This window comes from Anomaloglossus baeobatrachus, chromosome 9 (assembly GCF_048569485.1).
Source record: "Anomaloglossus baeobatrachus isolate aAnoBae1 chromosome 9, aAnoBae1.hap1, whole genome shotgun sequence".
Taxonomy (NCBI): Eukaryota; Metazoa; Chordata; class Amphibia; order Anura; family Aromobatidae; genus Anomaloglossus; species Anomaloglossus baeobatrachus.
In genome coordinates this window covers 89,870,008-90,014,186 of record NC_134361.1, presented here as the reverse complement: position 1 = coordinate 90,014,186, position 144,179 = coordinate 89,870,008, and the positions used below count along the sequence as shown (strand labels likewise).

Here is a 144,179-nt window from a genome sequence, read left to right as displayed (position 1 = left end):
TTTTGACAGTGCGGTCCCACTCTGCTCTGCTGCAAGTCTATGGGGATGCTGCAGAGCCGAGTGAGACCACACTGTCAAAAATGTGCATTCTGGAAGCATCCAGAACGCATGAATTCAGCAGGAATTCTGCAGTAACAATGTGTCTCACAGCGCAGCTTTTCGGCTGCGTTCTGAGACGCACATGCAGTGACTTACACGCTGCGGAATAGAACGCAACGTGCGCACATAGCCTTACATCAACTTAAAGAGGACCTACCAGCAGGACTTTGCTATACGAGGTAAAGGCAGTGCCATACAGACAGTAAGATGCTGAATCCAGGCATACCTGTTATAGAAAGATCGGATGCTTGGTTGATTAAATATCTTTAATCAAAATTCAAAATCTGCCCTGCACTTTGATGGACGAGTGCAACGGGGGCGGATCTTTGAGTCTGGTCCTCGCGTTTATTCCTCCTCCTATGACATTCTCCTGGCTTGACGCTTTTTCTTTATTTGAATATCGCGCCACACTGCAATCACTCTTGTTGGTGGCGCGTGCACATTGCCACGATTCTGTAATCATTAAAATGGCTCCGGAGTCCTTGCATGCGTATACCGCGATCTCCGACACCATTTTATTGAAGAAATTGTGTGTAAAACCATGAGAGGCATTGGTGTGTGCACAGATTTTTTTTTACATCTGCTTACGTGCTGATGCCTCTCATAGTGTTCACTACAGTGTCTTCAATAAAATGGCACCGGACATCACATTACATGCATGCGCGAGCTCCGGCGTCATTTTAATCAAGACAGAATTACAGTGGCAATGCGCATGTGCCGCCAACAACAGCAATGGCGGCGTAATATTCAAATAAAGAAAAGGGTGCAAGTCAGGAGGATGCCAGAGGAGGAATAAGCACAAAGGACCCGACCCACAAAGACCCACCCCCGTTGCACTCATCAAAGTGCAGGGCATTTCTGCAACTTTGTCAAAGATATTTCATCAACCAAGCATCATATCTTTCTATAACAGGTATGCCTGGATTCAGCATTTTACTACCTATATGGCACTGCCTTTACTTCATATAGCAAAATCCTGGTGGTTGCTTCTCTTTAAGGTTCGATTCAGATGGCTGTACTAAAACTCAGATCAGTCACATCCGCAATTTCTTTAGCTATGTCCATTTGGTTTCTGCTATTTATATGCATTAGCAGGTGTGTGCACTGACATATTGACTATCTTCCTTTCCATATTTTACAAAATAGACTTTTGAGTATTTTGTACATGATTTATTCTGGACAATAAAGAAACAAGACAGAAGAAGAATCATCGCCTAAAGGCCCTGTCACACACAGAGATAAATCTGCGGCAGATCTGTGGTTGCAGTGAAATTGTGGACAATCAGTGCCAGGTTTGTGGCTGTTTACAAATGGAACAAGATGTCCATGATTTCACTGCAACCACAGATCTGCCAAAGATTTATCTCTGTGTGTGACGGGGCCTTTAGGAATGTGATGCTGGAGAAGGACGTTATTAATACCATGGATGGCAAAAAGAACAAATCAACTTTGGAACAAATCAAATCAGACATGTCTCTTGAAGCAAGGATCACCAAGCTATGACTTGCCTTGTTTGGACACATCATACAAAGAAAGCAATCACTGGAGAAGAACATCATCATTTGAAGAAAAGAAGGAACAAAGCAAAGAGGAAGACCAGTAACCCAATGGCTTGATACAATCAAGAAGATCCATTTGAGATTGATTTGCAAAAAAGTTGCGCAAACAACTTTTTTATCCGTTGTTAAATAAAGGATGTTGGATAGATCCGTTTTCAACATGTGTAGTCTATATCCGTTAACGGATTGCTATTTATCGTCCATTTGTAATGGATCCACTAAGAAAACAACGGATCCGTTACAAATGCAAGTACAATAGATGGCTAAATAGCAATCCATTAAAGGGGTTATCCGGCTTCTTTGACATTTTTTTTTTTATTTCCCTATTGGGCTACATTGGGGCAGGTAAGTAGATAGAGAGCACTTACCTGCCCTGCTGTCATCCCCTCTCCCCCGGCTCAGAGCGGTCATGTGACCGCTCCTGCCGCGATTTTGCTGCTTCCGGTCATTTCATGTCTACATGGGCAGGGCCATGTTGACATGCAAATGTGGAACAGCTTGTCGCCTCCCTGCTGGGTGTCTACAGTGTGATGAGCCCCGCCCCCTTCCCTGCACCCTCCCACACATTTCCCCCGCACCTCCAGTAACCTCCCCCTGCACTGCTGTGGGGTCCGTGACCTGGGGGCGGGGCCTGGCGGCAGCTGCCGTTGCCCAGGATCGCACATTCAAATGTACCGGCATCACAGATCACCGATGCCGGTACATTTGAAAGTGCTGATGAGAAGCAGCGCAGCGCTGCTTCTCATCACTGTCCCTTCCGCTGTCTGTGCTCTCTTCAGCACAGTGGTGACGTCACTACTGTGCTGAAGAGAGCACAGACAGCGCACGAACGTGCAGGAGCGGCGGGGACCGAGGACAGGTGAGTATGTACTCCACATGTGTTCCCGATGGGGATGGGGATGGGGATGGGGGGGTTGCAGAGCCATATGCGTGCAGAGCCATATGTGTGCGTGTGAGGTGCAGAGCCATATGTGTGCATGTGCAGAGCCATGTGTGTGCGTGTACGGTGCAGAGCCATATGTGTGCGTGTGAGGTGCAGAGCCATATGTGTGCATGTGCAGAGCCATGTGTGTGCGTGTACGGTGCAGAGCCATGTGTGTGTGACTCGCCCACCCCAGGGCTGTGGGACACCCGGTGCCGGGCCGGACTAGTCCGGTGGTAGTCAGTGGTGGCTGGGCCCGGCTCCGTGGCCCTGGTGGGTGTCAGTACAATATGTGGCTTGCTTAATAATGGTTGTGTTCGTGACGCCACCTGTGGTATGCGGCTAATAAGCCGCCGCTGCTGTATGAGGCCACCGGGGGATGATATGGCAGCAATGGTAGTACTACTCCCCACAGGTGGAGCAATGCCCCGGGGCACAGTTGGTGCTTGTGAATGTCTATGCAGCTGAAATAACAGAGACCACTTCAAGGATGCAGTTCAAGTTCTTTACTCACACATCTTGTCACAGCTGTAGGGACCCTTGGACTGCTGGGACCACTGTCAGGGACCTCCGCCGTTTCTGGGTGATTCTGAGAGTGAAAGCCGGTACCCTTCTCTTAGTGTCTTTCTTCTGCTGTCTTCCTTAGCCTTGCCTTTGTTAGGATGGACCTGGCTTGGCCTCCACTACAGCCTCCAGGCTGGGGGGTCACCTGTCGGCTGATTACCCCTTTTCTGGAAGTCTGCTATGGGTTCTGGCCCTGGGAGTCTACAACCTTCCCTGGGCCTCGGTTTTTACTGTTTGGAGATGATTTTGCACTCCTCCAGTCTCTAGGGACCGTCCCCTGTCGCAGCTTGATCCCTCCACCGATGTTATTGTGGAACAGGCCACCGTAGCCTACAATTACCCGTGGCACCTCTAGGACCTCTCCGTGGGACCTCTAGGACTGCTCGTGGTACCTCCAGGACTACCCGTGGCCCTGCGACTCCTTCTGTCTCCTACGTGGTGTCACCTGGACCTCTGGGTCCCAGGATCTTCACCAGGAAGCGTCTCCTTCTGTTTCTCTGCTCCTGTCTGACTTGGAGCTTTCTTTCCTTCTTTCTTGTCTTTCTTTTCTCCTCCTTGCCTGCCTCCGGCAGGCCTCCTCCTCCCTCCTTTCTCTCATTCTTCCTCTCCAACTACATGCTCACTCTCTCACTCCCTGAGGTAGACTAACTAAACTTGACCTTCCTCTCTGTGTCTGCTCTCAGATGGCTCCTCCCACCTCCCCAGTTGCCCTGTTCTACCCTATAGGAGCAGGGATGGGTCTTATGACCCCTCCCAGCATGCAGCATGGGAGGGTTGTCTGCCACTTTCCCTGGTCCCAGTGTGTTCCTAGCAATGGGTGTAGTGTGGATTTACCAGGGGACCGGAGTTCACTCTCTTCCTCTCTCAGAATGGGCATCACACCGCTGGATGGGGTGCAATGACCTGTGGCGACGGAAGCCTCAGGGGCGCCACACTCCCCCACAGCAAATCCCAGCACGTCCTCGGGCTGAAAAACAACAAAAACATGTGGGAGAACTGCAAAACATTTTTGGTATGCAAAGCAATAAAACAATTAACATTTCTTCCCTTTATGGGAGGCACAATTACTTTAACGTTGCAAAACTTCTTATAAAGAAACTATGTGTGCACTTCCAGTTCATTGCTCGGTTTGGGCACATCCCCCTTAATTCTGGTAGAGGGCACAACAGGTGCAACTATATACATTTTCGGCTACAACAAGTCCAGTAGCCTGGCAGTTCGTTTCTTTTCAAACTACAATGGGACATAATCAACCAGCCACTAAGTCCAATGGCCTGGTTACTTAAGACACATAAGACATCACAATTACCGGGGCCCACATTCCAGTTCAGTGGCCCGGTACACATAAACATGGGGGGTGACATCTTCAAAAAGCATGAGGGGCAGTACAGCAGGAAAGGGTGTCATCTTCGAAAAGAACATTGGGGCAGAACACAAGGGACATCTTCAAAAAGAATGAGGGGCAGACAGGGGCTATATACAGTTCAGCTGCTTCTTACTCTTTTACATATAGGGATTCTTCTCCGGCTCCCCACCTGGCAGCAGGTAGACGGCGGTCAGCACAGTCTGCGTCTGCTGGTCTTGGCGGGCCGCGCCTGGCATGGCGGCGGCCTGTATTGGAGTCGCTGCTGTGACTGATTCTTGACGGGCCGCACCTGGCGTGGCTGCGGCCTGGGCTTGGCGGGCCGCATCTGCGGCGTGGATTAACGTCGCCGCTGCGGCGGGATCTTGCTTGTTCGAGCGGGGTATCGCTGCTGGGGCCTGAGCTGGACGGGCCGGGCTTGGCGTCGCTGCTGCGGTGTGGATGGGCGTCGCTCCGGCGGCGAAATCTTGGCGGGCCACACCTGGCGTGGCTGCGGCCCGGATCGGCGTCGCCATGCCGGGCATCTCTCCAGGGACCGCGGGCATGGCAGCGGGGGTTGGGGCACTCGCGCCGACAGGGGTATTAAATGACTCACCCCTCAGTAGCATCTCCGGTGTTCTGGCGGTCGCTGCTCCGCGCGTCGCTTGCCGGATCTGCTGCATCACCTCCGCCTGCAGCCTTTCACACCACTGGTCCATCTCCCAGCCCCACCAGTCAGCGGAGTCTAGCTCTGGATCGCTGCGTGTGGACGCCATTCTCTCTGCGTCTCCTTCTGCACGATCTCCCAGCAGCAGGCTCGTCGCTTCTTCTAGTAGCAGACTTTTGATGTTGCTCAGCAGCAGGCTGGTAACTTCCCGCTCCTTCATCCTGTCAGCCATCCTCCCGACCTCAGCCTTCAGCTCAGCGGCGGTCACAGGCCTGATCCAGGTGAGCTCTTCTTGGCCTCCGCTTACAGGAGCCATCTTCTCTATCTGCTGGTCTGGCATTTTGACTTGTTCTGCCAGCCGGCCAGCTTTTCTAGGCGCCATTTCTTCTTCTTCCGCCTTCTATGGCGGGCACTGCTTCGCGCTCTTTTCTTGGACAAGGGGGCGGGGCTTCTCTTCGCGCCCTTTCTTCTTTCACGCCCCCCTTCTTCCCGCGCTCTGTGACTTCAATGGCGGCAGTTTCTCACAGTAAACACAGGCTATTTCACGATTCTTCAGGCGCACAGTACCCGGGGTAACCGGGCACGAAATCCTGTTCGTGACGCCAAAGTTGACTCGCCCACCCCAGGGCTGTGGGACACCCGGTGCCGGGCCGGACTAGTCCGGTGGTAGTCAGTGGTGGCTGGGCCCGGCTCCGTGGCCCTGGTGGGTGTCAGTACAATATGTGGCTTGCTTAATAATGGTTGTGTTCGTGACGCCACCTGTGGTATGCGGCTAATAAGCCGCCGCTGCTGTATGAGGCCACCGGGGGATGATATGGCAGCAATGGTAGTACTACTCCCCACAGGTGGAGCAATGCCCCGGGGCACAGTTGGTGCTTGTGAATGTCTATGCAGCTGAAATAACAGAGAGCACTTCAAGGGTGCAGTTCAAGTTCTTTACTCACACATCTTGTCACAGCTGTAGGGACCCTTGGACTGCTGGGACCACTGTCAGGGACCTCCGCCGTTTCTGGGTGATTCTGAGAGTGAAAGCCGGTACCCTTCTCTTAGTGTCTCTTTCTTCTGCTGTCTTCCTTAGCCTTGCCTTTGTTAGGATGGACCTGGCTTGGCCTCCACTACAGCCTCCAGGCTGGGGGGGGGGGGTCACCTGTCGGCTGATTACCCCTTTTCTGGAAGTCTGCTATGGGTTCTGGCCCTGGGAGTCTACAACCTTCCCTGGGCCTCGGTTTTTACTGTTTGGAGATGATTTTGCACTCCTCCAGTCTCTAGGGACCGTCCCCTGTCGCAGCTTGATCCCTCCACCGATGTTATTGTGGAACAGGCCACCGTAGCCTACAACTACCCGTGGCGCCTCTAGGACCTCTCCGTGGGACCTCTAGGACTGCTCGTGGTACCTCCAGGACTACCCGTGGCCCTGCGACTCCTTCTGTCTCCTACGTGGTGTCACCTGGACCTCTGGGTCCCAGGATCTTCACCAGGAAGCGTCTCCTTCTGTTTCTCTGCTCCTGTCTGACTTGGAGCTTTCTTTCCTTCTTTCTTGTCTTTCTTTTCTCCTCCTTGCCTGCCTCCGGCAGGCCTCCTCCTCCCTCCTTTCTCTCATTCTTCCTCTCCAACTACATGCTCACTCTCTCACTCCCTGAGGTAGACTAACTAAACTTGACCTTCCTCTCTGTGTCTGCTCTCAGATGGCTCCTCCCACCTCCCCAGTTGCCCTGTTCTACCCTATAGGAGCAGGGATGGGTCTTATGACCCCTCCCAGCATGCAGCATGGGAGGGTTGTCTGCCACTTTCCCTGGTCCCAGTGTGTTCCTAGCAATGGGTGTAGTGTGGATTTACCAGGGGACCGGAGTTCACTCTCTTCCTCTCTCAGAATGGGCATCACACCGCTGGATGGGGTGCAATGACCTGTGGCGACGGAAGCCTCAGGGGCGCCACATGTGCATGTGCAGAGCCATATGTGTGCATGTGCAGAGCCATATGTGTGCGGGTGCGGTGCAGAGCCATATGTGTACGTGTGCGTGTGCAGAGCCATATGTGTGCGTGTGCGGTACAGAGCCATATGTGTGAGTGTGCGGTACAGAGCCATATGTGTGCGGTACAGAGCCATATGTGTGAGTGTGCGGTACAGAGCCATATGTGTGCATGTGCGGTACAGAGCCATATGTGTGCGTGTGCAGTGCAGAGCCTGATGTGGGGCTGTTATTTGCAATGCTGTAGTGATACCAGGTCAGGTGCTGGGGAAGAATACTGACAGGGACTGTGTGTGCAGGGGGCGGGCAGAGGGTGCGGCTGGACACTGGGGTGGGGCTGGACACTGGGGAGGGTGGTGACAGCTCTGACTGAGGTTTTGCACAGGAAGTGGTCATGTTTGCTGGATCTGAATGTAAACAAGAGCTGCAGAGAATAAAGGGATAATTCAAGAGGAACAAAAGTTAGAAAACAAAAAATAACAATGTAGGTGTGATTTATATGACAATACAGCACAGATAAACTCAAAAATTTTTGTTAAGCTTATGTCGGACAACTCCTTTAACGTATCCATTGTCCATAGACTCCCATGTTAAAAAAACAGATCCAGCAGCTCCATAGTTTATTCTGGGATCTTGGGCACAGGACTTTTTACCTCTATTGAAACACCGAAGTCCCCTGATGATTCAAGGATGATAAAACGCGTTGGGACGAGGCTAGGAATGTTATAGGGCAGTCATGGCGAATCTTTCACAGGCCGAGTGCCCCAACTGCAGCCCTAGACCCAATTATTTTTCCAAAGTGCCAACCAATCCTATTATGTAAATAATTGATTTTAACCTTACCTTTTGCAGTTTTCTCATCTCTTCAGCAAGCAGGGGGCATTACGCTAATGCACGCTTAGCACACATTGAAGATGAGCCTCTCCCACTGCCCTTTCCAGACACAGCAGTTGGATTGATATTTCTGGAATAAATTGCAGCATATTAGACAGAGATTTTAGCCTGGAATGCAATCGGATGTCACCCTATGATCCACATCTACATTTCAAAGTCTGAACATCTTGAAATCCCATAAAGACGTACGAGTTGCTCCCCTCCCCTTTCATTGTGTAGTTATGTCCCCCTTCCTGGGCCACTTCCTGGTAAACATGTCCCCCATCCTGATATATATTTCCTACATTCTGGTATATTTGTCCCCATCATGGCCCCATCCTGGTAAATGTACCCCATCCCAGCTTTTTCCCCATCCTAGTAAATATTCCTCATCCTGGTAAATGTACCCCATTCCTGATAAATGTACTCCATTCCTGGTAAATGTTCCCCCATCCTGGTAAATATTCTCCATCCAGATAAATGTACCCCCATCCAGGTAAAAATCAACCTTCCTAACATGATTCCCCATCCTGGTAAATGTTCCCCTTTTTGGCATGTTCCCCTTCCTGGTAAATGTACCCCATCCCAACATGTTCCATCATCCTGGTAAATGTTCCCCTTCCTGGTAAATGTACCCTATCCTGGCATGTTTTCCCCATCCTGTCATGCATGTTTTCCCCAACATGGCATGTATATTTCCCCATCCTGGCATGCATGTTGCCTCCATCCTGGCATGCATGTTTTACCCATCCTGGCATGTATATTTCCTATATCCTGGCATGCTTGTTTTCCCCATGCTGGCATGTATGTCTCCCCCGTTCTGGCACAGTCGCCCCCGTTCTGGCACAGTCGCCCCCGTTCTGGCACAGTCGCCCCCGTTCTGGCACAGTCGCCCCCGTTCTGGCACAGTCGCCCCCGTTCTGGCACAGTCGCCCCCCTGCTGGCGCAGTCTCCCCCCTGCTGGCGCAGTCTCCCCCCTGCTGGCGCAGTCTCCCCCCTGCTGGCGCAGTCTCCCCCCTGCTGGCATGGTCTCCCCTCACCTTGACACAGCCGTGCACAAGTTAAAAAAAAAAAAAAAAAACACACAACAACTCACCTTCCAGCACCCGCTCCACCGCTGCACGCCGCTTGGTCCTCAGTTCCCGCGCGGCCAGATGACATCATTACGCAGGCACCGCTTACTGACGCTTTTCCGTCTCCTAGGGAACAGACCTGTGGCCTAGGAGAGGAGGAGTGTTAGAGCGAGGAGAAATGTCCCTCTGCTCCAACACAACTGTGAACTGCCGGCGCGACTGCGCCAGGAGTTCAAAGCAGCAGGATCAGGTGACAGCGTGCGTGTTGGCAGAAAGGGCTCTGCGTGCCCTAGCTGGCACGGGTGCCATAGGTTCGCCATCACTGGTATAGGAGAACCACAGCAGACGACACTGATATTACTGCTATATGGTGACTATATAGTGATAGATATCAGTCCTGCAGCACATACAAGAGATTACAGCACAGTTATAGATGGTGACTTACAGCTGACGTTCTTTCTGATAGAGTTGTTTGCCTTTTCCGTCTTTTCCATCTGGTCCAGACCATCATGACAACTTCTTCTAGCCACAACTCATCTGCAGAGATTACAACAAAGCCACATTTAACTTCTCACATTTCTGGCACTGTACCCATCTATTCCTGATCTGCACACTCCTCGTCCTGCAGTCACTCCAATATTAAGCCTCTGCAGCTCTATGTGCCCCTATTACTACACCTGCTATGTGGCACAAATAACCGTGCTACTCTTACTGCGCCACATGGCAATGCTACCCCTGTGCTCCCACATGGTAATACTGCCACCACTGTGCCCCCACATAGTAATGCCACCACTGTTCCTTTACATGGTAAAATGCCTCCTTTGTGCCATGTAGATGGCAAGATTGCTCGTAGAAAATAATAATGCTCTGTGTAAGTGCCCTAGAAAAGTGTCCATGTGGCACCCCTGAGGCTTCAGTCGCCACAGGGTATTGCATCTCATTTAAAGGGAAGGTGTCACGCTTTTTATTTTTGTATTAATAATAGTGATTATGAAATCAAGTATTTTTAATACAAAATTAAACTCACTGTTTATTTAGTTTTTATTTAATTCTAGTTTTACTGAAGCACTGGGCGCTGCCATCTTGGATTTTCTGTGTGTAACGACAGTTACCTCCTTTATGGCAGCCCCCTGTGCATTCCCTTTGTGAGTCGGACTGTGACCCTATACTTAATACAGTACAGCTCCCTGCTGTGACCTGGACGCGCCCCCTGGGCTGTCCAGATCACAAATTCACTGGCTGTGTGAACAGTTTATTAAAATGTAACTTTTATTGATCCTTCTATAAAAACATACAATACAATTTCACACTTATTTTAGAAGCCTATCTGAAACACATAGTTAAACATAACCAAGTACAGATACTGAAATTGACAGATGGACTAACTATTGATACTTCAGTCCTAATCTAGTATGACCTAATATATAAAGCTGAATATGTGTATGTATGTATGTATGGGTGTATGTCCGGGATTGGCATCTGCACCGTCGCAGCTACAGCCACAAAATTTTGCACACTCACACGTCTGGACCCCAAGAGCGTTATAGGCTATGCTGTGAGGTGAAATTTTAACCCCGCACGTTCCAATTTATCAATCAATTTTGCCCCTATCTACATAATGGGGAAAAAGTGAAACGAAAAGTGTATCCGCACCGTCGCATTTACAATCAGGAAATTTTGCACAGACACCTCATGTGACCCAGGGAACGTTGTAGACTATGTTTTGACAAGAAAATTTAACCCCGCGCTTTACAGTTACTCTCCAAAAAACATGCCTCCATTAAAGTAAATGGAGCCTGGAACTACAGGTTATTAGTAGGAGCTGTGATTGGTTGCTATAGGAACAAAAGACATTCATAGTATAAGACGCTTATATGTGAGGTAATAAGATGTCGGTGGGGAGACTGAGAGAGACAGACAGAGAGACAGACAGAGAGACAGACAGAGAGACAGACAGAGAGACAGACAGAGAGACAGACAGAGAGACAGACGGTGAAAGAGACAGAGACAGACGGTGAAAGAGACAGAGACAGACGGTGAAAGAGACAGAGACAGACGGTGAAAGAGACAGAGACAGACGGTGAAAGAGACAGACAAACTGTGAAAGAGACAGACAAACTGTGAAAGAGACAGACAAACTGTGAAAGAGACAGACCTGGAAAGAGACAGATGGGGAAAGAGACAGATGGGGAAAGAGACAGATGGGGAAAGAGACAGATGGGGAAAGAGACAGATGGGGAAAGAGACAGATGGGGAAAGAGACAGATGGGGAAAGAGACAGACAGACATGCAGACAGGGACAGACAGGCAGACAGGAAAGGAGGAGACAGCCAGAGAGACAGACAAAGATAGATGGGGAAAGACACAGACCTTGATAGAGACAGACGGGGAAAGAGACAGAGAAATAGAGACAGACAAGGAAAGAGACAGACAGAGACAGGGAAAGAGACAGACAGGAAAAGACGCAGACGGGGAGACAGTCCTGGGAAAGAGACAGACCTGGGAAAGAGGCAGACCTGGGAAAGAGGCAGACCTGGGAAAGAGGCAGACCTGGGAAAGAGGCAGACCTGGGAAAGAGGCAGACCTGGGAAAGAGACAGACCTGGGAAAGAGGCAGACCTGGGAAAGAGACAGACCTGGGAAAGAGAGACCTGGGAAAGAGACAGACCTGGGAAAGAGACAGACCTAGAAAGAGACAGACCTAGAAAGAGACAGACCTAGAAAGAGACAGATGAGGAAAGAAACAGAGATAGAGACAGACAGAAACAGGCAGACGGGGAAGAGACAGATGGGGAAAGAGACAGACCTGGAAAGAGACAAGCCTGGAAAGAGACAGACAGAGCACATTACTTGGCCAATTTAGTTAAATATGTGTGGAATATCTGTTGTGTTGAAATATATACGTTGTGAAATGCTTCTATTAGCTTAGTTTTTGCCTTTTAATAATTACATTTCTACCTATTTGTTTTGTGGTTTTTGTGTGCAGAATAAATTTTTGTTAACACATTCTATTTTGTTAACAACAGTTATTAACCCGGGCGAAGCCGGGTAGTACAGCTAGTTTTAAATATAAAAAGTGTCTAAAATTAATAGAGTATCTACTCTTAGTGCAACTTAGTATTCAGTTGTACCACATACAGAAGACTTAAATTAATACACTGCCCATTTTCTCCTAGTGACAGGAATCAATGTCAGTGCCCCTAAATCTGAGCTATATTTCTCCTTCTTTCCTACTACACCAATTCATAGGCTCATAGACTATGCCTTTTATTACTACTTATTAGATCCTATAATTTCAGGGACACATGATTCCCAATTGACTCTCAATATATGAATAAGGATATTATTATAGACCACCACCATTGCGTGCGGGTGTGCATGCATGCAGAACACTGCGAGCGTGCATGCAGAGCATTGCAGGCGGACGTCTGTGCGTGTGGCAGAGAATTGCAGGCGGGCGTGCGTGTGGCAGAGCACTGCGTGCAGGCTTGCATGCAGACCATCTTCTGATTTACCCGGGACCGGCTGGAGCCCATTGCGGCGGAGAGCGGCACCACCGGGGCATCTTTCGAACTTTGAGTAAACAGAACTTTGAACTGCAGCCCCGGTGTTGTTCTTGTCATTGCCGTCGCTGTCGCCCTGCGCTTTGGCTCCACCAGCCGTCCCCACCGCCCTCATTTCCCTGGGGCCCGCTCCACCTGTTGGAAGCAAAACCATATTTGCTGCTAATACCATCCCTCCCAGCTGCGTTCCGCAGGTGGCGTCACGACAAACATCACTCTCAACCTCCTATCCCCCTTTTATTGTGGACACCTCGAGGCACGAAGCCGGGCAGGGCCACCTGTGACATCCCCGGAACCGACATCACCGGCCCGGCGACGAGTAAGGTTAACACCCTGCCCCCTGGGTGCCACATCCACATTTTGCTGCTAGAAAGTAATAATGTTCCTAGTGTGCCTGTGATGATAATAATACCCTGAGTGCTCCTATAGCAATAATGGTTCTTAAGTGTCCACTTAACATTTAATAATGTCCCCCCATGTACAGCTCATCTATACACAGTATGAAGCCCCTATACATCCCCTATACACAGTATGATGTTCCCACAGCTCCCCTATACACAGTATGATGTTCCCATGGCTCCCTTATACACAGTATGAGACTTCTACACCTCCCCTATACACAGTAATATGTGCCCACAGATCCCCCAAAACAATGGTCCATACACTGTATAATGGCCACTACAGTAGCCGACACACTGATTAATTGTCCCCACTGTAGTCCAAACATTGTTTAATTGCTGCAATAGTAGCCCCCCACACTGTATGAGGGCCCTCAAAGTACTCCCCACAGTACGACAGCCTCCTCCATTAGCTCCCATAATGTATAATGACCCTTACATTAGCTCTGACACTGTAAAAGGGTTCCTCACACCAGTGGCATAACTAGTGTCCAATGGACCCCACTGTGAGATTTGAATCTGCACCAGCCCCCCCATTCCCACTACCCTTCATGTTTATGTCACATGTACAGGCCCTTGTAGCATTCTAAATCCTATAAAAGTATATATGTTGCTCCCCCTTCATTATGTAGTAATGTTCCCCATCAAGGTATATATAGTATGTCTCCATCCTGGGCCCTTCCTGGTGTATATGTCCCCAGCCTGGTGTACTGTACATGGACTCCCAGCCTGGTCTATACAAGACATCAGAGTCTTGGTGCTTAGCGATGACATCAGCACGCTGAGACTCTGATGTTCTGTGCGTGCACTATCATCGGAGGCAGTGCAGGGAAAATAGTGTGTCCCAGCACTACCACTGTATTGGCACACTGTGCACGCCTATATAGTTAACAGTAGCGCAGGTGGGCACCTGATGAGCATGGAGCCTGGGCGGCCGCACCCTCTACCCCCCGGTAGCTACGCTACTGGTACATGTGATATCCATGAAAAAAAGATGCCATTACCACACGTACCGGAAACATGTACATGTAATGGGGCTTTAAAGATGGACTTGGTTCTTTTCTATCAGTTATGATTATGAATCCACCCAAAACAAGCTGTAACTTTGACTCAGTAATACTGCATTGACCAGTGACAGCAGGTGGGAAGTTATCTGCTGAACAACAAAAGTATGTACAATGCATAATTCACTCATTTTCAAATCCACATAAAGGTGGAAAACTATCAGTTTCTTTAGCTGCTCTTGTTGATATGATTTGTAAGTCACGTTGGCAGGTAATACTGCTACTGGGACCCATGAGTGTGGCTCCAGGCCCACCAGCCAAGTGTCTCACTTTCAATAGTATTTGCAACCTGTATGCGGACACAATAGAAAACATTTTTTATATCAATTACTACTGTGTCGGCGGGGTCACGTCCTAAGTGACGCACATCCGGCATCGTAAGTTACATTGTAGCATGTAACAGCTACGTGCGATTGCGATTGAACGGTAAAACGGTCATCGCATGCACGTCGTTCAATTCCTAAAAATTGAACGTCAGATTGTTCATCACACCCGGGGTAGCACACATTGCAGTGTGTGACACCCCGGGAACAATAAACAGATCTTACCTACGTCCTGCGGCTCCCGGCGGCTATGCGGAAGGAAGGAGGTGGGCGGGATGTTTATGTTCCACTCATCTCCGCCCCTCCGCTTCTATTGGCCGGCTGCCATGTGATGTTGCTGTGATGCCAAACATCCCTCCCACTCCAGGAAGTGGATGTTCGACGCCCACATCGAGGTCGTATGGACGGGTAAGTACGTGTGACGGGGGTTATTCGTTTGTGCAACACGTTCAACAAATTGAACATGCCGCACATATGATGGGGCGGGTACGATCGCATACGATATCGTATGCTGGATCGTATGGTGTAAAGCAGGCTTAAAACACGGATGTCTGAAACCGGCCTAAAAGTTGAGTAATACGCCCTTCTGTGATTAAGCCTCTAAGCACCCAACCTACCAAATTTTTTGTTGGGAAAGGAATTGGGGTGGCCAAATTAGGACTTTTGCTATGAAGACCTATGATTTCTATGTTCGCCTCCATTGCCAGTTATTCCATTTGTTCAAAAACATCACAAACCATCCACTGCATACCTCAATTTTTTTCCTTCATGTTGCTAGTTTCAGGTTACAGGAGCTCCCAGAGGTTAGGACAGTCAAATCTTATGGGGACAAGGTAAGGAACTAATTAGTTAATTGTGGTTTGCATCTTGAAGTGGCTGATAACAAGGCTTCTTCACTGCATATAATTATTTCATTATTGAGTGGCTTATTTTGTGCATCTTTTCTGTGTAATTGTAGACACAGAACACTTGAACCGCTCACCACAGTGGAAGTCAGGCTGATTAATTCCTCCAGATAAGTATCCTCGGTCCCAGCACGGTTCACGGCAGCCAGCCGTATATAGAGAAGAAGCAAGCAGGTGAAGGATCCAGCTCAGACTCCAGGCTCCAAAAAACTACGCCTTTCGGCGGTACGCCTTCATCAGGTCAAGTCTTGACCTGATGAAGGCGTACCGCTGAAAGGCGTAGTTTTTTTCATCATCTTCCATCTGTCAGTGTTTTCAGCCGGTGTTATTATACCTTTTTGGGTATATTCTTTTTAACAAAGTTGAAATAAAGAAATGCCTTTTACTCAAATCCTTAGAGTCTGAGCTGGATCTTTACCCTGCTTGCTTCATTTTTGTGTAGTGACATTGCTTTGTGCATTATTTTTGACCTACGTCTTAATTGCAATTATGTGCAAAAACTTGGTTATTATTAGTTATTTTGACATTACTATGTTCTGACAGCAGTATTGCTTTTATACTGCTGTGACATTGCTTTTTTTAGCATTTTCCCCTTACTGTAGCAATGCTGTGTGGTTTGTCCCTATAATAGATATCACTGTTTGCATTATTCCTATACTAGGACATTTCTGCACACATAATAGCCCATATTGTGATATCACTATATGCATGCTTCCCTGCGACAATAATTATGTGAAAAGCATAGATGGATGCCCAGGAAGAGTAAATCTTACAGAAACATTACTTGTACTTCTTTCTTTTAAGAGGTTTTCCACTACTTTTTCAGCACCTTGCCATATATCATAGTTCTTATAAACAATACCTTTTGGCGGCACGGTGGCTCAGTGGTTAGCACTGCAGCCTTGCAGCGCTGGGGTCCTGGGTTCAAATCCCACCAAGGACACCATCTGCAAGGAGTTTGTATGTTCTCCCTGTGTTTGCGTGGGTTTCCTCCGGGTTCTCCGGTTTCCTCCCACACTCCAAAGACATACTGATAGGGACTTTAGATTGTGAGCCCCAATGGGGACAGTGTTGCCACTGTATGTAAAGCGCTGTGGAATTAATAGCGCTATATAAGTGAATAAAATTATTATTATTATTAATATACTTGTATTAGATGTATAGCTTCTGTGAGCGCATTGCAGCAGGAATATGCATATTCTTCTTCGTCCTCTGTTATGTCTGGTACTTCCTTTTTCAGCACAGAAATCAGACAAAATGAAAGTGTTACGCTCACCGAGGAGCGGCGAGCGTCCGGAGGTGGACCCACTGAACCATGCACCGGACTCCCCTGAGAAGGCGACCAGCAGCGAACCCCTATACAGGGACTGTGCGGCGCCTCCCCAGAAGGCCTAAATGCACGGCAGCCAGGAACCGGTAGTAAAAGTCTCTGTAGGGCCAGGTGTAGCAAGGTTGTGACGTCCACAACCGGCAGGACATGGAAACTGCATCGGAGAGGTTCACAGCAGGTGACGTCCGCCGCAGGTACGGCACGGATAATGTCCACGGCAGGTAGGGCACGGTGACGTCCACTGTCGGTATGAGCGGTGACGTCCACAGCAGGTACGGCACAGATAATGTCCACAGTAGGTAGGGCACGGTGACGTCCACTGTCTGTATGAGCGGTGACGTCCACAGCAGGTACGGCACAGATAATGTCCACGGTAGGTAGGGCACGGTGACGTCCACTGTCGGTATGAGCGGTGACGTCCCAAGCCGGAATGGTACGGATGGCACTACGGTGAGACAAGGGATTAGAACCAGGTAACAATGCACAGAAAACAGATAACAGCACAAGGTGTCTGGACACTGGCAAGGCTCTAATGGAAGCATTGCTCGGGCGCCTGATGCTGGGGGAGGTGAACCTAAATACCCATTAGGTAACAGGTGACCTCTGAGGTCACTTCCAGAAAACGGGGCATACCGCTTTAAGAAAGGGGGCGTGGCCTCGCGCGCAGGCTAGAGTCACTTACTGCAGCTCTGTGTAAGGCCTGCGCCACACATCCGTGTCTCCGGTACGTTTTTGGCATTTTTTACACGTACCGGAGACACGTGCTGATGTTGACACATTATTTGTAATATAAAAAGCCTCACGTCAGTGTTTGCGCACGGAGCGTGTGTCCGTTCCGTGCGTACGTTTGAGCGTGCCGAAAAAGCGCTGACATGTCCGTTTTCCACCGGCATAACGTCCTCACGGATCCATTAAATCCTATGGGTCCGTGTTTACACGTACGTGATACGGATGGCCTCCGTATGCTATCCGTGTGGTCCGTGTCCGTGTTTTCATTATAAAGGTTGTTACAATCTCAAATACTTTCAGGTGGCGTAGCTAACATATTTTTGTTGCACAAAACTAGCTATGCATTTGCAGAAGGAGTGAGCAAGCAAGCAGTTGTAGTTCTGTGTATTGAAAGATATATTTTGAGCAAAATTTCGGCTACGAAATATAATAATGGCACCACGGGTGGACACGGAGAAACTGATAACAGCTGTCGAGACTCACCCACCATTATGGGATACACGTGTTGATGGTTACCATGACCGACTGACAGTTGACCGCCATTGGAATCAAGTAGCTGAGGAAGTGTACCCCAATAATGCATGGGCTAGATGTTCGCCTGCAAAGCGTGCTAAATATGGTAAGTTGTTGTATGTTTTTATATTTATTTATTTAATATATATATTAGGATTTTTAAAATAATTACAAACTGTCAATGTGTTGTTATAGTTATGTTGTCTTTTAGTTAAAAAATCTTTGTGAAGAATTGGTATATGTACTACTCTATATATTGAGTTCATGTTAAATTTTTAAAAAGTTAACCAAACATTTCATAACTTACAAAAATCCAAGTATACTTATTTTTGTAATCTGCCTTTGAATTCTTCATGAAGTTAATTAACTAACTGATTAAACTGTCATGTGTTTATAAATTCCCTGTTTTATGAGTCTATTTTTAGTATCACAATTTCAATTCATGTTTTTTTTTATTTTTAATTTTTTTTTTATTTAGTTAAATGACATTTCAATATCATGACCTACATGAATAAAATAATATTTCTAGTAATTTTTTGCCAAATGTTATTGCCAAAAAAAAAAAAAGGAAAATTTTAATATATATGACAATTACTTCAAAGATAATTTAACAGAAATATTATTTTGTTATGTGTGAATGTCTAAAAATGGTTTTGAATGAAGAATATATTAAAAAAATTTTTGTCCTCAAAAGTATTTGGCCAACATTATTTGCTTAAATTGTATATTACATTTAGCAAACATTATTTTAATTAATGTGTGCAGATTTATGGTGAATGTTGCAAGTGACATATTTTTTAAAATTACACAGTTGACTTGGTGAAAAGGCGTTGGCGTTCAGCACGTGATCAGTACCGAAGGGAGTACAACCCTATACCATCCTCATCCAGCCAAGGCCGCAAACGCAGATATGTTTATTATGAACAAATAAGCTTCCTAGCACCCATCTTAGAAGTAACACAGTAAGTTTTTTTTTTTTTTAAAAAAAAAAAAAAAAAAACAGCATTCATTTACTTCATGAAGATAATTGTACAAATATAAATGTTAAGATTGTAATATGTTGTCTCATTTCTTATAGAACGGAGGATAATCTAGACGATTCAGATGATCAACCAACAGCAGGTCCCTCTGCTACAGCCACCTCAGCATCAGAACAAGAACCTGGCAGAGAAGACAGTGAAAATCCAGAGATTCAACAAGATGCAGCAACTGAATCACATGAGGGTGGGATAGAGAGTGCACAAACCAACACCCAAGGCTCATCCACACAACAAACAACCACACCAGCTACACAATCAACACAAACAAATGTACTTCCACGTTTTGCACCACAACCTCTACGTGCAAGAAGAATCCGCAGACCTGAGGAAATGAGATCCTTACCGGAAATAATTGACACACGCATTATTCACATAATGAACACTCTAATTCCAGAAACAGATGCCGAGCGCTTTTGTCGGTCTTTATCTTCTAGCCTAACCAAAATTCCATCCGATAGGCAGGAACGTGTACGTGCTGCTATGCTGACCCTACTTTCAGCTAGTCAGGCAGAACAGGAACCAGTGAGAGTATATGAGGCCATAGAAAATTGGCGTACCATTATGCAACAACATACAGTCCCAAACACAACAGACAATCAAAATACAATTTCAACACAAACAACAATGGCAACTGTAATAGTCAATAATCCAGTATTACAACAATCTGGTCAACCTTCAATTGCTTCAAGTACGTTATTCCCAACACCAATTAGACAAGGGTATGTTGCAACCAATACTGGTGCCTTAAGCACTGTACAAAGTGCTACCTCACAGCAACCCATCAACTATATGAATTTACAACCCACTCCAAGTACTAGTTACTTTACTCAACCCACAAATATTGGTGGTTTACCTAACTTGTTTCCTGGTTCAACATACCCACAATCATTCATGATGCCTCATTATCCAATCACAACTATGTTACCTACACCACACTTACAAACATCAGTCAACTATCCTCAAGGTCAACAACATACACACACACAATACCCAATTACCCATGTAGATCCACAGGTGTACTCAACAACAGGCAATGTGTTGGGACAAACAACCATGCAACAGACTGTTCCACACACTACTGTAGTTAGTAATAGGAATGTTGTTCAGCAAACAACTGCTTCCATTCCTGAAAATACTATTTCTGAGGCCACACAAAACAACATACTCAGCAACACTCAGGTTACTTCACTAGAAGATCTTGTTGACTTATGATACACATTTTTGGTAATCTTTACATTCAAACAACAAATATGATGAATGTGTCAAAATTTCTAAAAAGAGGGATTTCCAAAAATGTGTAAACTCTGAGTTTAAAAAAAAAAAAACATGTGTGATTATATTTAGTGACGGATTACATATATGTTTGATGGCATGTTTTTTTTTTTTATTTTAGGAACACATTTGTACCCAACCAATTTGATGGTTAGATTACTTCTTATATTCTCAAAACACAGTTTACATTTATTATGTCTATGTCAATGTCCAACATGAGACCAACTTAATTGGTCGTCAATTTTACAACATTGTAACCAATGCACACATTTTTGAAAATGTACTCTTGTAAGTAAATTATATTTTTAATTTTAGAAAGAATACCATAAAAATTTACATTTTGTAAAATTTAACAGAAGATGAACAATATGTTCATTTTTTAGTTTTATGTGACAAAATAACAGCATTACTTTATGGATTAATATGCTTATTATTAATAAAAAAATATGTTTGTGAAAAAAACTATCATGTTTATTATTTAAATTTATAAATAATATTGCATTTTGTCAATAGACGTTTAACATTATTAATGTTGTAAGTTTCAAATAACAAAAAAAACATGATAGTAACACAGAAATTTACAAAAACATACATACAACATTCAGAAATCCATGTTGTTAACATAAATGTCAGTTGATGATTAACGCATTTTCACTTTAATACAAGTAAGATTTAAGCTCTTAGATGTTTAGAAAAAATTAAACATTTTCGTATAAGAAAAAATATTAAATTTTTATCTAAATAAATCCATGACAATCTTAACAAACATCACTATTATTATTATCATCAAAACAATTAAAGTAATCAGTAAATAAATTCCTAATTTGTAAACCAGATGTCACGGAATTATGAGACATAGGTTCACCTGTTGGATTAACAACATGGTTTATCTGAAATTCATCATCCACATAAGTTCCTCCTTCATGTATCCGACAGAAATTGTGAAGCACTATGGTAGCCTTGAGGACAGATGTGACAAAGTTTGGGTGCAACTGAATAGTTGTCTGATAAATGCGCCATTTGTTAGCTAAAATACCAAATGCACACTCCACATAACGTCTGGCTTTAGTTAGCCGATTATTAAAGTACTGTTTCCTGTCATCAATGGATCTCCTTGGCTATGGTCGCATAACATGTTTGGATAATGCAAATCCTGCATCTGCTACCATCACATATGGTGCCAACGGTCCAGATGTACCAGGTAGGGCAACTGGTGGGGGGATCAATAATGCATTTTCTTGCAGGCGTTGGGCTAATCTTGATGAACGGAAAATACGGGCATCTGAGGCACTACCATAGGCCCCAATGTCTGCATAAATAAAACGGTATTCTGTGTCAACCAATGCCAAAATAACAACGGAAAAAAACTTATGAAAATTGAAATAACGTGACCCAGAGTTTGGTGGCTTTTTAACTCTGAAATGCTTGCCATCCAAAGCTCCTATGCAGTTAGGAAAGTCAACAGAGTCCTTGAAGCCCTTAGAGATTTTCAACCAATCTTCTCTGTTTGGCTGAGGCATCATTTGTTCTTTTAAATGTTGCCATATCATGTCGCATGTGTGACGTACTATAACGGCAATGGTTGATCTCCCCAACAAAAAATCAAAATGTAAAGCAATAAAAGATTGACCAGTCGCCAAGAATCTATGAAAACAAGACAAACAATGATTTACAATTAACAACAATATGTTATTTTAAATTAAACCAATCAAAATAAAACACAAACATTGATTCAAAACAGATATTAGATCAATTAAAGATCAATTACACATTTCATTGTGAAAAATAACACATTTAAAAAAAAATAACAAAAATAAAATATACCTCAGAGTCACCATGAATCTCTCCTCTGGGGAAATGGAAAGCCGCATCCAAGTGTCCTGATGTTGCAAATGAGGTCGTAAAATATTTAGTAAGTAATCAAAACTCTCAACTGACAAACGGCAGTATGAAAAAAACTTATCTGGGAAATTCCGTAACTCAAAAAATAAAGTATGGAAATGACCATGCATAGGTCGCATCATCATTAGTGGATGCACCCACAATCTGGTTCTTCTTACATTATCATAATGCAACATGTGCCGTCTAACGCCAAAACGACGAGATATAATCCAACATAAAAACACTAAGGCCTCCGTGGATAATGGCATTGCGACAATTTTGTCTCAACACATAGGTGCTCCAAGGCAAAATACAAGCAGGAAACAGTTTATAGTTAACTTCTATTTATGTCCTAATCACATACACCTATGTGTCATTTAATTCCAAGTAATCACCATTATCTCAATGTGTGAAACATGTTAAACACGCACAAAAAACGGACTGCACACGGAACACACACTGACGTATTTCACGCACAGGAAAACGCACACACGTACACACGTATGACACACGATATGCATACGGACACTACACGGAGGGGAAAAACGGACTGCAAATACGGAACACGGACACAAAAAACGGACTACAGCAAACGTACGTTTTTTACACGTGAGTGTGGCAGAGGCCTAAGGAAGGGAGACAGGAAGAGGCTGCAGCATGCCTGGGAGCAGGAGCAGCGCCTGCAGAGCCATGGGACCGGTAAGAGGAAGGCCGTCGCTGCCTGGGGCTATGACTGGAAGTGCTAGTGGGAGCCATGCTGGGACTGGGCACATGTGAGGGAGCGCGCCCCCTACGGGGTCTGGGGGGACCAGGCGCTACAGAAAGCACATAGTCACTGGGTTCTTCATAGTGGGTGTGGACATTTTAGAGTGAATCATAATCCTGCCTCATGCAAGTGGAGCTGACAGTTTCATTCAGCAGTAACAGCAGAGACCAACACTTAAGGCCCCGTCACACTAAGCAACATCGCTGCTAACGAACAACTTTTGTGACGTTGCTAGCGATGTTGCTGTGTGTGACATCCAGCAACAACCTGGCCCCTGCTGTGAGGTCGTTGGTTGTTGCTGAATGTCCTGGGCCATTTTTTAGTTGTTGCTGTCCTGCTGTGAAGCACAGATCGCTGTGTGTGACAGCGAGACAGCAACAACTAAATGTGCAGGCAGCAGGAGCCGGCTTCTGCAGAGGCTGGTAACCAATGTAAACATCGGGTAACCAAGAAGCCCTGTCCTTGGTTACCCGATATTTACCTTCGATATCAGCCTCCGCCGCTCTCACTGCCTGTGCTGCCGGCTCCTGCTCTGTGCACATGTAGCTAGCTGCAGGACACATCGGGTTAATTATCCTGATGTGTGCTGTAAGTAGGAGAGCAGGGAGCCAGCGCTAAGCATTGTGCGCTGCTCCCTGCTCTGTGCACATGTAGATGCAGCACACATCAGGTAATTAACCCGATGTGTGCTGTACGTAGGAGAGCAAGGAGCCAGCACTCAGTGTGCGCTGCTCCCTGCTCTGTGCACATTTAGCTGCAGCATACATCAGGTAATTAACCCGATGTGTGCTGTAGCTAGGAGAGCAAGGAGCCAGCGCTCAGTGTGCGCTGCTCCCTGCTCTCTGCACGTGTAGCTCCGTGCGGTGGTAACCAAGGTAAATATCGGGTTGGTTACCGATATTTACCTTAGTTACCAAGCGCAGCATCTTCCACGCGGCGCTGGGGGCTGGTCACTGGTTGCTGGTGAGCTCACCAGCAACTCGTGTAGCCACGCTCCAGCGATCCCTGCCAGGTCAGGTTGCTGGTGGGATCGCTGGAGCGTCGCAGTGTGACAGCTCACCAGCAACCTCCTAGCAACTTACCAGCGATCCCTATCGTTGTTGGGATCGCTGGTAAGTTGCTTAGTGTGACGGTACCTTTAGTGAAGTGCCATGATCTGCATTTCAAAAGAAAAAGGTTTGGGTAATCCAATCACTGACATGGACAACTGAAAAGCTCTGAAATTTGCATAACAGAGTGGCAGGGTTGCACTGGCCATCTGGCAATTGCTAGATGGGCTGGTAGCTACCCTGAGCTGCTCTGATCCTTGGAATATCACAATATCTTCTGCAGCACAGGGTGGAGAAGGGAGTGGGGCGAGCGAAGTGCTGGCAAACAGGCTGCAGCAATGCATGATGGACCTTGTAGTATCAGCACACAGTAAGCCTGTAAGTAAAGGAAATGAGTTAGGGTAGTGGATAACTGAATTACTATAAAAAATGTGCACATCTGGAGACCTGGAGAGGAGTCAACAGCGACTTAACAGTTAAAACCTGTAGTAAGAATCAAGTATACCGCATCCCAAGCAATTCTACATTCTGATCCAGATGGAAGAGTACAGGATGTCCTGACAAAGTTTTATACTTCTCAGGACAGGTCTGATGTGCACAGATGTATGTGAGAATGTGAAGCATCTACGCGGTTTTGCACTTCTGCACTGATTGTACCATGATAATTTGGTGATATACCTTTATCTATACCATAAGAAATAAAATGGAAAAATAAACCACCATCCTCATGATATAAATTGGAGTTTTTCAAGATGCATTACTATTTATCTCTTCTGATACCTTTTATAAATGTGTGTGAGGGGGCTGCAGCTAGTGTTTTACACTGGTCAGTGCTGTTTGAAGAGTTCATGTTGCCCTTAGTACTTTCATCAAAAATGCTTTTTTGTGCAGTAAAGATAGGTTCACACATGGGGCTGTTGTGCAGCAAAAAGTCGTAATATAATGGTACTGAACAACAATAAAAAAAACCTAAATATTAACCCCTTCACCCCCCAGCCCGTTTTCATCTTCCTGACCAGGCCAATCATTTCTATTCTGACCAGTGTCACTTTATGAGGTTATAACTCTGTAACGTTTCAACGGATCCCGGTGATTCTGAGAATGTTTTTTTTCTTGACATATTGTACTTCATGGTAGTGATAAATTTAGGGTGACCTGGCGATGGGTGACCTGACGGAGAGCCGGAGTATGACCAGAAGTGCGAGGGACTCGCTTTGGTGCAGAGGTATAAGAAGGAGTAAGGCCCTGTGCGCACACTGCATTTTTTTCACGCTTTTTTTGCTGCAGAAATTTCTTAAGAAAATGGTTGTAACCTTTCTGCAGACATTCCCCAGCAAAACCTATTGAAAAAAATAAATAGCTGTGCTCACACTGCATTTTTTTCTCAAGATCATTCTTTCTGTCGAATTTCTTGAGAAAAAGAATGTGCATGTCACTTCTTTTCTGCAGGTACCTACGCTTTTTGAGATAGATGATGGTAAAAAAAACACAGGGACCAACCTGCGGAAAAAATGCATCAAAACTGCATCAAAAACGCACAAAAACGCGGTAAAAAAGCATGCGGTTTTCGGTGCGTTTTTTTTAACCTCAAGTGCGCTAATCTTTCAAATTTCTTGAGAAAAATCCTTTTTCTAGTGTGAACAGAGCCTAACACCCCTGACCACCAGAGACTTACCACGATGCCCACCAAAATCCCAACCGGCAGATCTGACAGTACCCACCTTGCGAGTAGAGACCTCTGAACTCTTACCACTCTGTTTGTCAGGAAACCGTCCCCCTTAGGGACCCACAACCTCTCCTCTGGTCCATATCCTTTCCAATGGATTGAATATTGAACCGAATTTTGCACTTTCCTGGAGTCAATGATTTGTTAAATTTGCAAATTGCACGCTCCCTCAGAACCTGCGACATCTGTGGCATTGTGCTGTGTGATAAAACTGAATCCATCTGTCTGCTTTTTCTGCACTTGGAATCAAAATATGGGGGACCCTAAGCTATTTTTTCTAATTATTAATTTATTTTTACACTCCACTCTGGGACATAGACAGATAAGGGGGCTTTACACGCTGCAATATCGTTAATGATTTATTGTCGGGTCACGTCATTAGTGACGCACATCCGGCTTCCTTAGCGACATCGCAGAGTGTGAGACGTACGAGCGATCTTAAATGATCGCAAAACAGGCAAAAATCGTTGGTTTTGGAGAGGTCGTCCTAAAACCAAATATTGTTGCCTGTTTATTAGCGATGTTGTTCCTCGTTCCTGTGGCAGCACACATCGCTGTATGTGACATCGCAAGAGCGACGAACATCTCCTTACCTGCGTCCACCGGCAATGAGGAAGGAAGGAGGTGGGCGGCATGTTACGGCCGCTCATCTCCGCCCCTCATCTGCTATTGGACGGCTGCCGTGTGATGTCGCTGTGATGCCACACGACCCGCCCCCTTAGAAAGAAGGCGGATCGGTGGCCAGAGCGACGTCGCTGAACAGGTATGTGCGTGTGATGCTGCCGTAGCGATAATGTTCGCTACGGCAGCGATCACACAATATCGCACGTACGACGGGGGTGGGTGCTATCGCGCTTGACATCGCTAGCCAATGCTAGCGATGTCGCAGCGTGTAAAGCCCGCTATAGTGTGAGGGCTACCAATCACAGACACTGGCACACCAGCAGTCTGATTGCAACCAATCACAAACACTGTCACAGAGGGTGGGAGGGGGAAGCAGTGCATATTCATAACGGTTAATGAGCGGACCCGGAAGCAGTGAGACAGCTGCACAGAGACTCGCTAAATATAACAATCCTGCTTTAATGCCCATTTTGCATCCTTTTGCAGCTCCTTAGACCTTACTAACACCATTGTACAGCACACAAGAGTTCGGGTTCCCATAGATTTACAGTATATGTTGTTCGGTGAGGAGGCTCAAGTTCGGGTTCAAGTCTGGTCCCGAACTCAACTTTTGTTTTTAAGACTGGCCGGACCTGGCGAACCCGAATATCTGCGGGTTTGCCCATCACTAGTCATTTTCTGATAACACAATTTTTGTTTTAAGTAGTCCCATGTTGGTTTAGAGGAAAAAATCCTCTTTCAGATAAAGTATTGTGATGCCCTGGACCTCCAGGGGTCACAGTACAGTAACACCACACACACACCCAGTTCCCCTGGGTAGGTGACACCAGTCAAACAAAATTCTTGTTGCCACCCTCCAGGCTTGATGTCCACACCAGGCGGTTGACCCCACCCACCGAGGAGTTCACAGGCCTGGAGGCGGGAAAAAGTAGTGAGTTAGGTTCAGGATTAGAGTTGGAGAGTGAAGTGTGAGGAGTAAGCACTGTGTGTCTGGGTTGGAGCCCAGGCACTATCAGCAAGGTCGGCAGACGGTGGTGGCCATCTGCAGGAGTTGGTGGAGGTCAGCGGAACCGTAGGACCGGGGTCGGGCGGTGGCCCGCCGGTACTGAACCGGGGAGCAGATTGAAGCCAAGCACCAAGGCAGGGTACTCAGACCCCAACTAGGCTAGGAGCTGCCGAAAAGGTCAAATTCTCTGATTGCGGTCTGGACCTCAGGGTTTCATTCCCACCCAAGTCCCGTCAGAAGGCAACAGCCCAACCCATCTGGATAGGTGCCACCGCCAAGGGCCAGAGCTCCAAGGGCCAGCGCCTGCAGGCAAAACGGGCTCTTCCGACACGTACACGCCGGGGAGCGGACTACCCGTGGGAAGCCATAGGAGTCAAACACACATACACAGGTGCAGGAAAACAACAGACACCATCAACACGTCCGGGGAGAGCGAGAACACCGCAGCCGGCTGTGGGCCCCGTCCATTCAGCCGTTTGGTTTACCAGACTCTGTCCTTCTGTGTCTGAGTGAGTACAACAGTGCCGTCCGGCACCGCGCTGCACCGCAACATGGCACCCGCGCCCACACTGCCTCCCCGCATCAGCACCTGCATCTATACCTCCTCCCTACTCCCCAACCGGGGCCCCGGGACCAACAGCCCCTACCCATGGAGGGGTCAACACCTCAGCTGCTCTCCGCCATTGCTCCCGGGATCCCCCGTCACCAGCAGCGGTGGTGCCCACCATCACCACAACCCGTGGGTGGCGTCACGACCGACATCCCCAAACATCCCACCACAAACTTCCCCCTTTTCACTCGTGGGCGAGGAGGTGCTGCTCGAGCCCCCGGGTCCGGCCCCGTGCTCTAGCCTCCGAGGAGCAGAAGCACCAAACCTGAGCGCCAGCGGTTCCAGGTGAGCGGTGTTCCCAACCCCTCCGCCCGCGACAACTTGGCATCACGAACAGGATCCTACTCATCTACTTACCAGTAGAAGTTCCCCTTGCAGTCCCCGCTGGCGGTGTCCGGCTGAAAAATTTGAAAATCCGCCATCTAGGGCGCGAAAGTTCCCGCTCGAGTCGTCTTCCCCGAGCAGGGAAGGCGCGAAAGTGAAGCCCCGGCCCCAGAGAAATGATGTGCCAGAGAGAACCAAGGGGGGACGGGTGAAGAATGGCGTCATGTAACTAGCGCTATAGAGTGCAGGGACGCCAGGACTCTGCCGAAACCCGTTCCTGGACCCAGCAGCAAGAAGTGCCAGGAGCTACAGGCCACAGTCCACTCCATAATGGCGGAGTGGATGTCGGAGATGAAGGGCCTGGTTGTAACCATGCGGGCATATGAAGCGGTGGTCTCCGAGGAGCGGGTAAGTGACCCACGCCCCTATGTCCCCAAGGGAACGGCCGCTTCGGCTGAGGGGCCCGGCCTGCTGCCATCCACCACGCCACCTTCCTCACTGCTCATGCCAGCGACCACCGCCCCGACCGACCCGTTACCCCTGTCACCGGTAGCGGAGCCTGCAGCGTCTGTGGGAGAGGGCCCAGACCTGGGGCGCCTGGGCCTTACCTTTTGTCACCGCCCTGGCACCCGTCCTGGCTTCCATCCCGGCTGCGACGGAGATGAAGACGGCCCCGGCAGTCCGCCGGGCTGCAACGGAGGCGATCATCGCCCAGAAGCCAGCACCGCAAGTCCTGCTGACCGCTCCCAGACACCCGGCCTCGGCTGAGGATGTAGCTGCCAAGCGGCAGAACAGGCAACGTCAAAGCGGGGTCCCTCGTTACCGAAGGTGCTGGTCATAGCCGGCACGGAGGGATTCCAGCTGGGCCCGTCCCCCACACAAGCTGACCCGGAGCAGGTTGAAGATGCTCCATGCTGGGAGCGGCAGCTACGGCAGCTGCGCCACGAGATCGCTGTTTAAAGAGAAGAAAAGTTAAAAGCGTAGCGGTTACCGGCTACCTTGCTGTCGGTCCCCGTGGGGACCCTGTTGATGTTCCAGTTGGCCCTCAAGATTAAAGAGTCCGGTCGGAGGAGCAGTTGTACCCTCACCGCCGGCAGCTGAAAATGGAGTCCTGTGGGACAGTGTCACCCCTGAGTGAGGGTGGCATTGGGGGCTCGTGCAGTCCGGTGGTGGACTGTGGGAAAGCTGCAGGAGGAAGCTGTACCGGAGTCAAGTGTTGCGGATAGCCCCAGGGACCCAACTGACAGTCCCCGTTGGGACCCTACAGCAAGTCCCCGTTGGGACCCTACAGTTGCTCTGTTTTGTGGTAGCCCATTGGCTATGAAGAGCCCGTCCCCGTTGGGACCCTAAGTTATGTTTCTTAACCCCTAAAAGCCCTGCCCACATGAGAAACTGCTCATGAACATGGCCGAGAACTTGCAGGCCACCCACGAACTAGTGGGCTTGTACATAATTTTGGGCTGGAGTTCCGTTAACCGCCTCCGGAGAGGCAGGTTGGAGGAAGGACCCGCAGCAGAGCAGGCTGGGGTCCGGTCACCACCAGGACCGATAACCATCCTCCGGGGTCAGGGGTCTCCCTGGACGTGGGGCCCCCTGAATGGCAACCGGGTGCGAGATACCATACCCGTTCCCGCTTGGGCGACCTGAACCAGGTTCTGTTTTCCGGACTTGGGAAAAGGGGTGCTGCCCACTTCTTAGGGGCAGCATCAAGGTTTAGGTTGTTTGGGTGGGAAAGCGGAAGAACTGGGACCCGTCCGTTATTAAAAATGTGTTTTTATTACCGTTGGTAACGTTTAAAGTAACATGCCTCCCGTAAGGGAAGATTTAAAATATGCATACAGTTTGTTTTTATATTTTTCAGAAAAATAAAACCGGTGATGGACGGGCAGCCCGCGGACGGTCTGCATTTTACCAAGGGGGAATGTGACGCTCTGGACCTCCAGGGGTCACAGTACAGTAACACCACACACACACCCCGTTCCCCTGGGTAGGTGACACTAGTCAAACAAAATCCTTGTTGCCACCCTCCAGGCTTGATGTCCACACCAGGTGGGGCGGAGCCAGGCGGTTGACCCCACCCACCGAGGAGTTCACAGGCCTGGAGGCGGGAAAAAGTAGTGAGTTAGGTTCAGGATTAGAGTTGGAGAGTGAAGTGTGAAGAGTAAGCACTGTGTGTCTGGGTTGGAGCCCAGTCACGATCAGCAAGGTCGGCAGACGGTGGTGGCCGTCTGCAGAAGTTGGTGGAGGTCAGCGGAATCGTAGGACTGGGGTCAGGCGGTGGCCCGCCGGTACCGAACCGGGGAGCAGATTGAAGCCAAGCACCAAGGCAGGGTACTCAGACCTCGACTAGGCTAGGAGCCGCCGAAAAGGTCAAATTCTTTGATTGCGGTCTGGACCTCAGGGGTTCATTCCCACCCAAGTCCCCTCAGAAGGCAACAACCTAACCCATCCAGATAGGTGCCACCGCCAAGGGCCAGAGATCCAAGGGCCAGTGCCTGCGGGCAAAACAGGCTCTCCCGACACGTACACGCCGGGGAGCGGACTACCCGTGGGAAGCCATAGGAGTCAAACACACATACACAGGTGCAGGAAAACGACAGCCACCATCAACCCGTCCAAGGTTAGCGAGAACACCGCAGCCGGCTGTGGGCCCCGTCCATTCAGCCATTTGGTTTACCAGAGACTCTGTCCTTCTGTGTCTGAGTGAGTACAACAGTGCCGTCCGGCACCGCGCTGCACCGCAACATGGCACCCGCGCCCACACTGCCTCCCCGCATCGGCACCTGCATCTACACCTCCTCCCTACTCCCCAACCGGGGCCCCGGGACCAACAGCCCCTACCCACAGAGGGGTCAACACCTCAGCTGCTCTCCGCCATCGCTCCCGGGATCCTCCGTCACCAGCAGCAGTGGTGCCCACCATCACTACAACCCGTGGGTGGCGTCACGACCGACATCCCCAAACATCCCACCACAAACCTCCCCCTTTTCACTCGTGGGCGAGGAGGCGCTGCTCGAGCCCCCGGGTCCGGCCCCGTGCTCGAGCCACCGAGGAGCAGAAGCACCGGACCCGATTGCCAGCGGTTCCAGGCGAGCGGCGTTCCCAACCCCTCCGCCCGCGACAGTATTATTGTTTGATAAATAACAAAGATATTTCAGTGCTGGAAATGACACTTTTATAGGTATCAAAAGCCACAGAAATTGTGCCGCCCTGGCAAAACCAGGGTGTCACAGAGGTCTGCATTCATTTTCATGGTGCAGAGCTCACTCTCCCTTGGGGAGTTTCCCACACCAATACACACCAGCCAATCAGGCCCCAGTCGCCCCTCCTCAGGAAAACGGGAGGGGGAGAGAGGAGCTTGGAGAGAGCAGAGTTTAGTTTTCAGTCAGTCTGCAGGAGGAGAGAGGTCTGGAAGGAGCCCCTGCGTGGGGCTAGGAGAAGTGGCAGTGAGGGCTTCAGGAATAGGCCAGCCGCTTCCTGTGTATGGAGCAGACACAGACACAGACACCAGGCAGGAGAAAAACACCCGAATTACACACACGGGTGTGGGACCCGTCCTCACAGCAGCCGTGGGCACCAGTTACCAGCAATTTGGTTAATTCTTGGACTCGTGTCAGTTATTGCCTTATACTGTGAGTATGTGGCGCCCTGGACTAGCCAGGTCGTCACAGGAACTGCAACAACACACCCCACACCCCGAGATAGGTACATCAGCCAGACACCAAATCCTTGTTGCCTCCCTCCAGGGGCTGATGTCCACACCAGGTGGGGTGAAGCCAGGTGGTTGGCCCCACCCACTGAGGAGTTCACAGTCCTGGAGGCGGGAAAGGAAGGCAGTTCAGTTTAGGGAAGTGAAGGAGTAAGAAGTGAAGTGGTAGTTGAGGAGCAGACTGACCGCGTCCGGGTACGTGGCCCGGGCACCGAAAGCAAGGTTGGCAGACGGTGGTGGCCGTCTGCAGGAGAGGCGGATCAACGCGGAACCGGAGGACCGGCGGTGGCCCGCCGGTACCGAACCGGGGAGCGAAGAGAAGTCAGCACAAACCGGCAGGGCCTGCGGAGCCCGACCAGGCTTGGAGTCGCCGTTAAACAGGTCAAATCCGTTAGTGACCGGAACCCCAGGGGTTTCCAAACAGCCAAGACCCGATTGAAGGCAACCGTCCAAACAGCAACAGGGAAATACAGCTACCGCCACAGCTAGAATTCCCAGGGCCAGAGCCTGCGGGCAAAAGGGCTCCTCTGGCTTATATCCACGCTGGGGAGCGGGTTACCGGTGGGAAGCCATCGGGACCGAAGTTACACAAAAGGTGCAGGGAAAGGCAGCCACCACCAACCTTCCGGTAGAAACCACAGCAGCCGGCTGCGGGACCCGTCCATCCAGCCATTTGTTTTACCGGAGACTCTGCATCTGTTCTTGGCTGAGTGAGTACCACCGTGCCATCCGGCACCGCGTTGCCCCCGCGACCCTGCACCTCTCCAACCGTACCTCCCCGTCACACCTTACCGGGCCCCGGGACAACCAACCCCTACCCACGGACGGGGAAACAACATCCCAGCTGCTCCCTGCCATCGCTCCCGGGATCCCCGTCACCAGCAGAGTGGTGCCCCAACCTCATCACAAACTGTGGGTGGTGTCACGGACCAAATCCCCAAACCAAACTACCCCCCCCTTTCACTCACGGGCGAGGAGCGCCGCTCGAGTCCCCGGATCCGGCCCACCGCTCGAGCCACCGAGCAGCAGCAGCAGCGCCGGACCCGAGCGTGGTGAGCGCAGCGCCCTCCCCGCCCGCGACAAGTACTCCTGCACCACCCGGTCCAAGCCGTGGACTGTACCCGTTACTCCCCAATCCATCACACCGGGGTCCCGGGACATCAACAACCTACCCGTGGAGGGAAAATCACCACCTTGCTGCCCATTACCATTCCCGGGATCCTGTGACCGGCAGCAGCGGTGCTCCATTACCTCACCGCACACCACGGGTGGCGTCACGGAACATAGACTACCAAATCTCCCCTGTATATAATGCCCCTTTTGTTGTGGTGCCTGGGATCACAGACCGGGTCACGCCACCATGATATCTTCAGAAGCGACCCTTTGGCCCGGATCTGAGGACCCCCTATCCCTGGGCGATACAATATTTCTGTGCCCAGCTTCATAGATCCCAAATCTTGATCAAATTACCCAAATGTTTGGTGACTGAGTCATATATTGCATGTCTGCAGAGTGAAAAGTAGCTGGAGTTGTGTATACAAGAAGCATACCTAATGTGCAGAACTTCCCAGGTGTCTTCTTTCATCCTGTCGTAGCATATCATTCTTGGATTGCAAAAAAGCTTGGATTTTCATCAAATACATTTTAGAATATTTTCTTCATATTCTAAAATGTGAATGTCTTAAAAATGTAACATTATATTCTATTATTAACCCCTTGGCAACTGGGCAATTCTCTGTTTTTGCGCTTTTGTTTTCTCCTCCCCTTCTTCCAAGAGCTATAACTATTTTTCTTTTTCCTTACACATAGCCGTATGAGGGCGCTTTTTTTGTCGGATGAGTTGTACTTTTGAATTACACCATTTATTTGAAAGCAGGAAAAAAAATCCTACTATGTTGAAATTGCAAAAAAAAAAAAGTTTATTCCATAATGGTCAGTTTTTGGCCTAGCAGTATGATCCTCAAGGTCAGTAGGATTACACACATACCAAACATGTATACTTTTTTTGTAAATTTGTAAAAAAACAAAATTGTTTGTGTCACCATTTTCTGAGACCTGTAACGCTTTTAATTTTCAGGATATGGGGCTGTGTGAGGGCTTATTTTTTGCGCCGTGAGCTGGTGTTTTTAGGGTTACCATTTTGGGAGATATACAGTACAATGTTTTGATCGCCCTTTATTGCATTTCATTGCAATGTTGCGGCAGTCCAAAAAAACTTAATTCCGGTGTTTAGATATTTTTCACTATGCTGTGTACTAATCGGATTCATTTATTATATATTTGATAGAGCACACATTTAAAAATGTAGTGATACCAAATGTGTATTTTTTTTAATTGTTTTATTCGTAACCCCTTCCCAACCTGGTGATTTTTCGTGTTCATTTTTTCCTCCCTGTCTTCCAAGAGCAATACCTTTTTTATTTTTCCATCAGTATAGTCATGTGACTGCTTGTACTTTGGAATGACACTACTCATTCTGCCTCATATAGTACTGTAAAATGGGAAAAAAAATCCAAGTGTGGTCAAATTGCAAAAATTAAAGTATGCAATTACACAACTGTTTTTTTGGGGTTTTATTTGCCATGTTCACTATATGGTAAAGCTAACCTGGCATTATGATTCACCAGGTCAGTAGGAGTTTGTAGAAACCAAACATGTATAGATTTTTTCTTTCGAAATTTGTAAAAAAAAAAAAGAATTCTGCTTTTTCCACCATTTTCTGAGCCCTTTAGCTTTCTCATTTCTCAGGATCTGGGGCTGTGTAAGGGGATATTTCTTGTGTCCTGAGCTGATGTTTTTAATTATATAATTTTGGGGTAAATACAATGTTTTGATTACCTTTTAATGCATTTTATTGCACTGTTGCGGCGACCAGAAAACCATAATTCTGGCATTTTGATTTTTTTTTCTCATTACACTCTTTAGCGATCAGGTTAATTTTTTTTATATTTTGATGGATCGGGCATTTCTAAATGCAGAGATACCAAATATGTGTTTTTTTAATTGTTTTATTTTTAATGGGACAAAAGGGGGGTGATTTGAACTTTTTTTTCTCATATTTTTAACTTTTTTTTTAACCTTTTTATTGATTTAATAGGGACTTGATGCTCATACACTCCAATGTCCAATTTCCTCTGCTGTTCAAAGCAATGCTTCCGAATCCCTCTGAACAGCAGAAATGCTGATTTCCTGTGAATGCCGGTGCTCTGTCAGCATTCACAGGAACTTCGTCATGACAGTGACAGAGGCCATCAGCTGACCCCCAACTGTCATGACAACCCATTGTGATCACACCACGGAGCCGCCAATGAGGACGGGGAATGGCGTGCTTCCTGCCGGCGTGTGTTAACTTCACCACCCGCGACTGTTAAGTTCATACTTCATTCACCCATAACTGTTAACTTCACATCGGATAATCAGATCAGCAGACATGTGCGCGGAAACAAGCCGGCTCACCGTACAAGCCCACATTAAAAGGGCACACATGACCTATGACGTACTGGGTTTATTGGGGCAAAAGAGGAGTAATTTGAACTTTTTTTCATAAGTTTAAAAACCTTTCTTTTTCACATTTTACTATATTTAATAGCCCCCTTAGCGAACTTGAAGCTGTGATCTTCTGAATGCTTGTGCTGTACAGATCAGCAACAGCACTGACCTGTAAAGTGAAAATCATTACCTCCTATGACTGCCAACTAAACATTGACTTTCACAGGAGTATTGTAATGACAGATACATGGGTCTTCAGTAGACTAGACACCCTGGCTGTCATGGCAACCTATTGGCGCCCCACGATGAAGTTACGATTGGCATGTTTGAATGATGCGCCCTCTTCCTGCTGGCGCGTGTTAGATGCCGCTGTCAAAGGCATATGATGGCTGATTAAATTGGTTAAATCATCAGGCACCTGCCAGGAAAGATGTGGGCTTGGCATGCGAGCCCGCATCACAGTCAGTGGCACAACCTTTGGCATACCTGTACGTCAAAGGTCATAAATGTGTTGAAGGGGTTGTCTGGGCAAACGGTATTGATAACCTCTCTATAGGATAGGTCATCAATAGCAGATTGGAGGGGGGGTTCGAGACGAATCCCCATCAATCAGCTGTTTTTGCTCCAACGATGGCCAGAAGCAAACACTTTGAACATGGCTGCTGAGCTTCAATCAAAGTGTAGCAGTTGCTGGCTACTGCAGCACAGGTTTTATGCAAAAGAATAGGGAGCTGCTTTGCAGTAGCAGGCCACGGCCGACAACAGTTGCTATACTTTGATCACAGCTGCTCTCAACAGTTATTATGGTGCTCAAAAATTTTCCTTCTACAGTTGGGGCGGAGGGGGAGGCTCCTGCTGCAGTCTTCCAGTCAGACATGGGACAGTGAGGAGGATGGTGGACAAGGGACAAGATCCCAAGACACACAAAGAAGATTCCTCTACTAGATAGGATCACTATCTTCAAACATGAGTGATGTTGGATAGTGCTTGGAAAATGCACTTTTGCTATTAAGTATTTGAGAAAGATTTAGGAAGTTTCTGGTTAAAAAAATAAACAGAATAAAAATAGATATGAACTCGCTCTACTTTAAACTGAGTTTTTGGAGCAGAAACTCACCAACTTCTCTTAAAATACTCAAAACATAGAAATTTGAGATTAAGTTTTAGCATAGCCATGTGTAGAAGATTGTGTAGAAGATCAGAACCTCCGACAATATATGAGTGTGGCACCAGAACCACCATCTGTGTATCAATGCAGCTATGGAACCATCATCAATACGATTGCAGAGCCAAAAACACCATCAGTAGATAAATGCAACATTAGAACCACTGTCAGAACATGAATGGAGTGCCAGAACCACCATCAGTACATCAATGCAGCACCAGAACTTCCCTCAGTACAATAAATGCAGTGCTAGAATCACCATCAGTACATAAATACAGCTCTAAAACCATCATCCGTATATGAATGCAGCAGCGGAACCAACATTAGTACGTAAATTCAGCACCAGAACCAGTGTCAGTACATGAATGCAGCACCAGAACCTCCTTCAGTACATGAATGGAGTTCCAGAATCACTAACAGTAAATTAATGCTGCTTCAGAACCATTGTCAGTACATGAATTCAGCTTGAGCACCATTACTGGTTCATGAATGAAGCTTCAGAACCACCGTCAGTACATGAATGCAGCACCAAGCATAGTGCAGTTATCAATTGCAAGGTCAGGTCAGCCCCATGTACCATTGTATTGCTAGAACCTATAATTTGCAGTATGTCCTTAACAATGGTAAGGAGATACTGGGAGTTCTTGTTACAAGTCATCACTAGACTGCTCAACATACAGGAACCACAGTACTAATGAGACGTAGTCAGTATCACAAATAAACATTTACATGCAAGTACCTTAAAGGTGACATCTTCTCTGATTGAAATAGTTTTGGTGCCTTTTGTCTCAACTTCATAAAGTTGCCATGATGAGATTCATACCTAGAGCTCATCGCTGCAAACTCCCTTCTTCTCTGTCTGCAGCATGCAAGACCTCTAAATTATTGCCCATCACCGTGCTTCCTGCACAAAATATCCCTCCCCCACACTTTCCCTCTCCATAATATTCCCTTTATATTGTTCCCTTGTATATTTTCCCACACATTGCCCCTCTCCATATTGTCCCCATAATGCCTCACCATATTGCCCCTCTCCATTTTGTCCCCCAAACACTGCCCCTCCCCATAATGACCCTCCACGTTGCTCCTCTCCATATGCCCATCAATCTGCCCCTTTCCACAATACCTTCAACTGTCCCTCTCCATAATACCCCCACTGCTCTTTTCCAAAATACCCTCCACAGTGCCCATCTCCATAATTCCCCATCACGCTGCCCCTCTCCATGATACCCCCATACTGCCCCTCTCCATAATGTAGCTTCATACTGCCCCTCCCCTTATTTTTTTCCCCCAGACTGAACTAATCCATAATATAACCACCTCACACACTCCTTCACTCCGAAATATACTCTCAAAATTCCCCATTTCCATAATATCTCTCCTACTGCCCCTCACTATACTGTGCCCTCTTTCAAAATCCACCTCATAATATGTGTTCCTTGGCAGTAACCCCTCATCTAAAATGATTACACATTAGATCTTCAGCTCCTCCATAAAGTGTTACTGTGGCCGACATCTTCGATAGTTATGTGATGCCGGAAGCAGCGTGATGACATCAGTAGCGTGCTGTACTCATCACATTACTGCACGTTCGAGCCAGGGCTGAAAAGCTTTCTTCTGTGCCACTCCCATAGGTCAAGTTTTTATATGTATTTGCATCTGAGAGACGTGAATACGTTGGAATACTGGAAGCAGGCAGCGACTCCTCCCGGACAGGTTTCTGGACCACAACAAACCCTTTGGTGGGCCACATGCAGCCTTGGGGCCATGTGTTGTGTAGGCCTTTTCTAAAGGATTAGTTTGCAAGGTGAAAACATAGCTGCTTCTAAGAGGTTATTCTTCAAAATGAGACAAAACAAAATAAAAAATAGGAGCGCAAAATGAGAAGCACCAGTGGGATTATTGAAATTTTCCTTATCATATCGCTCACCTTAAAGGGTTGTGCGCCCCCGCACAATCCCAGTATTAAGCTGGATACTAGTATCGGAGTTCCTCCTCGGACCGCACATTAGTATTATAGCTGTTGTGTACTGACATCTAGACTCCTTGTAGCCGACCGCAGTGTGATCCTCTGGTCTCGTAGTAAACGTCCAGTGTCCAACGTGTATATTGCTGGTTAGATTTACGATCTCCTTTAATCTAAGCTGCTTCTGCCAGGCTTCCCAAATGGAAATAGTTATATGCATGGAAAAAAAGACGCCGGTCTGATGGAGCGCTATATCTGATTAAGGGAAACCAAGGGATGTTTTTTAGAAATATTTTAAAAAACAATCCTTTTATCCACAACGCGTTTCAACAACAGGTGAAGGAGGAAGACAACATTGTTGTTGAAACACGTTGTGATTATAAGGGACTATTAATAAAAAATTGTTTTTTAAAATACTTCTAAAAACACATCCCTTGGTTTCCTTTAATCAGATATAGCGCTCCATCAGACCGGCGTCTTTTTTTCTTGCATTCTTCAAAATGAGGACATGGTTGCGTCTAAAGGGTTAATCTACTAGATGAGAAAATAGCTATTTGTAAAGGGTTAACAGTCTCTCACTACCTAATTCTAACAGCTGACACATTGAGCAGAGTTACTGTTATAAGTGTTTTAACAAGTTTACCTTGATAACTGTGTCTTCTAGTCTGCGCCTTCTCCTGCTGCTCTGCAATACGCGTAAATCTAGGTGTCACTACTTCATATATTAATATATTGCGTGCACAGAAGAGTAGCACAGATCACCTTCTCTCAGCCCAGAGGCAGGACGTCTCACAAAGTTCTCAAGAAAGTTAGACACTGGAAAGTTGGCTTCAGTCTCCTTCTATTAAAGGGTCAGTTTTTATTATTAACTAAGGGAGGACATATTTTACTCCTCCTGTGTCTAAATATTTTTTAAAAATGGTTTATATGATAGCCACTTTACCCTTATGAAGTTTTACGAGAGGTGATGGGTTCTCTTTACATTTTCTCTGTTTTTGCGTTCATTACTTTTGACTAATAGTGATTCATCATTGATTACACAGCACTGTGGTTTAAAGTAAAATAACAAAATGCACTGAATATTTAATGAATATGTTTTATTATAAAGGAAAAGATTAATAATAATCGCAATTATGAAGATAGTGACATCACATCTCTGGCACTATTAGTTTCTGTAGGATGATTCTACTATTTAAGCTCTAAGAAATATTCACAATACTAAAACGACGTATGAGCTAACATCTTGCAAAAGGCGAAATGGTGTTTCATTTAATTAGCGGCTTATTTAACCTCTGCCAGGAGGCTTGAGTCTACTACTTATAAAGTAGAGTACCAGCATTCATAAGATTAATATGAAATCAGTGCCTATTAAAGGGAACCTGTCAGGTGCTATATGCACCCAGAACCACGAGCAGTTGTGTGTGCATATTAGTGATTCCTGCCTAACTGTCCCTGTATACACTAGCATAGATAAAGAGATCTTTAGAAAAAATATTTCTAAAGATCGTTTCTTATATGCTAATGAGCGTAGGAACTAGTTGCAAGGGCGTTACTTCCCTTGGCTAGTCGGCCCCCTTAGCATGTCAGTACACCTACAGGGGAATGCTAACATGCTAATGAATGTGCAGCGAAGCGCACATACCTCACTCTTGATAGCGGTTAGAGGAGGATGGATGTGCACTGGCCATGATCCGGCGTCCTCAGAACTTACGGTCATGAGAACTGTACCTCACTGAAGCCAGGAAGCTTACATCCAGTATCGGTTTAGTTTGCATGTCGGAAGTGCTGAGACTCCGGATCTTGCCTAGTGCACATCCATCCTCCATCAACCGCCATCAAGACTGATGTATGTGTACATGGCTGATCATTCATTAGCATGTTACTACACCCACAGGGATGTACTAACATGTGGGCCTACTAGCCTTTCCGACTAGTCGCTGGCCTCATTAGCATATAAAGACAATCTTTAGAAAAACTTTTTCTAAAGATCTCTGTTTATGCTACTAGATACAGGGACAGTTAGGCAGGAATCACTAATATGCACCCAGAGTTGCTCATGGTTCGGGGTACATATTGTACCTGACAGGTTTCCTTTAATATACATTCAACACCTGCACACAGTAGAGGCAGCGAGATAGTGCACATATCACACATTTATAACAAAGCACCATATGATGTCATGAAGAGCCAGCAAATCACTAAGGTCTATAGGAACCTGGTGAATTCGCAGCCTATAATCCTTCGGATATTAACAAAATCTTGCATCATTGTAAAATGACACAACTTATACAGTCCTGACAAAAGCTATAGACACCCTTTTTGAATTCTTTTTTACATATCAGGACTTAATAGAAAAAAAAAATCTCATTAAAAGGTGTTAGAATTACAATAGGTAAAATATAACTTCAAACAAACAACTGTACATGACACATTACACCGATTTATTTAACTAAACCGAGGCCAAAATGCAGAAGCAGTTTGTGAAAAATTAAGCACAATACTGTTGTTTCCATAGGCATTAAGAGGGTAATTAACAGCCAGTTGCTGTTAATTAATTGCCCTTAATTGCTCATCAGTAAATGTGATGACCTATACAAAGGTAGTTTGCTGGTCTGGAGCATTTAGGAGTGTCAACACAATGATAAGGAGGAAAGACCTCAACAATGATGAGTGATTATTGCTGCCCATTAATATGGGAAGGTTTATTCAACCAATTCCAAACAAGTTGAAGTCCAATACAATAAGAATATTTATTTACAAGTCAGAAACATTCAAGACAGTAGACAATCTTCCCAGTAGTGGACATACCAGCAAATGCACACCTTGGTCAAACTGTTCATTGCTCAGAGGAATTGCAAAAAGTGCAAGAGCTACAGCTCAGACGCTAAAGGTCTCAGCTTATTAAAGGGAATCTGTCATGTGTAGAAATGGTATTAACCTGCAGATATGGGGTTATTTGAACCCCGCTGCATGGAGGAAATGAACTTTAATCCAATGTTTGGGTTTCAGTTATGGGAGGAGGTGCCGACACAGGTTCAGTCACTGCTCTGTGTATGGAGAGCAGCGGCTGTGATCAGGATCCCTGCACTGACTGACAGTCTCCTCTAATGTTGAGTGGCTGTCAGTCAGTGCGGGAAGTGGTTACAGCTGTCACACTCCATACACAGAGCAGTGACTGCACCTGTTCTGGCGCCTTGCCCCATGACTGAAACCCGAACACTGCCAGGAAGATTACAATCAATTTCCTCCTGGCAGTGGAGTTTAATGTGCAGGCAAGTTTCAATTACTATTAAGCTGCAGATTAACCACATATCTGCAGGTTTTTAGTGTTTCAACACGTGACAGGTTCCATATTCAAGTTCATGCAGTATAATTAGAAAAAGATTGGACAACCAGGGCTTATTTGCAATGGTTGCTAGTGGAAAGCCCCTTTTTATAAAAAAAAACCCAAAAAACTAACCAATAGGGCAGCACAGATTTAGTTTTGTAAGTTACATCTGAACAAACTACAACACTTCTGGAAAAATGCCCTTTAGACATACGAGAGCAAAGTGGATGTTTGGCTATAATGTCCTATTTGTCGAAAAACAGACACAGCATATTGGTATAAATATCTCATACCAATTGTCACGCACAATGGCAGAGGAGTGATGATTGGGATTATTTCGCAGCCATAGCACCAGATGGCTGGCAAATTTTAGCCTGGGGGACAAGCACACTGCACTGGCCCATGAGAGGAGGTCAGCTCCCTCTTCCATCATTAAGCCTGTGCAGCTAAGAGCGCAGCAAGCGCAATGACATCACTGCATCAGCTGGGCCTCAGTTCACAATACATACAGAGACGCGGGGAGTGGGGTGAAGTGAACAGCTTTTTTTTTCAAATATCTTTGTGAGGGAGGCTGTGTGGTTACATCATTCTTCATGGAGACTATGTAGAGATATCATTGTGTCAGGGGGGATGTCTGGGGAACATTATGCTCTATGGGGGCTGTGTAGGTCCATGAGGGCTGTGTGGGGACATCATTCTCCCTGGGGACTGTGTGGAGATATCATTCTTCATGGGGGATGTGTGGGGACATCATTCTCCATGGGGCTGTATGGGGACATCATTCACCATGGAGGCTGTGTGGGGACATCATTCCACATGGGGGCTATGTGTGGGGTGGTCATCATTCTCCATGGATACCTGTGTGAGAATATCATTCTCCACAGGAGGTGTGTGGGGTCATTATTCTCCATGGGTAGCTGTGTGGGGACATCATTCTCCATGGGTAGCTGGGTGGGGACATCATTCTCCATGGGTAGTTGTGTGGGGACATCATTCTCCATGGGTAGCTGGGTGGGACATCATTCTCCATGGGTAGTTGTGTGGGGACATCATTCTCCATGGGTAGCTGGGTGAGGACATCATTCTCCATGGGTAGCTGGGTGGGGACATCATTCTCCATGGGTAGCTGGGTGGGGACATCATTCTCCATGAGTAGTTGTGTGGGGTCATCATTCTCCGTGGGTAGCTGGGTGGGGACATCATTCTCCATGGGTAGCTGTATGGTGACATCATTCTCCATAAGGCCTTTGTGGGGACATCATTTTGTATGGTGGCTGGGTGGGGACATAATACTGTGTAGTGAGGCTTTGTGAGGACATCATTTTTGTTTTAGAAGCTGTTAATAAAGGTACAAGAGCTGCAGAATTGGAGCAGTATGATTTCTAAACTGTATAAAAAGCAGTAAGTTATATGGTCTTGATTTGCTACTACTGATAAGAATACAAGTTACAATACGCCCTGTGGTAACATGTATTAACAGTAGCAGCAAATCAACAGACTTAATTCTGATACAAATTAATATAAAAAAATAATGATAACAATGAGCAGAGTTAAGTTCGGCCTGTTGGGTCGGCCCTCTGGTACAGTCACAGTGTCTTATTTAGGCCTTTGTAAAAATGAATTGCCCACCCTTGCAGTAGCAGAATGGAGCTTAGCACATAGAACAACCAGACTTACCATTTGGATATTGAAAATAAAGTCAATGTAAAGATGCTTGTGAACTCCTATCAGCATTGCTTTAACAAAAAATTCAAACATATCCAAATGCAAGAAGTTACGCTATAAAGTCTACTCTTGCTTGTTAGTGAAAAAACAGACCCACTTTCATTGTAAGAAAAAAATCCATAAAAACTAAGGGGTACTTTGCACGCTGCGACATCGCTACTGCGATATCATCGGGGTCAAATCGAAAGTGACGCACATCCGGCACCGGTAACGACGTTGCAACGTGTAAAGCTTAGATGCGCCGATAAATGATCGCAAAAGCATCGTAAATCGGTGATCTGTGTAGCGTCGGTCATTTTCATAATGTCGCACCAATAGGAGATACGATGTTGTTCGTCGTTCCTGCGGAAGCACACATCGCAGGAGCGAGGAACATCTCCTTACCTGCCTCCACCACCAATGCGGAAGGAAGGAGGTGGGCGGGATGTTTACGTCCCGCTCATCTCCGCCCCTCCGCTTCTATTGGCCGCCTGTCGTGTGATGTCGCTGTGACACCGCACGACGCGCCCCCTTAGGAAGGAGGCGGGTCGCCGGCCAGAGCGACGTCGCAGGGCAGGTAAGTGCGTGTGAAGCTGCCATAGCGATAATGTTGCTACGGCAGCTATCACAAGATATCGCATGTGCGACGGGGGTGAGTACTATTGCGCTCGGCATCGCAAGAATCGGCTAGCGATGTTGCAGCGTGCAAAGTACCCCTAAGATATATTTGACGTACAGTTGCATCCACTTTTTTTTGCTATAAACCTCAATATATTTATAAACATGATGTAAATCTAGCGCCAGCTACAGATTTTGTACATATCTATTTTTTTTTTTACCAACTTTTACCTACAAGTTATTGGACACACTACTTTACGTAAAAGCTTATTGGTGCTGGAGTCCCCAGTTTGTTACCCCAGTCCTAATATAGGTGGGTGCCGTTTCTCTGCTGGCCCGCAGCGATCAAACAAAACAGATAAACGAAGCCGACACATCTGTGAGAAAATGTCAAATTGATTCTTCTTTATTGATTCCTCCATTAAAAAGTTACTGGTGTTGCTCTTAGAGGCATTCACGATGAAGCAACTCAAGTAACGTTTTAATGGAGGAATCAATAAAGAAGAATCAATGTTAGATTTACTCATATGCCGCCTTCGTTTTTTGCCTGATACACACTGTTTTATATACATACACAGTGGCACGTCTTGTAAATACATAGTCCTCCTTTTACATATACAGACAAATAAACAAACATCTGCGTGCTTTGCACAGAAAGTTCCAATATAAGCTAGCGCAGGAACATCCTATGTGCTGCGGGCCTGCGGCAGACGTACATAATGTCCCGATGTTTGTTTGCCTCAAGACCTTGTGTATTTAGCCGGGGCAGGCAACCTGGAGTATTGAGGCAGCCTCGGGCCACTTCAAGATACCAGTTTTCTCGTATTATCCCAGTTCTAAACAAGTACTGGTAGACCAGCCCAGGAGAGACATGTCCTCCTGGCCCACAGCCCAGCCCGACGCTGGCCACAGGACCTTGCAGTCATTGAGTTGATTAAGAACTCCTCTGTATACCAAAGTATTTTATAGTAAAATGGGAGATCATATGTCCAAAAGCCAAAACTGGGCTGAAACTGGGTCATGGAACAAGAAAATTATCCCAATCACACCAGGAAATCTACATCAGAATGGCTAAAAAAAGAAAAGATTTAACATGCTGCCCTGATCCAGTCACAGTCCAGACCTCAACCCAATTGAAATACTGTGGCGAGACCATAAGAAAGCTGTATATAAATGAATGTTCACAAACCTCAAGGAACTTAAGCAATGTCGTAGAGAAGAGTAGACCAAAATTCCTCCAGAACAATGGTGAGACTGATAATCATAAAGAAAACCATAATTGTTTCTAAAGGTGGCTCCACGAGCTAGTGATTCATTGGATGTACTTAATTTTTCACGCACTGATTCTGCATTTTGTCCTATTGCAGTTAGATAAATATTGGCACGGTGTAATTTGCCTTGTGTTGTTGTCCATCTGAGCTTGTATTTATCGTACATATTTTTATGGCCTTTTAAGATCTGGCTGTTTTTGTATTATACCCTGATACATTACACCATAGGATTCAAACAGGGTGTACTTAATTATCATCATGATTGTATAAGCACTGTCATCAAGACGTCACAGACAACATATATTCAGATAAACACAGTGTGACCATTCAGATTTAACTAACGAAATGGAGAAGTTGCTGGTTGTAATAACAATATCTACAGTTGTAGTAGTAGAAGAGGAGGCCACAAATGACTGATAGGCTTTGTACACATGTGCAGTAATCATCCATTAGAATTGATGCATCAGAAATCCATTGATATATAAAGTTGTGCAGATACCAAAATGTTGTAAGCATAGAAGCCAATATGGACAAACATTACACATATTGTATATGTTGGCTTCTAACACCAAATACAGTGTCGGACTGGCTACCAGAGGAACTGCAGTATTACCAGTCCTGGCCGCGGTTACCTGCACTGAACTTCGGAGCTCTCAGCTGAGCTCCGGAGTGCAGCCTGGACTGTCCACAGTTGAATGCAGGTATCAGCAGCCAGGACTGGTATTACCGGAAACCGCCGGTAATACCAGTCCTGGCCGTGGATACCTGCATTGAACTTCGGAGCTGTCACCTGAGCTGAGCGGAGTTCAGCTCGGCCTGTCCGCAGCTGTCATGAACTGAACTGTGATAGCCGGGGAATCAGTCGGCGCTCACAGTTCAGTCCTGGAAACCCGCGGCTCAGTCCAGGCTCCACTCCGGAGCTCAAGTGAGAGTTCCGGAGTACAGTGCAGGTAACCACGGCCAGGATGGTATTACTGCAGTTCCTCCGGTAGCCGGTCCGACGCTGACCAAATATGTGTGTTTTTTTTAAATAGTTTTATTTTCAATGGGCCAGAATGGGGCGATTTGAACTTATGTTTTTGGTTTTTTTTCATATTTTTTAAAACTTTGTATTACATTTTTTATTGTATTTCCTAGTCCCATTATGGGTCTTGAAGCTGCAATCATCTGAAATGATGACTTCCTATAAATGCCGACTAGCAGGCGGAGTTCACAGGATGTTGGTCATGCCAGACACAGGAGTCATCAGCTGACCTCTGGCTGTCATGACAACCCATTGACACCCCGTGATTATGTCACACAAGCGCCAATTGGATTGGGGAATTGCGCTCTCGCTGCCGGCACCTGTTAAATCCTGCTTTTAGAGTTTGACAGTGGGATTTAATGGTTAAAATGGCTAACAACTAATCCACCGACGACTGTTATGCCTGCTTTACACGCTTCAATAAATCTTTCAATCCGTCATCGGGGTCAAGTTGTAAGTGACGCACATCCGGCATCGTTCGTGATGTATTTGCGTGTGACACCTACGTGCGATCAAGATTGAACGCAAATACGGTGATCGCATACACGTCGTTTATTCCTCATACATTGGACGTTTTGTTGTACGAACCTAGTCAATTGAAACATGTGACATCCCTCATACGATTTTGATGTCTGAGGCTATGTGCGCAGGTGTGCGCTCTGCACCGCAGCTTAAAAAAGGTCCGCTTCAGAGCGCAGCTGAAAAGCTGCGTTCTGAAGCACCTCACAATGTCTGTCATTCACTAATCTCTGTCAGTCGGTCACTACCTCTGTCCCTCTCTCTCTGTCCATGTCAGTCTATCCCTCTTACCCCCTCTCTCATACTCACCGATCCCCGATCACCGGCGTGGGGCTGCACGGCATTCACACTGCTCCGGCGGCTTTTACTATTTTGAAAAAGCCGGCCGCCCATTAAACAATCTCGTATCCCCTGCTTTCCCCGCCCACCGGCGCCTATGATTGGTTGCAGTGAGACACGCCCCCACGCTGAGTGACAGGTGTCTCACTGCACCCAATCACAGCAGCCGGTGGGCGTGTCTATACTGTGAAGTGAAAATTAAATAATTAAAAAAACTGGCGTGCGGTCCCCTCCAATTTTAAAACCAGCCAAATAAAGCCATACGGCTGAAGGCTGGTATTCTCAAGATGGGGAAGCTCCACGTTATGGGGAGCCCCCCAGCCTAACAATATCAGCCAGCAGCCGCCCAGAATTTCCGCATACATTAGATGCGACAGTTCTGAGACTGTACCCGGCTCTTCCCGATTTGCCCTGGTGCGTTGGCAAATCTGGGTAATAAGGAGTTATTGGCAGCCCATAGCTGCCACTAAATCCTAGATTAATCATGTCAGGCGTCTCCCCGAGATTCCTTCCATGATTAATCTGTAAGTGACAGTAAATAAACACACACACCCGAAAAAATCCTTTATTAGAAATAAAAAACACAAACATATACCCTCGTTCACCACTTTAATAAGCCCGAAAAAGCCCTCCATGTCTGGCGTAATCCACGGTGCTGAAGACACCGCCGCTCCTGTCACCTCCACGAAGCAACTGAAGACAGCCGCGCGATCAGCTGAGCTGTCACTGAGGTTACCTGCTGTCACTGGATACAGCGGTGGCTGCCGGTAACCTCAGTGACAGCTCAGCTGATCGCGCTATTCCCTTCATTAGCTGCGTGGAGCTGACAGGAGCGGATGCGTCTTCTGCAGCTCCGGTCACCTCCATGCAGCAGAGCTGGATGCGACGCTGGAGGTCCGTGGATTACGCCAGACATGGAGGGCTTTTTCGGGCTTATTAAAGTGGTGAACGAGGGTATATGTTTGTGTTTTTTATTTCTAATAAAGGATTTTTTCGGGTGTGTGTGTTTATTTACTGTCACTTACAGATTAATCATGGAAGGTATCTCAGGGAGACGCCTGACATGATTAATCTAGGATTTAGTGGTAGCTATGGGCTGCCATTAACTCCCTATTACCTCGATTTGCCAACGCACCAGGGTAAATCGGGAAGAGCCGGGTACAGTCCCAGAACTGTCGCATCTAATGTATGCGGCAATTCTGGGCGGCTGCTGACTGATATTGTTAGGCTGGGGGGCTCCCCATAACGTGGAGCTCCCCATCCTGAGAATACCAGCCTTCAGCCGTATGGCTTTATCTGGCTGGTATTAAAATTGGGGGGGACCGCACGCCGTTTTTTTTAATTATTTATTTCACTGCACAGTATAGCCCCGCCCACCGGCTGCTGTGATTGGTTGCAGTGAGACACCTGTCACTCAGCGTGGAGGCGTGTCTCACTGCAACCAATCATAGGCACCTGTGGGCGGGGAAAGCAGGGAATACGAGATTGTTTAATGAGCGGCCGGCTTTTTCAAAATAGTAAAAGCCGCCGCAGCAGTGTGAACACCGTGCAGCGCAGCGCAGCGCCGGTGATCGGGGATCGGTGAGTATATGAGAGAGGGCTGCTCACTTCAGTCACTCAGGAGTTTAGCGGTCACCGGTGAGCCCTTCACAGACAGAGCCGCAGCATGACAATGAGGTGAAGTTCACCCGAGTTCATTCTGATTGTGCGGCTCTGTCTGTGTCTGCTGTCATCTGCCATTAAGCTCTGCTGCATGGCTGTCTGTGTCTGTTGTCAGCGGCCATGTAGCAGCGCTGAATGGCAGATGACATAGTAAAAAATACGCATTACACACGCATTACACACGCATTACACACGCTAGTAAAATCATTAATTTATTCAGAAAAAGCATCGCACTTGCGTTGCACTCAGACCTAACGTGAACTAAACTCAGCCGAGTTTTTTTCAGCCCAGTCGGACCGATTTTACTCGCATAGATGTGTTTCCACCCTAACAGATGATTACTAGACATGTGAACACAGCCTAAAGCGGGCTTTACACGCTGTGACATCGCTAGCCGATGCTAGCGATGGTGAGCGTGATAGCACCCGCCCCTATCGTTATGCCGATATTTGGTGATCGCTGTCACAGTGAACATTATCGCTACGGCTGCGTCACACGCACTTACCTGGTCGGCGTCGTCGCTGTGACTGCCGAACAACCCCTCCCTCAAGGGGGAGGGACGTTTGGCATCACAGCGACGTCACTGCGACGTCACTAAGCGGCCAGCTAATCAAAGCGGAGGGGCGGAGATGAGCGGGACGAACATCCCGCCCACCTCCTTCCTTCCTCATTGCTGGCGTGTGGCAGGTAAGGAGAGGTTCCTCGTTCCTGCGGCATCACACGTAGCGATCTGTGCTGCCGCAGGGACGAGGATCAACTTCGCCCACGCGACAGCAGCGATTTTTGAGAATGGACCCCCATGTCAACGATGAGCGATTTTGGACGTTTTTGCAACGATCCAAAATCGCTCCTAGGAGTCACACACAACGAGATCGCTCAAGCGGCCGGATGTGCGTCACAAAATCCGTGACCCCAACGAGATCGCTGTAGCGATCTCGTAGCGTGTAAATCCCGCTTGAGAGCACCTTCTTCTTCTGCCCAATTTAACTCCTGCAGCGCTGTTGAGCTGTAAGCACTTCATGTGCTGCTATCTGTTGCTCATTATGGCACCATGTTTCAGTGATAGCCCCAACATAAAGCACTGCTTCTAGTAAAAAGTACTCCATAATGTGGCACGTCATAATGAGTGTCACAATTTGTTTAGGAGATGTGACTGGGGAAGTCTCCAGATGCCTCCATATAACTGGAGAAACATAAGGGTACAGTAAAAGCCATATAAAAGTTTGTGGGGTGCCCTATTGTATCCGCGACCAATTTGCAAGTTGTATAGACTCGTATTATAGTTATGAGTTTGTATTTATGAGACCGTGTATCGCTGCACCATGCTTCATCAAGTGCTCTATACACAGAGCTAAACTAAAAGCAATAGATAATATCTGAAAATGGAAATATAAAGAATTTACAAATTAAAATCATATAAAGAGCATGAAAAAGTCTGAATATCCTAGTTGCTGATTCAATTTATCATTAACTGTACATTTCGAAAAAATATGATTATTGCAGACATATGTGCAGATGTGTGTCTTAGACACTTTCTGGTATATGTCTACCCTATGGAAGATTATGTGTTACAGAATAGGCCTTGATGATTACCAGCATAGTCGGTGATCATAAATGGAATAGAGTATGACAGTGACAATTGTGAATAGAATATGACAGTAACACAATGCAATTTACTTACATGTAAGAACAGTTGGTGACACGTAATTTTTTTTATCAGTAAAGCTTGTGGCAGTTCTTATTTGCTACCACACATGAACATAGAAAAGATGAGCTGCAAAGAGTGCTATCTTGAAAAAACACCATAAATAAAAAAATATTTCTAATGTAATTTTTACAGCTACATCTTATGTATCAAGGTATGTGCCCACAATGAGTGTTATATGCATTTTTGGGAGCGCAGCGTGAGCCGGGAGTGACTGCTGCTCAAAGTCTATACAGCCGCAATTTGAGGCTCCATAGCCTTTGATTTAGGTAAATCGAGGAACGTTGTGGGAATCGCTCGAGTACATTGGACCTAGGAACTTTGCTTTCTAATAAACTGATGAATGAAGGACAGTTTATTGGTTTTTCTCTTTTTGTCTTTCAGGTTTCTATTGTGGACTATATTGGATTCCCTGCACTATGTCAGAATCCCTGTACTACGACAGACTTGTATAGTTTTTTTTTTTACTTAAATGTTAAACCAGGATTTGGGGGAAGTGTTTTTCAAATAAACTATTTTTGTGTGCATATGTGTGTTTCTTTTTACTTAATGGGTAGGTAATGGGGGTGTCTGATAGACACCTCTCCATTACTAACAAAAGGGCTTGATGCCAACTGACCCTACACAGCCTACATCAACCCCAACTACCATTACCCTGATTACCACCGCACCAGGGCAATCAGAAAAGCTGAGGTGAAGAGCCAGAATTGGTGCATTTTATGTGATGCGTTACTTCTGGGGCGGCTGTGGGCTGCTATTTTTAGGCTGGGAAGGACCCAATAACCATGGACCTTCCCAGTCTGATAATATTGGCTCCCAGCTATCTGCTTTCCCTTTGCAGGTTATCAAAAATATGGGGGACCCCAAGTGTTTTTTTTTTTTAAATTATTTATTAGGTAAAAAAAAATCTAAACACCCTTTAATGCCACATGAAAGGAACTAAAAGGGGCAATATGTAGAGGGGTTGTAATATTATAACAGTCATCATAGGAATGTACCCATACAATTGAGCATTCGATAAACCCTACAAAATAATATGGTACTTGAATTATGGCTTTTAGTGACTGAAGTTCAGATGTAAAGCTTTCCAAATTTGAGATGCCCAGGAGTCGTGCATGTTTTCTGCTGGCCAAGTGTGGGACAATACATTTCAGAAGAGCACTGCGATATCTGTCTATCTATATGGATCTGTTGGGTGTACTGATTTCTTGCCAGCTAGATTGCTGTTAGCAAATATTTTAAAGAACTTGCTATTACACAATTTCCAGAAGTCATATACAATCCGCTTCTCATCCCTATCACTGGAATCAGATCATCCATTGGATACAACTGGTCTATAAAAGGTCGGCTTTAGTGATGTCATTATCAAGAAGTCAACTGATTTTTAACTGTGTTTGTAAAAACAATCAACTTTGCAATTTGTTGTTAATAATCAACAGTTTTTCCACGAACAATGATTGTTTACTGGTCTTTGCCCTGGTGACCAGCCACTACTGCTATCTATCAATGGTAGCTGACATCCTAAGCAAGGAGTGCAGAACGTAAAACTTCTCTCCAGGAGAGGTTGTGAGTTCTGCTCTGAAGTTGGCGGATCATTGAATCCAGCAAGCTTCAAGTGCAATAAACATCCGATGCTGGTGGGGCGAAGCTACCTTTGTTTCCTGCAATGTAGGGAACATAGTCTGGGCAATGATGCCAATAATTTCAAACTGTCAATTAATCAGGACCCCCTCTCTTGGCATGCGGCAAGCTGGGAGGCAGATGAGTGGTGTGCTCCTGTTCAATAAGGTGTATTTAGCTACATAGTTAGCTTTACCCAAGCTGCTTCTATCAGTTCACAAATCATAAAAGTATTTTTTTAGTAAACTATAAATGCAAAATGTCACAAATTGTATCCAGCGCAATTTGCAGAAAAATTGTTGGATGAAGAAGTTGAATTGATGGATACATCTGCTATGGGACAGTTCATTGTGGAATCCTGGCAGTGGTCATAGAGTAGGGGTAGACTTAACTTTGGAGGATAATACTTGCTTAAAACGTCTTTTCAGATCTTGCATGTTGGGAGACCTTGGGCGCACGAGATGGAGTCCTCTTCGTTTTTCTCCATTACAACTGAAAATCATCTTACCAACCTCTTGGCACAGCTGGTAGAAGGCACCATACACCCCTTCATAATTTTCTCTGGCAGATACTTCAGCATATGTGCCAGTCAGTTCATTGGCAAGTTGGATCCCTTCATCAGATTCTACCTGCCGGGCCCTCAGGAGATCGGCTTTATTTCCTACTAAAAGCAGCGGGATTTTGGTGTTTGGGTGGATTTTCCGTAAGTGCTGATATAAGGGTCTAATCACACGGTAGCTATTGTTGTCTGTGATTGAAAACACAAGAACAAAGCCATCTGCCCAGTAAATAGATCGGTTGATTTGCTCCTGGCAACAAATACTGTCTGCTTCTTCCTGTGAAAACAAAAGGGATACACATTTAGCAAATTAGGAGACAAGCACTATCCTCCATACGCAATGTGTGGTTGCTCACTTTGCTTTGTTGGCCCTGGGCCCTCTTTTCGTGACTATGCAAGAGAAATAGCCAGCTCAGCTAGGAAGCATGTGCACGGATTTGACATGGCATCGTTGATTGCAAACAAGGGAAAAACAACATGTGGCGCCACTGAGGCTTTGATTGCCACAGGGTATTGCATCTCACTTAAGGTGCAGTACTCATCCCAGGTAAGGAAGAGGTTAATCGCTGGTGTTTCTCACATTGACAAACCACACACAGTTAGGTGCTTTCCTATTGGGATTGGCCTAGGGTGGACAGTGGGCTGGCCATCACGAGGCATGGGACTTTCTCGGTCACTAAAACAACTACCTGGGGGGTGGGCAGTGGCACCACTTGGGGAAAAGGAAGTAGCATCTCCACACTTGGGCAGTTACCCCTGGGCACAACTTGGGGTGAAGAGCACAGTCTGGACCTCGGTCCAGGCATCACCTTACACTTCTGGGAGTACTACAAGACCCATGGTTTGGAGCAGGCAGCTCAGCCTCGGCTCTTTACAGCTACAGGGGATTCCAGGGTCTGTGGAGAGTGCAGGAAACACCCACAACCCGTTCCATCTTCCATACACGGGATTGGAGGGACCCCAACCAGAAAGGACACACAGTGGGAACACCGATGGTGACCTCCGAATTATTCGGGATCGGCTGAGGCCCATCACGGCAGAAACCGGTGCTCCGGGGGCGGCTAACAGACAGTGAGTAAAGACCTTGAACCACAACCACTGTGTCAGCTTGTCCTTGCTTGCGCTGTCTCCGCGCGCTTCGGCGCCAACGGCCTCTACTACCACAATCATCCTCCCCTGGGGCCTGGCTCTACCTGTGGGGAGCTGAACCATCCAAAATGCGACACCATCCACCCCAGAGGACAGCACCCGCAGCGGCGGCTAATCCCTGGCCGCACACAACAGGTGGCGTCACGAGACAACTACTCCCAACATCCTCAACCCCTTCATCCTCATCATCCCACTATCCATCCCTTCGTGGACACCTTGGGGTCACGAAACCGGGCTGGACCACCTGTGAGATCCCCTGACTAGAGATGAGCGAACCGGCCGTGGTTCGGCTCGAGTCGGTTTGCCGAACGGAGGTCTCGTTTGAGTTCGGTTCGGCAAACCGGTTCGGCGAACCACTCGAACCGCATAGGAAGCAATGGGAGGCAATCACAAACACATAAAAACACCTAGAAAACACCCTCAAAGGTGTCCAAAAGGTGACAAACAACTCACAACACAACACAAACACATGGGAAAGTGACAAGAACAAATTCTCATGCGAAAACAAAACAGCGTTACAAGGAAAAAAGGATGAGACACAGATATAGGCATGGCATGCCCTTCTAAAATCATGTAAAACATTGCAAGGTTACTCCAAGCGGAGTCTCCCTTTTGTCCAAAAATTGGGCCACACACACACCCACCCCTTCAGTAGCAACACTTGTGCCACAGTTGTACACTTCACAGCTAGATTTGTATCAAGCACATTCAAAAATATGCCATCCTTAACTGTCTCCAGGATGACACTGGGGTAGGTAGCAAAGTCTTTGCTGATCCCAGATCTGTTCATCTTGGCTCCTTTTAAAAAACACAGCAAGCAAGGGTTACTCGCTTTTTTCCAAAAATTGGGCCACACACACACCCACCCCTTCAGTGGCAGCACTTGTGCCCCAGTTGTACACTTCACAGGTAGATTTGCATCAAGCACATTCAAAAATACGCCATACTTAACCGTCCCCAGGATGGCACCGGGGTAGGTAACAAAATCTTTGCTGGAACATGACTTGTTCATCTTGGCTCCTTTTTAAAAACACAGCAAGCAAGGGTTACTCCAAGCAGAGTCTCCCTTTTTTCCAAAAATTGGGCCCCACAGACACCCCATCAGTGGCAGCACTTGTGCCCTAGTTGTACACTTCACAGCTAGATTTGCATCAAGCACATTCCAAGTCCACAAGCATTTACGGTACTCTCCCCAGGATGACAGAGGTTGTAAATTCCTGGTGGATCCATGACTTGTTCATTTTGATGAACGTTAGTCTGTCCACATTGTCACTGGACAGACGCATGCGCTTATCTGTCAGCACACACCCAGCAGCACTGAAGACACGTTCAGAGACAACGCTGGCAGCTGGACACTACAAAATCTCCAAGGCGTAAGTGGAGAGCTCTGGCCATTTTTCAAGATTTGAAGCCCAAAATGAGCAAGGCTCCATTTGCAAAGTCATGGCATTGATGTTCATTTGGAGATACTCCTGTATCATCCTCTCCAGCCATTGACTATGTGTCAGACTTGTTGTCTCTGGTGGCCTTGCAAAGGATGGTCTAAAATAATTATGAATAGATTCAATAAAATCGTTGTTACCAGCACCAGATTCGGTGCTGCTGGTACGGGTAAGACTGTTGAAGATGATGAGACCGTCCCATGTTTGTCAAGTTACAACTGGGAGATTCACTCCCTGCACCACGGTTGTTTGGTGGAAAAGCCGAGCTAAGATCGAGTAACAGCTTTTGCTGATACTCCTGCATACGTGCGTCACTTTCTATGGCTGGAATTATGTCACAAAATTTGGACTTGTACTGGGGATATAATAGTGTGGCAAGCCAGTAGTCATCATCACTTCTAATTTTGACAATACGAGGGTCATGTTGGAGGTATTGCAGCAAGAAGGCGCTCATGTGTCTTGCGCAGCCATGCAGACCAAGTCCACGCTGTGTTTGTGGCATAGAGGTGCTAACCGTTCTTTCTTCCTCTGACATCTCCCCCCAACCTCTTTCAACTGAAAGTTGACCAAGGTCTCCCTCATCCGCTGAGTCTTCCATTTTCATAGACAGTTCGTCCTCCATTTCTTCATGTTCTCCTGCACCTTCCTCAACATTTCGCCTGCTACCATGCGCCCTTGTTGATCCCTGTCCTCCATGGTCCCATGCCTGCCGCATTGGTGATGATGAACGTCTGGACCTTGGTGATGTTGTTGTCTATTGCGCATATGAATCCTCCTGTAGTTCCTCCCCTTCCTGTTGTCCCACCCCCTGACTCCGAATAGTGTTTAGTGTGTGCTCCAGCATGTAAATGACTGGAAATGTCATGCTGATAATGGCATTGTCAGCGCTTAACATATTCGTCACCATGTCGAAACTGTGCAGAAGGGTGCATAGGTCCTTGATCTGAGACCACTCCATCAGGGTGATCTGCCCCACCTCTGCATCTCGTTGGCCCAGGCTATACGTCATGACGTATTGCACCAGGGCTCGACGGTGCTGCCACAGTCGCTGTAACATGTGGAGAGTCGAATTCCAGCGTGTCGGCACATCGCATTTCAGGCAATGAACCGGCAGGCCGAAAGACTTCTGGAGCGATGCAAGTCGCTCAGCAGCGGTGGTTGAACGGCAGAAGTGCGCAGACACTTTTCGTGCCCTGTTCAGAAGGCCATCTAGGCCGGGATAGTGTGTTAAAAATTGCTGGACAACAAGGTTCAACACGTGAGCCATACAAGGCACGTGTGTCACAATTGCCCAGGCGAAGGGCCGCACCCAGGTTTGCAGCATTGTTGCACACGGCCTTACCAGGCTGCAGGTTGAGTGGAGACAACCATTTACCAAACTCAGTCTCCAGAGCTGCCCACAACTCAGCCGCTGTGTGACTCTTATTTCCAAGACATTTCAAGCTAAAGACCGCCTGATGTCGTTGCGCTCTGCTGCCAGCATAGTAATGAGGGGTGCGTAATTCCTTCTGCGCAGTTAGAACGCTGGTGGCCTGACCAGGCAGGCTTGGGGCGGAGGTGGAGAACCCAGACGAGGTGGAGGAGGCAGAAGCAGTGGCGGAACTTGGACAGACAGAGGATTGACACACAAGTCGTGGGGATGGCAAGACTTGTGCAGCAGACTCTTCACCATCTATCACCATAGTTACCCAGTGCCCAGTCAGCGACATGTAACGTCCCTGTCCATGCTTACTGGTCCAAGTATCGGTGGTGAAATGCACCCGTTCACACACAGTTTCTCAAGGAAGCGGTGATGTTGTGTGCGACATGGTGGGGTAGCGCAGGCACACCTTTCTTAGAGAAGTAGTGGCGACTGGGCATCTGGTACTGGGGCACAGCGACAGACATAAGGTCTCTAAAATCCTGTGTGTCCACCAGGCGGAAAGGCAGCATTTCGGTAGCCAAGAGCTTACAGAGGGATAAAGTCAACCTCTTAGCTTTGTCATGGGTCGCAGGAAATGGCCTTTTATTTGTCCACATCTGAGGGACAGAGATCTAGCTGCTGTGTGTAGACGGTGTTGAGTAGGGTGTCCCTGGAAAAATGCAGGTTTGTGAGGAAAGTGCAGGCGTAGACATGATGTTGCCTTCATCCAATGTTGGTGCTATCGATGTCTGAGAGAGCTGTACACACGCACTTGTTTCCCCTTCCAAACCAACTGATGACCTACCAAGCAAACTGCCTGTTGCGGTTACAGCGGTGGAAGTTGTGCGTGGAAAACCAGGTATGACAGCTGTTCCCACAGTCCTAGAAGATGAAGAGCGCGTGCATGCACTGGAAGGGGCAGGCGGTGGATGGTTTGCTCCGCTAGGCCGCATTGCAGCATGGTGAGCTTCCCACTGGGACATATGATATCTATTCATGTGACGATTCATGGAAGAAGTTGTCAAACTGCTGAGGTTTTGCCCTCTACTAACAGAATCACGACAAATTTTACATATCACATGATTTGGGCGATCTTTTGCTATGTCAAAAAAGGACCAGGCTAGGCAAGGCTTACAGGGCATGCGACCTGCTGATCCACCCCGACTAGTGCTCAGAGGCAGAGTGGTGGCTGAGGGTGCAGTTGTAGACATGCTACCAGTACTCCTACTCTGTCCAGGAAGGCGCAAGGTAACTTCGTCGTCAGTTGCATCCTCCTCCACCACCTCTGTTCACCTCCTCGAGTGCCTGACTGTGGGTTGACAGTAGCTGGGATCTAGAACTTCCTCATGAACTGTTGTGTTTGCACTCCCCTCACCCTCAGACCGAGCCTTTTCTTGCCCTGTCCGAATATTTAAGTTGTCATCCCAATCTGGTATCTGCGTTTCATCGTCATCAGTATGTTCCTCATTGTCTATAACAACAGGTGTTTCAGTTTCTGAATAAGGGTCAACATTATGCTCAGAAACTTGGTCCTCACGGCCTGAAGCAGAGTCACAAAGGTTCTGGGCATCACTGCAGACCATTTCCTGGTCTGTACTCACTGTAGCTTGGGAGCAGACCTCTGATTCCCAGGCTATAGTGTGACTGAATAGCTCTGCAGACTCAGCCATCTCAGTTCCACCATACTGTGCAGGGCAGATGAAGACTTGAGAGCTGGGAGAAAGCAAGCGTGATTGGGATGACAACTCAGAGGACTAGTGTTTTTTGGATGCGGTAGTTGAGGTGGCGGAGAGGGCACTTGTTGGACCACTTGAGATCCATTCAAGCATTTTATTTTTTTGGCCATCATCTACCTTTGTTCCAGTTGTTCGTGTCCGTAAAAAAGGGAGCACATCGGATTGTCCACGGTAAGTAGTAGACATCTTACTTTTGCTGGAAGATGGTCTATCTTCAGCAGATGTTAATGGAGCTTTTCCACCTTCCCCACGGACAAACCCTTTTTTTCCTTTTCCAACACGCCTCTTACCCTTTCCACCAGCATCTGTCATTTTGCCACTCATTTTGATTGCGACAAGATTGTGCACTTAAAATGTGGTAGTAAAAATTGATAGGTGGTGTAGATTGCAGCGGTGGTCTAGCTTTATTAACAGCAGAATAAACAACAATAACTATCCCTGACAATGCAACTATGGCCCTTAAACTGGCAGCATAGTTTGCTATTAGAATGCCATAGTAACAATGAGTTTCAGTGTGCAATGCAGAGGTGCCGCAAATATCTTTGCACCAGTGGGACAATAATGAAGTCCAACAGCCACTTTTAGGATGCCACCAAGTTTCCTCAGTGTTTGCTAGTATAATGGCTTAGTAACAATGAGTTTGAGTGTGCAATGCAGTGGTGCTGCAAATATCTTTGCACCAGTGGGACAATAATGAAGTCCAACAGCCACTTTTAGGATGCCACCAAGTTTCCTCAGTGTTTGCTAGTATAATGGCTTAGTAACAATGAGTTTGAGTGTGCAATGCAGTGGTGCTGCAAATATCTTTGCACCAGTGGGACAATAATGAAGTCCAACAGCCACTTTTAGGATGCCACTAAGTTTACTCAGTGTTTGCTAGTATAATAGCTTAGTAAAAGTGAGTTTGAGTGTGCAATGCAGTGGTGCTGCAAATAGCTTTGCACCAGTGGGACAATAATGAAGTACAACAGCCACTTTTAGGATGCCACTAAGTTTCCTCAGTGTTTGCTAGTATAATGGCTTAGTTACAATGAGCTTGAGTGCGCAAAGGGCAGGAGGGTACAGTGGCAGGGTTGTGGGTCTGGGTAGAGGAAAGGAAGCCTCACTTTTTATCCCTCCTAATGGGGAAATGCAGCGAGGAAATCCCTGACCTTAGCTACACAGACGCTGTTATCTTCTGTAGCTGTTAAAATCTGTTTCCACGGACCTGACTGTCACCTATGGCTCTGAGCCTGCTGTAATTAGCCCTTAGAAGGGCTAAAAGAAACTTCTATCTCTATTCTGTATAGCTCTGTGTGTAGAGCATACACAGCAGTATCGGAGACAGGAGCTACGCCAGCGGTGACTGACACCCAGACGCAGAAGGCAGATAATGGCAGCGTCCTGACGGGCAGATATCCGTTTTTATAATGCAGGAACATGTGACATGGACATCCTATCACACATGCCGTTGCTTCTCTGGCTAAAAGTCCACTTAGCTGTGTGTGTGTCTGGGATTGGCTGACATGCTGGCCCGCCCCACTACACGCGCGCGCTTAGGGAAGGAAGACAAGGAAAAAAAAAAAATGGCGATCGCCATTATTCCAGCAGCAGTGATCTGAATGCGCAGTCCACGCACACTAAACGCTGAAATTTCATAATAGTGTGAGTCACAGAGTGACTTACAGTATTACAGCGGAAAGCCAGCTAGTAATTAGCTCGGCTTTTTGCTGCTAGAACCGTTCTTGAACGTAACTAGAACTATTGAGCTTTAGCAAAAAGCTCGAGTTCTAGTTCGATTTAGAACAGCCCCCAAAATCACTCGAACCGCGAACTGGAGAACCACGAACCACGCTCAACTCTACCCCTGACCCTCACCGGCCTGGTGACGAGTATTCCCAAGGCCCAGTGGAGTGCTTCACATCCAGCACTCCTTGTGGTATCCGGTAAAATTGTAGAAAAAACTTCTTTATGCAAAATTCATTTAAAATCCAGAATCAAGGACCGGAGAATGTGCAATGACTCGTTTTGAGCACGCAGTGTGCTCTTAATCAGTCTTTTGGTGACGACCATGTTTTTTCAACTATCTCAAAGGAAAAAACTTTTTCCAGTCCCATTTCTAAATATAATATCCTTTCTGTCTTAAAGGAAACATTATTTTCCTGCAGCCACAGTGGTAATTTACACTAAATACTACTTTGACCACTTCCCAATATGGCGATTTTCTGTTTTGTTTTTTCTGTGCATTTTCGTTTTTTCCTACCCTTCTACCGAGAGCCATAATCTTTTTTTTTTTCTATTCACATGGACATATGAGGACTTGTATTTTTTGGGATGAGTTGTATGTTTCAATGGCAACATTCATTTTACAAATCAATGTACTGAAAAAAGATTCCAAGAGCAGTTAAATTGCACCAAAACACTTTCTCTGTTTGTTTTTTTCTTCTGTTTTTATGGCTTTTGTTTATTAATTTTACGTTTTGATGATTATACTTTTACAGACGTCGCAATATCAGATATGTTCATTTTTTAATTTGTATTATTTCTATATTTAATGGTCAACTAAATGGTTAATTTAAAATCAGAGCAATAAAAAAGGAAAAAACATCAGGCACTCACCAGTTGCTGCTTGTGCAAGTTTTGTTGTTTTATTCGTGCAGGTTACAAGTGCATGGAGTGGAGGGGAGGGAGTGGACGCTACACACGTCCAAAGACGACGGCGGCCGTTTCGCACCTGTCTGGTGCTTCAGCTGGGACCAGCTGAAGCACCAGACAGGTGCGAAACGGCCGTCCCTCCCCTCCACTCCATGCACTTGTAACCTGCACGAATAAAACAACAAAACTTGCACAAGCAGCAACTGGTGAGTGCCTGATGTTTTTTCCTTTTTTATTGCTCTGATGTTCACATGTTTGTTCACATCAATGGCACCGCAGAGCATGTGCACCTTTTTCGGCCCAGTATAGGATGTTCTGAAGGTTTTTTGGTGTTGGGGCAGTGCCCTGAACTTTTCTCCTTTTTCGCATGAATAGGTTAATTTAAAATGTTTACTTTTTCTGTTTTTAAAAAAATGTTAATTTCTCTATCTTTTATTTACCCTATAGGACTAAAATCACTGTTTCCTATGAAAGACAGCCACAGGCTAGTGTCCACAAGAGTAATGAAATGACAGGCATAGAGGTCTATAATAGCCACTCAGATTTCCAAAAAGGAATATATAATAGGGGTTGCTGTCCCAAGTTACATTTTTCATTATTTCTTCATACACTTAGCCTTTATGGGCTAAGAGATATGTGGCGGTACTGCAATCCTTACCCAGGGTGCAGGGCCTACCCCCCATGGTTCCAGGTTCCTAATAACCGGTGTCACACCATCAGCACTACAAATCCCAAACACACCTCACATCATGACCTGTCAGACACACCAGTGGGTTGGTTAAGCTGAAATAGGGCCACCCACCTAGGGGTCAGGCAGACTGGTTGGAAGGAGGAAGTGAAGAGCAGTTCAGTAGTAGCCCTCAAAGAGTGAGGAGCTCGGAGTTATAGCTCCCGGGGAGTGAGACCTTGGTTGAGTCGCAGACAGTGGTCCGGAACCACAGGAGTCGGGGACCGGCGGCAACAACATTGGAAAAGGTGAGACGGATATAGTCTAGGAGGACTGTCTGCATCAAAACCCCAAAAGAACTGACCACAGGAGCAGGTTCAGCCGTCCTGATAATTAACCTGGGAGGGAGAGTATCTTCACGAACTTCCCTAAGAGCTCAGAGATTGAAGGCATCAGCACAACGCGGGGGATAGGGCTCTCCAGTAAAATAACTCAACTGAAATCCCAAGTGCCAGCCATCAAGAGCACAGCTGCCCTACACACAGATAGCAGGGCTAGCAGGGTAGCTTCATGCCAAGGGCCCACAACAGACAACTAAAATTGTGCATGGAGGCAGGGTCCGGACTATCAAGTGACACCGATGGGAGCGGACACATGGACGGGCTCCCCTGTAGTGACTGTGATGCACAGAGACTTTGGTTTATCTTTAGTGTGAGCGTCTGCTATGTAATCCTCATCCAGCACCACGACTACCTACAGTGAGTACTCTGTTCCCCTGCACCCTGCGCTCCCAAATATTCACCAATACCCCCAGAGTCCGGGGCCTTCCCTACCTGTGGAGGGACTCACAGCTTGCTGCCCCACACCATCTGCCCCGGTACTCCGTCCAGCAGCGGCGGTACTCTCATTACCGCAACCCACAGGTGGCGTCACGAACTTCTCCGCTGTATATATCCCCTTTTCAAGGATCGAAGTGTTAGCCGAGCCCAGATCCGGACCCCTCGAGCCACGACCACCCTGGATCCGAGCACTCCGGTCTGCGCCGGGGCGGCACAGATTCATTGTCATTTGTGCCCTCTCTCATTTCATCAGCCATATGTTTGGGTTTTTATGGATATTTGAGGCTATATTTATTACAGAACATTAGGCTTAATTTTTGGGTAACTATTGAATAGCTTTCTTCATTATTATTTTTACCGTAAACCACTTCATTAATAGAGGGCATAACTTTATTCTATGGGTTATGGGTGCTGGGATAAATAATAAGTAAATGTTTTGATAGGCTCATATTGTTTTTAACTGTTTTGGGTTTTTTTGTCTTATATTTACTTTTTTCCAAACTATTTTTAGTCTCAGAGAGTTTTGATGTAAATTTGCATCACTGATAACCAATTCTGTTGGTCTACATGAGATGTTTCGTTAAAAAGCACATGCATTTTTGAAGGCCCTATTCAGAGGAATTGGTAAGTCACAAAAATTTCTGAATGTTCTCAGTGAGAGGAACAAAATTATAATCTTGTGATACCTTTTAATGGCTAACTAAAATAAAATAAAGTGATGTTACAAAGCAAGCTTTACACAAAATTGTCTTCAACACACGTCACGTGTGAAAAAAAGAGTCCTGTTGACCACAGATTCACAATGTATGCTGTACACCAGAACTGCAGTTTCTTCTGTCCAGCTGCATCTGCTCCTGTTTAGATAATGTGTAATTAATAATATACATGAGGTTTTGAGTAATATATTGATGGATGAGCTTGTTTGACCGTTTCCTTTTATCAGGAGTGAGCCTTGGAAAGATGGGAAACTATGTTTGGATTGGGGATTAAACATACCTCCCAACCGTCCCGGATACAGCGGGACAGTCCCTCTTCTGAGCCTTTGATCCCGGGTCCCGCCCGTGAGGCTGTTTGTCACGGCTCCACCCACCCACTGTAGCCCCGCCTCGCTGTTTCTCCCTTCTACTATTCATTACAGAGCCGAGCGCGCACCTACTCCTGTGACTGCTGCTGAGGTATGAATCACCCCCTGCAGCAGAGCGACCCCCCTGCAGCAGAGCGACCCCCCCCTGCAGCAGAGCCCCCCCCCCCCTGCACCAGAGCCGACCCCCCCCAGTCCCGGAGCCTGCGTTTGTCTGCAGCTGTTCTCTGATTCCCTGTGTGCGGCTTCTCACTGCTGCAGACACGCGGGGAGTCAGGAAGCTGAGGAGACCGTGCAATCAGCACTTATCTCCTGCAGATAGCAGTGACAATAACCTATGCAGAGTGACATCTGCAGGCTTCTATTACCGATCAGTGGTCTCCTGCCTGTGGAGCAGAGCTGCTGGGTCCTAGCTTCCCAACAGCTTCAGCTCTGCTTTATCTTGGCTCCCCTACCAGTTAAAGGGAACATGTCAGCAGAAATTTCACAATAAAAATAAAAGATTCCCCTCTGCAGCTCCTGGGCTGCTTCTAGAAAGGTTCCTGTTGTTATTGTGCCCCCTTTGAGACCTACAAAAATACTTTATGAAGTCTTACCTTTTTGTATGCAAATGTGTTTTTATGGTCACGGGGGCGGGCTGTCTGGCGTCCGTTATTCCCCCTCCTGCCGCTTTACGCAGTCCCCCATTGCTCATTTACATACACAAGGACGCCTTCCTCATGTAACTGTCCTCCCGAAGTTTTGCGCATGTGAACGCTTTTTCAGGTGATTGCGCAGGCACGAGATTATGGGCGGCGCTGTGATTGTCATCAGCAGCGTTAACCAAGTACCCGCCCATAATCTCGTGCCCGCACTTTTCCCTCTGACTCCACCGTTATGCGCAAGTGCTGGCCATATGAACCATGTTACCTATTACTGCTTGCACGAGATTATGGGCGGGTACTTGGATGACTTTGCTGATGACAATCACAGCGCCGCCCATAATCTCGCGCCCATGATAATAGGTAACGTGGTTCATATGGCCAGTGCTTGCACATAACGGTGGAGGCAGAGTGAGAAGCGCGGGCACGAGATTATGGGCAGGTACTTGGATGACGCTGCTGATGACAATCACAGCGCCGCCCATAATCTCGCGCCCATGGTAATAGGTAACGTGGTTCATATGGCCAGTGCTTGCGCATAACGGTGGAGGCAGAGTGAGAAGCGCGGGCACGAGATTATGGGCAGGTTCTTGGATGACGCTGCTGATGACAATCACAGCGCCGCCCATAATCTCGCGCCCATGGTAATAGGTAACGTGGTTCATATGGCCAGTGCTTGCGCATAACGGTGGAGGCAGAGTGAGAAGCGCGGGCACGAGATTATGGGCAGGTACTTGGATGACGCTGCTGATGACAATCACAGCGCCGCCCATAATCTCGCGCCTGCGCAATCACCTCAAAAGCGTTCACACTTTGCACAGTGCTTACTCCCGCGAGAGTGGCACTGGGCATGCACAAAACTTCAGGAGGACAGTTACATGAGGAAGGCGTCCTCATGTATGGAAATGAGCAATGGGGGACGGCGTACAACGGCAGGAGGGGGAATAACGGACGCCAGGCAGCCCGCCCCCGTGACCATAAAAACAGATTTGCATACAAAAAGGTAAGACTTCATAAAGTATTATTTTAGGTCTCAAAGGGGGCACAATAACAACAGGAACCTTTCCAGAATTCATCCCAGGAGCTGCAGAGGGGAATCTTTTATTTTTTTTGCTAAATTTCTGGTGACAGGTTCCCTTTAAAGGGAACCTATCAGGTGCAATCTGCACTCAGAGCCAGGAGCAGTTCTGGGTGTATATTGCTAATCCCTCCCTAACTGTCCCTGTATACACCAGCATAGATAAAGGCATCTATAGAAAAAGTATTTTTAAAGAGCTTATATCTTATGCTAATTAGCGCGGGGACTAGTCCCAAGGGCGTTACTTCACTTGGCTAGTCGGCTCATATAGCGTGTTAGTACTCACACAGGGGCGTAATAACATGCTAACATGCTATGCGAGCCGACTAGCCAAGTGAAGTAACGCCCTTGTGACTAGTCCCCGCGCTCATTAGCATAAGATATAAGATCTTTAAAAATATTTGTTCTTGATCTCTTTATCTATGCTAGTGTATACAGGGACGGTTAGGCAGGGATTAGCAATATACACCCAGAACTGCTCCTGGCTCTGAGTGCATATTGCACCTGACAGGTTCACTTTAAAGGGAACCTGTCACCAGATTTGGGGCCTATAAGCTGCGGCCACCACCAGCGGGATCTTATGTACACATTCTAACATGCTGCATACCTCCCAACCGTCCCGGATACAGCGGGACTTTCACGCTTTACGTTGTTTGTCCCGTTGCCACGGGCGGGACGGCCGGCTCCCGGGCTCCGCCCACCCACTCTCTCTCCGCCTCCCTGCTTTTCCCTCCTACCATCCTAGTAGACGTGGCATAGAGAGGAGCGCTGCCTGTGCTGCTGCTGGTACAGTAAACTAATCTCCCCAGCGCTGATTTCCCTCCCTCCCCCCTCACCCCCTGCCGCCTGTCTGTGCGGGCGCCCCCCTGCCGCCTGTCTGTGCGGGCGCCCCCCTGCCGCCTGTCTGTGCGGGCGCCCCCCTGCCGCCTGTCTGTGCGGGCGCCCCCCTGCCGCCTGTCTGTGCGGGCGCCCCCCTGCCGCCTGTCTGTGCGGGCGCCCCCCTGCCGCCTGTCTGTGCGGGCGCCCCCCTGCCGCCTGTCTGTGCGGGCGCCCCCCTGCCGCCTGTCTGTGCGGGCGGCCCGCCGCCTCATTGTGCGGGCGGCCGGCCGCCTCATTGTGCGGGCGGCCGGCCGCCTCTCTCTGCGGGCGGCTGGCCGCCTCTCTGTGCGGGCGGCCCGCCGCCTGTCTGTGAAGGCGGCCGGCCGCCTGTCTGTGAAGGCGACCGGCCGCCTCACTGTGGCTGCCTGCGTGTCCGTGCTGGAGGCCCGCCGGCTGCCTGCGTGTCCGTGCTGGAGGCCCGCCGGCTGCCTGCGTGTCCGTGCTGGAGGCCCGCTGGCTGCCTGCGTGTCCGTGCTGGAGGCCCGCCGGCTGCCTGCGTGTTTGTGCTGAATGGGTGTGGATGGGGAGTGGATATGGGCGTGACTGTGAAATGGGTGTGGTTAGGGGGCGTGGCCTAAAAATTTGCCGCGGCGCGCTACGCGCGCCGCAAACTTTGTCCCTCTTTTCCTTCTTTAAAAGTTGGGAGGTATGGATTAAATGTTAAACCTCGGATCCAGCAGAAAAAGGCCTGAAGCCCTGTTTAAGTAACATAGATGAAGTAGTGATATATGAGCTTGGACGTTATGACTCAATGTTTGCTATTCAATTCTTGGAAGCAGATCATGTGTTGTGAATTAAAATGGCTATATCATGTAATGCAGAGTCATCAGGGGGATTTGTAATTGTTCCTTTAGGGGTACTTTGCACACTACGACATCGCTAGCCGATTGTAGCGATGCCGAGCCCGATAGTCCCCGCCCCCGTCGCACATGCGATATCTTGTGAAAGCTGCCGTAGCGAACATTATCGCTACGGCAGCTTCACACGCACTCACCTGTCCTGCGATGTCGCTCTGGCCGGCGACCCACCTCCTTCCTAAGGGGGCGGGTCGTGCGGCGTCACAGCGACGTCACACGGCAGGCTACCAATAGAAGCAGAGGGGGGGAGATGAGCGGGACGTAAACATCCCGCCCACCTCCTTCCTTCCTCATTGCAGGTGGGACGCAGGTAAGGAGATGTTCCTCGCTCCTGGGGCTTCACACACAGCGATGTGTGCTGCCGCAGGAATGAGGAATAACATCGTACCTGTCGCCGCAGCGAAATTATGGAAATGACCGACACTACACAGATCACCGATTTTCGTTGCTTTTGCGATCGTTTATCGGTGCTTCTAGGCTTTACACGTTGCGACGTCGTTACCGGCGCCGGATGTGCTTCACTTTCGATTTGACCCCAACGAGATCGCAGTAGCGATGTCGCAATGTGCAAAGTACCCCTTAGTGTTTATACACAGACATACACTCACACAATCCGCCAACATTAACCTGTATAACTACTGACCTAATATTTGCATTGGATAGAGCTGGATAGAAATGCGAGAATAACAGCACAAGGCCAGCTTCACAGATGGGAAACACAGACCATGGTCAGATTGGAAAAGCTGGCACAACTGCCGTGTTTCCCTAACTGTGAAAGCTGCTTCATACAGTACTGATAAAGTGTTGGCACATTCCAATAAGAACAAGAAAAACCATTGTCACGCTCGGACTGGTGAGTGTTTGGCACATGGCATGACAGATGCACACAGACCAACGACTGTCCGGCGCACAGCAAAATACATGAGCATCAACAGAGATGGTAAAGGAGAGGACGACATGACAATAGAGTGAGGATAGGCCACCTCCTGACACTAACCTGTGTCTGGACCCTGAGCTCCCCAATCGTTCCTATACAAGTCCTTCCCCTCATCGGCGTCACATGCTTAGTCCCTTATTGTTCCTCCACTGCCTGCCCCTAGATAGTGACAAGGCTGGTGAGTAGGCTAGACGTCACAACTACATTAATGACACACAGGGGAAAGAGGAGAAATAGGAACATAAACAAAAGGATATACAAACAAATTTCCCTGCTGCAGCCAGACACCAAGGCTGCAGCCAACTAGGCTCCAAAACGTAACACAGCAACAGCTAAGCTCCAGAACCATAACACCAGCACTGTAAAAGAACTTCCTCCCTCCATGGTGGTCAGAAAGAAAATAAGAGTGGTCACAAAAACGGCTGCACCTGAAGTGAACTAACCAGGAGCTATCAGCAAAGAAAGTATCTTAACCCTTGCTGCACCAACAGAAATCGAAACATTTAAAATCCCAGAGCAATGTGAAGCTCTGGTCCCCAAATTGGCACAAGTCTTTCAACCAAGAGAGCAGAGGTGTATCTAGGCTTTCCAGCACCCGGGGCAAGAATTCAGTTTGGCGCCCCCCCTTCCACCAAGCAGTTTGGGTGGTCGTCATGTGACCGATCACTCATATGTGATTTGCACACTTACAGTCACGTGATGACGAGCTGCTCTTAATAATTCTCTTAATGTTCAATGAAAAACGTAGGAAGAAAAGCCAGTTGTCACATGCAAGTATGAAAATCACATATGAGTGGAGCGGCCATGTGATGACTGCTGGAACCAGCGAGTAGAGCTGAATTGTGACAGTCGGTATATTACACACTGTTAGAACTGAGGGATGCTACACTGCTTAATTTTGTAATTAAAGGGGTTGTCCAGATTTGAGATGAAAATCTGAAGTGACTATTCGTGACTTCAGGCTTTTTAATTCTTTAAATGCATGCTCTGCACACTTTTAGGATTCTCCGGTGCCAATGGAGAGAGTGGATGTCATGTGAGCACAAGTATGATATTTGTACACTTCTGGCCACATTCTGATTTGATGTGTCCAGCCTCAGTCAATTTATTTTCATTGAACATGTCTGTTCAGCACATGACCACATCTATGTAAATCGCATACTTGCATCTTCATAACCTCCCACTCTGACCGCCGGCACCAGAGAATCCTGACAGCATTCAGTGTGCGCACTGTGAGAATTCAGAAGGCTGCAGTAACAGTGTGACACAAGGAGTGACTGCAGACTCATCAGAAATTTGGACAACCCCTTTAATGCTCCTAACAACATAAATAAAAACATAGTAACCCTTAACTTGTCAGACGGCACAAGACTTTATTAAAGAGATTTTCCACTACTTTAACATTATTGACCTTTCCTTAGGATAGATCCCCCAATGTCTGATTGGTCGGGGTCCGGCACCTGGCACGCCCGCCAATTCACTACACTAGGTGTCAGTGGTGACAGGTGGCCGGAAGTGCTCAGTTCTGGATCTGCTCCATTTTCTGATAGTGGCAGCAGTCTCCTATTAAAATCAATGAGGTGGATGTGCAGTACCCGGCCGCGGACACCATCAGAGGACAGAGCAGATCCAGAAATAAGGATTTCCGGCCACCTGCACCATAATCAGCTGATCAGTGGGTGTCCCGTTGCGCTCACATCAGAAGCAATGCGCAAGTGGGACCGAGGCCTAATGATGAGACATAGTCAGTATCACAACTAAACATTTACATTCAGGTACCTTATAGAGGATGTTGTCTCTAGTCATTTCTTTCTATTCTTCATCTTGTCCTGACACAATAATGACTTTTCACATTCACATCTCGTCTCTGCAGATTTCCATCTTCTCCGCTCTTCTTCAGCACATCCCGGCACGATGCCCCTAAAAGTAGCAGAATGATTAAAATACGTCTACTTAAAAATATCTGCCCTACACTGTGCCCCAGAATAAATAATGGCCCCTCACAGTATTCTCTGCACAAAATATGACCCACACTGTCCCTCTTATTGTACATGCCCTCCACATTCCCTCTCTTTCTATACTGAGCCTACTGTTGTTTACAGTGTCCTTTACACTGTGTCCCCTTATACTGCCCAGTCTTTATACTGTGCCTTTATCACACTCCCCCTCCTTGCTATAACCTCACACTGTCCTCCCATTCTGCCCCCTCTCCATACCATGTCCCTCCACTACCCAGTCTTTATTCAGTGCCCCTCACATTCTTCTCATCCCTTACTGTCTCCTCACTACCTCCTGTTGTCCATATACTTTTCCACCTCACTCCCCATCCTGCCCACTTGCTCCTCATACCATGTCACTCTTTATTCTGTGTCTTCAAAATTTCTCTCCAGTTCGCTCCACATCCTCTCTCTCCCCATGCATCACCCCTCATCCTCTCTGTCCCCATGCATCACCCTTCATCCTCTGTCCCCATGCATCACCCCTCATCCCCTCTGTCCCCATGCATCACCCCTCATCCTCTCTGTCCCCATGCATCACCCCTCATCCTCTCTGTCCCCATGCATCACCCCTCATCTTCTCTGTCCCCATGCATCACCCCTCATCCTCTCTGTCCCCATGCATGACCCCTCATCCTCTCTGTCCCCATGCATGAAACCTCATCTTCTCTCTCCCCATACTGTGTCCAAAGATACTTCCCCCCTCCCCGTCCTCTCTTCCTACCATACTCTGTCCATAGATAGTTCCCTCCCCCACCCTACTGTGTATATAGATTTTGCCCCCTCCACACCCTCAGTCCCCCTCATAGTGTGTCCACATATAGTTGGGGGAGAGAGGGTGGGGTAGGGAACTGTTTCATAAATACTCCCCTCTCACCCCATACTGTTCCTCTTCCGTGTCTTCAGCTCCACTGGAGCACTTATCAGCCTTTCTCGGCCGCCTCCACGATGCAGCCCTGACTTCCAGGTCAGCAGTCTGATCAGCTAAGCTGATCACATAAAATCCATCGTGCTGACCCTGAAGTCAGCGCCAGGGATCACTGCTTCAATTGTCCTCGCGTCTGACAGATACAAGGACAATTGAGCAGTGGGAGCCACGTGCTGCACTTTCTATGAGTGCAGCTGTCAGCGTGACAACTACGCTCAGAGAATAGCCGGCTTCCACCCCGGCAGATTTCCACACCGCCGCATCAGGCAGCCCGACAGTGCCCCCTGACAGTTGCGCCTGGGGATTTGTGACCTGCCAGCAGCTCTAGTGTTTCATGGAGGTCACAAATCAATACAAGTCTATGGCAGCCTCTCATAGACTTGCATTGAAGCTTGCTATCTAACTTCTGACTTCCAGACAGTAAAAAGCTACAGGCACAAGATGGTGCAGCGGGATCATCGGAGTGTCACTAAAGGAGCATGAAAATGGTGGAAGGTGAGTATAATACCAGGGGCAGGAGCATTCGATTTACAGTGCCACTCTTGCGCTGAGAACAAAACAAACGGTGGAGTGGTGCTTTAAGGGCAAATTTAAAACCACAGTGAATGATAAATATTATAAGCAATATGTGTCCATAGCTTATAGTACTGATATAAACACGTACTGTTGCAGCAGACAGTGGGAGAAAGTGTTAGATTTTTATGGACTATTGACATGTCAATATATCATGTTAAAACATTTTTAGACGATAGTTAAGGCTAATGTGACAAGCTAGTAATCGGTAAGGAGCGCTTGTTAGAACGCTTGTTCGTCTTTATCAGCCTGTGTAAACACAGCATTAAAATCATCGTTCTCAGACCACGTCATCCTGGGCCAACCAGAGATGAGCTGCTGATAACAATGATAATCATATTGATGATCGCTCTGTGCATATAGAATTATGGTTGGCTTGCTTAAACACATTATTAAACAACTGCCAATCAGTGTCTATTTAACCCCTTAGTACAAAATGACGTACCTGTACATCAACACTGGGATCCACTAGTGTAGAAGGGGCTCAGGAGCTGAGTTTGCTCCACATGTGGTAGTGGCCAGATATCTTCTATAGCCAGCATCTGTCTCTAACAGCAGTGAGTGGAGCTGAGCTGCAATCACTGCTGTTAACCATCTAGAACCCAGTCAATCTCTGACCTTGGCATTTTTATGAAGTTTGCTGAAGGCCCGCTTGGCTGCAATTTTGACACTACTCCTGTGAAGCTGAGCCATAGGCTGAGCTTCATAGAAGACCTCGATTTACGCTATATACTGTAATATTTTAGCATTTCAGAATATAGTATAAGCAATCAGATGATTGCAGGTTCAAGCTCAATAATTACTAAATAATAATTAATAATAATATTAAACTACAATTTAAAAAAAACAACAAATTTTAAAAAAATGTAAGATTTTGAACCACTCCCCCTTTAAACCCCAGTATAAAAATAAAATACAAAACATAATGTATTTGGTATTTGTCATGCTCCCGGGTCCAACCACGCTGCCCGCCACCCGTCGCTCCAACCCCTTGGGTCTCCACCTCACCCGCTCTCCTGCTACCTCATCCATACCTTTTCCCCGTTGGTCCCGTCTCCGCGCCACACACTCACTGCAGCCACCTGTGCTCCAGCGTCCTGCCTCTCCTCCTGTGGTCTCAGCTCTGACTTCCGGGTTGCGGGCCTCACCCATGCACACTAGAGGGCGCGCATGGGCGCTCACCTAGACTTAAAGGGCCAGCTCAGCTGTCTGGGATATGACTACTAATTAACCTTGGGTATTTAAGACTTCCTATTCGCCATGGCCAGTGCTTGTACAATGTGTTCCTGTAGCTTGTCTCGTGTACCAGTTGTTCAGGTCCCTCTATGCCTGTGCTTGGTGTAACTCTGTCTCTGCTTGCAGATCCTGAGTACTGTTCTGAGCACACACTCCAGCCTGATCCCTGTAACCTGCACCAGTCTTTGGTTCCGGACCTCAGCCTGATCCCGTTAACCTGTACCAGTCTCCGCTCCTGGACTTCAGCCTAATTCCTGTGACCTGCAACAGTCTTCGGTTCTGGACTTCAGCCTAATTCCTGTGACCTGCACCAGTCTTCGGTTCTGGACTTCTGCCTGATCCCTGTGACCTGCACCAGTCTTCGGTTCTGGACTTCTGCCTGATACCGTTAACCTGTACCTGATTCATATCGGATCAGGTATCTATAAGGCTCTAGCCTGTGAATCTTGCTGATCCTGGCTTCGGTGCATCTAGGCCCTCTGCGGTTATGCCCAACAGTCCCTGTATAGGGGTTCACTTGAGGCGGCGCCACAGGGGAGTCGGGTGCACAGTCCAGTGGGTCCCCTCCCAGGACTATCGTTACAGTATTGCCATGTCTGTATATTAAAGTATAAAGTTGATTAACCTGTGTGGAAAATTTGAAGTGGTACAACTGTAATTTTTCAGTAACCACCCATCCCTAAAAAAAGACAATAACAGGTGATCAACACTTCATATTTATCCTAAAATGTCACCAATGGAAATATCAGCTCACCAGGCAAAAAAAGCACTCATACCACTCAATCGATAAGGAAAGAAAACCCCATTTTTTTTTTTTCATTTTTTTTTTAACAAGACTCACCAAATAAATAAAAAAAAATGTGCAAGTTTAGTATCATCATAAGGGTGTGTGCACATGTTGAAGTTTTTATTGCATTTTTTGTGTTTTCTGGAGTGCAGATTTGTCCAAAAACTGCAAATAAAACCTGATACCACAAAATCAATGAGAATCCTTAAGTGTCGTGTACATGTTGAGTATATTCTTCTTGAAGATTTGGTGCAGAAAATAATCTGCAGCATGTCAATTCTTTCAGTGTTTTTGCAGCGTTTTTTTCACCCATTGATGGCAATTTGAAAAAAATGCATCAAAACTGAGGCAAAAATGCAAGTTTTTTTCTTCTGCATTCTTCCTGCTAAGAGATGCAGAAATTTCTGAAACCAAATACTCAATGTGTGCACATACCCTAAGGCTAGGTTCGCACACTGCGTCTTTTTGACGCTGCGTTTTTGTGCGTTTTTAGCCGCTAAAAACGCACAAAAACGCACCTGCGTCGAAAAAACGCATAAAAAAACGCATGCGTTTTTGCCGCGATTTGGTGCGTTTTTGGCTGCGTTTTGCTGCGTTTTTGATCTCTGCGTTTTGCTGCGTTTTTCCAATGCATTGCATGAGGGGAAAACGCAGAAAAACGCAGGAAAGAACTGACATGTCCATTTTTTTTTTTTAACTCAAAAACGCAGGTAAAAAAAACAGATGTGTGCGGACAGCAAAAATGAAAACTCATAGACTTTGCTGGGGAAGCAAAGTCCTGCAGTTTTAAGGCCAAAAACGCACCCGAAAAACGCGCAAAAACGCCGCGAAAAACGCACTGTGCGCACATAGCCTCACTGTGCTTACCTGGAGAATCATGGCGTTTTTACCATAGAATGAATGCAGAAAAAAGAAAACAAAAAACAATGGCAGAATTACTTATTTTTTTCAGTAACTAGTTGAAATTGCAATTTTTTTTCCCATTTTTTAGTACATTGTATGGAAAATGAAGGTGTCATTCAAAACGGCAACTTATTCAGCAAAAAATAACAGCTATGCCGGTTGAAATATAAAGTTATTGCTTAAGGAACAAGTGAAGGAAAAGGTAAATTGAAAAATAATCACTTGGTCCTTAAAGGGAATCTGTCACCAGTAGACCCTGATTCCAGCGATGTGTCACTTAGGCCGGATTCAGCGCACGCCAGTACAGTGTATGCAGTACAATGGCAGCGTGACAAGCGCCGGTCACATGCTGTCACGTGACCAGAGCATGTGACCCGGAAGTTGCGGCGCTGCCATGGTACTGTATACACTGTACTGGCGTGCGCCGACTCCGGCATACCAGCGAAAAGCCGGACGTGTGAAACTAGCCTTAGTGAACTTTTTGCTGTCATTTTGATAAAATGAATGTTTTCTCTGCTGCAGATTTACAGTTATACAGAGCTCATGAATATGCTGGACTACCTGGCAGCGCACCAAGTAGTCCTCTAATGATAATCTACTGCTGATTAATCAGTGATTTAATCAAAGCTACAGTAAGCAGTCCAGTAAGTAACACATCGCTGAAATTAGGATCTCTGATTTTACATTATACTGCTCTCAGATTAGGTGGTAAAAATCTGGTGACAGATTCCCTTTAAGGAGTTAATGGTCGAGGTTAACAAGTGTAAGCGGGCTTTTAGTTGTTACTTTTCCTGACAAGATTTTTATACTGAAAAAACATTTCATAGGAAAATATGGAAATCTTATTGAAATTATTAGGAAATTGTTTAATTTAGATATAGGATCCTAAACGCTGGAACATTTCTGGACTTGTATATCACGCTAGGTACAGGGAAGTACCAAGCAAACGGCAAAAGGAAAGGGAAGGGGGAGATGGTGACCCCTGACCAAGCCTACTGCTGGGCGCTGGGTCCCATCACCGCCCTAGATAGGTTCCACACCTATGCGTCGAGCCAGATACCTGACCCTAGGCTGACCCTAATCTGGGCCCTAGATAGGGAGCAGATGGGATGAGCTCTTTGTCAACCCCACTAGTCACTAAAGGACACACAGGGATAACTACACAAAAAAGAATAGCAGAGACCCAATCTTAAAGCCAATCTGACAGTTATAGTGGGCAGCTGGGGTTTAGAACATGGACAAACAGGGGTGCCAAACCAGAGAAACAGTCAAAGCGGTTGCTGTAAGAAAAAGGAAAAATGGTAGGCACTCACCCAGGTAGGTAAAAGAAGTCCTTTATTGCATCTGGACAGGAGGAAAGAGAGAGGATGCAGGAACAATGGCAGGGACAGGGATAACAATCCAAGGAAAACAACAAACAACTTATCTCTAGATGTCTCAGGGAGAGAAGCTGCAACAACCACCAAGATTCTCCTGATGTATGCAAGTCACCTGCTTGCACTAAAAACCTGATAAAATGTATCTAATATCACCAGCACCGAGTAATAGGAAGTGAAGGTATATATAGACAAGAAAAGTACTGATAAACAGCAGCTGACAGGCTGAACAATGCCCCAGGGTCCTAAAGGGAAATGGATGAAAACCAAGCAGGAATGATAGGTCAGGGAGCAGTTTGTGCAGCCAAACACTGTGACCTTCTATAGCCAGACACCACAGGACTGTCTGTTACCGATGACACACCCGTGACATGGTACTAGAGGTAGAAATTATAGTCTATAGCCATATTTGAATTGTATGTGAAAATACGCTGATAATTGCTTTTTAATGTTTGGCCTTTTTTTAGGAAAATGTATTAGATGAAGGTGTTTAGTTTCTTTCAGAAGTACATTTGAGATCTTGGTTCATTTGAATATAATTTTGAATCCATTTTCATTAGCTTGTACTGTTTGCACATTTGATGTGCTAATATGGAAAATCAATTTATATAAACTACTTAAAAATGCTGTTTCTTTTTCCAATCTGGAAATTTCAATTTTTTTCCAGTGCTTTGAAAATAAATGCCCATGAGAGTGCCAGTCATTAGAGGAATGTGGAAGCTACAATACTAGTTCCTTCCAAATGACAAGAAAAGTATATAAATTATATAAAAACTTATACTAAGAAGAATCAGTTTAGAAATGTTTCCACCTTTAAAGGGAACCTGTCAGCAAATGTATGCTTTATACACTGATAGCAGTATGACATAGGACAGGGCAAGCTCCAGGTTTTTGTAGTTCCTGGGCGAAAGTGCACAGTGGGCCCCATCCACACATAGACATGCACAGATATATACACATACAGGCATACGTACACATATATATTTAAAGAGAAATTCACATAAAACACATAAATAGACATAAATCTAGACACTGTCATATACACTGACACACATAAGGGCACTTTACACGCAGCTATATCGCTATCGATATCGCTAGCGAGTGTACCCACCCCCGTCAGTCGTGCGTCACGGGCAAATCGCTGCCCGTGGCGCACAACATTGCTTACACCCATCACACGTACTTACCTGCATAGCGACGTCACTGTGGCCGGCGTACCGCCTCCTTTCTAAGGGGGCAGTTCGTGCGGCGTCACAGAGGCGTCACTAAGCGGCCGCCCAATAGAAGCAGAGGGGCGGAGGTGAGCGGGACGAACATCCTGCCCACCTCCTTCCTTCCTCATTGCGGGCGGCCGCAGCTAAGTTGATGTTCGTCGTTCCTGCGGTGTCACACGTAGCGATGTGCACTGCCGCAGGAACGACGAACAACCTGCGTCCTGCAACAGCAACGATAATCGGGAAAGGAACGACGCGTCAACGATCAACGATTAGGTGAGTAATTTTGATCGTTAAAGGTTGTTCGTGCGTTGCACACGCAACGACGTCGCTAACGAGGCCGGATGTGCATCACGAATTCCGTGACCCCAACGACATCTCGTTAGCGATGTCGTTACGTGTAAAGCGGCCTATAGATATACATCATACATCCACACACAGACACATTAGAGATATTTCTAATATTGGGAAGACGGCAACAGCCTCATTCACCTCCCCGCTTGTCTCCATCCAGCTCCTCCTGGGCATGTGTCTGTGCCACGCTGATTGGTGGCAGTCACTAACAGACATGGTCGCACAAAGAGAACACTAACACTGCTGTATGTACATCACAAGAGAGGCTGGGGACATACACATTACTGGGGGTCATACATATTAGGCTGCTTTCACACCTCCGGTTTCTGCAATGCGGCACAATACGGCACTTTGCAGGAAAATCGCAACCGTTTTTTTTTTGCTGCCAGTTGCGTTTTTTCTGCATAGACTTTAATTAGTGCCGCATTGTGCCGCATGGGCTCGCATTTGGTCCGGTTTTTGCCGCATGCGGCAGATTTAGCCGATGCGGCGGCCGGATGGAACGTTGCCTGGCACGGTTTTTCGTGCAGCAAAAACAACCGCATCGTGCCGCATTCGGCCGATGCGGCGCATTTTTCAATGCATGCCTATGGCGGCCGGATGCAGCGCGATGCGGCAAAAACCGCATCTGGCCACCGCATGCGGTTTTTGCCACTGCGCATGCTCAGTAGCATGCCGCAAGCGTCAAAAACCGGACGGGCCGCATGGGAAAAACTTATGCAAAGGATGCGGTGTTTTCACCGCATCCGTTGCATAGCTTGCACAGCCAGATTGAGCCGCACAGCTCAAGCCGGATGTGTGAAAGCAGCCTTACTGAGGAAAGGGGTATACAGCAATGGGGGGCAAACAACTCTAGAGGGGGGCAGTGGCTCTGGGGTGGGGGGACAAACAGCTCTGGGGAGTATACAGCACTGGAGTGGGGGGACATACAGCTCTGACGGGGTATACAGCATCGGGGTGGAGGGGACATACAACTCTGGGGGTATACTAGTATGCAGCCCCCATATTCCTCCATATAGATTTATGAAGCCTCCATAGTCCTCCATATAGTATTATGTAGCCCCCATATTGCACTATGCATCTCCCATATGGCATTATGCAGCCGCCATATGGCACTGTGCAGCCCCCATATAACATTAAGCAGTCCCCATATAGCACAATGCAGATCCATATAGCATTAGGCACCCTCATGTAGTATACAGCCTCTATATACCACAGTGCAGACCCAGTAGCATTAGGCACCTTCATGTAGTATACAGCCCCCATAGTTGTCTTCCCATATACTCACTTCTCCTTGTTCCCCTGCTGCTCCGGTCTCCTTAAAGCCTCCACTGTTGTCGCTAGCTCTGACCTCACTGCAGGCGCGCAGTGTTGACGTCACCGTGCTCCGCTGCTGAGCTGTCACAGCGCTGACAGACACAGCGGGGAGATTGATGAGAGAGGGAGCGCGCCACTCCATCTCATCATTGCTTTCAATTGTATCGGCAACTGCAATGCCGATACAATTGAAAGTGCGATCCTCGGCGGGGGGAGGCTGGTGACAGCGTGGGCACCGGGCCCCCCAGACTAGCGATACGCCACTCCTGCCACCGCTAGTTGGCCCCCTGGCAGCTCAGAAAGCGAGGGTACTTCAACAAAGTATTTGTTTAAATGTAGCAAATCTAAGACACTGGTTAGATAGATATACTGTGTAGATGAGATGAAAATAAAGGTGTCCCACTGCAACATGGTATTTGATGATTTTGTCAGTTGGATCAAGTACCCCATTTCCCCAAAAATAACACTAGTAGGATTTTTGGGGCTTTTTTGAGTATGCTTAAAATACATGTCCTGCTCAATATCAGAAGAGGCACATGGCACATCTAACTTACTTAATGGGTGCAATGGTAGGGTCCAGAACCGTAACCATAAGGAAATAACCATGCACTTCAAAGGGAACTGTGATACGTTTATTAGTATTAGTCGGTTAGACCTTCTTCAGTACATGTGTTATGCTAAGAATGCACTTTGTGTTCACCTACTTGCAGTTTTAAACGCACATTTTGGGCTTAATTGATTTGACCAAAGTTGCCTTTTTCTGAACTTTAGCGCTGAAAACGCATGCGTATTTACCGCGTTTTAGATGCGTTTTCAGCGCTTTTTAAATGCGTTTCCACCTGCGTTTAGACAGATGCATTTTGAACATCAAGACACTGCTTAATAAAGTTTAAACAGTCAAACAGAATGAAAAGAGAGAAAAAAAAGAATCAAATCTATATTAATGGGAAAAATAATGAAAATAGATATATGTCATAAAATTATAGCGGTAATATACATTTTATCGCTAAAATAGCAATAAATGCATATTTTTCTTAAATTTAATTGTCGGATTATGTGTGTGTGTGTAAAGGAACATATCAAATCATTATTTTGATGTCCAAAACGCATGTTTTCTGCACATAAAAAGCAGGTAAAACGCAGGAATTTGAAGGAATCTTGGTTTTTGCCATTTCTCATTGACTTCAATGTTAGCCTAACGCACCCAAAATGGCAAAAACAACTGACATGCTGCTTCTTTGAACGCATGGTTTTTGCCACAAAATATGCAAATTAAACGCAGCGTTTAGAAACGCAAAGTGCGGTCTGAAAATCACTATTTTCCATTGACTTTGCTGTGAAATCAAAATGCATGCCTTTTGGCATGAAAAAGGTGCTTCTCAAAACGGACCTAAAAAGCAGCTGAAACGCAGGTGGAAACGCAAAGTGCATTCTTAGCCTTAGAGATATACAGATAGTGAGGGATGCTGGCAGCAACATAAGTGAACATACAGGTATAATCACTAAATGTATTCAGCAACATGCTGGAGATGTACAGATTGTATGGGACGCTGGAATACTAGTATGTTAACACGCCCAAAGGAGTGTACTAACATGATATTCAATGCAGTGTCCCGAGTGGTACCGTACGTACCTGTGTTCGCTGTGATCGTGCTTCAAAATGCCAAGCACTTCCAGTCATTTTGAGGATGTGTTTCACACATCTTTTAGCATCTCTTGTTGTGATGCAGAAGTATAGCTATTGATGTCGCAGAGGGTGCAGAAGGGGTGCCGTGCAGAAGGTGGGCCCGCTGGTGGCAATTTCAAGACATACATTCAGCAGAAATGTATTGTGGATCAGAGACTCACCGGTTGCTTGTGCTGCAATACATACTGCCATAGAGAATGGAAGAAGACATCAGCTTTCCAGTGATGGGTGGCACATGACAATGACATCATGTGCTGCCCGTTACGGCACGCAGTTGTCCGCTGCTAGCTTACTTTGCTGGCTATAGAGGAAGATGTCACACATCAGGGGAGCAGGGAAAGGGATGAATAATTGTTTGTTTGTTTTTTTTTTTAATATGTACTGGAGAAGAACAGAAGGGGTCCAGAATGGGAGACATTAGAGCAGGATGGGGACATTATTATAGGACAAGTGACATATTACCGAATGGGGGCCCAAGACAGAGGACAATTTTACAGGATGGGGGCCATTATTATATGGGGGCCAGGATGGAGGACATTATTACAGTATAGGGAGACATTTTAAAAGAAAAAGTCCAGGACGGGGGACATTATTATAGGATGGAGGACATTATTACATTATAGAGACCAGGAGGAAGGACATTATTACAGTATCATTCTCTATCCGACCAACATGCTGGTGGGGGGGCCGACATCCAAATTTTACACTGGGGCCCATGATAGTTACACCACTGTTGTTATATGTTCCATTTTGGGTAGAGGTAAATAGTTAGCTTTTATCAAACAATTGAATGCAAATTATTAGAGTAAATTGAGACATTTAACAGTACAGGTCTGTTTTGGCACACTTGTATAAATTGTAAAGTTGAAAAAAACGCCACACCAATATTACAGACAGGCTGGGGCTGCATTAGACTGTCTGTTCTTCACGTGAACCATGCCTTGCATTCATGGCTAATTCCTTCATTTCAAAGAACTGGTTAGGTCTGGATGGTAAATAAGTCTGTTGAAGAACTTAAACATTATATTTGCATCAAAATGTATACGAAACCAATATGTGGCACTAGCAGCAGAGAATCTAATGAGAGAAAATTACTACCCCTACTCTGTCAAAAAGCATGGTAGGTGCTAGTGTGGCGCCCCTGAGGCTTCAGTCGCCAGAGGGTACTGCATCTCACCAGAGGTGCAGTACTCATCCCAGGTAAGGAGGAGGTCGGTGATGGTTCACAACATCCATCACCACACATAAGCCAGTTAACCACTTTCTGGGACGGGGTTAGGGTAGGGTCATTTAGGATGGTCATTATATCATCTGGGGCCTCCCACCCACTAACTTGGGGGCTCAAGTGGGCGGGACAAATGATATGGGGAGCAGGAGCCACACACACACACTGATAGTAGTCTAGTTACCACTGGGAATGAAGTGAGACGGAGAAGAATATGGTCACTGAGGGGAGAGCTAATAGCTCCCCCAGGACCGGCCCACATCTCAGGGTGCGGAGCCCTAGGCTGGTGGGCACTTCACGGCCTTCCAGCAGAATCCGCCGGGCGGAGGATTTCAAGTCTTCTGGCTCACAACAGTGGCCGAGGCAAAGCAGCCTATAGAGCCAGGAGCTGTGACCATAGGGCGGCCCATCAACGGACTCACACTGCCTGCTAGACAGGACGGGGAACATAACCACCGAGATCCCTGTGTACCTTCAAGTCGCAGGGGCTCACACAACAGAGCACAGGGAGGAAGGACTCATGAAGTATCCCTCCGGTATCGGCTCCCGAATAGAGATGAGCCACCCCCCTAGTGTTCGAGTTTGGTTCGGTTCGTCGAACGGCGGGTGTGTTCGTCGAACGTTCGACGAACACCTTCGAACCCCATTGAAAACAATGGCAGGCAAACACAGACACATACAAACACATTACACATATACACATACAGTTAATAAACATTGCCATTATACTTACAGGTCCCGCAACGCTTCCTGCAGACTCTGTCTCCCGCCGCTTCTCCTTCCGATCATCGCTGTGCCCTCCCGGTAACCAGCACTGATGATAGGACCTTCCGTGATGTCATAGCATGTGGCCAGTCACGTGTGTATTATCTCATTGGCTACAGACTGATCACATGGCTATGACGTCATGCTAGGTCCTGTCAGTGCATCTCTCCAGTACGCGGTGCTCGTTCGAGCATCTCCGTGTACCAGCGAGATGCTTGGGCACATGCTTGGCTCCCCGTTCCTGCATGTCGGCGCTCTTTACAGAGTCAGCCCACATGAAGGGACTTGATGCCACAGCCGGTGAATAGCGGCGCTGGGAATCAGGTGATCGGAGATCACCGTTGCTATAGTAACCCACCTGTCAGGTTACTATTGCAACGGTGGCAGCGGTGACGTCACCGCTTACCAACCCGCAGCTTCTGCTCACTCATTGAGTGATTAAACTGCACGGGAGCAGCAGCGTCTTCCTCCCATGCAGTGCTGTCTGATGTAGCAGAGCTGCATGGGTTCAAGGAGAAAGAAGACAGAAGACCATGGATCGTGGAGGGGTGACAGGGAGTAATAAACATGGAGTCTCTAAGTTTGTCTGTGTATTTATATCTATTAAAGTATTTTTCTCTGTGTGGTGTCTTTTTTTTAACCCTTTATTGGAGATTCCTAATGGCCGGGTCAAACTTGCCTGACATTAAGAATCTCTGGCTTAATACTAGCTAGTAAACCAAAGCTAGTATTAACCCTTTGTCACAAACCACCGGGGGGGGTCACTCAGAAATCCCCCGCGCTGGCTACCAGTACGTCACAATCGGGGGGTAACAAGTGGGGGTCACCCCTCCTTTATACCTCCCGACCGACAGACAGAGCACGTGATGCGCTCTCTAGCGCCCCTCTTATAGTCAGGCCAATTATGGAATTGCCCGACGATAAGCAAGGAGGCCGCTATACTACTTATGCCGATTATTGAAGGGTCCCCAGTGAGAGTAGGGTATATATTCCCCCGACCTCCGCGGGCGGAATATATAAAACCTCCCCGGATCTCACTGGCCTCCCCACAATAATCCTTGGCACAACTCGCTGCCACCAACCGCTTCACGGTAACTATTAGCCGAACACACAGACGTGGGATTCAAGATCGAGATAACAGAACAGCCCAAGATTAATTATATAATTTAATCAGCCTAAAGCACACTAGAAACTACAATATATACAATAGGGAATCTACAGAATATACATATGTCAGAGTACAGTTACAGATAAAGCATGGTTTACAGACAGGTATGCAATTCAATCAGTTACCTTGTGCGTCTGGCCACAGGGGGGCGCTGTAGACCAGGTTTCCAGGAACTCCCACAGATGTTTCCTGCACGTGACCCCCAGCGAAAGAACACTGGAAAATGGCCGAAGTAGGGTTATCAACCTGGGCAAATCCAGGTCCCCTCCTACCTTCGTGACCTCAGAGGGAGCACTGCTCCACCCCTGGCTGGAGTTATGGACAAAATCCACAACATGGAATATGGCCATAACTTGGCCTGGGAGCGTCGTAGGCGGACGCCAATGCTCTCATTGTGACAGTTATGAATTTAGCTACAGAATGAGAGGTTTCATGACTTGTCTACTAGTTCCACATTGGCTGATATCACGCCTGGGGTATTTCCCAAGCTCCCGCTCCCATAAAAAAGGTGTGCCAGCATCGTCCGCATGCGAAAACACCATTTTTATGGTTGCCGTATTTATCGGAAATATGGCTTGCGAGATATGAACCATTTTTTACTGGAGTCGTTCTGTCTGGCTAGTTCCAGAGCCTTATAATGAGATACAACTCTTGTTACAGGGTGACGGCAGGGAGTCATCCTGTGTCCTTTGTTCCCACATCACCTAATTTCCATATCACAGGAGATGGCCATGGGATGGGTTGCTAAACAAGTTGTGTGAAGGAAAGGGGGGGTGACACCAGGAGAGGGCTTCCTGACATAACTTGAATATCATGATTTATCGTCATATCTCCGGATTTACCTCACACCTCCCCCCTTTTGAGGGCGCTAGGGGGCAGCACACTCCGGTGTTCCCCCGTGCGCCCGTCCGCGACCTCTCCTTGTCGGGACAGCCCGTCTGCGTTACCGTGGTCACGGCCCCTTTTGTGGCGAATGGTGAAGTTGTATTGCTGGAGCGCAAGGCTCCATCGCAACAGTCGCCCATTCGTCCCAGAGACGGTGTGCAACCAGCTGAGGGGATTGTGGTCCGTCTCCACGATGAAGTGGCGCCCGTATAGATAGGGTTGCAGACGCTGCAGGGCCCACACTATGGCCAGGCACTCCTTCTCCATCGTGGAATAGGCCACTTCCCTTGGTAACAGCTTCCTGCTCAGGTACAAGACCGGGTGCTCTTGGCTCGCAGAGTCCACCTGGCTGAGTACCGCACCGAGGCCGAAGTCACTGGCGTCGGTCTGTACTACAAACGGCCGCGTGAAGTCGGCTGCCTGTAGCACGGGCGGGCTGGACAGGGCGTCCTTTAGGGCCCGGAAGGCTGTCTCGCAGTCCATTGTCCAATCGACTGCAGAGGCCAGCTTCTTCTTGGTGAGGTCCGTCAGGGGCTTTGCCAGGCTACTATAGCATGGAACAAACCTCCTATAGTACCCAGCGGTCCCCAAGAAGGACATCACCTGCTTCTTGGTCCTGGGGGTGGGCCAGGATGCGATGGCCTCCACTTTCTCAGGCTCGGGCTTCAGTGTTCCCCCGCCTACCCGGTGACCGAGGTACTGGACCTCGCTCATGGCCAGCTGACACTTGCCCGGCTTGATGGTCAAACCTGCCCGGTGGACCCGCCTGAGCACCTGTGCTAGATGCTCTAGGTGATCTTCCCAGGTGGGACTGAAGACGGCAATGTCATCCAGGTACGCGGCCGCGTACCCTTCAAGTCCCTTGAGCAGGGTGTTGACCATCCGCTGGAAAGTGGCAGGGGCATTCCTCATCCCGAATGGCATCACCGTGGACTCGTACAGTCCAAATGGGGTAATAAAGGCAGAGCGTTCCCTGGCCTTGCGAGTCAGGGGGATCTGCCAATATCCCCGGCTCAGGTCCATGATGGTCAGGTACTGAGCCCCGGCCAACTGATCGAGCAGGTCATCGATGCGTGGCATTGGGTACGCATCGGCGACCGTGACCGCATTGAGCCCCCTGTAGTCCACGCAGAACCGCGTGGTTCGGTCCTTCTTAGGGACGAGGACTACAGGCGAGGCCCAAGCGCTGTTGGATGCCTGGATCACCCCCAGCTTCAGCATCTCGTCAATCTCCTGGCGCATGTGTTGCTGCACCTCCAGGGAGACCCGATATGCTGAACGCCGGATCGGGGGATGATCCCCAGTGTCCACGTGATGGACAGCCAAGTCAGTCCTTCCGGGCTGGTTGGTAAACAACCCCCGGAAGGGGAGGAGGGTGGCCCACAGCTGGGACCGTTGGTCCTCCAAGAGCTGGTGGCCAACCTCCACATCCTCAATGGATCCGCCTGCCCTAACCTGGGCTAGCATATCCAAGAGGGTTTCCGCTTCTCCCTCCTCGGGCAGGTTGCACACGGGGAGCGCACATGCCTCCCGCTCATGATGTGCCTTCATCATGTTCACATGGAAGGGCTTCCGCCTTCCACGGGCAGGGTCCAGGGTGACCAGGTACGTCACAGGGTTGAGCTGCTGGTACACGAGGTATGGGCCTTCCCAGGCTGCCTGAAGCTTGTCCTGTGGTACGGGGACCAGTACCCACACCTTTTGACCCACTTGGTAGGTCCTCTCACAAGCGTTCTGGTCGTACCAACGCTTCTGATCGGCCTGGGCTTGAGCCATATTGTCGTGTACCAGTTGCGTCAAGGCCTGCATTTTGTCCCGGAAGCGCATGACATACTCGATAACCGACACTCCAGGGGTGGCCAAATCCCCTTCCCAAGCCTCTTTCACCAGAGCCAGGGGGCCCCGCACACGTCGCCCGTACAGGAGCTCAAACGGTGAGAATCCTGTTGAGGCCTGTGGAACCTCCCGGTAAGCAAATAACAGGTGTGGGAGATACCGCTCCCAGTCACGCCCATGGGAGTCGACCAACATCTTAAGCATCTGCTTTAAGGTGCCATTGAACCGCTCGCACAGGCCATTAGTCTGTGGATGGTACGGGCTGGCCACCAGATGTCGCACCTGGACTTGCTTACAGAGGGCCTCCATCAGCTGGGACATGAATTGGGTCCCCCGGTCAGTGAGCATTTCCTGGGGAAAACCCACTCGGGAGAAAATCTCCAGCAATGCGGTGGCCACCTTGTCAGCCCGAATGGACGACAAGGCCACTGCTTCTGGGTACCGGGTGGCATAGTCCACTACCGTCAGTATGAAGCGTTTCCCGGAGCTGCTGGGGATGGCCAGCGGGCCGACCAGATCCACAGCCACCCTCCTGAAAGGCTCATCGATGATTGGCAGAGATACTAGTGGGGCTTTGGGGTGTGGCCCCGCCTTCCCCACTCTCTGACAGGTTTCACATGAACGGCAGTAGGCAGCCACATCGGCCCCCATTTTTGGCCAGTAGAAATGCTGGTTTAACCTGGCCTTGGTCTTAGCGATCCCTAGGTGTCCGGCCATCGGAATCTCATGTGCGATCCGCAACAACTCCGTCCGGAACGGATAGGGTACCACCAACTGTCGGTCCCTGGGCCACGCCTCCGGTGAACCCTGCTGGACCGTGGCCCGGTACAGCCGTCCTTGGTCCCAGACCACTCGCTCCGGGTCCGAGTCCGAGGGAGGCTGTGCCGCCTGCTCCTTAAGAGCTTTCAGGCTGTCGTCAGCTTCTAACGCTGCCTGAAACCCCTGACTAGATGTGGCCAGAATCGACGAGACTGTCACATCTTCGGTCAGTACCCCGGGACCTGTGTCCTGGCCTCCACCTGACTCGGCTGCCACTTGGTCAGAAGGGGAAGAGCTATCGGACCTCCGGGAGGCCCCTTGGCTTCCAGCACTCCCACTGCGGGTGACAGCGGCCACAGCCGCTGCGACCGTGGGTCGTGCCTGCTCCTCCTCCGTTCCTGACCAAGTCGCCGGTTCAGGCAGACCGACCTGGCTTCCTGACACCCCGGTTGTGGGGGAACCATGCACCGAGATCTTACCTGGGAGCACTTCCGCTCCTGGACCGGCCCCAATCTCACCTGCCTGTTCCCCTCCTGCAGCAACAGAACCCCGCTGTGAAATCTCTGGGGACCCCACATTTGCTGTGGTAGCCCCCACCCCACACACTGGTCCTCCCCCTGCAGCACCCTGCTCTCTGCTTATCCCTGCAGAGGGCAGCAGATCCCAGCTCACAGGCTGATTACTTGTGGAGGCATTGTCACACCTTTCTCTGACCCCCTCCCCTGTCACAGCTGCAGCTGTGTGTGTGTCTATGGTGTCTGTGCAAGCAGAAATATCAGAGTTCACTCCCTCCTCCCTTACATCATTCATAGATAACACATTAACATTGTCCGGAGGCATGTCAGTACTGGCTGAAGGTTCAGCCCTTGGTTGGGGCCCAAACTGGGAGGTTATCTGCCCCAAATCTGTCCCAAGTAGCACGTTTGCGGGGATCCGATCAGTTACCCCCACCTCCCTCACCCCTCGCCCTGCGCCCCAGTCCACATAAATGTCAGCAACAGGCAGCGCCGGGTCAATGCCTCCAATCCCGGAGACAGCGAGGGTTTTTCCAGGGATCAAGTCTTGGGGGGACACCATCTCAGGCCGCACCAGAGTCACCTCCGAGGCGCTGTCTCGCAGTCCTATGGTCACAGACCGGCCGACGGTGACAGGTTGGAAGCTGTCCAGGGACCTACCACCACCCCCACCCACACAATACACCTTGGGCGGCCCTTGGGACGGGGACGGAGCCGGGGCCTTGGGACGCTGAGGGCACATGGCCTTGAAGTGTCCAGGTAGGTTGCACTGGTGGCACCGTCTTGGTTCTGCCACGGGCCTGGAGAGGGGAGTTGAGGGGGACACCCCCTGCAGTCTAGGGGCAGGTGGGGCAGTCGCAGAATTCATCTTACCCCCTCTCCAGGTGCTGCTGGTGGCTGCTCTCCTGGCTTCAGGAGCCCGATTGTTGGTGTAGTCATCGGCCAGGGCAGCTGTAGCCGTGGACCCCTTTGGCTTCTGGTCTCGGATGAACTGGCGGAGATCCTCAGGGCAGTTCCACAAGAGTTGCTCCGTGATGAACAAGTCCAGGATCTCCGGTCCGGTGGAAAGCTGCAGGCCTTGGGTCCAGTGGTCGGCAGCTCGGGCAAGTGCCCGCCTGTGGTCAGCCCAGGAGTCCTTTGGTCCCTTCTGTAGGCTCCGGAACTTCTTGCGGTAGGACTCTGGAGTGAGGTTGTACTGTTGGATCAGGGCCCGCTTGATGGTGTCGTAGCCCTGATCTGCCTCAGCAGGCAAGTCCCCAAGGATATCCAGGGCCTTACCCCTTAAACGGGGGGTCAGGTATTTGGCCCACTGGTCCTTGTCCAGATGGTGCTGCAAGCAAGTCCGTTCAAAAGCAGTCAGGAAAGAGTCCAAGTCTCCATCCTTCTCCAGCACTGGGAAGTCCTCAACACGGACCTTTGGAAGTTTGGTGTCTTGAAGGTCACGTGTGGCTGATGAGGGCCGGAGCTGAGCTAGATGCAGCTGGTAGTCACGGTCTGCCTGTCGCTCCGCAGCCTCACGCTCTGCCTGGCGCTCTTCACGCGCTGCTTGCCGCTCCGCAGCCTCAGCATCACGCGCTGCCTGCCGCTCTGCCCTGCGCTCTGCCATGAGTATCTCGTAGGTATCCCGGTCTCCCGCCTGGAGAAGGGCCATAGCCATTTGGAGAAGGCTATCCGAGCCTCCCAGGCTCGGTGGAATGGCACGTGGTGATCTGCGGCCCGCTGCGGAGCCTGGTGCTTCACTGTCCCTTGCAGAGCGGAGGGCTGGCATCTGGCTCGTTGAGGACCCTTGGGTGAGCTGCTCCTCATCTTGTCCATAATTGCTAGGTTGTGCAATGTCCTCTGCAGAACGGTTTTCTGGCGTCGAGCTCCTGGAGGACTCGTGGGCAACCTCCTCATTACTGTCCACAGCACCGTCCTCCCTCTCTTCGGCTCCTGCCTTAGCATTGGCCAGTTGCATAGCTCTGCTCCTGGTGCCATCAGCCATTCTTGCAGACTTTTGGTCACTGACACAGAACTGACACCTGATGCCTCCACACACCTTACAGTATCTGCACTCTGACACTCTAGTGTTGAGCTGGTCTGAAGACCCCAGCAGCCACAGCTGCTGCAGGCAGTCTTTAGTGTCTGGGAGTATGGGTCTCACACTCACACACACTATTATCTCGATCCCACCGCTATGCCACCAATATGTCACAAACCACCGGGGGGGGTCACTCAGAAATCCCCCGCGCTGGCTACCAGTACGTCACAATCGGGGGGTAACAAGTGGGGGTCACCCCTCCTTTATACCTCCCGACCGACAGACAGAGCACGTGATGCGCTCTCTAGCGCCCCTCTTATAGTCAGGCCAATTATGGAATTGCCCGACGATAAGCAAGGAGGCCGCTATACTACTTATGCCGATTATTGAAGGGTCCCCAGTGAGAGTAGGGTATATATTCCCCCGACCTCCGCGGGCGGAATATATAAAACCTCCCCGGATCTCACTGGCCTCCCCACAATAATCCTTGGCACAACTCGCTGCCACCAACCGCTTCACGGTAACTATTAGCCGAACACACAGACGTGGGATTCAAGATCGAGATAACAGAACAGCCCAAGATTAATTATATAATTTAATCAGCCTAAAGCACACTAGAAACTACAATATATACAATAGGGAATCTACAGAATATACATATGTCAGAGTACAGTTACAGATAAAGCATGGTTTACAGACAGGTATGCAATTCAATCAGTTACCTTGTGCGTCTGGCCACAGGGGGGCGCTGTAGACCAGGTTTCCAGGAACTCCCACAGATGTTTCCTGCACGTGACCCCCAGCGAAAGAACACTGGAAAATGGCCGAAGTAGGGTTATCAACCTGGGCAAATCCAGGTCCCCTCCTACCTTCGTGACCTCAGAGGGAGCACTGCTCCACCCCTGGCTGGAGTTATGGACAAAATCCACAACATGGAATATGGCCATAACTTGGCCTGGGAGCGTCGTAGGCGGACGCCAATGCTCTCATTGTGACAGTTATGAATTTAGCTACAGAATGAGAGGTTTCATGACTTGTCTACTAGTTCCACATTGGCTGATATCACGCCTGGGGTATTTCCCAAGCTCCCGCTCCCATAAAAAAGGTGTGCCAGCATCGTCCGCATGCGAAAACACCATTTTTATGGTTGCCGTATTTATCGGAAATATGGCTTGCGAGATATGAACCATTTTTTACTGGAGTCGTTCTGTCTGGCTAGTTCCAGAGCCTTATAATGAGATACAACTCTTGTTACAGGGTGACGGCAGGGAGTCATCCTGTGTCCTTTGTTCCCACATCACCTAATTTCCATATCACAGGAGATGGCCATGGGATGGGTTGCTAAACAAGTTGTGTGAAGGAAAGGGGGGGTGACACCAGTAGAGGGCTTCCTGACATAACTTGAATATCATGATTTATCGTCATATCTCCGGATTTACCTCACACCCTTTATTACCCGGCGAGCCACCCGGCATCAGGGCTGCTGGAAGAGTTGGTAACAGCGCCAGATGATGGTGGTTCAATGAAACCGCCATTTTCTGGGGCGGCTGAGGACTGCAATTCTCAGCGGAGGGGCCCAGAAAGCTTGGGCCAAACTGTGCTGCGGATTCCAATCCCCAGCTGCCTAGTTGTACCTGGCTGGAAACAAAGATGGGGCGAAGCCCATGTGTTGTTTTTTTTTAATTATTTCATGAAATTCATGAAGTAATTAAATAAAGGGCTTCCCTATATTTTTAGTTCCCAGCCGGGTACAAATAGGCAGCTGGGGTTGGGGGCAGCCGTACCTGCCTGCTGTACCTGGCTAGCATACAAAAATATGGCGAAGCCCACGTTATTTTTTTTTTTTTGGCAAAAAACTTAAAAAAAAAATGCTTCCCTGGATTTACCATTGCCAGGGAAGGTAACACCAAACAGTGGGGTTAGCAGCCAGTAGCTGCTTGGATTACCCTTAGCTACCAATACAAAAATGCAGCGGGAGGCCACGTATTTTTTTTATTATTTATTTAACCAACTAAAAAAAATGAGAGAGAGACGAATTCAGGCACTATCGCCCCAATTCCGAGCGTCTGCTGGGTGATATCGTTAAGGTGGTGGGCTTCCCATAACGTGGCGCTCCCCATCCTGACAATACCAGCCTCCAGCCATGTGGCTTTATCTTGCCTGGTATCAAAATTGGGGAGAACCGCAGTTTTTTTTTGTAATTATTTATTTATTTTACTGCACGATATAGACCCGCCCGCCGGGGGCTGTGATTGGTTGCAGTGAGACAGATGTCACTCAGCGTGGGGGCGTGTCTGACTGCAACCAATCATGGGCGCCGGTGGGCAGGGAAAGCAGGGAATACCAGATTGAATAATGAGCGGCCCTCCATTTTCAAAAGAGGAAAAGCCACAGGAGCTTTGTGACAGTCGTGCAGCGGATCGGTGAGTAGGAAAGAGAGAGGGATTGTGCTGGGGACACAGGACGCATGCAAATACACAACATGCGCACATAGCCTTACTGTGAAAAGCCACGCTTTTAGTGATCGAACAGTTATCGAACGTTAACTCGAACGGTAGAACGTGAAGCGAATCGTTCGAGTTCGTTGAACGACTCGAACATCACCCAAAACAACTCGAATTTGAAATTGGCGAACGGTTCGCTTCGAACATCGCTTATATCTACTCCCGAACTATCCGGGATCGTCTGGAGCCCATCACAGCAGAGTCTGGCAGTCCAACAGCAGGTGCAACTCAGTGAGTAAACACCTTAACTGCAACCGCTGTGTCGTCTGATTGTTCCCGCACCCCGTGCTGCCCATACTGGGGTGGACTTCGACTCCCTACATACTCCCTGGGGCATAGCTCTACCTGTGGAGAGCTGCAACATCCGAACTGCATTACCATCTGCCCCAGCAGAGAGAGACTTTCCGCAGCGGCGGCTCCTACCATAGCCGCATACCACAGGTGGCATCACGAAAGACAACTACTCCCATCATTACCATCATCCCTTCCATCATTTTGGTTGACACCGCGGGATCACGGAGCCAGGCCAGGCCACTGTGACCACCCAAACTCCCCCAAAACACCGGTCCGGTGACAAGTAATTCCCCAAGACCCCGCGGGCGCATCACTAGCAGAAGCACCACTGGCACAACTTGTAGCAGCTGTACCAGCTGTTTGAAATGCAGGTCACTTTGACTTTTGCAATCTTATCAATGGAGAAGAAGCAGAGGGCTCAATAGAATATATCACATTGTGCATCTCAGTCACAGCAAGATGATGTAGCTTCTGACATCATCAACTGAGTACTCTGTTCAGTCCACCTCCTCTGTCGTCATAGCACATAATGTTATTAATGGAATGGAGATTCCACTCTGTAAAACACCTGTTTCTGTTCTGTCCCTTAGTCACCTAACACACAGCAACCTGAAGGTAAGGAAGTTACAATATCGGAACAACTACTTCCAGTTAATTTATTTGAAGACAGGACCTTTGTACTCGGAAGACATGGGGCTGGAGGAGATGGGGGACCAAATTCTAATGCCAAGCTGTGTTGCTGGCTATGTAGATTGTACTTTCTTTTACGAAATGATTGCATGTGTTCAGCTTCAATGGAAAACACTTACCCATTATTAAATATGCTAAAAACGTGACCTTGGCAGATTTGGACACACAATGCTAAATTTTAATCAACAACAAACATTTATTGTATTCTGTTCATGAAGTTTTCTATACAATTCCCCCGCTTTCTAATTTTTGGTTAAATTACAGCTTACTGGGGTGACTTTCCTTGGTAGCACCCTGTGCACAGTAAGGCAGAAAGGTCAGAATTGTTTTAAACTAGCAAACAAACATTTTTGGAATTCCATAAGTAAAATTTTCTTTCACACAATTACCATTTTTTTTTCAAAATCGTTAATTTTTTAAGGCTGATAACTTATTGCATACTACTGACCACATTCTGACTAGACGTGCTCAGCCTTGCTCAATTCACTTGTATTGAGCAAAGCCAAGTATGTCTAGTCAGCATGTGACCGCTCGCTCTTAAGGGGTACTTTGCACACTACGACATCGCAGGTGCGATGTCGGTGGGGTCAAATCGAAAGTCACGCACATCCGGCGTCGCTGTCGACATCGGAGTATGTGAATCCTTTTTACTATGATTAACGAGCGCAAAAGCGTCAAAATCATATGATCGGTGTAGCGTCGGTCATTTCCATAATTTCGGAAGGACCAATGTTACGATGTTGTTCCTCGTTCCTGAGGCAGCACACATCGCTATGTGTGTAGCCGCAGGAGCGAGGAACATCACCTTACCTGCGTCCCGGCTGCAGTGAGGAAAGAAGCAGGTGGGCGAGATGTTTACGTCCCGCTCATCTCCGCCCCCCTGCTTCTATTGGTCACCTGCTGTGTGACGTCGCTGTGACGCCGCACGACCCGCCCCCTTAGGAAGGAGGTGATTCGCCGGCCAGAGCGACGTCGCAGGGCAGGTGAGTACATGTGAAGCTGCCGTAGCAATAATTTTCGCTACGGCAGCTATCACAAGATATCATAAATAGAAAAGAAGGCTGGGAGTCATAGTCTACATATGTAATAAGGATGCGTCAAAGCTAATATCTTGCATAAAAAAGTTTTTTTTATTATTTTTCAAGAAAGATTAATAGCAAAATTATAAATACATCATAATTAGTAGATTTATAAATCACGTGTAGGTTTATACAGGAGGGGATCCTGACATAATGCACTATGGTCCAACAACAGACATGGGATAAATCCAAAATCCTATAGCGTTCTCAAATAGAAGCCTCACACAAATTACCATCATCAATGGACACACAGTCCTACATCAAAAACATAATTATCTTGTGGGCATTCAGAATTTCCATAAGGACAAAATAGGTACTGCCGCAAAAACAGGAGAATTTCAAACAGTCAGCATAGTATCAAAATCGCAAGGTAAGACCTAGTTATTCCCCGGTCTAGCGTGCAGCAATATAGTGGTTATATATAATTACCCATGTTCAGGTGGATGCCAGTGTGGAGAACGTGCCCCTAGGAAGGAGGCGATTCGCCGGCCAGAGCGACGTCGCAGGGCAGGTATGTGCATGTGAAGCTGCTGTAGCGATAATTTTCGCTACGGCAGCTATCACAAGATATCGCAGCTGTGATGGGGGCGGGGACGATCGCGCTCGGCATCGCTACCATCGGCTTGCGATGTCGTAGTGTGCAAAGTACCCCTTAACTGCAACACAGAGACTCCTGACAGCGTGTAGTGTGCAAGCTGTCAGGATGCAGGTCCAAAGAGTGACTGCAGACTTTTATCAAATGACCGGATCCCCCTTTAATAAGTTGGTGTTTGCATTAAAGAGCTCAAAAAAGGTTCAATACAGTCCTACGAGATCTCCGAGCCTTTTATACCCTTTTCAATGGCTTTGTAGCGTTGCTATTAGAATCAAATCTTTCATAAAAAATTTGGTGAAGCTGGGGACTTTGAACCTCAAATGGTTTGATCTTTTGATAATTAAATATAGCCCAATGAATATAACCGCCCATAGATGTAGATGTCAGTCTATATACCTATTTACCAACTTAGATGTGGAAGACTTGAATCTGCATGTAATTTTCTAAAAACGCTGATTATCTTGTTTGCTAGAACATAACAAAGTGGCTGACTGTTGCCATAAGTAAACACAGATGTGTGTGGACAAGGAACCAAAAAAGCATGTGCATGACCTTAGACTACATAAAGGATGAAGGCAAGATGCCTGAAGATAAGCTCAAGAACTCAGGAATAGAATTGATCAGCACAACATCATAAAACATTTTACAAAACAGCAAATTTAGATCTGCGTCAGCATAAGAATCAATGTAGAATCAGTGATTAGTTAGTGAATAGTGCTATTGTAGGGGGGTGAGGGTTAGGCCCACCCCTGCATGTGTTGTGAAACAAAAATGTAAATGCCTTTTGTAATATCGCCACCAGGTGGCAGTGTTGCAGCACAGTTATCCTGGCTCCTGGGTGGGCAGGGAGAGGGTAGTAGCAGGAGGAGGATAGGGGTATATAAGGAGAGACAATGGAGAGGGAGGAGGAGAGTCCCTGCAAAGATGTACGAGTAATTAACCCAACATGAAGATTCTGATCCCATGGGTCACCCATGTGGCCGTGACACGCAAGATCAGGTCGGGATTGATCAGCTGCATCTCCCAAGAAGAGGGGTTGAGTCCAACGGTCAGGAGTCTGGCGTCTGTTTCATCTGGCTGCTAATACTCAACAATTCCTCACTCACTGAAAGGACAGTGCGCCCTCAGGAAAAAGGGTATGGCTGGATGGCCTGGGCATGGATGGGAGAGCCCTGTCGGTTGCGGTCCTTCTTACGTGTTAGCGTCCCCTGTGGGTGGGGAGACGGGCTCAATGGACTTCATGTCCCGGTTTGTGCCAGTGTGAAGTGTTGTCATGGAAGGAGAGGCCTAGAGGTGACAGAAAGTACTCAGGTGCCAGAGATACGGACTGCTGCTAAATTATGTATGAGAGGAAAAGATGTAAGGAACCCTTATGGGAAGAGTAGTGGTGCCGGCGAAGTGTGGACCGAGATGATGCGGAAGATAATAGAAAATAAAGTTGGCTTGCTTTGAGAAAATAAACTTTGACTGGACTTTATTCCCTGAGAATGTGAATGTGGTGTCGCCAGAAACTGATACGGAGTCCTCCTGTGTGTGGTGCGGCAACGGGGAGGCGAGGGGTTAATGACAGGTTGTGCTGTGACCTGTTGTCCCCCTGCATGCACGACTACAACTACCACGGCCTGCCCCGTGCCCCCCACCACACTATTACCACTTGATAACATCACCATGTCAGTGTCTTATAAATTGACCTTGAGAATAAGAATTACGTTAGAAGGAGATCATGGAAACTTGAGTCTTATGGTCTGACAGTCCAAGTCTTGTCCTAATTTGTCCATTTCCTTCCACACACACAGGAAACCATCTATATAGCTCCAGACTCACAGCATCTGTTCCTGTCAGCCGGGGACGGTTCTTGGAGTTAATCGTGAGAACATAACATTTTCATTCTCATACAAATGACGTAAGGGAAAACTCCCCAATTAAGGGTTATTGCCTGCAGTGTCACAGACACTTCTGTAAGATCTCTCAGTGCATAAACTTTTGTTCCCTCTGTCTCCATGACTCTTGGCATAACTAGAGATAAGCGGAAATCTGCCTAATTTATCACAGTTACGAATGACAGATTCGGTGTATGGAGACATATGACAACAAATACACACAGATTGCAAAACTTAGTGTGTCAGCAGTGTAAGTACATGGAGCCCTTGTCACATCATAAACAAATAAGGAACAACCGCCATAATTGTCTCTGGTTCACCCAAGAGTCTCCTGAGAAAAGAGCTGCAACCAACCAGGATTGTTTACAGGGGTAAAAAGAAATAGTCCAAATTGGTCATACAAGTAGCTGGCCCTCTATTAGATACTTGGGATAGCCCAAACATGCAAACGTGAGAGTGGCTGCTTGATAGTGGTTTACCTCTAAAGGCTGCTTTAAACACAGCGACATCGCTAGCGATGTCGCTAGCGAAAGCACCCGCCCTCGTCGTTTGTGCGTCACGGGCAAATCGCTGCCCGTGGCGCACAACATCGTTAGGACCCGTCACACGGACTTACCTGCCTAGTGACGTCGCTGTGGCTGGCGAACTGCCTCCTTTCTAAGGGGGAGGTTCATTCGGCATCACAGCGATGTCACTAAGCGGCCGCCCAATAGAAGCGGAGGGGTGGAGATGAGCTGGCGGAATATCCCGCCCACCTCCTTCCTTCCTCATTGCCGGCGGCTGCAGGTAAGGTGTTGTTCCTCGTTCCTATGGTGTCACACGTAGCGATGTGTGCTGCCGCAGGAACGACGAACAACCTGCGTCCTCAACAACCAACGATTTTTTGAAAATGAACGACGTGTCAACGATGGGCGATTTGGTGAGTATTTTCCATCGTTAACGGACGCTCGTTGGTGTCACACGCAACGATGTCGCTAACGATGCCGGATGTGTGTCACGGAATCCGTGACCCCGGCGATATATCGTTAGATACGTCATTGCGTGTAATGGGGCCTTAAGGCTCATAGATTGGGATGACGAGTGAGGTCCCCCCTCACTGACAGCCATATACCCTAACAGGGCATAAGGATAGGATTTATTCTGATGGCGCAACTCTTTAAATCTCTTCCGAAATGCACAATTTTCAATTTATATTTTTTCTTCTCCTTCTTCGACATTTTTTCATTTTTTTCCATCAACATAGCTTTATGTCGTCTTGTTTTTTTGCAAGGTGAGCTGTAGCTGTACAATTTCATACAATTTACTTGAGAATGGAAAAACAAAATCCAAGTGCGATGAAATGATGAAAAAAAAGCAACTCCATCATTGTTTTATTTTTACAGCATACAATGTGTGTTAAACATGATTTGAAATTCAAATTCTACAGGTCACTATGATTATAACAATAATTATATTAGTATATATTATTTTCTAAGTGCTGAAAAAAAATTGGAAGTTTGTAAAACGAAATAAAAAGTGTTTTTCGTCGCCATTTTCTATTACCCATTACTCTTTTTATTTCTGGAGCTGTGTGAGGGCTGATGTTTTTTTTATAAAATTTTGGGGTACATTTTGGATAAGCTGTCCAGAAAATGGAAAAGAACCAAGTTGGGAACCCTAACTGTAAAAAATTACAATGTAAATCTGTATGGTTTCTAATTCAGGTGTGCATAAAAATACATCCACAGGTGTGTCTCTATTAACTCAGATGTTGCCAATAAACCTATCAGAAGCTTCCAAGGGCATGACATCATCATATGGGCTGTCCCATATTGTTTAAAGGCATAGTACTTTTAGTGTATATAAACTTAGTAATAAAAATGCCTTAAAACACTGTCTCTCATTATTCTGACATTTGGAAAATATAAATAATTTTGGTTCCTAATTGACCTAAAACGGGAAAGGTTTATTCTGATTTCATGTCAGATAGTGAGAAAAACATGCAGATTTGTCTTTTTAGATAGTGTACAGTGCCTACAAGTAGTATTCAACCCCCTGCAGATTTAGCAGGTTTACACATTCGGAATTAACTTGGCATTGTGACATTTGGACTGTAGATCAGCCTGGAAGTGTGAAATGCACTGCAGCAAAAAAGAATGTTATTTCTTTTTTTATTTTTTTTTTAAAATTGTGAAAAGTTTATTCAGAGGGTCATTTATTTTTCAACCCCTCAAACCACAAGAATTCTGTTTGGTTCCCCCAAAGTATTAAGAAGTATTTCAGGCACAAAGAACAATGAGCTTCACATGTTTGGATTAATTATCTCTTTTTCCAGCCTTTTCTGACTAATTAAGACCCTCCCCAAACTTGTGAACAGCACTCATACTTGGTCAACATGGGAAAGACAAAGGAGCATTCCAAGGCCATCAGAGACAAGATCGTGGAGGGTCACAAGGCTGGCATGGGGTACAAAACCCTTTCCAAGGAGTTGGGCCTACCTGTCTCCACTGTTGGGAGCATCATCCGGAAGTGGAAGGCTTATGGAACTACTGTTAGACTTCCACGGCCTGAACAGCCTTTGAAACTTTCCACCCGTGCCGAGGCCAGGCTTGTCCGAAGAGTCAAGGCTAACCCAAGGACCACAAGGAAGGAGCTCTGGGAAGATCTCATGACAGTGGGGACATTGGTTTCAGTCAATACCATAAGTAACGTACTCCACTGCAATGGTCTCCGTTCCAGACGAGCCCGTAAGGTACCTTTACTTTCAAAGCGTCATGTCAAGGCTCGTCTACAGTTTGCTCATGATCACTTGGAGGACTCTGAGACAGACTGGTTCAAGGTTCTCTGGTCTGATGAGACCAAGATCGAGATCTTTGGTGCCAACCACACACGTGACGTTTGGAGACTGGATGGCACTGCATACGACCCCAAGAATACCATCCCTACAGTCAAGCATGGTGGTGGCAGCATCATGCTATGGGGCTGTTTCTCAGCCAAGGGGCCTGGCCATCTGGTCCACATCCATGGGAATATGGATAGCACGACCTACCTGGAGATTTTGGCCAAGAACCTCCGCCTCCTCCATCAAGGATCTTAAGATGGGTCGTCATTTCATCTTCCAACAAGACAACGACCCAAAGCACACAGCCAAGAAAACCAAGGCCTGGTTCAAGAGGGAAAAAATCAAGGTGTTGCAGTGGCCTAGTCAGTCTCCTGACCTTAACCCAATTGAAAACTTGTGGAAGGAGCTCAAGATTAAAGTCCACATGAGACACCCAAAGAACCTAGATAACTTGGAGAAGATCTGCATGGAAGAGTGGGCCAAGATAACTTCAGAGACCTGTGCCGGCCTGATCAGGTCTTATAAAAGACGATTATTAGCTGTAATTCCAAACAAGGGTTATTCCACAAAATATTAAACCTAGGGGTTGAATAATAATTGACCCACACTTTTATGTTGAAAATTTATTAAAATTTAACTGAGCAACATAACTTGTTGGTTTGTAAGATTTATGCATCTGTTAATAAATCCTGCTCTTGTTTGAAGTTTGCAGGCTCTAACTTATTTGCATCTTATCAAACCTGCTAAATCTGCAGGGGGTTGAATACTACTTGTAGGCACTGTATGTATAACGTTGCTCTCACAAAGGAGTGAGAGATGCAATAATCAGGCTGTACACTAGGTGGCACTGGGGATACCTAAAGACTGAGGGAAGTCAGGTAGGCCGGGGTCAGAACTGAGAGGGCACGAAGAGACACAGGGAGCAGACATGAGAGAGGTCATCAGACAAGCCGGAGGTCGGGTACCAGGAGAGTAAGTATACATACAAGGGGCAGGCAGAAAAGTAGTCAGGGGAGAAGGCCAGAGTCAGGAGCCAGACGGGAACGGAGAAGTCAGAGGGGAGAAGACAGATGTAAGTTAGGGGTCAGTCCAGGGTCGAGTACCAAGATCAGTCACTATAAGGCCTAAGCCACACGGCGAGAAAAACAGTGCGAGTGGAGTGCGATAAAACATCGCATTCCCCTCGGACCAATTCTAGCCTGTGTGTCAGCACACATGAGCGATTATTTTCTCAGCCCTAATCGGACTGAGAAAACAATCGCAGCATGCTGCGATTGTAAGCTGAGACTCTTTCTCTCGCACCATTCAAGTGAATGGGGCGAGAGAAAAATCGCACTGCACTCACGGTACACCGGTGTACCGCTAGTGCAGTGCGAGAATTGTAATAGCCAGCTATGCAGGAGAGAGGGAGAGAAATCCCTCCCTCCCCTCCTGAGTGCCGGCCCGCCCCCCGCAGCTGAGGACTGCTCGCACAAACGGACCTCAGTTGCAAGGACACACGCATGACACTCGGCTCTGCTGTACTGCCAGCACGAGCCGAGTGTCATGCAAGGGGATCGCAGTAGTCCCCGTGTGGCCCCAGCCTAAACAGGAGACAGGTGCTTACCGCAACTTAGCCAGAAAATAAAACTGGCGACGCTCCAGGTATGAACTCCCCCAGATAAAGGAATAAAGGAGACCAGCAGCCTGGAAGCTGCGCGTGTGAGTAAGTCCCTCCAACAGCCAGCAAACAACCCGCTGCAGGGAATAGCCCATCACAGGGCAGAAAATAACATGTGACCGCATGCAGGAGAACCTAACAGAAGATCCCTGTCTTGGCCAGGTTATCTGGATAGAAGGCTACGTCAAGTCACTGGATGACGGAAAGCCTATTTACAGCTACGTTAAATTACATTGCATTCCAAAATAAATGATCAAATATTCTTACAAAAAGACACAAACAGTCCCGTAAAATTAAACCATCTGTTTGGATGTATAAATTCTAAGGAGATTTCAGTCATCTAGAAAGTAACACTCAATGGACGATTTTGAAGAACTGCGAGGCCTCACTACTGTATACCATTAACATTACTCTTCTATGATATACGACCCAATAAAGTACAAAAGAACTTCTGCAGTCCACATGGGTTGCATCCTGCACAATTTTTACTCCTTCACCTACTTTCATCTTTAGTGTTCATCTGCTGTAGAGTGAGTTATATTTCTCACAGCAAGAGCTTGGCGTATGGAGTCAGAGGCTGGGTCAGGTCACGTAATGCAAAACTGCGAAAAGACGGAATCCAACCTTTTTTTCTTTTTTTTAATAGACCAGACGAGATTCTTTCTGGCACTATGATAATCACCGTAACTCTCAATAGCACAGTCAAAATACACACGCTTTTAGTCAGAATTTCTTTTATCTCCTTAAAAGAATTCTTCGATGAAAGCAAGTTTTCATCTATGCATTGGGTAACTTGTTGATTGGTGGGGTCCATACGCTAATAGGTTAAATTAGAACAAATCTAAGGTAGATTATGTTTTTTTTCTGATGAAGAGTTCTGTGTCACTTGAAACGTGTTGATAAATAAACCATACAGAATATGTTATGATCCTGGACTCATCTCATCTGCTCATTTATGGCAGTGCAGAGAAGCCACAGTTATTTCCCATCATCAATAGGTTTCATAGTGTTTAAGGTTGAAGATATATTTAAAGGTATGGTTCACTCTTATTTTTTATTTTCTAGATCGATATTATATTGAGAAACAATCTTTCTCTCAAATACCTTATGTTGGCAATAGTGCCAGTGAGAGGCGCTATTGCAGACCGCTGTTCCCCACTCCGTGACCCCCGAGCTCCGTGACCTCGGGGATCCAGTGACGTCACGTCAAGTTCCTGACACCGCGGCCGGCAACAGTGTCCGTGAGTGATGGGCTCTGGGCGGTGTTTCACCGCTCGTCACAGCCCATCAGCTCCCTCCTCCCTCACAGCAGAGCACTGCAAGCAGGAGACACTCTGGGTTGCAACGAGCAGTGAAACACGGCCCACAGCCAGTGAGTCAGGAAGACTGGGGCCCAACCATGGTGATATGACGTGATCCGGAACTTGACGTGACATCACCGGATCCCCGAGGTCACAGAGCCCGGGGGTCATGGAGCTGGGAACAGCGGTCTGCAATAAGAGCCTGGGGATCACGGAGCGGGGAACAGCGGTCCGCAATAGCGCCTCTCACAGGCACTATTGCCAACATATGTTATTTGAGAGAAACATTGTTTCTCAATATAATATCGATCTAGAAAATAAAAAATATGGGTGAACCACCCTTTTAAATCCACCGAGTTCCACCCAAGGTGCTGTCTAAAGAGAACTTTGCGAAAGAGGATAATCTGCAGTTAGCATGGTGGTCCAGGTTTGTTAGTAAAGGCTGCAGCTACCCTATGTGACTGCAGACTTGTGAATCCTCACAGTGCACACATTGCGGCTGTCAGGATTCTCCAGTGCCAGTGCCAAGAGTGGGAGGTAATGTGACCACAAGAACGCGAAATGCATACATCTGGCCACATTCCAACTAGATGTGTGCAGTCTTGCTCAATGCAAGCAGATTGAGCAAGGCCGTGGACGTCTAGTCAGAATATGGATGGAAGTATACATATTGTATACTTGTGGTCACATGTGGTCACTTTTGGTCACATGAACTCCTGGCAAGGTCGGACATATCATTAGTGCAACCTGTGCAGCCACACAGAAGCCCTGGAGGTGAAGGGGCCCTTTTACAACTTCAAAGTAGATAGAATTATACATTATGATGAGATATTGGACTGCAAAGGGTCCATATACTGATCTTGCATAGGGGCCTTTTCTGTCTGTGTTCGTCACTGCCGGATGGTCTCGCTGTTGGCACCTTAGAATCCTGATACTGTGCAATGTGTGCGCTGTGAGGATTTACAAGTCTACGGTCACAAAGAGTAGTTGCAGACTTTACCAAACCTGGACAACCTCATTGATAAACCTATAACCATTTTTGATACACAAAATAAATTGATATGAACATATATTTCATATCTCTGTTTATTTTAGGGTTGCGTGAGGGGGAGAGAGGATCCGTTCCTACCCAAAATTCATTTCAGAACTACATGTAATGAATTTGAACATTTCTAAAGCTAGGTATGCCTTACATAGCTTAAAACTAAGTAATCACATTAATTAAATGGTGGAAAACTGCAGGAGAAGGCTTTGGGTAAATTGTGTTGTACTTTAGAAAAACCACAAGAGGCATTAGCATGTGAATTCAGTTACGGCCATGAAAATCTATGTGCAGCTTGCTCCCTCTAGTGGTGGCAGCCTGCTAATATTATTTGGAACTCCAAGACAGCTCCTGCCATATGATCTAGATATATACAATATAGGACTGCTTTGATCTTGTTAGAATCCAAATATAATAATTCATTTTGTAAAAAAAAAATAAGTACTGTTATTGTAGCTCACAATCTTTATTTGAAAAGCTTTGAATTCAAAGACATTTTCCATAATATAAAATTATTTTCTCTAATATAAAGTAATTTTCTATTCATCAGTCCCGTCTAAGTGCAGATCTGCTTAATTATATAGTTAGATTCAAACCACTGACTTCGCCTGGTTGAAAACCATTTCAAAGAGGTGGTATGGGCAGCAGTGTGGTTATCTTACAATATCATGCATGAGAGATTAAAGAGATTTTCCTGGAGTCAAAAGAAACATTCTGTTAGTAATGAGATAAGAAGAGACCTAGCTTTGTGCAAAAACTAGAACGTCATTTCCCATTATCTTGTGTCAATTACATAGGATAGAAAAAAAACGCACTCTCCACTGTGCCGAAAATCCTCTTTATTCAAACAGGTGCAGGGTAAAAGGCAGGAGAGGAGCTAGGTGCAGGCTCCTCACAAGGACGACGGCCGTTTCGCGTGCGATTACGCTTCGACTGAATAAGTCGAAGCATAATCACATGCGAATCGGGCTCGGACGACGGCCGTTTCGCGTGCGATTACGCTTCGACTGAACAAGTCGAAGCATAATCACACGCGAATCGGCCGTCGTCCGAGCCTGCACCTAGCTCCTCTCCTGCCTTTTACCCTGCATCTGTTTGAATAAAGAGGATTTTCGGCACAGTGGAGAGTGCGGTCTTTTTCCTTTCTGGATTTTCCTGGATTTATCCTTCTACGTGGACGAGCACCCCGCAGCCGGTGAATAGCATGTATCTGAGCTAAACTCCTAGCAAGCGTGCGGTACCTCAAGGTAATACCCAGTGGTGCGGGACTGTTCTCTCTATTTATGATGCAATTACATAGGATAGCTACTAGCCATTTCCTATAAAGTGCAGGTACATACTCCGATTATTGGAAAATGAGGGTTCCTATTTACACGTTTTCACAATATATAAGTAGTGTAAACAAAGTGAAAATCACCCAACACAAGAACAAAGAGCTTGATTAAAAATCATTGTTCTTGGTAGCACCTCATCCAGTGTAAATAAGATCTGTGCTGCCAAGACCAATGGCAGTCTATGGGCCCAGGTACATGCCATGCATTGAAAGCAGCAGCAGAGACTCGGCAGTGGACCCGAGGAAGCTGAGTAAAAGGGAGGTTTGATGCTTTATAACAAGCTGTAGCTGTAGTAGAAACCTAAATGAAAAGGAATAACCCTTTAATGGGAATGTCAGCACGTTTTTGCTACCTCATCTGAGAGCAGTATGATGTAGGCAATGAGATCCTGAATCCAATGATGAATCACTTAGATCACTGGCTGCAGCCGTTCTGATACAATCAGAATTTTTAGTTGTAGTCATGTAGCAGAGCTGAGAGCTGCCCACACCAGGCTCTCTATAGACATTGAGCATTGACGGTGAGGTGTCAATCAGAGGAAGGGAAGTGCAGGACTGGCAGGTGTGTGACTTTGTAGTCTGAGCAATGAAAAGGGTCCTGCTGCTTAAAGAAACATAGCAAATAAACAACAGATCCGGACTGTGACAAGACAGGCATCCCTGAAATTTCTTTGTTAACCCTTGCAGCATGCTGGCTTCAGTTTACATAGCAAAAACCTGCTGACAGATTCCCTTTAAGCGATCCTATTCCCTGCCCCTATCCTATATGTGCTTATGTATATTCTATAAGAAGATGTAGACAAGATGCTGTCAGAGACTTCTGACTTCAGTTTAGCTCAGTTTTGTGATCCTAGTTTTCCTTGACAAGTAGGACAGCCTGGAGGTCCCCACACACATCAATGATCATTTACAGCTGCTGGACTTGTTGAGCTAATATATTTGTAATATAAAGAAAAAAGAAAAGGTGGTACTCACCGTTCCAGAAACCTTTATTTCATCAGTGTAAAATTATGGATGCAGGAGGACGCTGCAGGGTTATGGATGATGGACGTTTCACACACAAAAACGGCCGCTGTCCGTATTGTGAAAGACCCCATCACAACACATTTTTTTCTCATATATTATTTTTGCAGTTATACAGTCTGCGTGTCATTATGAAATGTGGTGGCCTCATACAGTGTAGAAACTCTTGTAGGGGCCCTCCTACAGTGTGGGACTACTATGGGGGAATTATATAGTGTGTTGACTACTCTGGGGTGGTTATACTGTATGCTGGAGGAGCAGTGGGCCAATCAGACATATATAGGGAGCTGTACAGGAAGCATACTGTGTATAGGGGAGCTGTAGAGATATCATACTGTGTATAGGGGAGCTGTGACGGCATAATATTGTGTAGAGAAGCTATGGTACCATTGCACTGAGTATACAGGAGAAGTAGGGGCATCATATTGTCATAGTGGAGCTGTGGAGGCATCATATTGTGTATAGGGTAGCTGTAGGGACATCATACTGTGTATATGGGAGCTGTGACGGCATAATATTGTGTAGAGGAGCTATGGTACTCATAGTGGAGCTGTGGAGGCATCATATTGTGTATAGGGTAGCTGTGGAGACATCATGCTGTGTATAGGGGAGCTGTAGAGATATCATACTGTGTATAGGGGAGCTGTGACGGCATTATATTGTGTAGAGAAGCTATGGTACCATTGCACTGAGTATACAGGAGAAGTAGGGGAATCATATTGTCATAGTGGAGCTGTGGAGGCATCATATTGTGTATAGGGTAGCTGTGGAGACATCATGCTGTGTATAGGGGAGCTGTAGGGACATCATACTGTGTATATGGGAGCTGTGACGGCATAATATTGTGTAGAGGAGCTATGGTACTCATAGTGGAGCTGTGGAGGCATCATATTGTGTATAGGGTAGCTGTGGAGACATCATGCTGTGTATAGGGAAGCTGTAGGGACATCATACTATGTATAAGGGAGCTGTGAGGGCATAATACTGTGTAGAGGAGCTGTGGTACCATTGCACTGAGTATATGGGAGAAGTAGGGGTATCATATTGTCATAGTGGAGCTGTGGGGACATCATACTATGTAGAGGGGAGCTGTGGGCCACTTATATTATGTATAGGGAAGCTGTGGGTCCATTATACTGTGTACAGTAGAGATGTGGGGGCATCATACTGTGTATAAGGGAGAAGTAGGGACATCATATTGTATAGGGGAGCTGTGGATGCTTTATACTGTGTATAGGCTAGCTGTGGGCCGATCATACTGTGTATAGGGGAGCAGTGAGCCCATCCTGCTATGTATAGGGGAACTGTGGGCATATCATGCTGTGTCTAGGGGAACTTTACATGGGTGGACTCAAAAGACATAAATAATTGTTAAGTGGGCACAATAGAAGAATTATTGTAATAGGGGCACTCAGGGTATTGTGACCATCAATGTGCACATGCTGCATTATTACTTTCTCAGTGGCAAAACGAAGGGACTGTTTTCTAGGACATTTGCACGTGTCACGCTCCCCGGGTCCCCTGCGCTGCCCTCCGGCTCACCTGTCACGCTCCCCGGCTCCCCTGCCTCGCTTCCCGGTTCCTTGGTCCGGTCACCGCCGCTCCCCGCTCTCCAGCATCCATTGCCGGCGCGTCCCCGGCGTCCTGGTCCCCGCTCCCGGCGCCCGTCGGCTTCCCAGCCCCAGCCCGGCCCTGCTGCTTCCTGCTCTGGCTTCTGGTACTCGGGCCGCGCGCATGCGCATTAGGGCGCGCGCGCGGTCATTGACCCTTTCTTAAAGGGCCAGCGTCCATTAACAGGAAATGATGCAAACAGGTACAGGGTATAAAGGGGTTTGATGTCCAAGGGGGCGGGGCCTGATCTTCGTGTTTCTTAAGCTAGGAGTCAGGTCTCCTGGTGTCTCTATGATATACTCACCTATCTCTCTTGTAGAGCCGTGCCTGCCTCGCCATCCGGTCCTGCCGAATCCCGAACCCCCGAACGCTGTCCATCTGCCATCCTGACAGTCCGTACCATCTCGGATCCCTGCGGTGACCCGTCATCTCGCTCCAAAGGTTCCGGACCCCGCCTGACATCTTCTCGGCTTCCGAACCTGAGCTGCGTCACCCGGACTACCATCAGTGACTCCGTGGTCCCAGGGACTTCTCCGTTATACTCGTATGCACGGACTGTTCTGCTGCCTATAGTGCTCCAGCTACCGGACCCCTTACCACCATCTAGGAGTTCGGCCCAGTGGATCCACCTCCTGGGTCTGCCCGTCCACCTGGCCCTGACAGTAAGATCAGGCCATGGATCCCGCTGCAGCACTAGCAGCCGTACAGGAGGAACTCCAACGCCAGCGTGAGACTCAGACCCGCATGCTGCAATTCATGTCTTCTGTGGACGCCCGCCTGAACACGCTACAAGCAGCAGTTACGTCTTCAACATCCCGGGCTTCCACTAGTCAAGCCACGGCTCCAGCTCCCGTGGCGACTTCTTCAGAAGCTTCCAGACTTCGTTTGGCCTCACCACCCTGGTACGCCGGAGACCCCAAGACCTGCAGGGGATTCTTAAACCAATGCTCCCTCCATTTCACGCAGCTGCCGCATTTGTTTGCCTCCGACCAAGCCAAGGTCGCCTTCATCATGTCCCATCTAGAGGGTGAGGCACTGGCGTGGATGAACCCCTTGTGGGAGAAGGGGGATCCTGTGACCACGAACATCCAAGAGTTCCTGCAGGCATTCCGTGGCACCTTTGATGAGCCCGGACGCGCCTCCGCGTCTGCTTCGTCTCTTCTCCGGTTACGTCAGGGGACTCTGACGGTGGGTCAATACGCAATCCGGTTTCGCACCCTGGCTGCGGAACTCGGCTGGAACAACGAGGCCCTAACCGCCGCCTTCTGGGAAGGTCTCTTGGGGCGAATTAAAGATGAGCTGGCGGGTCGTGACGTACCGACCACCCTGGATGCCCTGATTGCCCTAGCGACTCGAGTAGACCTTCGCTTTCAGGAGCGATCCAAGGAAGTGTCCCGTGAGAGACGTCCGGTACGGCATTCCTCTCCTCCGCAGAAGCCCTCCGTACTTCAGTCATCAACAGCTGGGGCCCCCGTCCACGAGCCCATGCAGATCGACCGAGTGCGGCAGTCTGAACAACGTCGAGCAGAGCGGCTCACCAAGGGTCTCTGCTTTTACTGCGGAGAGGGCACACACCTGCTACGCTCCTGTCCAGAGAGGCCGGGAAACTCCAAAGCCTAGGGTTGGTAGGAGAGGCCACCCTAGGTGCTGGGACTCTCTCAGACCCGGTTACGTGGACTGTGCAAGTGACAACGGGAGAGACGCGGTTCACGGCTGAGGCATACCTCGATTCCGGGGCAGCAGGCAATTTCATCCAGCAGGCCACGGTAGACAAGTACCAGGTGCCTGTTACTCCACTCGACAAGCCCCTAGTGATTGCCTCTGTGGATGGAAGACCCCTCTCTGACACCATCTCCTGGATCACCAGGCCGGTCGAACTGCGTATCGGTGCCCTGCACACAGAGAACATCGCTCTACGTCCTTCCACACATGTCCCATCAAATCCTGCTGGGACTTCCCTGGTTGCGGACACACGAACCATCAGTCAGCTGGGGTACTGGCGAAATCACCCGATGGGGCTCTTCGTGCCATGAGAAGTGTCTGAAGACCATACAACCCATCCGACGACCTCCGGTTCCAGAGAACCTACCGGGACTGCCCTCGGCCTATTGGTCCTTCGCAGACGTCTTTGATAAAAAGGAATCTGAGGTACTTCCGCCACATCGTCCTTACGATTGTGCCATCGACCTGCTCCCAGGAACTACACCTCCTCGAGGACGGATATATCCATTGTCTCCAGCCGAAACAAGGGCCATGTCTACTTACATCACAGAGAGCCTGGCAAGGGGATTCATTCGGAGATCCTCCTCTCCTGCTGGAGCAGGCTTCTTCTTCGTCAAGAAGAAAGAGGGCGACTTACGCCCATGCATAGATTACCGGGGATTGAACCAAATCACCGTAAAAAACAAGTACCCTCTGCCGCTCATCCCCGAATTGTTTGACCGGCTTAGAGGAGCTCGTGTGTTCACCAAGCTGGATCTTCGGGGTGCTTACAATCTGGTACGCATCCGCTCTGGGGACGAATGGAAGACCGCGTTTAACACTCGCGATGGGCACTATGAATACTGCGTGATGCCCTTCGGCCTGTGTAACGCCCCAGCCGTCTTTCAAGAACTGGTGAACGACGTTTTTCGGGACCTGCTCTACGTCTGTGTGGTAGTGTATCTGGATGACATCCTTGTCTTCTCTCCAGACCTCCAGACCCACAGAGAGAACGTACAGCGGGTTCTACAAAGACTGAGAGAGAATCGTTTGTACGCCAAGTACGAGAAGTGTGTCTTTGAGCAGTCTTCTCTCCCCTTCCTGGGGTACATCATCTCTGATACCGGACTGCAGATGGATCCAAAGAAGGTCTCCTCCATTCTCAACTGGCCGCCTCCTTCTGGACTGAAGGCAATCCAACGTTTCCTGGGATTCGCCAACTACTACCGCCAGTTTATCCCTCACTTCTCTGCTCTGACTGCTCCTCTCTCCGCTTTGACCAAGAAGGAGGCTAATCCAAAGGACTGGTCACCTGCGGCCGACGCCGCGTTTGGCTCTCTGAAGCGGGCATTTCCCTCCTCTCCTGTACTCCACCGTCCGGAGTTAAACCGCCAGTTCACCTTGGAGGTGGATGCCTCCTCCTCGGGAGCCGGAGCAGTGCTCATGCAGAAGTCCTCCTCCGGGAAGATGGTAACTTGCGGATTCTTCTCCAAGAGCTTCTCAGCGCCTGAGCGCAACTACACCATCAGTGACCGAGAGCTATTGGCAGTCAAACTGGCTCTGGAGGAATGGCGCTACCTTCTGGAAGGAGCAGTGTACCCCGTGATTATTTACACGGACCACAAGAACCTGGAATACCTGCGGTCCGCTCAGCGACTAACCCACGGCAAGCCAGGTGGTCCTTATTCTTTGCCAGGTTTGATTTCCAGCTCCATTTCCGACCCGCGGACAAGAACGTACGCGCTGATGCCTTGTCCAGGTCTTTCATGCCCATGGAGCAGGAGGAGGAGACTACCCAACCCATCATCTGTCCTAGCAAAATCATTCCGGTGGCTCCTGTCACCCTGGCCCAGATACCGCCCGGAAAGACCTATGTCTCTGATACTGACAGGCAAAAAGTGTTACACTGGGGTCATGCCTCGAAAACAGCCGGTCATGCTGGCCAGAAGAGAACATGGGGTGCGATTGTACGCCATTACTGGTGGCCATCCCTTCGCACGGACGTCGCTGCTTTTGTCTCTGCCTGCTCCTCTTGTGCCAGGAACAAGACGCCCAAACACCTGCCATATGGCCGTCTTCTGCCTCTACCGATACCCTCAGTTCCGTGGCAACACATAGCGATGGACTTTATTACGGACTTGCCATTGTCCTCCGGACACACAGTCATATGGGTCGTGGTGGACCGGTTCTCTAAAATGGCTCATTTCGTCCCTATGGCTGGACTGCCCTCTGCTCAGGAACTCGCGGACGCCTATATACATCATATCTTCCGCTTGCATGGCTTTCCATCACACATCGTATCCGACAGAGGAACTCAGTTCACCTCCCGCTTCTGGAGGGCGCTCTGCAAACATCTGGGAGTGACTCTGGACTTCTCTTCTGCCTACCATCCTCAGTCTAATGGCCAAGTGGAGAGGGTCAATCAAATCTTGACCTCCTTCTTACGTCACTATGTCAACGCCCATCACGACGACTGGTCCACGCTTCTACCTTGGGCTGAATTCTCCCATAACCACCACATCAGTGAGTCGTCCTCCAGCTCTCCCTTCCATGTCGTTTACGGACTTCAGCCCTCCGTTCCATTGCCTGTATCCCCTTCTTCGGATGTCCCTGCTGCTGATACTGTAGCCCGTGACTTTTCAACCATTTGGGACTCTGTCAAGGCGTCCCTTGGGCGTGCTTCCCTGCGGATGAAGAGACACGCAGACAAGAGACGTCTGGACCCTCCGTGTTTCTCTCCTGGAGATCTAGTCTGGCTTGCTTCCAAGTACGTCCGATTGAAGATACCATCCTACAAGCTGGGTCCTCGCTACATCGGGCCGTTTAAAGTCCTCAACAAGATCAATGAGGTCTCCTACAAGCTACAGCTCCCGGCCACGATGAGGATACCCAACTCCTTCCACGTCTCCCTGCTCAAGCCGGTTGTCCTTGGTCCCTTCTCCGCTGCGGCCAGTTCGGCTCCTCCTCCTATTGCCGATGACGACATCTATGCGGTAAGGGATATCGTGGCCATGAAGACCGTACGGGGTCGACAGTTCTTCCTGGTGGACTGGGCTGGGTATGGTCCTGAGGATAGGTCCTGGGAGCCCCGGGAGAATGTGGGTACTCTGCTGATCCGTGCCTTCATGTCCCGGTTGCGGGGAGGGGGGCGTGGGGGGGGGTACTGTCACGCTCCCCGGGTCCCCTGCGCTGCCCTCCGGCTCACCTGTCACGCTCCCCGGCTCCCCTGCCTCGCTTCCCGGTTCCTTGGTCCGGTCACCGCCGCTCCCCGCTCTCCAGCATCCATTGCCGGCGCGTCCCCGGTGTCCTGGTCCCCGCTCCCGGCGCCCGTCGGCTTCCCAGCCCCAGCCCGGCCCTGCTGCTTCCTCCTCGCAGCTTCCTGCTCTGGCTTCTGGCACTCGGGCCGCGCGCATGCGCATTAGGGCGCGCGCGCGGTCATTGACCCTTTCTTAAAGGGCCAGCGTCCATTAACAGGAAATGATGCAAACAGGTACAGGGTATAAAGGGGTTTGATGTCCAAGGGGGCGGGGCCTGATCTTCGTGTTTCTTAAGCTAGGAGTCAGGTCTCCTGGTGTCTCTATGATATACTCACCTATCTCTCTTGTAGAGCCGTGCCTGCCTCGCCATCCGGTCCTGCCGAATCCCGAACCCCCGAACGCTGTCCATCTGCCATCCTGACAGTCCGTACCATCTCGGATCCCTGCGGTGACCCGTCATCTCGCTCCAAAGGTTCCGGACCCCGCCTGACATCTTCTCGGCTTCCGAACCTGAGCTGCGTCACCCGGACTACCATCAGTGACTCCGTGGTCCCAGGGACTTCTCCGTTATACTCGTATGCACGGACTGTTCTGCTGCCTATAGTGCTCCAGCTACCGGACCCCTTACCACCATCTAGGAGTTCGGCCCAGTGGATCCACCTCCTGGGTCTGCCCGTCCACCTGGCCCTGACAGCACGTCATTAGTTTTTTTATGGGGTAATTTTTTTCATCTATACGACAAAGGAGGCAATTTACTTTGCATGGGGCACAATGGTGGGTATTATTGTGTGGGGTGCTAAGAAAAGCCTTATTATTGTACCACATAGTGGGGGCAGTAATAGGGACACATGCGCTAGCAGCAGCTCAGCATTGGGGCATCAGTAGGAGTTTGGGCAGGTTGGGCATAGATGCTGGAGATTTAAGGAATCAGATGTGTCCTTGTTGTAATCTCTGCAGATGATTTTTGTCTGGAAAATGTTGTTATGTGGATCAGGGCCAGATGGAAAAGACTGGAAAAGTGAAGGATTCCATCAAAAAGAACTCAGCTGTAAGTCACTATCTATAAGTGTAGTGTAATCATTTGTATGTTCTGCAGGACTAATATTAACCTCTAAATGGTCACGGTATGGTGGTAATATTGGCGTCGGTCTTCGTATAGAGATATTTGTTTTTAGGCTGTGCCACATAGTTGTAATCAGGATTACCTGGTTAAGGTCCCACTCAGGTGTTTTCTCCCCCCCTTAGCTGAACCTCCAGCTATGCCTCTGGTTGAAGGAGCGTCAGTGTCACGCTCCTGGTCCGACCGCGCCGCTCACCACCCGTCACTGCAACCCCTAGGGTCCCCGCTCCCCGCCGAGCCCACTCTACTGCTACCCCGCCCATACCTTTCCCCGTCGGGCCCGGCCCCGCGCCACTCACTCATTGCAGCCACCTGCGCCCCAGCGTCCTGCCTCTCCTCCTGTGGTCTCAGCTCTGACTTCCAGGTTGCGGCCCTCACACATGCACACTAGGGGGCACGCACATGCACTCTCCTTGGCTGAAAGGGCCAGCACAGCTATCCGGAATATCACTAATAAGTAACCTTGGGTATTTAAGACTTGCTACTCCCCAATGGCAAGTGCTTGTTCAATGTGTCCCTGTAGTTTGTCTCTTGTACTAGTTGTTCAGGTCCCTCTATGCCTGTGCTTGGTGTAACTCTGTCTCTGCTTACAGATCCCGAGTACCGTTCTGAGCACACACTCCAGCCTGATCCCAGTAACCTGCACCAGTCTCCAGTTCTGGACTTCAGCCTGATCTCATTAACCTGCACCAGTCTCTGCCTCTGGACCTCAGTCTGATCCCGTTAACCTGCACCAGTCTCTGCTCCTGGACTTCAGCCTAATCCCTGTGACCTGCACCAGTCTCAGTTCTTGACTCCTGCCTGATCCCATTAACCTGTACCTGGTCCATATCGGCTCCTGCATCCAGTGACTCTTGCTGATCCCAGCTTCCGTGCATCTAGGCCCTCTGCGGTTACGCCCGACAGTCTCTGTATAGGGGTTCGCTCAAGGTGGCGTCGCAGGGGAGTCCGGTGCATGGTCCAGTGGGTCCACTCCCAGGACTATCCTTACAGTCAGGAGGCCACCATACCCATTAGACTGTTGGCCGATCAGGCTGGTATCGACAAGTAAGCAAACTTTAGTCTATTGTGTATAGGGTCTTTAATTGGCTGGTTGGTTAGTATTGTGTTTTGCTATAAGTACTAAAAAATTGAATATCAAATGGTAAATAATTGACAACTTTGGTTCAGACATTCAAAACAAAGAAATTATATCATTTGTACAATTTTAGATATAAACGCAATGATAAATTTCCCGCGGTATATTAACTCCTTCACTACCTTTGATGTGAGCTCGAACTCTGAGTCTGCATCATTTTCTACAAGTAACAGCTACCCTGGCTGTTAACCTGTTAAATGCCGCTGTCAATTTCTGCCAATGGCATTTAACATGTGTTGGCAGGGGAATGTGTCATCCCTCCAGCCCCTCGACGCACCTGTTGTGTGATTGTGGGGAACGGAAGGATTGCCATGACTGCCGGGGGTCAGCTCATGACCCTTGTGCCTGTCGTTATGATACTCCTGTGAACGCCAGCATAGGAGGTCATTATTTTAGTAGTGTTGTAGCACTATGTGTAGCACAAGTGATTGGACAAATGAACGCAGCTTCAAGTCCCTTAAGGGGACTAATAGATACAGTAAAAAAGTGAGAAAAAAAGTTAAAATAAGAAGGGAATAACAAAACACAAAATTTCAAATAACCCAACTTTCGCTGAATTAAAAACAGTAAAAAAATACACATATTTGGCATCACTGCATTCGTATAATGTCCAATCTATCAAAATATAAAATAAATTAATCCGATCTGTAAACAGCGTAATGAGAAGAAAATCAAAATGCCAGAAATTTGGGTTTTTTTTTGTCCATTGCAACCTTACAACAAAAGGGAATAAAAACACCATATCTACCCTAAAATGATGTCAATAAAAACATCAGCTCAGGGTACAAAAATAAGCCCTCACACAGCCCCCCATTTAAAAAAATCAAAACGATATGGGTCTTGGAAAAGGGCAACAGAGGCAAAAAAAAGGCGGTTCGTTTAGCATCACAGCGACGTCACAGCAGCGTCACTGAACCGCCGCCCAATAGAAAAGGAGGGGTGGAGATGAGCAGGACGTAACATCCCGCCCACCTCCTTCCTTCCTCATTGCGGGCGGCCGCAGGTAAGGTGAGGTTCCTTGTTCCTGCGGTGTCACACACAGCGATGTGTGATGCAGCAGGAATGAGGAACTACATCGCTAGCTGCAGCAGCAGCGATAATCAAGAATAGGGGGGCATGTCACCAATGAGCGATTTTGAACGTTTTTGCGACGATTCAAAATCGCTCATAGGTGTCACACGCAATGACATCGCTAAAGCGACTGGATGTGCGTCACAAATACCGTGACCCAACGGTGATCGCTTGAGCAATGTCGCAGCGTGTAAAGCGGCCTTTACAATAGTCTAATTTTTTTTAAGCACTTAAATAAAAAAAAAAACCTATACATGTTTGGTATCTGCATAATCGTACTGACCTGGAGAATCACTCTGTCATATTGTCAGGTCAGTTTTACAAAAAAAAAAACAATTGTGGAATTGCACTCTTTTTTGCAATTTCAAAACACACAATTTTTTTTCCTGTTTTCCTTTGCATCACATGATAAAATGAATGGTGTCATTAAAACATACAATTTGCCCTGCAAAACACAAGTCCTAATACGGCTACAGGAATGGAATAATGAAAAAGTTACGGCTCTTGGAAGAAGGAAAAAGTCAATAATGCAAAAATAGAACATTGCAAGGTAGTGAAGGGGTTTAATAATGAAAAATATTGATAAATTTACAGCCATTTACTACAAAAAAATTATGCAAATTGGAAAAAAATGTGGACACGAACACAATAATGAATGTCTCCCAGTAAAGAAAATGTTTTTATTGTGCACAAGTTTGGTATCATCCTAGTAGCATGTTTTTTATACGAGATTGCGAGCTCCATAAAAATAAAGTAAAAACAAGTGCAGAATTGCCTTTTTTACATTACTCTCCTCCCTAAATAATAAAAGACAATAAATCCTATGTACCACGAAATGGTGTTATGAAAAATACATAGACCTCTTGGATGCTTGAAGTGCAAAAGAGGTCTCCGTAAGACGTTAACCCCATAACACTCTGTGTCTTGTATATCAGTAATGAGTGCTTGGGAATTAGTGCTCCTTGATGGAAATATTTATCATACTGATCGACTGCCTCTGTGACCATGAAAGTGGATGCAGGAGCCCAATCGGTAAATATAGCCAGGCTTTTGCTTAGAGGGAACCTGTCAGGCCCAATATGCACCCAGAACCACGAGCAGTTCTGGGTGTATATTGCTAATCCCTGCTTAACTGTCCCTGCATCTAGTAGCATAGATAAAGAGATCTTTAGGAAAAGTATCTCTAAAGATCGTTTATTATACGCTAATGAGGACAGGGACTAGTCACAAGGCCGTTATTTCCCTTGGCTAGTCAGGTAATACAGCAATCCCAAATTGACAGTGTATGTAACAGCATTAAAATTAATACTTTATTGTAAATATTCTAAAAAGAAGAACACAGTTCCTCTAGTTCATATTTCATCAGCTCACAAAGCCCTCACCATGTATACATCATATGCGTGCCCAGATAGCCTATAGGCAATTCATACCGCATTTAGAAAATCATGGTGGAGGCCACTAGTTCAAAACAAATAAACAGAACCAACATAATAAACAAAACAAAAAGTGATTATGCCGAATCAACGGACGTTAGTCCAATTTGATAGAAAAACTAAGCATAAAAAATTAATATACCTAACAAAAAATGTTATCAATTATCATCTGATACTGACAATGGTCAGATACCATAATTATAAACATATATTAAGGCATATAAAAGGAATGGTCTCACCAACTCCTTCCAAAGATGGGGGGCAGGCAGTCTCTCCTTCGGATTCCTGGGTTCAGTATGCTAGTCCAGCATTCACTCTCCCTATCCAATCAGGAGACCACAAAATAACAAAATTACCTGCCACCCCAAACTCCCGTCCTAACAAGGACGGTCCACATCTATTGCAAGGTTGGACCCCTAAGCTGACCCTGTTGGTGTCCCGACGCGTTTCGTCCACATCGACTCCTCAGGGGACATATTATTAGAAGTATACCAGGTCCTTATTGCCAGCCCTCACATGCCTCAGATGTCAAAAGAGTCTGACTCGTAAAAAGTGGGGTCTTTTAAACATAGCGTTAATGTGGCTCCTCCAATCAGGAGGGACAACTCACCTGATGTTTAATTCCATTAGCGTCATGTAGATACTGATGTAATCCCATTAGTTCTCAACACGTGTAGAGCAGCATCCAGAGCTGGTCGGCGTGCGTTTCACCCTGGGACCGCCCATGGCTGTCAGAAGACAGTAATGATAGGAGGAGAGGAACGCCTCCCCCCCATCCCATAGTGTGCCTCCTCAATACGTCATCTGGCATACGCTACAATAGCGTCCCACCTAGAGAAAGTCTCCAAATGGCGGGCGCACGTGACTAACGGGGAGGACCTCCCTCTCCTCCCCATCCGGAGCGCATCTCCTCATTGCGTCCCCCAGGCTTGCGTTCCACAAGCGTTCCACCCAGGGAACGCCCCCGGAGACGCGTAACGGGAAGGAAGCACCTCCCCTCATCATCGGTGATACACACCCCGTTATGGCTCCATTGGCCTAAGGCCTCATCACTCTTCCACCAACAAGAAGACACGCCCCCAATCCAGGGACAGACAAAGCGAACGGAGGAAAATCCTCCCCTCACCCATAACAAAGTCCCCCTGGCAAGCTGTGGGGCATGCGTTCAAACCGTGGAACCGCATATCGCCATCCCAGATATTATGCCAACAATACCAACTGAAGTATAGGTAGTCACTAGAGAGGGGGGAGCGGAACCAAGCCGTCCCAATGCTGCACATAAAGGGGATGAACCAGCTCCATAAACAAAGCATGTAATTGGACGGCTGGTCATTCCATCAGGGCAGCATTATTTCCCATTGGCGGCCTCATGTACGTTGGAATTCCTAGTATCAATAGGAGTCGCCTCCCATCGGAAAAACCGTGAGAGGCGATGTGGCCGGCCGGTGAAAGAACATGATGATTTATTGGGTATATGAGGGGAATAAGGTGTATCCCAGGGGGATATTGGAGAGATTATTCAGGATATTTAATAAACTAAGGGACATGATATATCTACACATTTGTTGATTTCTTCATAACTCTAATCGAAACCATTACCAGCCGGTATGGAAAGTCTAATTAGTAAATATGACGCTAGCAAGTGTAATGGATCACACTATCGGTGACAATATATCAATTAATTACTATGGATGCCACCGATCTCTCCATAAGGGTGAGCTGGAGGATTATATGGAATAGTTATTTAGCGGGGAGTACCACGGATACTAAATAAACTATTGAATAGCAATTGCTCATTTAGACCCCTTGGTGAAAGGGTGACCTTGGCTAGTCAGCCCACATAGCATGTTAGCTGGCCTCTGTGGGCATACTAACATGCTAATGAATGCGCAGCGATGTCACACATACCTCACTCTTGATTGCGCCCGGCGGAGGATGGATGCGCACTGGGCATAATTTGGAGTCCCAGCACTTCCGGTCATGTGCACTGTACCTCACTGAAGTCAGGAAGCTTATGTGACGCCCTGGACTATCCAGGTCGTCCCAAGTAGACACAACAACACTACACCCCCCCCTTCCCAGTTAGGTAACAACAGTCAAACTAAAAGCCTTGTCACCACCCTCCAGGTTTGATGTCCACACCAGGGGGGTGGAGCCAGGTGGTTGGCTCCACCCACCGAGGAGTTCACAGGCCTGGAGGCGGGAACCTTTTAGTCAAGTTCAAGTTAGTAAGGAGAGTGGTTTTGACAGTGAAGGAGGGAGGTTGTATCCAGAAGCAGACCTGTGCTCAGGCCTGCCAAAGACTACTCTGGTGGCTGGGTCAGAGCCCAGTCACCATTGGCAAGGAGGCAGACGGCAGTGGCCGCCTGCAGGAGACTGGGAAGACGACCGGTGGAACCGTAAGGGACCGGGACAGGGTAGTGGCCCACCGGAACCGAACCGGGGAGCCAACTGGATACCGGAGCACCAGGCAGGGTACTCAGACCCCAAACTAGGCTAGAAGCCACCACCATAGTCAAATTAACTGATTGCGGTCTGGACCTCAAGGGTTCATTCCCACCTAAGTCCCGATTGAAGGCAACAGCCCAACCATTCCGGATAAGTGCCACCACCAAAGGCCAGAGATCCAAAGGGCCAGCGTCTGCGGGCAAACGGGCTCCTACGACAGATACACGCCGGGGAGCGGACTACCGGTGCCTAGGCACAGGAGTCAAGATTCACATACAGAGGTGCAGGAGAAAAGCGGACATTACCAACCTAACCTGGGAAAAGCTGCAGCCGGCTGCGGGCCCCGTTCATCACTCCATTTGGTTTACCAGTGACTCCAGTGTCTTGTGTCAGAGTAAATACACCAGTGCCATCGGGCACCGCGCCGCGCTGCACCGCAACACTACACCCTGCACCCGGGCCCCGGCCCACCGGACCCCGGGACCAACATCCCCTACCCACGGAGGGGTCAACACCTAGCTGTGCTACTACACTGCTCCCGGGGGCCCCTACACCTTCACCGCAGCGGTGGTGTCCACAATCACCACAACCCATGAGTGGCGTCATGGACTATCACCTCAAATCCAAACACCTCAAACACCCTCCCCCCCCCGCGTGCAGCGTCAACTCCCTTGCAGAGTGACGTGACCCCCGGGTCCGTGAGAGGCTCGAGCCACCACCCGCAGTGCGAGCACGGATCCGAGCGGCTCGGCGGTCGCAGCCGAGCCCGCAGGGCGGTACACTTACACCGCATCAGTTTAGTGCGCATGATCGGAAGTTCCGGGGTTTCCTGATTATGCGCAGTGCACATCGATCCTCCGCCGGCCACCATGAAAAGTGAGGCATGTGTGGCGTTACTGCGCATTCATTAGCATGTTGGTACGCCCACAGGGCATGCTAACATTCTATGTGGGCCTACTAGCCAAGGGAAGTAACGCCATTGTGACAAGTCCTTGGCCTCATCAGCACATAAGAAACGATCTTTAGAAATACTTTTTCTAAAGATCCCTTTATCTATGCTACTAGATGCTGGGACAGTTAGGTACTATTAGCAATATACACCCAGAACTGCTCGTGGTTCTGGGTGCATATTGGACCTGACAGGTTTCCTTTAAACACCAATTCCTGCATTTTAACCCCTTAGATGTCACATTCATTAATAGTGACTCATGACTCACTCCATAACCTGTTTTTAGTGGTGCTGATGGTCTTTCATGGCAACAAGTGGCCTAAAAGTGACCTTCATGTTTGCCATCAGATTCATAAGGTGCATGTACTCTGCATCATTATCCTAGGAATGCCCTCTCATGATAATCATTCAGTCTAAACAGTCTACTAATTACCAGAAAAGCATTCAAAATGTTCGTCTGGTGAAAGGATTTTTTGGTATGCACAAAAGACCATCATTGCATTGCATTGTCTTATTTAAACAGGAGCTGTGCTTCCAAGAACAATGGATTTTCCCTATTCTCTATCCATAGTGATCTCAAGAATCTGCAGAGCCTCATCTGAATGGAGTGGGGGTTGAGAACCAACGGTTATCGCCATAATCATACTGACCCGTAGGATAAATGGCCTCTGTGGAGCACAGTGGGAAGTGTGAAACACATCTCCTCCCACCTAAACTGTCGGGGACATCAGAGATGAATGATGTGCTGATCACGTTTATGCCGGTGAAGATGCGGACATGCATGGCTCAGACTCTGTACAACTGCAGCAGCCATTGGATGCAGATTGTGTTGTGATACTTGTATCCATTTTCTGAGGTCTAGGATGCCTCCAGCCACATTAAATGCCCATTATTTTTGTGCTGAATGGAATATTTCCAGATCATCAAACTTGGCTGCTGAACAGTGCAGATAGATGTCTGCGGATGAATCCAGTAATCTATCTATTTTTATTCAAGTGGTAAATCTTGGATTGCAGCCACTTGTCATGTACCAGCCCTTACACCGTGTTATCTTCTACAGCACTGGTTCTTAGAAGTTTGATTGCTGGAACTCAACTTACATTTGAGAATAAAAAAAGTTCACTCTTAACAATTAATTTGTACATTTACAAAAAAATAAACTATATCCAGATGGTTCAGTTTGCATCTATTTATTATAACAGCCCCTTACGCATCCCCACATCCATTGTAAACAGGACATCACTGACTCATACTTGAATAATCACCATTAAGATATGCTCTGCTCATTTTCTGGGAATTTGTATGCTAATTTTAGTTGGATCTCCTCCCAAGAAAAGTTTAATATGGCATTAACCTCACTAAGGTCAGAAGCATCTGAAATGTTCTGTTATCTGATGGGACTGTGCGTGCAACTCCATGTGCTGGCAATGGGACTTAGAAAGCAATGCTTCCCACTATTTGTAAGGCAGCTCCTAAATATTTCATAGAGGGCACCATGTACTAAGCCCCTCGACCTATATAGCCTCAGCAAACATTCTTTACATTGTGCTCGAATGGATTCAGAATACACAAATTGATGTCTACGACTATATGCCAACGTAGCTAAAGGGCCCTTCGTACTGAGTGATGATTGGAGAATGATTGTTTGTAGGAATGATCATTCCCATAATGATTCAGTGTTCACGATTCAGTGTTCACAGTTTCAGTGTTAAAGGCCGCTTTACACGCTGCGATATCGTGACCGAAATCGCTAGCGTGGGTACCCGCCCCCATCGGTTGTGCGACATGGGGCAAATCGCTGCCCGTGGCGCACAACATCGCCCAGACCCGTCACACTACTTACCTGCCCTGCGACGTCGCTGTGACCAGCGAAACACCTCCTTTCTAAGGGGGCGGTTCGTTCAACGTCACAGCGATGTCACAGCTGCGTCACTGAACCGCCGCCCAATAGAAGCGGAGGGGTGGAAATGAGCGGGATGAACATTCCGCCCACCTCCTTCCTTCCGCATTGCGGGCGGGAGGCAGGTAAGGAGAGGTTCCTCGTTCCTGCGATGTCACACGGAGCGATGTGTGCTGCCGCAGGAACGAGGAACAACTTCTTTACTGCTGCAGCAACGATATTAGAGAATGGAACCCCATGTCACCGATGAGCGATTTTGCAAGTTTTTGCAACAATGCAAAATCGCTCAAAGGTGTCACACGCAACGGCATCGCTAAAGCGAGCGGATGTGCGTCACAAATTCCGTGACCCCAACGAGATCGCTTGAGCGATGTCGCAGCGTGTAAAGCGGCCTTTACAGACTATTTTATGTCGAAATAAAAACCAACCAACCATATAAAAACCTGCATAACAAAGGAATGTGCTGACAGGTATCAGTAATCGCAAGTACGATACCGTCCTGACAGCTGCCATATGTAAATGTTAGTAAAAGGGCACCGATATTGTATATTGTGGATTCGAGATGTTTCTGTATTGATTTTCCAAAATTAGGCTAATGTCTTAAGAAGACATTATCATGGGGTCAGATTTTTGTATGTTCATATCAAGATACTCACACTATGGATTCAACAGAATGAAAATGAATAATTCTAAGGGGGTTTTATACTTCAGATTAGGTCAGTGAATACCAGGAAGGCATAGTGACGCCAAGGCCGGCATACCTACTTTGGGTATGCTGTGCACATAAAAGAACAGGAGAGCTCCTCTCTGCTTCCCGCTAAGGGGGACTCTGCGTCACTATGCCTCAGTGACCATGCCGAGTGGGACGTTGAGATGGAGGAGAGTCCACTCTGCTTCTCACTGGATGTTCAGGAATGAAAAATTAGATTTACAGTGATATCAGATAGACAATTGGGGGGACATCAATCACACCTAAAAGGCATCATAAAGAGTATGATCAATAGTAAAATAAAAAAAATGGAGGTGATAAAAGCGCTGGTGATTGAGGTAATATCTTCATATTTATTTATCAAAAGAATAAGAGTGACGCGTTTCAACATCAGGCTGAATCTTATGTACATAGAAGGCCAGGCACGAGATTGGTAATTAGAGTAAAGCAATCATTCCATTATTTTCATTAGTGCCACAGGGACCTGAGTGAAGCCATTGTTTTCACAGCCACTAGTCCCACATGGAGATACCAGTACGCTGGCCCTCTCTCCAGAGGTAAGGCTACCATTCAATGTGAATGTTTGGCTTTCTTAATGACATCATTGAAGGGAGGAAGGGGTAAAAATCCAGCACTGATGTCCATAAAAAAATGTTTTTCTTTATTTCAAATTCATCATAAAAATTAGAATGGATCAATCCTTCCAAAAGCCCTGATTACACCTTACGCGTTTCAGAGAAAATACTCCTTAGGCCTGCGACACACATCCGTGCCACCGGCACATGTTTGTCATTTTTTGCACGTACCGGCGGCACGGACACACGTTAAGCAATGCTACCCTATTGTAGCAGGCACACACACGTAAAACCACACGGAACGTGTGTCCGTGTGCGTTTGTATGTGTGTGCGTTTTTCTAAACGCTGACATGTCAGTGTTTTCTCTGGCAGCACGGGTGTCACACGGCCGGCACCTGTACCACACGGGTGAAGTGTGGATGCGGTCCCGTGTGACACGCGCTGGAGAAAACACACGTGTCAGTGAAAAAAAACCAAAACATTTACTCACCTTCTCCTGCCCTCCTGTCTCTGACGCTGCTGCCGAACGCCGCTCATTATTCTCATTTAATATTCACGTCACTGCCTGGCAGCAGCAGCAGCGAGGAGACGGGAGGGCTGGAGACCGAGGATCAGCACCACAGAAAGCAGCGCGGACAGCAGGAAGGGCCACGTGAGTATGTAAATTACCGATTCTACGTGTGCTATCGCGGATAGCACACGTAGAACACACGTGGCCCGCACGTACCAGAGACACGTACTTACCTGCACGCAACACGCAGGGGAAATACGTGTCTCTCGGCACGTGCGTGATTTTCACGTGAGTGTGGCAGAGGCCTTAATCATAAGCAAATGCAGGCAAATCCGATGCTGGATTGCGCTCATTAACATACGATAAAAGATCTTTAGAAATACTTTTTCTATGCTAGTGTAGACAGTTAGGCAGGGATTAGCAATATGCACCCAGAACTGCTCGTTGTTCTGGGTGCATATTGGACCTGACAGGTTCCCTTCAAGTTAATTCTGTATTACATCAAGAATGCCAAAATCATTATTGGTTTGGATACAAGGGGATTGAAAAAAAAGCTCAAATAGGTAAAAGACAGGTAATTCAATAATAACACAATAACTATTACTTACCTTAATAACTGAGTACATCCCCTTGCTGCTCCTATTAGTCTTTGTTATCTGTACTGCACTGATGAGGTGCTAACTGCATGCAAATGACCACTGCAGCCAATCACAAGAAGACAATGACATCACACTGCTGAGTAATTGACTGAAGTGGTCAAGTTAATTTATAAAAGTTGAGAACAGTATTGGTCATGCTAGTATTTTTACAATTTTGAATGATTTGTAGACATGTTCTTGGGCATAACACTATCTATGCACTTTTGGAACTATATTTGTAAGCATTGGGGATAAGGATATTTTTTTGCTGTGCTGGCTGCCATCAGATGGATTCAACACATATTTTTTACCTTTAACAGAATATTTTAAACCGACCGCTTTTTTTTGGTCGGTTTAAATTGTATATATGTACTGGACCTCTTAGGGGTACTTTGCACGTTGCGACATCGCTACTGCGATATCGTCGGGGTCAAATCGAAAGTGACGCACATCCGTCGCTGGTAACGACGTTGCAGCGTGTAAAGCCTAGGAGAGAAGATGAACGAGCGTGAAACAGTCAAAAATCGGTGATCTGTGTCACGTCGTTCATTTTCATAATGTCGGTCCGTCCGCAGGTACGATGTTGTTTGTCGTTCCTGCAGCTCCACACATCGCTGTGTGTGAAGCCGCAGGAGCGACAAACATCTCCTTACCTGCGCCCGCCTTCCACAGGCAATGCGGAAGGGAGAAGGTGGGCGGGATGTTTACATCCCGCTCATCTCCGACCCTCCGCTTCTATTGGCTGCCTGCCGTGTGATGTTGCTGTGACACTGCACGACCCGCCCCCTTCGGAAGGAGGCGGGTCTCCGGCCAGAGCGACGTCGCAGGGCAGGTAAGTGCATGTGAAGCTGCCGTAGCGATAATGTTCACTACGGTAGCTGTCACAAGATATCACATGTGCGACGGGGGTGGGTACTATCGCGCTCGGCATCGCTACCATCGGCTAGCGATGTCGCAGTGTGCAAAGTACCCCTTAGTATGTTTTGTGGTATACTATAACAGAATATGTCACATATATAAGAATGAAAGCTAAAATATCAATTTTTGATGGGTTGAGAATATATAAATATGTTTTTCTGAAGACTGATTGCAAAATATTCCAAATGCAATGGCAGTACTTGGTTTTCTGACGTTCACAATACTAAGGAAATATTGTGCTCAATAGTGAGAATTGGAATGAGAAGATTATCAAGTATGTAAGGATCATTAGTGAAAAAAAAATCTTTAGAAAGCTTCGTTCCCATGTCCGTTTTTGTTGTATGTGTGCTGTTAGTGATTACTGACACACCAGGGTGTTCACATGCCACTATTTCTTCTATGGTCCTCATAAAAGACAAGGAGGATCTGTTCTAATTGGGTCTGATTGGCAAACAATGCTCGCTCATGCAAATAAAATAGTCTACTAAAAAAGGGGAAAGCATGTGGAGTGGCATCTGCGTGCTGTCCATTTTTCACTGACTGGTCACTATGAGAAAGTTGAGAATCCTCCATCATTTTTTGTTGCTGCATTGAAGAAAAACGGTTGATACATAGATGGTAAAAAAAATGGACACAAAAAAAGGGGATGAAATGAAAATTGGTCCTTATTTTAGCAGACCAAAAAAAATCAGATTCTTAAAGGGGTTGTCCCATGAACAAAGTACACTTTAACCAATAGGTTTTAAAAAAATTAGTGTTTTAATTTTTTTTCCTGTGCTGAGATAATTTTCTGTATGTGCTCCTGCTATGTGCTGTGTAATGGCCGTGTCTGACCGTACAGGGGTCTTACTGTGATCTGATCATACCACAGATCACATTACAGCACGGGATCTCATTTCCCTCCCTGCCTGTTTAAAAACTTATTTAACTGCTAATTAAGTGCGAACCTGTGCTGTAATGTCTGTATGATTTCCATCCTCGTTGTCTCTGTACAGTCAGACACGGCCATTACACAGTACACAATGACACATATCTAAGATTATCTCAGCACAGAAACAATTTTTAAACACACCCAATTGTAGAAATTATTATTATTCCAAGATCTATTGATTAAAGGGTACTTGTGAGGAAAACCCCTTTATGTTTGTCTCATTGTCTATTGACAATGGATATCACAATGCGCTTTGCAATACTTTGTCATTTGTTGAATCTGACCAGGAGAACTTAAAAAACTTCAAAGTTTTATATATTTAGCTAAGCTTCCACTAGATACCTCAGTTTTCTCTAAAATGGGCTTAACTAAATGCGTCATTGAGATACGAATTAAATTGGTTACCAAAAGCATATATGTGAATGCATACCTTCTACAATAGCAGCATGTGGTGGGGATATATAAAAAATTCTATTTGGCAACATGCAGCCCAATGTCATGTGTGAAGCCAAATAGAAAATATATATATACACATGTATACAAATACATATATATTTTTGCAGCATTTTGAGATATACAGTATACCACAAAAGTGAGTACACCCCTCACATTTTAAGAAATGTTTTATTATATCTTTTCATGGGACAGCACTGAAGATATGACACTTTGATACAATGTACAGTAGTCAGTGTACAGCTTGTATAACAGTGTAAATTTGGTGCCTTCTAAATAACTCAACAGACAGCCATTAATGTCCAAACAGCTGGCAACAAAAGTGAGTAAGTGAAAATGCCCAAATTTGCAAAGGAAGAATGGTCAAGAATATCAGTCTCTCGATGTGCAAAACTGATAGAGACATACCCCAAGCGACTGCAGCTGTAATCTCAGCCAAAAGTGGCGCTACAAAGTATTAACTGAAAGGGGATGAATAATATTGCACGACCCAATTTTCAGTTATTTATTTTTTAAAAAAGTTTAAAATAAGCAATAAATTTCGTTCAACTTCACAATTGTGCTCCACTTGTTGATTTTTCACCATAACATTACATTTTTTATCTTTATGTTTGAAGCCTGAAATGTGGGAAAAGATTGAAAAATTCAAGGGAGCCGAATACTTTCGCAAGGCATTATGTATGTATAGGTGTATATATACAGTACAGACCAAAAGTTTGGACATACCTTCTCATTCAAAGAGTTTTCTTTATTTTCATGACTCTGAAAATTGTAGATTCACATTGAAGGCATCAAAACTATGACTGAAAACATGTGGAATGAAATACTTAACAAAAAAGTGCGAAACAACTGAAAGTATGTCTTCTATTCTAGGTTCTTCAAGTAGACACCTTTTCCTTTGATTACTGCTTTGCACACTCTTGGCATTCTCTTGATGAGCTTCAAGAGGTAGTCACCGGAAATGGTCTTCCAACAGTCTTGAAGGAGTTCCCAGAGATGCTTAACATTTGTTGTCCCTTTTGTCTTCACTCTGCGGTCCAGCTCACCCCAAACCATCTCGATTGGGTTCAGGTCTGGTCACTGTGGAGGACAGGTCATCTGGCGTAGCACCCCATCACTCTCCTACTTAGTCAAATTGCCTTACACAGCCTGGAGGTGGGTTTGGGGTCATTGTCCTGTTGAAAAATAAATGATGGTCCAACTAAATGCAAACCGGATGGAATAGCATGCCGCTGCAAGATGCTGTCGTAGCCATGCTGGTTCAGTATGCCTTCAATTTTGAATAAATCCCCAACAGTATCACCAGCAAAGCACCCCCACACCATCAAACCTCCTCCTCCATGCATCACGGTGGGAACCAGGCATGCAGAGTCCATCCGTTCACCTTTTCTGCGTCACACAAAGACACGGTGGTTGGATCCAAAGATCTCAAATTTGGATTCGTCAGACCAAAGCACAGATTTCCACTAGTCTAATGTCCATTCCTTGTGTTCTTTAGCCCAAGCAAGTCTCTTCTTCTTGTTGCCTGTCCTTAGCAGGGGTTTCCTAGCAGCTATTTTACCATGAAGGCCTGCTGCACAAAGTCTCCTCTTAACAGTTGTTCTAGAGATGTGTCTGCTGCTACAACTCTGTGTGGCATTGACCTGGTCTCTAATCTGAGCTGCTGTTAACCTGCGATTTCTGAGGCTGGTGACTCGGATAAACTTATCCTCCGCAGCAGAGGTGACTCTCGGTCTTCCTTTCCTGGGGCGGTCCTCATGTGAGCCAGTTTCTTTGTAGCGTTTGATGGTTTTTGACACTGCACTTGGGGACACTTTCAAGGTTTTCCCAATTTTTCAGACTGACTGACCTTCATTTCTTAAAGTAATGATGGACACTCGTTTTTCTTTACTTAGCTGCTTTCCTCTTGCCATCTTACAAATTCTAACAGTCTATTCAGTAGGACTATCAGCTGTATATCCACCAGACTTCTGCACAACACAACTGATGGTCCCAACCCGATTTATAAGGCAACAAATCCCACTTATTAAACCTGACAGAGCACACCTGTGAAGTGAAAAGCATTTCCAGTGACTGCCTCTTGAAGCTCATCAAGAGAATGCCAAGAGTGTGCAAAGCAGTAATCAAAGCAAATGGTGGCTACTTTGAAGAACCTAGAATATAAGACATATTTTCAGTTGTTTCACACTGACTCTGAAAATTGTAGATTCACATTGAAGGCATCAAAACTATGAATTAACCCATGTGGAATGAAATACTTAACAAAAAATTGTGAAACAACTGAAAATATGTCTTATATTCTAGGTTCTTCAAAGTATCCACCTTTTGCTTTGATTACTGCTTTGCACACTGTTGGCATTCTCTTGATGAGCTTTAAGAGGTAGTCACCGGAAATGGTTTTCCAACAGTCTTGAAGGAGTTCCAAGAGATGCTTAGCACTTGTTGGCCCTTTTGCCTTCACTCTGTGGTCCAGCTCACCCCAAACCATCTCGATTGGGTTCAGGTCTGGTGACTGTGGAGGCCAGGTCATCTGGCGTAGCACCCCATCACTCTCATTCTTAAGGCCGCTTTACCCCCTGCGATATCGGTACCGATATCGCTAGCGTGGGTACCCGCCCCCATTGTTTGTGCGACACGGGCAAATCGCGGCCCGTGGTGCACAACATCGCCCAGACCTGTCACACTACTTATCTGCCTAGCGACGTTGCTGTGACCGGCGAAACACCTCCTTTCTAAGGGGGCGGTCCGTGCGGCGTCACAGCGACGTCACTAAGCGGCCGCCCAATAGAAGCAGAGGGGCGGAGATGAGCGGGACGTAACATCCCTCCCACCTCCTTCCTTCCTCATTGCGGGCGGGATGCAGGTAAGGAGAGGTTCCTCGTTCCTGCGGTGTCACACGGAGCGATGTGTGCTGCCGCAAGAACGAGGAACAACATCGTTACTGAAGCAGCAACGATATTCGGGAATGGACCCCCGTGTCACCGATGAGCGATTTTGCACGTTTTTGCGACGATGCAAAATCGCTCATAGGTGTCACACGCAACAACATCGCTAATGCGGCCGGATGTGCGTCACAAATTCCGTGACCCCTACGAGATCGCTTTAGTGATGTCGTAGCGTGTAAAGCGGCCTTAAGTCAAATATCCCTTACGCAGCCTGGAGGTGTGTTTGGGTCATTGTCCTGTTGAAAAATAAATGATGGTCCAACTAAACGCAAATCGGATGGAATAGCATGCCGCTGCAAGATGCTGTGGTCATCAGAAGAAAACCAGAGTCAGAAGTATACAAAAGAGCATCTAAACAAGCCTGATGCATTTTGGAAACAAGTCCTGTGGACCAATGAGTTTAAAATATAACTTTTTGGCCACAATATCAGAGGTATGAGAAAAAGGGCACAGAATTTCAGGAAAAGAATATCTTATCAACCATTAAAGATGGGAATGGATCAATCATGCTTTGTTGTTGTGTTGCAGCCAATGACAAGGGGAACATTTCACGGGTAGAGTGAAGAATGGATTCAATGAAATTTCAACAAATTCTTAAAGCAAACATAACACCATCTATAAAAAAGCTGAAGTTGAAAAGTGGATGGCTTCCACAAAAGGGTAATGATCCTAGACACAGGTCAAAATCCCCAAAAGACTACCCCAATAGGCGCAAGCTGAAGGTTTTATAATGGCCGTCACAGTCCCTTGATCTGAACATCACTGAAAATCTGTGACTAGACCTCAAAAGAGCAGTGCATGCAAGACAACCCAGGAATCTCACAGAACTGGAAGACTTTACCAAGGGAGAATAGATGAAAATCTCTCATACAAGAATTGAAAGATTCTTGGCTACAGAAAGCGGATTAGGGGATAATGAAAAAACCACGGTATTGGCTGCGCTGCTATTAAAGTTCATAAAGATGATGGTATTGTTCCAAAAAACTTTTTTTATTGCAAGATTATAAGCCACAACGCGTTTCGGGGTTAAATATTCCCCCTTCCTCAGGTAGCTACCTGAGGAAGGGGGAATATTTAACCCCGAAACGCGTTGTGGCTTATAATCTTGCAATAAAAAAAGTTTTTTGGAACAATACCATCATCTTTATGAACTTTAATAGCAGCGCAGCCAATACCGTGGTTTTTTCATTATCCCCTAATCCATTCTCCTTCTCCTTCCTGCAGTGCACGGGGCTGCTGCAGCTATTCCAAGACTCTGCCTGAATCACATCAAGCCTCTGAAGGGCCGGTGAGTCACCAACATCTGTTCTACGGGTCCGTCCACCACAGAGGAGGAGCTGCAGCTCAGCACTGGTCTGACAACTGTGTTCTCCATGTGGGATATCGATCATGTGAGCGGCGGCCTGAGCTGGAAATACTGCGGGCTGGAAAGGACGAGATCCCCGCTGATGCCATAGTGGTACACCGTGTACCTCCCTTCGGCTGTCTCCCCAGTGTTGTACCTGACGTACAACAGGATCAGGTGAGTGTGACCATCACACTGCACACGCAATAAGCTATCATTAGATTTTACACAGGAGCGCACCCTCTTTTTTCTTTTATTTTGGCTACAGAAAGCATTAGGAAGCTGTGATACTTGGCAAAGGGGTTGTTACTAGGCACTGACCATGCAGGGTGCCCAAACGTTTGCATTGGGCCATTTTCATTTTTCATTAATTCAAAAATGGAAAAGATGATTTTATTTTTTTGCCTAAAACAGAAAGGAAAATGTGTCATCCTTTAACTTGTGCCTTTTAGAGATCATTTAATCTTCAACTTTGCCTAACTGTACACGATACCCCAGTAATTTTGACCAGGGCTGTCCAAATGTTAGCAATCCACTGTATATATATATATATAAATATATATATATATATTGTGATAACACGCTCCGGGATCGCCTTTGCTGGGTTCAAAGGGCACGTATTCACCTCAGGCAGACAGCCGAATTCAAGGTGTAACTGACGCTTGGTCAGGTTTATTGCAGTGAAGCATAAACAAAAAGAAAAAAAAACACCAACAAAATAAATCCTTGCCTGTCCGGCACTAACTATACACGGTGTTATCCTAACTACCAACTGGAGGGCTTCTCCCTTCCAGCTAAACCATACAAACATCAGGCACTGCTCCTCACAAGTGTCTCCTACACAGACAGGCTTACTGTGTTCCCAGATGGAGACCCTCCCCCAACTTCCCAGATTCCTTTTACCTCCGTCCTTCACCTCCCATTAATCCATTAGTAGCCAGGTGATCCTGGCCAGGCTAAGTCACATAGGACCGATACCGGGGTGAGATATACCTGCCCTCATCCACTAATCCCACATGAGTCTCACATATCCCCCCCCTCTGCTCAGACCACTGCAGCTGAGCAACAGCACCCACAAAACAGTGCACACGAGACAGGGCATCAGCATTCCCCATCCGCACCCCCGGGCGGTGCTCCACTGTAAAACGGTAGGCCTGAAGTGCAAGGAACCACCGGGTCACTCGGCCATTCCGTTCCCTATTCAAGTGCATCCACTTGAGAGGGGCATGGTCAGTGATCAGCCGGAACTTCCTTCCAATCAAGTAATATTTAAGGGACTCTAGAGCCCACTTAATGGCTAAGCATTCTTTTTCCACTATGGCATAGTTGCGTTCATGCTTATTAAGTTTCCGACTAAGATAAAGGACCGGATGTTCCTCTCCGTCCTTCAGTTGTGACAATACAGCCCCTATACCGGCATCAGAAGCGTCCGTTTGGACCACGAACTCGCTGCGGAAGTCAGGAGTCATTAGCACAGGGTGAGAGCAAAGAGCTAGTTTTAAGTTATGGAAGGCTTCTTCGGCTGCCGTGGTCCATTTGATCATGACAGAGTCTTTCCCTTTGGTAAGGTCCGTCAGGGGAACAGCGGTAGCCGCAAAATTAGGAAAGAACCGTCGGTAGTAGCCGGCTATTCCCAAAAATGCTCTCACCTGCTTCTTGTTGACTGATTGCGGCCATTTCTGAATGGCTTGTATCTTGTCAATCTGGGGTTTAACAATTACCTTCCCAATTACGTATCCCAAATACCGGGCTTCTTCCAGCCCGATATGACATTTCTTGGGGTTTGCTGTTAGACCTGCCTCCCGCAGGTCCTCAATCACAGCCTCTAGTTTCTGGAGGTGCGTCTCCCAGTCCAGGCTGTAAATGACTATGTCATCCAAATACGCAGAAGCATGCTGCCTATGGGGCCTCAGGACTCGGTCCATCAACCTTTGAAAGGTTGCCGGTGCCCCGTGTAGTCCAAACGGCATATACACATACTGATATAAACCTTCCGGTGTAGAAAACGTGGTTTTCTCTTTAGCGGCCTCTGTTAGCGGGATCTGCCAATAGCCCTTCGTTAAGTCTAGGGTCGTGATATACCGGGCTTTTCCAAGCCGATCTATTAATTCATCGACCCGTGGCATAGGGTATGCATCAAATTTGGAGACCGCATTTAATCTCCTGAAGTCATTGCAGAATCTAATGGAGCCGTCTGGTTTCGGTATTAACACAATCGGACTCGACCAGGCGCTATGCGATTCCTCGATTACACCTAACTCTAACATAGTCTTCACTTCTCGGGAGACAGCTTCCCGCCGAGCCTCCGGTATTCGGTAGGGCTTTACCTGAACTGTTACCCCAGGCTCTGTTATGATGTCATGTTTAATGAGAGTGGTCTGCCCGGGCTTTTCCGAGAAAAACTCGTGATTGTTGATTACAAACTGCTTGACGTCGGTCTTTTGCGCTCCGACAGAGTCTCCGCCGTCCCGACATCCGGTATGGTCTGCTTGCAGACCGGAAGGGCCAGACCTGCTGACAGAGCTGGACGGTCCTTCCAGGGTTTTATCAGATTCACGTGATAAATCTGTTCAGGCTTCCTTTTACCAGCCTGGTACACTTTGTAGTTTACCTCACCCACCCGTTCCTTAATTTCAAAGGGGCCTTGCCACTTTGCCAGAAATTTGCTTTCTGCCGTGGGGACCAGGATCAACACCCTATCTCCGGGTGCAAAAGTACGGATCTTGGCCCCCCTATCATAAATCCTTTTCTGTGCTCCTTGAGCCTGTATCATATGCTCTTTAACGATGGGCATCACCGCCGCAATACGGTCCTGCATTTGGGTTACATGGTCTATTACGCTTTTGAACGGGGTGACCTGTCCCTCCCAGGTTTCTTTAGCGACATCTAACAGTCCACGGGGACGTCGGGCGTACAGAAGCTCGAAAGGAGAGAACCCGGTGGAAGACTGGGGCACCTCCCGGATGGCAAAAAGCAAATACGGGAGTAAGTAGTCCCAGTTCTTCCCGTCCTTGTCTATCGCCTTACGGAGCATCTGTTTCAAAGTTTTGTTAAACCGTTCAACCAGTCCGTCCGTTTGAGGGTGATACACGGAGGTGCGTAACTGTGCTATTTGTAACAGCCTGCAGAGTTCTTTCATTACTTTAGACATAAAGGGGGTTCCTTGGTCTGTGAGTATTTGTTTTGGGACACCAACCCGACTAAACACATGCACCAGCTCCTTGGCAATGGTCTTGGTGGCCGTGTTACGCAAAGGGATGGCCTCGGGGTAACGAGTGGCATAATCCAAGATGACAAGGATGTGCTGGTGTCCTCGTGCAGACTTGGGGAGGGGTCCAACTAAATCCATCCCAATTCTCTCAAATGGGATCTCGATGATAGGCAGAGGTACTAAGGGGCTACAGAAACGGGGCCTAGGCGCAGAGATTTGGCAGTCGGGACAAGACTCGCAATAGGTGCGAATATCGTGATGCATGCCGGGCCAAACAAAACAGTGTAATATCCTTTCGGTAGTTTTCTGGACCCCCAGGTGTCCCCCCATCATGTGTCCGTGTGCCAGGTCCAGCACTCTCCGCCTGTAGGCTCTCGGCACAACCAATCGTTGTACTGTGTCATCCCCCTTCTTCTCTATCTGATAGAGAAAGTCATTCTCCAGTGCCATGTAGGGGTAAGACAGCCTAGTACCTGCATCCACCTGCACCCCGTTTATCATTTTAACATTTTTTATAGCCTGAGAAAGGGTAGGATCTCTCATTTGCTCACTTTGGAAGTCATCTTTCTGGACTTCCAAATTCAGCCAAGAGGAAGGGGGACAGCCACCCATGTCCGCCTCTGCCCCGGGTTCATCGGAATCACCCGCCAGAACTGAAAAGGGGAACTGGGGGTTGTTTTCAGCGGATTCCTCCTCTGAACCCTCTTGTGGGGCATCCTCTAGTGGCTCCGGGCCCACACAAGGTGTGGGAGAAGGATCATCCGTGCGGCTACCCTGGGGTACTAATTGGTTCTCCCACAACTGCCAGAAGTGGGGAAAATCCCTGCCCAAAATGATATCATGCAATAGTGCTGGTACTAGTCCCACCTTATGATGCACAGACCCATAGGGCGTAGTAATGCAGGAGACCGTTGTGAGGTACGAGCAGGTGTCTCCATGCACACATGTCACAGAAAATTTATCTGACGGTCCCATCGGGACTGCTACCAGACTGGCCTTTACCAGAGTCACCACACTTCCCGAGTCTAATAGTGCAACAACAGTATTGCCATCAATGGACACTTCACACAGGTGTTTTTTCATATCGCCTTGACATGCAGCAACACACACTACCCGTGCAACCATAGCCCTGCGTTTTTCAAAGTCCGTGACATCACACTGCATCGGTTCTGCGGTTACTGGACAGTTTGCAGCAATGTGGCCCACCTCCTGGCAGCGGAAACACCTCACGGGCCCCTTGCTAAGACCATAGTTTGGCACCTTAGCCCTCACAGGGCCAGCAGTCCTGTTTTCCTCCTCCACTGCCTTAGGATATTTTCCTCCTCCCCATGACCCTGGAACAGTCTTACCAGATCCTCGTCGAGAAGGGGAAGAGCGAGGATGTGTAGCATCGTCCATAAGTCCTTCTGCCAAGGAATAACGCTCCACTAGATCCACTAGCTGATCCGCTGTCGTGGGGTTTCCATGGCTTACCCACCTCTTCAGAGATGGCGGTAGAGCTCTTAGGTATTTATCAAGAACGATTCTTTGTACCATCTCTGGCGCCGTCAAAACCTCGGGCTGTAGCCATTTCTTGGTCAAGTGAATGAGGTCAAACATCTGTGACCGCGGTGGTTTATCGGGCTGATAAGTCCATTGATGAACTCTCTGTGCTCGCACGGCCGTTGTCACTCCCAGCCGGGCAAGGATCTCGGCTTTTAGTTTATCAAAGTCATGCGCTGCTTCAGGCTCAAGATCAAAGTAGGCTTTTTGGGCCTCACCTGCCAGAAACGGTGCAAGCAAGTCGGCCCATCGCTGCTTTGGCCACTTTTCCCGCTCCGCCGTCCGTTCAAACGTAGTCAGGTAAGCTTCCACATCGTCCTCTGTGGTTAATTTCTGCCAGCACCGACTCACATGAATCACCCTCTGGTCAGCCTCCGCATTACTCTCCGGTACGGTCGCCAGACGCTGCGCCACCTGCTGCAAAAGTTGGCGGTCTTTAACCGTCGATTCCACCAGTTCCTTCAACTGTGCCGACATCAAGCGATTAGCCTCCTGCTGCACAGCTGCGGATTGTACCAGCGCTTTCACCACGTCATCCATTATGATGCGCTGTAACGTGCTGCCCGCGTTCTCCACCACAATGTGATAACACGCTCCGGGATCGCCTTTGCTGGGTTCAAAGGGCACGTATTCACCTCAGGCAGACAGCCGAATTCAAGGTGTAACTGACGCTTGGTCAGGTTTATTGCAGTGAAGCATAAACAAAAAGAAAAAAAAACACCAACAAAAAAAAATCCTTGCCTGTCCGGCACTAACTATACACGGTGTTATCCTAACTACCAACTGGAGGGCTTCTCCCTTCCAGCTAAACCATACAAACATCAGGCACTGCTCCTCACAAGTGTCTCCTACACAGACAGGCTTACTGTGTTCCCAGATGGAGACCCTCCCCCAACTTCCCAGATTCCTTTTACCTCCGTCCTTCACCTCCCATTAATCCATTAGTAGCCAGGTGATCCTGGCCAGGCTAAGTCACATAGGACCGATACCGGGGTGAGATATACCTGCCCTCATCCACTAATCCCACATGAGTCTCACAATATATATATATATATATATATATATATATATATATATATATATATATATATTCACAGGTTATAGATTTAGAGACAAATGTTTGTTGATGTGATGTGCTGATAATTTTAATGAAACCTGTATGTGAAGCCAAAGTCTTCTCATCTGCCTGGTGGGTTTTTTTAGACTGCTCCCAACAGTAGCTGTACAGATTCAGTTGTAGAAAAGGGACCAACTGGTAAGTAAAGCCATATTTACACAAATCCCCATTTTTATAGTTCGTCACAATCAAGCATTTACTTTGGTTTATCATCGGATGGGGGCATCAGAATGAACTCTTAGTACGTTTCCAAAACAAGAAGATCAAATATTAACCATTACAACCTAAGGACTGAGCAGGGCTCTAGTGTACTCTGAAATCCTTTTTTTCCACCCAACAGTTAATAAATTACAGTCTGTTAATCAATAAATTCCAAAACACAAGGAAAATCATAGTTCCTGGGACTCAGCTGTACCTTTATATGAATACATGTGCTTTGTAAAAGGTGTGAAAAAAAAGTTAAATATTATCTAAATATTACATCTTTAGTAAAGTCTACAGATTAGCTTACCTCCATTGATACATAGGGTGTATCCTGTACTTGAAGCGAAATTTGTTCTCCATCAATCGTCACTTTTCTTGAGTATAATGCACCTACAAAGCATGACAACAATGTATTAATATGCTGTACTATACAATTATCTGGTAAATTGAAATACTTTAAAATCACGCAAAGAAGAAATTATTGGGTTGTACAATTTTTGCATTATGCAGAGCGGCTTTGGGAAATATATACAGCATTCTACTATGCTGTAAAACGCCGCCCTACTTTATATGGGGAAAACCTAGTGATAGGTTCCCTCAGTATTATCTGACAGTAAATAAATAGTGGGTAATCTGATTATTATGATGATGTCTTCACATCCTGGTTTCTGGTTTAACCCAGTTGTGGAATCAACCCTGTGTATCCCAAGTTAATAGAGAGGTTATTATCTGAGAGGTCGCACTCTGGAGAGGAAATGTAAGGAAGCTTAGATTTATAGGAGGGTAATGGACCATGGTTGAAATGAATGACCTCCAAACAGAAGTCTACTCCGGATGACGATTAATAAAATTGTCCTGAAAGTCAAAAACAACCATACACTAAACCAAGCTACAAAGAAATAAAGGAATCTTGGACGTTCTGCTGTAGAATCAATTGGCATAAAACCCAAAAAATTGCATTCTGTAGACAAAACATGGATAGTGTTGGTAAAGGACAAGGTCCTAGGTCTCAGATAATACAAATCTATCTTCTGCTAGTGCCCAGAAGAGACAACTAGGAATGCAAAGACTACTAAACAAGCTGTCCTCATTTACTAAGCACATGCTGAGCAATTGATCCATCTTTCCACCCTCTGTTCAAACTTACCAGTGTTTGCTTCATAGTCTCCAATAAATCTCTTTGTGAGAAATCTTACTACGAGGGCTAGGACAAAGAGAAAAAAATCCCTTAGTTAGTGCACATTGCAGTGTTACATATTTATTGAGTCTTAAATTACTGCTCCTCTATGTGAATTGTGTCTCCACATGAATATTGGTAAACGTCTATTCTCATTATTTAAGGGGTCGTCTGGGTGAGATGAGGATAGTCCGGCTTTTTAGGCCGTTCTAAGCTTTGTGCTCATGTTAGTTGGTCGATCGGTTGACATCTCTTAATTAGTAAAGATGGCGTGAGCTGTCTTAGACAATAATTTTGTAAAGATCATTATACTATTGTAAAAATATGAACCTTTGTTGAGGTCATATTAAAAGTTGCAAATTTGTATTATTGTGATGACTATGCACAATCAGAAATGTTAACGTCCTTGTTAAATTACCAACTAAAATCTAAGCTGCTTTTCTTCATTGATTAGTACGCTTACGAGACACTGTGTTTCTCTGAAAATAAGACAGGGTCTTATATTATTTTTTGCTTGCAAAGATGGGCTAGGGTTTATTTTTAGGGGATGTCTTATTGTTTTCCATGACCGACAATCCAACACAATGCAGATACATACCAGCCTGTCTCCTCTTCAACTCTAGACTCTTACAGTTAGAAGGCCTTTCATGACATCATTGCCACATTAAGGTCCTTAAGTAGTGCTCACCTCTCAATATTAACTCTGGGGGTCCCTAAAATATTGGGGCCCTACGAATTTGACCAGGTTGACTTCCCCTAATGCCAACTGAATGTAACTAAGGGTTATTTATGGAGTAGGACTTATATTTCAAGAAAACTCCAAAAATCATCTAAAATTATGCTAGGTCTTATTTTTAGGGTAGGTCTTATTTTTGGGAAACATGGTATGACACATCTAACCACATAATAACCTTTATAAACACCGTTATTTGAAGCTTGTGGTCCTAGGTACCAAGTTTGTGCCAAGGACCCAACTTTATACGCAATATAAAGTACTAATAACCTCTTATGTGGCAGAAAATCATTGGGACATTTCAGTGGTAATTCCCAGTTCCTCTGTAGACCATAAACTAATGCCCTCAAAAACCACTAAGTGATGTGTCTGCACTGGATAAGAATAGCAAGGATAATAAATACAGTGATGTCACAGTACAGAAATAAATGCTATGATGTCAGTACAGAGATAAATGCTTTGATGTCACAGTACAGAAGTAATAAATATAGTGCTGTCACAGTACAGAGATAATAAATGCTGTGCTGTCACACTACAGTGATAATTGCTGTGATGTTATGGCACAGAGATAAATACAGTGGTTTCACATTACAGATATAATAAATGCTGTGCTATCACAGTACAAAGATAATAAATGCTGTGATGTCACAGTACAAAGATAAATGCTGTGATGTCACAGTATAGAGATAATAAATGCTGTGCTGTCACATTACAGAGATAAATGCTGTGCTGTCAAAGTAGAGAGATAATAAACGCTGTGATGTCACAGTTGAGTGGAGAGATAATAAATGCTGTGATGTCACAGTACAGATATAAATGCTGTGATGTCACAGTACAAAGATAAATGCCGTGATGTCACAGTACAGAGATAATAAATACACTGATGGCATGGTATAGAGATAATAAATACACTGATGTCACAGTACAGAGATAATAATTGCTGTGATGTCACAGTACACAGATAATAAATACACTGATTGCACAGTCTAGAGATAATAAATACTGTAATGTCACAGTATAGAGGTAATAAACATAGTGAGATTCTTCAGTAGTTAATACTTTTCTCAGTTAACTGAAAAGGTGACAATTAACAAAGCTTTCAAGACTACTTAAGTCTCCTCATCATGCATAGTGTAACACAATATATGTGACTTTTCAGATATTGTGCTAAACTATGCCTGATGAAGAGATGTAAGTATTATCGAAAGATTGTTAATTGCCATCACCTTTTCAGATAGCCTTTAAAATGAAACAAGCTAAGGACTCTCAAACCTATTTTTTTCTATCACAGCATATAAATAGTAAAAACACTGATGTCACAGCACTGTGATAATTATTGCTGTGATATTACAGTTTAGGAATACTTAATAGAGTGATGTCACGGTTCAAAGAAAATGAACACGGTGATGGCATAGCACAAGGATAATTCTGTGATGTCAGAGTAGAAGTGTAATAAGGACAAAAAGGGCAGGCTGGCTGGGGTATGGCAACCTCCATTCATCAAATACATGATGAGTGCTGGCGTTTGCTGCACCAGAAAGTTTACTCCAGTGGGAACTGAAGTAGGATTTGTGGCTGAGAGCATACAGCAGTGTACATCACTTGTCCAACACTCCCAATTATTCAAGAGGCGTGTGCCTCTTCATGAATCAAGAGCATCTAACTCCAACACAGATCCTCATCAAGAATGGCGAGAAAACGCTGGTCTTCATGAAACAGGAGCAACAGACTCCTGCGCAGCTCCACATCAAAATCGATGAGAACAACGCTGGTTTTCATGAATCAGAAGCATCAGACTCCGGCCTAGATCCTGATCAAAACTGATAAGAACAACACTGGTCTTCATGAATCAGAAGCATCAAACTCCAGCACAGCTCCTCAAGACCGATGAGAACAACGCTGGTTTTCATGAATCAGGAGCATCTGACTCCAGCACAGATCCTCATCAAGAATGACGAGAACAACATTGGTCTTCATGAGTCAAGAGCATCTGACTCCAACACAGATCCTCATCAAGAACGACGAGAAAAATGCTGGTCTTCATGAAACAGGAGCAACAGACTCCTTGCTAAGGTCCTCATCAAGATCGATGAGAACAACGCTGGTTTTCATAAATCAGAAGCATCAGACTCCAGTACAGCTCCTCAAGACCAATGAGCACAACACTGGTTTTCATGAATCAGGAGCATCTGACTCCAACACAGATCCTCATCAAGAATGACGAGAAAAATGCTGGTCTTCATGAAACAGGAGCATCTGACTCCAGCACAGCTCCTCATCAAAACTGACAAGAACAATTCTGGTCTTCATGAATCAGGCCCTATATGTTTATTGCATAGTAAACTGTAGACAGTGATATCTATTCCCAAAAGTAATGAAACGATAATGTATACTGAAATCAAAGGAATAGTTATTGCACATAGTGATATCACAGTGTGGGAACAGTATTTATGGGGATGTCATAGAACAGGGTCAATTTGCAGAAGAGAAATTATAAACGTAGAAATGTCACAACTAATGGTAAAGGACAACACCAATGTCACAGCACTAGAAAATATAGTTTATGTCCTCCTCACTGCGTCTTAATAAGGAGACGCATAGGAGTTGTATTTAGTGCAACTTTGCGGTGCCCTATAACAGTCACATGTAAAATGATTGATTGCTCTCAGTGAGAGAAACAAAATTAAAAGTTTGTAGTTGTGGTACCTTTTAATGGCTAACTAAAATAAAAATAAAATATGATGCTATAAAGCAAGCTTTCGATACATCTCAGTCACATGAAAGTCACGCTTCACCAACAATGAATAGATATAGTGCTATACATTTTCTAATTCAAATTTATCAGTGTAAACCAAGCAAAGAAAAAACATTTCTCCAGCTGGTAACACTCAATTACTAGTTTTAAAGTAGTAGTCGTACACTGACCTTACCAGATTACACAACATTTCACAATCTAATATTTATAGTTCTATCCAAAAATTAGCCTATACAGTTACATGCAACTTCCTAGGACAGAGTGTACTCAACAGTTGGTGCATACTGTCCTATGGAGATGCAGATGACCAAGATCGGTATAATTCCACAATGATAATATATAATCTCCATTCAGCTTTTCTCTATAATACTAAGTATATATAGAAAAGAACCTCTGGGCAGGTATAATCATTGTGCTCGGACAGCAAACGGGCGCATTTGATTGAGTTTCAATTCTAATCCTTTATTCCTTTATGCTCAGCTTACGACTAGATACAAAAATCCCAAAGAAATGTCATTCTGGGCACTAATTAATAAGGTTATGAAATTTAGAAAGCAGAAAATTATATTTATATATCTTGTGTAAAATCCAAGAACAAATTAGCATATGGAGAACTGTATCATGATCTTCATTTGTGAAGCAATGAACATTACTAATACTAGGCATTTACAGTCTTACCGGTCTTCCCAACACCACTGCCCCCCAGAACCACAATCTTGATGTTCCTGTTAGCATCACAATCCAAGAGTGGGTATTCAGGGATAGGAACTAGTAGATAGTTGTGGGAAAACTGGGACATAGTCTATGGGGCTAATGCCGAAAAGTGTCCAATGGGAATGATGAAGTGTTATTGTTAGGTTCCACAGCTTCTTGAATCTAATATCATTGTTTGAAAGTAGGTCAGGCTGCTGAGACCTCCGAAGGCAAGACACAAATGTCCCCACTCTGAGGGACTCGCTCAAAAGCAGAGGGGAACGTTTCTCTCCCAGCTTGAGTGAAAACTGATTCCTACATCCAGCATCCAATCAGAAGTTGTCCATTGACATTCCATGGGGAGGGGATATGGGAAATAGTGATTTTAACTGTATCTCCTCCTCAGATACTTATTCTGTAGATAACCTTCTACAACTCCTTACATTTCCTGTGTAGACTGTATATAAGACCAGAAAATATTAAATAGAACTATATACGTTTTTATTTAGAAATCAATATTCTACTTTTTGCCTTTATATGCCAAAACTTTTGACACCAACCATATTGTAAAGAACTGAAACATTTTAATCCTAGTTCCGGGGAAATATAAGGTCAAACACTATAAGTCTAGAGAGAATAAAAACAGTTAAACAATACAAATTACTAATATCTTCACTTATATATGACATATGAAATTTACATTCTAGAAAGTCAGTTTTGTAGATTTTCAGAATCTCAAAAATTTGCATGCAGCATTTGACAGTCTGCGTAGAAGTGGTTAATCAAAACTGTTGGTTCTTCAATTTGAGAAAGAGTTCAGGCTTCATTGATTTAATCCTTATTCTTGAGAGACACCCTGCTAGAGGGAGACAGAGAACAATAAGTCCTGGAGCCTGTGAGTCAGTTGTAAAACATGCAGTCTTTCATAGATCCATACAAAAAGTAGCGTCTTTTCCATGTCCAAGTAGTGGCAAACTTTGTGAATCTGGTGTCATAAAAGCTTCCGCGTGTCAGAGACGTGAATTAGGCACTAATGCTTTGGTTTATGATCTAAGTATTAAATGTGTCGTATATCTAGCTGATATTCTTATTATGTATTTTTTTACATAATTAAT

General features: G+C 47.0%; 1 protein-coding gene across 1 annotated transcript; it reads right to left on the bottom strand.

The window, feature by feature from the left end:
- Window positions 1–51,729: 51,729 nt before the first annotated feature.
- Window positions 51,730–143,300, bottom strand: LOC142250508 (ras-like protein family member 11A-like). The gene is made up of 4 exons (XM_075322693.1): window positions 143,050–143,300; window positions 138,854–138,910; window positions 138,014–138,096; window positions 51,730–53,146 (listed from the first exon to the last, which is right to left on the bottom strand). The coding sequence occupies exons 1-4, from the start codon at window positions 143,168–143,170 to the stop codon at window positions 52,679–52,681; spliced, it is 729 nt and encodes a 242-aa protein (XP_075178808.1). The 5' UTR covers window positions 143,171–143,300; the 3' UTR covers window positions 51,730–52,678.
- Window positions 143,301–144,179: the final 879 nt, after the last annotated feature.

Bases quoted from the DNA above. Each gene is read 5' to 3' on its own strand.
- LOC142250508 (XM_075322693.1), bottom strand. From the start codon at position 143,170: ATGTCCCAGTTTTCCCACAACTATCTACTAGTTCCTATCCCTGAATAC. The intron at 138,911-143,049 runs GTAAGACTGTAA...TCTTTGTCCTAG, and splicing joins CAGTGGTGTTGGGAAGACCG to CCCTCGTAGTAAGATTTCTC. The intron at 53,147-138,013 runs GTAAGCTAATCT...TTGTTTTCACAG, and splicing joins CACCCTATGTATCAATGGAG to GAAGAAGCAGACAGTATTTG.